Source organism: Gracilinanus agilis, chromosome 2 (genome assembly GCF_016433145.1).
Source record: "Gracilinanus agilis isolate LMUSP501 chromosome 2, AgileGrace, whole genome shotgun sequence".
Classification (NCBI taxonomy): Eukaryota; Metazoa; Chordata; class Mammalia; order Didelphimorphia; family Didelphidae; genus Gracilinanus; species Gracilinanus agilis.
In genome coordinates this window covers 323,187,397-323,331,575 of record NC_058131.1, presented here as the reverse complement: position 1 = coordinate 323,331,575, position 144,179 = coordinate 323,187,397, and the positions used below count along the sequence as shown (strand labels likewise).

Sequence of the window (144,179 nt, the reverse complement as noted above, 5' to 3'; positions counted from 1 at the left end):
ATTGCAGCCAAGTTTTTTTTTTTTTATATTTTTAAACCCTTAACTTCTGTGTATTAGTTCCTTGGTGGAAGAGTGGTAAGGGTGGGCAATGGGGGTCAAGTGACTTGCCCAGGGTCACACAGCTGGGAAGTGTCTGAGGCCGGCTTTGAACCTAGGACCTCCCGTCTCTAGGCCTGGGCAGCCAAGTTTTTACAGATAATCATTATCCAATATTGCTGTTACTATGTACAACGTTCTACTTATTTTGCTCTGCATCAGTTCCCGCAGATCTTTCCAGCTTTTTCTGATATCATCTTCCTTATCATTTCTTATAGCACAATAGTATTCCATTACCACAATTTGTTCAGCCATTTCCAAACTGATGGACATCCTCTCAATTTCCAGTTCTTCGCCACCACAAAATAGCTGCTAGAAATATTTTTTTTACAAGTAGGTCCTTCCCCCCCCTTTTAAAAAATTTCTTTGGGATACAGACCCAGGAGTGGAATTACTGGAGCAAAAGGTATGCACACTTTTATAGCCCTTTGGGTATAGTTCCAAATTGCCCTCCAGAATGGTTGGATCAGTTCACAACTGGTAGGTAGGATTGCTGTCCCCATTTTGCAAATGAGAAAGGGAAGCAGACCATGATTAAGTGTGGCACTACCCTGGCTTAGCTAGTAAATTCCTGAAACTGGATTTGAACTCATAGTCTTCCTTAACTCCAGAGGAGTCCAGGGCTCTAGCCACAGAATGTCAACTAGTCTTTGATTGTATTTTTCTTGTCTCCCTAAATTATAATCCCTAGATTATAAGCTTTTTAAAAGGACAGACAGCCATCTGTTCTTCCCTTATTTCAGTCCTCTCAAATGTTAGATGCCACAGTGAAACTGGGTGGGTTCTCTGATATCCAGTGTTTGTGGAGCCTGGGTCTGGGGAAGCTGTTTTTGAAGGGTTAGACACATTCTGGAGGTAACAGCTGAGGTTGATTGACAGACAGCAGCGCTGTTCACCTTCCAGAGGAGCTGGTACCATTTTGCTAAGAAGGCTGTACAACAGAGATTACATTAAACTCTTTCACGCTTTAGAGAACAAGCCCTATAGGATTTCTGTAAGAACAAAGTACAGAGCTTGGGAGCTCCAAGGCTGTGGTGATGATACTTTGAGCACTTTACAAAGCAGAAAATGAAAACTTGGCTCAAGCAAATCACTATCCTCTTGGGATGTGACCAGAGGCAATGATCCACAATGGCAATTACTTAATGGGATAAGGGAATCCAGTAAAGTAATAATAATAGCTTGCATTTACATAGCTCATTACAGATACAAAGTACTCTCTGATGCATTATCTCATCTAATGTTCACAAAAAGCCCAGCTAAATAGATAAAGTAAGTATTACTGTTTCTCCTTTCTATCACTGGAGAAGGTAAAGGTCTAGGAGTAAAAACAATTTGCCCAGTCACAAAACTAATGAGTGAAAGAACTGTGATTCTAACCTGTTGTCTCAGAGTCTTAAGTCCTGCTTTTTTCCATAGAACTATATACTTCCTCCCATGACATTTTAAACAATTCCAAGCCAAGGTAATCACAATTACTGCCATTAAATGAAACACTGAGAAGTTAAGAGATGCTCAGTCACATAACTAATTTTTCTTTACTTTCACTTTCCTTATGACCTTTGACTACTCATCTCCCCCTTCTAAGCCTCAGTTTCCTTTTCTGTAAAATGAGGGGGTTAGCCTAGATCAGTGGTTCCCAAACTTTTTTGGCCTACCGCCCCCTTTCCAGAAAAAATATTACTTAGTGCCCCCTGGAAATTATGAAACTATTTATTGAACTCAGAATAGAATGTAATACAAAAAAAATGTGGCCATCACTACCTCCCTGGATCGCTGCAGCACCCACCAGGGGGCAGTAGTGCCCACTTTGGGAATCACTGGCCTAGATCTACGATGGCAAATCTATGGCACAAGTGCCAAAAAGGGCATGCAGAGACCTTTCCGTGGTTCAGTTGCCTGCCAGAGTTCATTACTAGAAAGCCAGAGGGACTCAGGGTGAAGTTGTTCTTCTCCATGAGGCTGAGAACATTCCTCATTTCACACACCCCCTCTGTCTAGCAGCCCAATGGGAGTGCTTAATCCCTCCCTGACTGGGGCAAGGTGCTGGGGGATGTGGGGTGGGGACGGTATTCACATGCTGCCTGAGGGTGTGGCACAGATGGCAGCCTGTTGAGGTTGTGGTGATTCCTGTGATGGTGTTGGAGAGGAGCTAGGTTTGAGGGGAGCATAGATCATAGCATGGCTCATAGCTAGAGGGGAGCAGAGCACTTGGGCCACTCTCCTCCCCCTCTCCACATGCATCTTTCATCACCTACCCCTCTGCCCAGCAGCCCAATGGGAGCACTTCTCTCCTCTGTCTGGAGTAAGGTGGGGGAGCAAGGGTTGAGGTGGGGGGTGGGGCTCAGCACTTGGTGCTGGAGTGGGAATGGGCACTCTGCCTCTAAAAGGTTTGGCCTATCACTGGCCTAGATAGTCTCTCAGATCTCTTCTAACATTCTATTATTCTAACTCAGGCAATGACTACCCAGCAATTAGAGAGACTTAAAATGAGGTATTTTATTTCACCAAATCACCCCTCTCTCTCAGGAAACCACATTTAAAGCAAACCCTGATTGTCTAGGAAAGATTCCAGCCCTTGAGGTTAATGCTATAGTTGGAAAAGGAAGGCAAGTCTTCTGTCCTCAGAGTTGGAGGGAGGGGGCACAACAAGTCAGGTTGTATTGTGCTACTCTTCTACAATAATAATTCTGATTGGAAAGACAAGCAGGTATTATTATTAATGTTTATATTAGGAGAACAAATCAAATGAATTAGGTCCACCCCTCTGCCTGCCTTAATAACAATAACAACAAACAGTCTCACAGAATCTTCATTATCTTGATTGAATGATGCAAAGCATCAATCATTATCTGATTGGATCCTTACGGTATTATCCCCATTTTACAAATAAAGATACTGAGGTCAGATGGGGAAGTGACTTTCCCATCACTAGTAAGTGGTAAAGGCAGGACTGCACACTAAGTCTAGTACTCTTGCCACTGGGACAATCTGCTTCACTGAACAGTGGCATCTGGTTTACAGAAATCAGCTTGGCCCATGTTAGAAGCAAGAGCAGTGGTGAAAAGTGAGGTGGGGGAGGAGCCTTTTTTTATAGGACTACTTTTTCTCAAAGCTGGTAGATCCTGGGATGGCAGCTGGTCTGGATGTGGTAGAGGAAAATGCTGATCATTAGATCTTATGAGTGGGACACTGATCTGAAAGTCCTTGGTCAGAGATGTTAGTATCAATATTTATTTGTGGGGTGGAAAGCCCCCCTCCATCCCAGAACTCTATAGATAAGGCATTGTGTTGGTTGGTAAGTTGATGGTATATGTGGGTGGGGGACAGGAACTAGGAAAGGACTCAGCCCTTTTCACTCACTCCAGAAGTCAGAGTCCAAGTTGAAGCTGAGCTCCAAGCCCATGATCCAAGCTGCAATCTCCAGCAAAGCTCCTTCGAAGACTATCTCCAGAAGACACTCTCTTCAGACTATCTTCTCAAAGACCATCTGCCTCAAGTTGAAGGATTTCACGGCTTTTATGGTGGCTCCTTGTCCCTTCCCCTCTTCACAGGGGCCAATCACAGTTTCCAAATTGTCTAGCACTGCCTAGGCGGCAGTGTTTATGGGAAGCAGTTCTCACCTTCTGGAGGGATGAATACCCATCAAAAGAGTTCACAGATTCCTGGCTGATTGAGTTTCTGAGGGTGTAAATGCTGATCATAGGATTCACAAGTTTGGGACTGAGTTAAAAGCAGTGATGGGCAAACTATTCCCCGAGGGCCAGATCCAGGCCAGGTCCAGACCATAGTTTGCCCATCACTGTCTTAAGCAATTCCCTACTCACTATGCTCCCACATACAGATGTAGTGATTAGGGAAATTGCTTAAGGCAGTGATGGGCAAACTATGGTCTGGACCTGGCCTGGATCTGGCCCTCAAGAAATAGTTTGTTCATCACTGGTTAAAAGGGTAGCCCTCTCTCTAAATAAGTGACTTGTGAGTTCTCTAAGTAATAAAGGATTCCCTTTCACAAGTGTAAACTCAGAGAGAAAAAAGAATTCCCTTATACAACCCCCCCTGTGTTTGGGGAGAGTTTCCCCAATGAATCATTTTACATAATCAGAAAATACAATAGTTAGGGTTAAGAGGGAAATGAAAGATAGGAAGAGAGAGCAAACCAATGTTTGCTAGGTGCATTGACAATAAGCCAATTAGGGACAGTCCCCTTTGATATAAAAGTTTACATTCAAAATACTTGTGTTCAACTCCCCACAGTTCAATCAGTTATACTCCAAAGTTCATGCTGGATTTCCTGATGCTGTGGAAGTTTCTTCAGGTATCTTTATGGCGTCTATCTTCAAACAACTGGTTTTCTTAATTCAAAGAATTATCAAAGCTTCTTTTCCTGAAAAATTTTCTCAGACAATTTTAAATTTTGGATTTTATGGCAATTATACACCACCCCCAGAGACCAAGTGCCCCCCCTTACCCCAGACAGGGAAGGGAGGAAGTGCTCCCATTGAGCTGCTGGGTAGAGGTACAGGTGATGTGAAAAAATGTCCTCAGGTGCACGTGGAGAGGGGGGAGGGGAGCAGCTCATCAGAGTCCCTCTGCCTTTCTAGTAATGAACTCTGGCAGGTGATGACACAGGTGCTCACTGGGAATGCTCTCTCTGTGTGCCCTCTTTGGCACACATGCCTCAGGTTCACCACCATGGGTCTAGGAGAACTGATTATTACATTTTTAGTGTGAGCATTTTTATCTCAGAAATTGATAGACATTACCTCAGAAATTGCCATAAATCAGGGCTTAGTTGATTGTTTTGTTGATTGTCTAGACTTAAGAAAGTGATGAAGAAAATGTGAATAATGTAGATTAAACTTTAAAGTGTGTCACTAATATAATGTCTCCTCTCCTGCCCTTTCCCTCTGCAACTTGTTCCTCAGCCAGTTGTTGAATATTTTCTTGACAAATTCCTTCTTGGATCCGAGAGTTAGAAGAGATCTTAGGACCCATAGTTTCATAACTGGAAGGAATTTTATGATATGGAATGTCATTTAGCCCAACCCTCTAGATTTTTAGACATTCCCCTTCCCCCCGGGCTCTTTCTATCCACACTTGTCTTGCTGATTCCCTACCCTCTGTGGTGACTGTGGTCACCTGTTTTGTCTTTAGAGTTGTCAGGAATCTAAAGAGCTCTCAGGATTTTTTGTCCAAGAGGGGAAGATACAAATCTATATTAGGAGTGAATGAGTCAGTAGGAAACCATCTGAAAGAAGGGTAGGGGGAAGGGAAAGTAAGGAACAAAAAAGAGTCAACATATGGGTTTGATAAATGTTTCTACCAAAACTATTTTATGGTTAAGATACAAAACAGTGTACTGTCTATATTCTGGAGTTAGTATATTATCATTAATCTTTCCCTGGGAGCAGGAGACCTCTAAATCATGCTAGAATTCAGTAAGAAGGATGAAGATTAGAGAGTTAGGCATTTGAATCATTTTTTTGGGAGGGATCCCAGTGAGCTCATTTTCAGTCTTCTCAAAACTGAAAAATGTTTAGACCTTTCCCCTCCTCCCAAGCGGAGAGTAGTCTATACCTGATACAAAAGAGCCAGGAGGCCTGATGGATTTTGAGCTAAGGACTTCACACATAGGACCAGAGTAATGACTGGACTTGCCTAAGCTCACATGGAAGGTTAGGGCTCAAACAAAAAGAAGTCACCTTTCTAGAATGCTTTTAGATTTGCAAAGCCCTGTATTAATTGAAATTCTATGAAATTAACAGAGCAAGTATTAGTATTTCAATATTGCAGATGAGAAAATGGAGCCTTAGAGACTCTAAGTGAATTACCCAGGGTCAAGCATCTAGAAAATATTACAGCCAAGATGTAAATCCAGGTCTGACACTTTTTTTTTTTTTAATTTTAAACCCTTAACTTCTGTGTATTGACTTATAGGTGGAAGATTGGTAAGGGTAGGCAATGGGGGTCAAGTGACTTGCCCAGGGTCACACAGCTAGGAAGTATCTGAGGCCGGATTTGAACCTAGGACCTCCTGTCTCTAGGCCTGACTCTCAATTCACTGAGCTACCCAGCTGGCCCCAAGGTCTGACACTCTTTATGTCATGTCATGATGAGTCCTAAGACCAAGTGCCCTAACTTTGCAACTAAACCCAGAACCTGTACTCTTTTGACACCTTACTGCATTCCTGTTCTTCATTTTCAATTGTGTAGTTTTTTTTAAACCCTTACTTTTCTGTCTTAGTAACAGGTCTAAGACAGAAGGCCAAGGGCTAGGCGAATTGGGTTAAGTGACTTGCCCAGGATCACAGCTAGGAAGCAGCTGAGACCGGAATTGAACCTAGGTCCTGCTGACTCCAGGTCTGTCACTCTGTCCATTGTACCACCCAGCTATCCTTCATTTGTATAGATTCTTGCACCATTTTGGATAAAGCAAATTAAAAAATGTATACCTTTTACCTGTAGTTGGAAAGACTTGACATATTAAGTTTTTTTTTTTAATTTGTTTGTTTTTTTTGCAGGCGGGCAGTGTTTGAACAGAATGGATGTATTTAGCCCTGGGAAGACAAGGGTGTTTCGTGATACTATCTTTGGGTATTTTAAAGACTATAATGTGGAAGAGGGATTAAATTTGTGCCCCTTGGCTCCTGAGGGCAGCAAGGGGAACAATGCAGAAAGGGACATTTAAGATTTCTCCAAGAATTATTTGTTAGAAAACCCTGAAGAGGTAGAAGGCTTTTTCAACTTCCTTCACTAAAATTATTCAAATAGAGATGGAATGATCTTTGCCAGATCTGTTGTAGACGGGATTTATATTGAAGGAGGGGTTTGGTCTAGAGGACTTCTGAGGTCCCTTTTAATCTGAAGATTCTGTGAGCATTTATATTCACCGGATCCTAGACCAAGTGATGGAAGGGACCTCAGAAACTATCAAATTCGCGTCACCCATTTTATAGATGAGGACAGTAAGGTCCAGGGAGGTAAGTGTGACCTAACAATGGTCACAAAAGCAGTAGGTATCTGAAGGGAGTAATAAACCCAAGTCATGCTATCCCAGAGCCATTGCCATTTCCAGTATTCCACATTGCTTCTTGAGAACAACTCTGGTCCTCCAAAGTGGGGGTGAAAATGTCAAATTTGGAGACAGAACAATAGAAAGGAAATAGATTAAATCAGTCCACTATATCCTGACACAAATTTAAATACAGCTTTTTTTTTTTTGTAATTTTATGAAAGCACTAGAAGTGGACCTCAACTTTAAGTATTACTAGACATTGCCCTGACTTCTCCTAGACTTTGACAACGTTCAGTAGAGGCAACATGGTATCCTGGGAAGAATGCTAAAGTGGTAATCAGAACCCAGTTCAAGACACAATTCAGGCATGAATGCTTATGTGATTGAGGCTCAGTCTCACTCTTCATTTGTAAAATTATAGGTTTGGAAGAGATGTTCTCTAAAGTGCCGTCCTACTCTAGTATTAAGGTCTATTAGAACTTTAACATTTTCTGTCTTATGAATATAGCTTGAAAAACCCTGGCTAAGAGAATGAGGGAAGTGCCTGTTAATACACAAGCTCCTATTTTGCTAGATAAACACTAACTTTTTGGGAAGCTAAGGGATCCATTTCTGAGCCTGCTGGTAACCACACCTTATTTAGGTGACTCATGTTGAAATCTGGCTGCTTCTTGCCCTCCTGAATTTTAGCAATATTTACCAAATTAAGCTTGGGACAGGACTTCATTTGTGCCCTGAACCACAAGAGCCTGGGGCTTGGGACCTTGGAGAGAAATGTACTCCTATCCCTGGATTCTTAGCATCAGATGAAACACTGTTCCATGTCTATTCATGGGGCACTCTTGGAATGGGCTTGAAAAAGGGTTGTTTGAGAGTGAAAGGAATTTTCCAGGTTGTTTAGAACCCTTAAGGGCTTAGTTGCTCATTGGAATATTAGCGATTTGAACTGTATATACAGAAAAATAACTAAATACTCTTCTGAATCTCCTGGTTACATGGTCAGGATCTGGGGGTACTGATTAACTTATCAGTGAAACATTGGGGAACTTCTAAAAGGGCTACTCATGAAGTACAGATGATAATGGAACTTTTTAGTTTACAGTCAATTTCTGTATGTCCTCACAAAAATCATGAGATAAATAGTACAAAGTCTACTAACTGGCCATAGAACCTAGGTAGATCAATACCTCCTCTTGGTTTCCTCCAGTCAAATGAAAGGGTTGTACTGGATGGTCATTAAGGTATCTTTCAGTTCTAATATTCTGTGTTCTAAAGTCCTTTCATATTCCAACATTCCATGTTCTAATCCCATGTTGGCAAAGACATGGCACACATGCCCCGGCATGCTGGAGAGGACCGCTCCATTTCCCCTCTCCACAGCCCCTGAGGACATTTTTCATATGCCCTGCCCCTCTACCCAGCAGCCCAATGCAAACACTTCCTTCCTACTCTCTCTGGGGTAATGCAGTGGGCTCACAGACAGCTTTGAAGGTGCAGTTTGGGCACACGATCTCTAAAAAGGATCACCAACACTGTTCTGACCTGTTCTGGGGTCCCTTCTAGCTCTAGGTTTATATAACAATAATGAGCATTTTACACTATCCTTTAAAACTTGTTAAAGAATGATATATTTGAATTTTTTAAAAAATAAAATTTGTAAAGGGCTTTACAAATATTATGTCATTTTATCTTCACAACAACTCTAGGAAAAAATGTTTTCATTATTCCCATTTTACAAGATGAAGAAACTAAAGCAGACAGAAGTTAAGTAACTCAAACTACAATCTTACTGACTCCAGGTCTCATGCTCTAACACTACCTAGCTGTCTTTATATACTTGTATATGCTTTATGTACATGTTAATTTTTTTCTATAGGATGAAGTTCCTTGAGGGGAGGCTCTATTTCATTCCTTTTTTTTGTATACACAGTACCTAGCACAATGTTTGGGAAAGAGTAGATGTTTAATATATCCTTGATGATTGATATGTTCTAAGTCTCTATTTCTAGGTCCCATCCAGCTCTAACATCCTGTGATTCTGATGTTCAAAGAGGCAAGAATACTTATCCACCCATTTATTTAATAAGTGGCAGAGGCACAATTTGTGCCTAGGCTATTGTCTAACTTGAAAGCTAGCATGTTCTGGATTGCACTACTGTGCCATTTCCCCATTATGTCTATGGATGGTGAATGTTTGAAGTCTACGTCAGCTGAATGCAAGTGCTGGTGGATCCTACCAATGCAAAATGGCTTTGGGTATGGTTCCTAGTACAAACTAGGTCTCTTGTCTGAGAACTAGCCTAGCTAAGTGTGAAGAGGTTTATCATCAGAAATTTGCCCACTAAGTGATGTTCTTTGGTCATGTTAAGTCAGGTACATTCATGGCACTATTTAGCATGCTGAGCCAACCTAAATCCTTGGAGATGTATTTTTGGAACAAATAGAGATGTACTATTCGCGACTAAATAATAATAGCATAGTTTTCTGTACATTTGAGGCTTACAAAGTGTTTTCCTTACAATGGCCCCTTGAAGGAGGTATTGCAGTAATTGTTATTTCATTTTATAGATGAGGAAACTGAGTCAGGAGTAAAGAAACTGGAATCTAGCCAAACAGCTACTAAATATCAGAGTTGAGATTGGAACCAAAGTCTTGCCTGATTCCTAGTCCAATGTATCTTTTTCTATTCCTTGCTGCCAATGCAAGTAATCTAATATGTCATTTGTGAGCCCCTGAAATTAGCTATTTACCTTGCCACAGTTCATAAGAATTTGAGATGATTCTACACAAATTTCCAGAATCTAAGTGGGGTCAAAATCTCTTAATTCCTGAGTCAATATATATAGGTTCAATTCCCAGTTCTACCACTTCCTTTGAAATCATTAATTCAATTAATCAAGTGTGGGTGAGTGGTATAGAATTCTGGGAAGTTACCAAATTTACCCTGAAGGCTTTATGTAAGGTGGTAGAACCTGGCCTAGCCCCAGGTTTCTGGAGAGTCTTGGCAATGGGAGGAGAGTCTGTGAGGTCTGAGTCATAGTGTGCGGGTGGGTGAGTGTACATGAGCCCAGAACCTTTTCATGGGTGTGGCTCTTGTATTTATCACAATCCTCAAAGATGACTAGATTGGGCTGACAACTCATTAATGTTCATTTAACTGAAATGAGTTAAAAAAAAAAACAACACCTTACCTTTTGCTTTAAAATCAATACTGTGTATCAGTTCTAAGGCAGAAGAGTTAGGCAATGGGATTAAGTGACTTACCCAGGGTCACGCAGCTAGGAAGTGTCTGAGGTCACATTTGATCCCAGGACCTCCAGTCTCTGGGCCTGGTCCTCAATACACTGAACCACCTAGATGCCCTTTGAAATGAATTTTTTTAAACAAACAGATGTGTGATATGTTTAGAGGACACCAATATAAAGGATAACTCACTTCTATAGCCATAGCACTTCAAGTTTCTAATGTACTTCTTCCTCAACAGCCCTGTAAGTTATCCTATGTACATATCCTTGTTCGATAAATGAGGAAACTGAGCTTCAGAAAGGTTAGGTGATTTAGGATCTAGATCTGGGAAGGACCTTTAGGAGCAGCCAGCTCAATTTTTTTATAGATTTTATAGATGAAAAAATAAGGCTTATAAAGATGGAAAAGACCTGCCTAGAGTCACCCATCTAGTAAATATGAGTCAGGACTTAAGTCCAGGTTTTGTGACTCTAAGGCCACGTACTATATTATTAAAATTTTATAGTTTGTCAAGTAATTAGGAATTGAATCCTTAGACTATTTGGATAGTCTTTTAGCTCCAGACCAAGTCTACTTTCTTTGAAACATTCTCTGACCTGTCCAATCCAATTTGATCTCTCTTCTCTAATCTACTGAAGCACTTACTGTCTATATTATTCACTGGGCACTTAGTACCTATATCTTTATTTTTCATTATTTATTTATCTATTTTTATTTTATTTTATTTTTCTTTATTCTTTATTCTATTTTGTATTTATTATTCTTAATTATTTTATTATATTTTATATATTTTATTATAAATATATTTTGTTTTTTATCTTTACTTTTTATTTGCTTATGGGGATATTTATGTGTGTGTACTATGTATATACATAAATACTATAAACATAATATATGGGTATATGTATATGTCTCTATATGGATACATATGTATATATGTTGATATAGATATATTAATAAAGCATGGAGAGTGCCTTCACCAGGAGACCAGCCACTTGGTAAATTATCTGGGCAAGGCAGCCCATGAAATGAAGTCAAATATAAGTCCACCCTCAGTCCTTTATAGCCCTTTACTCATGCAGTGGCATTGGGAGGTGGCAGAAAAAGGGCAGATGGTGCCAAGAATCATACAGTTTTTAGATCATCTACAAACATTAGTAACTTTTGACCTCTAAATGTGAAATCCTTATCCACTGACCAAGTTATATCAATATTGATATTCTTATAATAGAATCAGAAGACATAAGGAAATTGCACCTAAAAAGAAAGGAGACTCACAGGTTCTCCTTAGAAAGGTAGATAGTTTCAAAATGTATCCAAAGGCAAGAAGAAACAGTTTTATGGGACATTTGGCCATCTCACTTTACAATGATGACCGTGTAAAGAACATGGGCAAAAATGCCATTACATAGAGGATAAATAGAAAAATTTGATAAAGTCTTTGATAAGGGCCTCAAAATTAAGTCTACATATACTTTAATAATTGGCAGCTTCATTGAAAAGGTAGACATATGTCCTACTTTTGTGACCCTGGGCAAGTCACTTAACTCGCACTGCCTGGCCTTTACTTCTCTTTGGAAGGTGAGGGTCTTTTAATAAAAAGAAAGAAAAGACAAGATAGAGGATAATGATAAAAAATAGATTGGAAAGCGTATTATAGCACCATGTTGATGAAACTATGGCATGAATGCTTGAGGGGGCTGCTCCCCTCCACCTCTCCACATGTGCCTGTGGACATTTCTCACATGACCCACCCCTCTGCCCAGCAGCCCAATGGGAGCATTTCCTCCCTCCCCTGTCTGAGGTAAGGGGATGGTTCACATGCAGCTTGAGGGTGCAGTTTGGACACTTGGTCTCGAAAAAGTTCGCCATCACTGTTATAGGATCAAAAAAATGAAAGAGGATAGTGGTATATAGGTTACACAGAAGCCTCATACATAAATATCACGAAAATGTTCTTGGAAAAGAGACGAGAAATACTGAACATGGCCAATACAGAGTAACATTACATGACATGAAATTAATTGTATTAATGGTTTAAAAAAATTCATTACTTATATTGGAATAATTTCCAGATCAGTTGTCTGTGTAGATTACTGACTTGTTAGAACAAAGAACGAAAATAATAACCAAATTTTAAGAATAATAATGCGTAGACATGGGGAGCAATTAAAATAACTCAGAACTGACCTGTTTAAAACAAACTCTTGATATTGAATATAGGAAATGAATAAAAGACTTGACATCAATATAAACTATCATCATTACCCATAGAAATTATCTACATCAATCATGAAAAAGTCAGTAGTCACTTCTCAGACAAGAGCAAGAGATAACAGTTAGTGACAGACTTATGTGCTGGTTCCCATAAAATAATAAAGAGACCTAAAGGAAGACCTAAAGAGACACATTATATTATGTAAATCTCCTTTGGGGTACCCTTAGGAAAGACTTAGAAAAAAGTTAAGGAATGAATGGGTCATGATCTGCACCACTGCAAGAAATGGATATATTGAAGAAATATAAGTCTCATTGAAGTATACTTCTAGGAATTGGTTGTAAATTTCTGGAATTGGGTACAGATCCTAAATTCTTTGTATCTCATACTGCACCTAGGATATAGTGAGAGGCATTCTGGTATATTTAAAAGAGCTCTAGCCGAGGGTGCATAAGACTTTACTTTTGGGGCTAGTTCTACAATTCACTTGTTATATGAACCTGAGCAAAGTATTTACCTTTTCTGGACCGCTGTTTTTTCATCTGTAAAATGAGGGGATTTGTCTAGAGTTGAGGTTCTTAACTTGGAGTTAGACCATCAGCAGATTTCTCTTTTTATAATTTTATTTTTAAGCCCTTATTTTCTGTCTTAGAATCATTACTATATATTGGTTCCAAGGCAAAAGAGTGGTAACGGCTTGGCAATGGGGGTTGAGTGACTTACCCAGGGTTACACAGCTAGGAAGGGTCTGAGGCCAAATTTGAACTCAGGACCTCCCATGTCTAGGCCTGGCTCCTAATCCACTGCACCATCTAGTTGCCTTCCATTGATAAATTTCAAAGAGAGTCCATGAAATTGGATGGGGGAAATTATATCTTTATTTCAATAGGAATGGTTTCCCATGTGTTTTATTTTATGCATTTAACAACATTAATCTGTAGAGTAGTCAGTTCACAGGACTGCTAAAGAAGCAGTTAGAAACCCTGTTCTAAATCATTTTTTGTCCCTTCTAGCTCTAATAGTTTTTGATTTTATAACTAGATGATCTCTGTGATCCCTTCTGTTAAACACTCAATCATTGAATTGAATTTGGAAGGGAATGGTTCCCAGAATAGCACGGGATGCATACTCTGTCCCTTTGAATGATGAGAGTATATGAACTGACCGGAAAAATACTAACTCCCTATAACAGCTGGTGCTCACTGGAGCATGGCAGCAATTAGTTAGCCAGAGGAAGTACTAAAGAACTTTTCTGGGTAACAGATGGTTACCCAGGCACAGGACATATAATCATGAAATCTCAAAGGCCATCTAGCTTAACCAGGGGTGTGCTGGAAACAGCTTTAACCAGGGTCATTGCTAAATTTTCAGTGTGCGAATTTACACCTCAGAAATCAGCAAACTCTACAAATCAGCAGTTGATTGAGTTTGTGATGATTGTCTAGACTTAAGGAAGGGATGGAGAAAATTTTAATAATACAGATTAGACTTAAATGTGTGTCATGCATACCTTTTTGTGTGATGGACCATTTGCTAAATATTTAGCAGAATACTACTAAATCTACTCTATCTTTGACCAGAAAACCTCCCTAAAATATCCCCAACAAGTGGTTATCCAGTTTCTTCTTGAAGACCCCTCATAATGGGGAAATTATTGTCATTTTTGTTGTTAATGACAATTAATTAATAATAAAAATAGCATGCATTAAAGATGAATAGTATGTTAAGGTTCTGCAAAGCACTTCTTATATATATCCTTTATTCCTCTTGAAGTGATCCCATTTTTGGTCAGTTGTATTTGTTAGGACATTTCTCTTTATGTGAAAAAATTCTCTGCAGCTTTAGCCTAACACTCCCAGTTCTGTCCTCTGCAACCAGGCAGACTCAGTTCTTCTCCTACATGATAAAACGTCAAATACTTGATGACAATTCTCTCCCAGCTTTTTCTTTTCTAGGCTAAACATCTCTAACATCTTCCAGTCAGTCCTTATATGGTATGGCTTCCAGTAATGATTACCCTGCACATAGTTTATCCTAAAATACAGCTTTGGTACATGAATCCAGTTCAGTATTAATTACCTACTGCATTCCAGACATCATTTTAGATGCTGGGGATATGAAGACAAAATAGTCCTTTCCCTCAATGAAGTTACATTCCACTGGGGGGAAGTAATGTGCATCCTGGTTGGTAAATGCAAAATAAATATGTGGATTCATTTTGAGGAAGGCACTAACACCTGAGGATGGGGGGAATCGATATCATAAAATTGCCAATTTATAACTGGAAAGGACCTTGTTGCACCATTGTTTTTTGACTCTTTGGGACCCCATTTGGGGTTTTCTTGGAAAGGATACTAGAGTATCCTTTTTGCCATTTTCTTCTCCAGCTCATTTTACAGATGAGGAAACTGAGGTAAACAGGGTTTAGTGACTTTCCCAGGATCACACAACTAATAAGTGTCTGAGGCCAGATTTGAACTCAAGAGATCGAATCTTCTTGATTCCAGGCCTGGTGCTCTATCCACTGCGCAAACTAACTGGCTTAGAAAGGACCTTGTGGGACATCTAGTCTAACAGGCCTTTTGTAGGAGGTGACATTTGTGAGTCTTTATGGGAGTCAGGGATACTAAGAGGTGCAAAGATCATTATATATCATTAGACCATTTTGGGGGGATTCCCTTTCTGGCTGAATAAGAGTCTGAAATAGGAGAAGCACATTTGCCATGCTGCTGTTCTATTTGTGTAAATAATCATAGATTACTGGATTTAGAGCCCGAACACTTGGGTTTGTATCTGAAGCCTGTGACTTGAAGCACCTGGTAGTACAATGGTTAGAGTGCTGGGCGTGGAGTCAGAGTGCTGGGCTTGGAGTCAGAAAGACCTAACTTTAAATCTAGCTTCAAACACTTACTAGCTGTGTGACCCTGGACATAAGTCACTTAACTTCTGTTTGCCTCAATTTCCTCAACTGTAGAACTGTAGAATAATAGTACTTCTCTTCCTAATTACACGTAATTACAATTTTCGACATTGGTTTTCTGAAATTATAAGATCCAAATTGTCTCTCTCACTCTCTCCTCCTAGAGATGGTGAGTAGTTTGATCTGGGTTATTCAGGTGTTATCATGTTAGCACTTATCTTGCAGGGTTGTCAGATAATATTTGCCAAAGCATTTAGCGCAGTACCTAGCATATAGAAGGCACTATGTAACAATAATTAACATTTATAAGGCATGTGCCACATACCAGGCCCAGTGCTAAATGCTTTACAATTATTATCTCATTGACCCTACTTACTACCTCTGGGATTCAGGCTCCTTATCCTTAAATAAAGGAGTTAGAGTAGATTAGAGATTCTTAACTTTTTTTTATCTTTTTTCTTTTTTTAATCACAGACTCCTTTGGCAATATGCTGAAACCTATGGACCCCTTCTCAGAATGAGGCTTTTAAATAATTGAAAGAAATGCTAACTTTCAGCTGGAAGTTGGTAAAAATAAAAATAATTTTTTTCCCACCCAGGTTCACAGATATCTATAAATGAACCCTTTGCAGGGGGAGGAGGAGGAGGAGACTTCCATGTGGACCTCAGGTTAAGAATTCTTGGACTACTTGATCTCTTGGTCCCTTTCCTGTTTTCAAACTCTGAGCTATGATAATAATCTATGACAACCTATTGACCAGATCAGTTGTTTCAGGGCACGTATCAAAAAATATACATATTGGAACTCAGAATCTTTGAAAATGAATGGTAAAGTATAATATATAATATTATATTATTATAAATAATACAATATATTATATGGTAATATAATATATAATTATATATTTAATGTGTGTAATTATATATTTAAAACTGTATAACTCAACATTTATTTAATTTTTAGTAGTTCCTCTATCTAATGTCCTTTGCCAGATGCAGTTCAGGTAAAGCAAATATAATTTTTCTTCTCTGGTTCCCCCAGGGTCAGCACAGAGATGAGATGTATAGTGGTGGTTATTCAGTTGTTTCAGTTGTGGCTGACTTTTCATGTCCTCGTTTGGTTCATTCCATTTGTCATTTCCTTCTCCAGTTCATTTTATAGAGGAGGAACTGAGGCAAACAGGGTTGTATGTTAGAGATGTGTGGTAGATACTCATCAGTTAGGATTTTAGAATCATAACATGTTAGGACCAAAAGCGACTTTAAAACATAGCATGTTCGAATGTTAAAACTGGGAGAGACCTTAGGGCACAGAATGTTAGAACTAAAAGGGACTTTAACATAGAATATTATAATATTAGAACTGTAAGACACTCATTAATTAGGATTTTAGAATCATAGTATCTTAGAACTGAAAGAGACTAAAACATAGAATGTTAAAATATTAGAACTGCAAGAGACCTTAGAACTTAGAATGTCAGAAGTAGAAGGGACCTTGGAACATATTAGAGCTGAGAGGGAATTTAGCACTCTTCATTGTAAAGATAAGATTGAAGCTCAGAGGAGGGAAGTGACTTGGTCAAGATCACACATTTGGTTTGTGGTAAAGCTGGGACCCAAGTACCAAATCTCTTGGTTCTTAGTCCATTGTCTTTACCCCTAGACTCTGCTACCTCCCCTCTTCAGTGTTTAGTCATGGTCCTGTGGAAGACAGTTATCGTATTGATAGATATTTATTAGGACACTTTTCCCCTTGTATATACTAGAAATGTTTGTTGAATTAAATTGGAGAGGGATTTTGTTGTTGTATTCCCATACTGTACTGCCTGGTACTTAGACTTTCAGTGTTAATCTCCTGGTTCACATGCCCATCTCCCATCATTCTTCTATTCTGTAGGTTTTTACTCTCCCTAAAAATGGACATTGCACTTGTACACCAACCTTCCTCCAGTCACTGCCGTATGCCCTATTTTAGCATCTTTCTCCAGCCCCTCCTGCCTGAGATGGGCCAGACACAAGCATCTGTTTACTCTTTATTGGCAAAGTCAGTACAATGTAACCCTGGGAAATCATTTTCAAGATAAATCTTAGTTTGTGGAGTGTCCTGTTGCAACATTCAGAATTATAGAACCATAGAATGTTAAACTGAAGGAAATCACAGAGAATACCAAGAGTCAACCCCTGTCATGGTACAGATGTGAAAACCAATGCCCAAGGGGTGAAATGACTTCTTTAAGATTATATATCAAGTCAGTGGCAAAGCATCTACGTAAACACAGATCTGATGTTCCCACTGGCTTTTTCCCCCCTTGTTATTCAGGGAAAAAATGAATCTGGGCATGAAAAATGGGCTTCCTGTTTAAGCTTTTTAAAAAATGCTTCTTCCTGAGGAAAACTTTTTCCTGAAGTGATGACCCATGCTGTTTTATGCTCCTTTGCTGTTTTATGCTCCTTTGCTGTTATAGACTTTTCCATGATCCTCCTGCTGCCCTTCACTCCTGTCCAGCCCTTCCTAATGCCATGGAGTTGTGAGCCTGTCATGTCTATTTAAGACCTCAACTCAGTGGATTATTTATAGAACTGAGTTGATAAACTAATTACTAAGACAGAGAAGAGATATGTCAGTGAACACCAGACTATTTCTCTGTATATGAGTATGGGTGGACTGTGGGCAGGTCCTTTGACAGAAATAAGGAATAGTGTCCATTGGACTATGACGTCCTCCATCAAAGCCACTCCTTCTGGTCACATTACCCCTTTTCTCTGCTTAGAAAGAAATTAAGCAATGGCAGAGGAAGTGGATATTGGGGATCCTGTTGCATGGGTGAGTAATAGGGGAATTTTGCTGGGTGGGGAGGAAAATCTCTATTCTCCCACTTGTGGTCATATAGCTAGCCAGTTCTGGAATTTGGACACAAATCTAGGTCTTCTGAATGTCAGTCCACTATGTCACATGAATGTTTAGCTATTAATGGCTATTTCTAAAAAGAATTTCAAGAACTGGAGTGATGGGAGAGATAATGAAGCATAGTGGGAATAGCCCTGGATTTGGAGTCAGAAGAGAGTCAAATCCTAGCTCATCTACTTATTATTATTATTATTATTATTATTATTATTATTATTATAAAACCCTCACTTTCTGCCTTAGAATCAATAGTAAGTATTGGCTCCAAGGCAGAAGAATAGTAAGTGCTAGGCAACTGGCATTATGATTTCCCCAGGGTCATACAGCGAGTATGGGTCATACCATTTGAACCTAGGATCTCCCATCTTCAGGCCTGGCACTCTATTCCCTGAGCCACCTACTGGCCCCTGAAGAATTCTTAATGTGGGGCCTGTGAACTTGTTTTTGAACATATTTTGATTGGTTTAGCTATTTCAGTCATATCTGATGCTTCATAACCCTCTTTAGGGTTCTCTTGGCAAATATACTACAGTGGTTTGCCATTTCCTTCTCCAACATGTTTTACAGATAAGGAAACTGAGGCAAATAGGGGTAAGCTATTTGCCCAGAGTCATACAGCTAGTATCTGAGGTCAGATTTGAACTCAGGAAGATGAGGCCCTTTGATTTAAGGCTCAGCACTCTATCCACTGCTCCACTTAGCTGCCCCATATTTTGATAGTCCCCTTTGAATATAACCAGTTTCTTTTATAATGCTATACATTTTATTTTATTTTATGGGCAACTAGATCTTACACCTGTGTCATAAAAGTAATTAATTAGTAGAGCTAATTTCAAACTCAGGTTCTCTGACTTCAAAGTCAATATTCTTTCCACAACCCTTGCTTCCACCAGCAATAATCAGGCAATGTGGCACAGTGGGTACAAATGCTTGACTTGAATAAAGGAAGACCAGAGTTTGAGTTCCATCTCTGATGCCCAACTGGCTGTGTGACCAGGGGCAAATCATCTAATATTTTTAAGTTCCATTTGCTCATCTGTAAAATGGATACGATAATACCCATGCTACCAATCTCAACCTTAAAAAGTAAGTTCATGTGAACAACTATGAAAACTTTTGAGCACTTCCTGTACCCGCATGTGTCAATTATGGTGATTAACCCCAACTCAGTTTTCCTGTTTGACTTTGGCTCTTGCTTTCTTCTTTTCTACCACCAGACACTTCCTTTATTTTTATTTTTTTAACCATTGCAATACTTCTTTAAGGCCCACGCCACTCAACTACTGGTATACTGTGTTTCTCTCTAGAGCATCTCGAATGAATGAATGACTTAAGCATTCATTAAGCATCTACTATGTTCAAAGTGCTATGCCAAGTACTGGGGAAACAAACCAGAGAGAATCTTCTCATGAGCTGTCATTCACAACCCAAATGGAAGGTTTCTAGCTGTAAGTCAGAGGGCGAGGTTTCATGGTCCTTAGGCTACGGAAGCAAAGCAGAAGGTAATGCTTCCTCTTTAATGCCATTTCTATTGATCAAACCATATCAGGTTCTAGGATTGAATGACTTGACAGGGCTAAAGATTTTGGTCGCAAGAACTTCCTTTTTTAGCTCTTCAGTACGTATAGCTGTACAGTATTGTGGAATGATCAACTGTAATAGACTTAGCTACTCTCAGAGTTGCAATGATCCAGGACAATTTTTTTTTTAAAAACCTTACCTTCAATGTTAGAATTAATATTATGTATTGGTCACAAGGTAAGGGCTAGGCAATGGGGATTAAGTGACTTGCCCAGGATCACACTGCTAGGAAGTGTCTGAGGTCATATTTGAACCTAGCACCTCCCGTCTCTAGGCCTGGCTCTCAATCCACTGGGCCACCCAGCTGCCCCCAATCCAGGACAGTTCTGAGGGGCTTAGGACAAAGAGTGCTATCCACTTCCAGAGAAAGAACTGCTGGAGTCAGAATGCAGATCAAAGCAGGTGATTTTTTTCATTTTAGTTTATTTGAAGTTTGGGTTTTATATGATTATTCTCTTATAAAAATGATCAATATGGAAATGTATTTTGCATGATAATACATGAGTAACCCAGATCAAATTGCTTGCCAACTCTGGGAGGGGGAGGGAAGGGAGGAAGGGAGACAATTTGAGTCACACAACTTCAGAAAACTTATATGGAAATTTGTTATTACATGTAATATAAAATAAAACATCTTTATGATGATGATGATGATGATGATAATAATAATAATAATAATAATAATAATAATAATAATAATAATAAAAAGATCTGGCTGTAGTATCTGCAGGAGCAGTTGCCAGGTGGCATCTCCACAGTAATTGTCTCCCAGCATGATGACTGCAGCCACTGGGCTGGAAGCATTGCTTTTCCAAAGCTTGGGGGCTCAGGATCCCAGCTGTCTCCATCAGGGTCTGAAGGGAGCCGGTAGTCGAGGTAGTCTGACCTGCCTGAAACAAGCCGCATCCTGTCTCCCTCCCTTTGTAAAAGTGCTCAGACCCAGAACCCCTCATTACATTAGGCCAGTGTTTACAGCTTGTTCCATGTCACATAGATTTGAGATCGTAGTGGTGTTCTGCCTGAGATTATGGGAAATCTGATCTCCAGAAGAACAGTTATGAATTGTGTCATGCCACATATGAGTTGATGCTTGCAGCTTCTTTGCCGAGGCATACAAGACTGCCACACAAGCACAGAATCACAGAATTTCAGAAGAAGCCTCAGTCCACTAAATACATAAAAGGAATCCCTGCACGGGCCCCTCTTTCCCAGTCTGCCACTCTTCCCCCTCCCCTCTGACAAATCCAGGTCCAACTCCAATGGGGTGGGACCTCATCCTTGGGAAAGACTCACTTTCCAGAACCTAATCTAAGCTGCTGAGTTCTTTGTTGTGAGCTTTCTTCCCTCTCCCCCTTCCCCCCATTCCTTTTCAATAGGCTTACCCTAGTTCCTCTTATGACTAAGTTTTCCTGACATTGGAGCAGAGACAGCATTTTTATAACATTCCTTCTGGTTACAAAATATAAATGGAAGTCCCTGATGCTCTAAGGAAATTAATTCACTTATTCATTCAACAAACATTAATATATATCTGTTATGCTGCAGGCATTGTGGGATAGTACTGGGAATACAAAGATAAAAGCCAAACAGCTTGTGGCCCTAAAAAGAACATAGCATTGTATGAGGAAACACAAAAATATAAGCGAAGTAATTTCTGGGCTAAGTGCTCTAGTAATCTGGAGCATCAAAAGGTTTTCTGAAAGAAGGAAGGGATGTTGGGTCAGAAGTCAGAGGATCAGAGGGTCAGGATTCAAATTCTAGAAGGGTTATTTACTCTCTTTGTGACTTTAGGTAAGTTATTTGCCCTTTAAAAGCCTTGGTTCCCTTATCTGTAAAATGAAACCTTACATTAGATGGTCTCTAAGGGACTCTAGGTTTCCATATTCTAAAATTGTTTTAAAATAATTTCCAATTTTTCCATGTTTTATGTTCTAACATTTTGTATCCCAAGATCCTTTTCAGCTCAAACATTCTGTGGTTATATAATTCTATGACCTTTCCTTTAAATACTTAGTCTTTTCCTGTTGAATTCTTCATTCCCCTTCCCCCAGTACATATATATTAGTTATACAGATATGTTCTTACCCTGTGTGTGTATACATGGGAGCGGATGGGTGAGGGCACCAGCCACATCATTTATGAGCAGTCGTTTGACCAGCTTTTCTCTCCCTTTAAAGATGTATGCTTTCCTTTCACTTTGCCTACTCTGCCCTCTTCTGACCATTTTTGGTAAACAGTGGCTGCTCAGAAAGCCTTAAGATGAGAGGAACTTTTGAAGTGGGCAAATTCCTCTTTCTAAAACTAGCTAGGGGGAAAGGTTGGCAGAAAGCTAGCCGTTCAACCAGTTCAGATAATAATTTGGTGGGGGGGGAAGGGTAGGAGTGTGTTTTGTTGGGGTAGGGGGTGGAGAAGCCGAGGTATTATTTTTCTTCCAATGTAACATTAAGGTCAGTATTTTGGTTTGGGAAATGAGCCATGCTTTCCCTTTAAGCCCAAATAGTTCCCTGGCATTGACTCAACTAAAGTTAACGCCCATGCCGGGTCCTGCTTGGAGAGAATCAGAATCTTTCCATGCCACAGGCTGCCTCCAGAGAGCCTGTTTGGAAATGCCTGTGGATGGGCTTGAAGCTAGAAAATTGCCAACTTCTCTTGGTTGCAAGCCCATTCCCTCCCCTTTCCCTTCATCCTTTCTTCTCTCCAGATTGACCCTTTCTTCTCCAGGGCCTGGGTTAGTAAAGGGGAAAAGTAGGCGGGGGAATGGCCAGTCCCTGAGTCCAGGACATAATCGTCCTAGCTCTCAAGCTAGCAAACAGGGCAGAACTAGGGATTACAAAGAGACAGACTTCTGCCCGATAGAGGAAAGGCCCCTCCCAGCATGTTGGTAGACTCTGTGGAAGATTTACAGAACAGGGATTAAAATTGAGGATCTCATAGGATAGGAAGGCACAGATGGGTGGTGATTTGCATCAATGGATGAGTGCTGACATGCTAACATAAATGAGATCAAATATTATTGAAGAATAGAAGTATGAGAAAGTGTTTCCTACCAATTAGCATTACCCAATAAAGTAGTGAGTTTCCCATCCCTGGCAATCTTCCAATAGTAGCTGAATGACCACTTGTTGGATAACATAGAAGGAATTCTTGTTTAAGTAGAGGTTGGACTTGACTTACTCATTTTCAAAAACGTTGTCTCTGCCCGTCCTACCTTCTCCATATAAACTCCCTAAAGATAAGGACCGTCTGTCTCACTTTGGTCTTTGTATATGCCATGCCTAGCCTAATGCTGTAGGAGGTCCTTTTATTTTATTTTTTTTAAGCCTTACCTTCTGTCTTAGTATCAACTCTTAAGACAGAAGAATGGCTAGGACCAGACATTTGAGGTTAAATGACTTGCCCTGGGTCACGCAGCTAGGAAGTATCTGAGGCCAGATTTAAACCCAGGTCTTCCTGACTCCAGGTCTGGTTCTCTATCCTCAGTATTGCCTAGCTGCTGCTGTAGTAGTACTTAATAAATATTGATTGATACATAGATAACCTCCAAGTTCTCTTCCAATTCTGAGATTCTTTGATCTTTGCTTTTAAGATGCAGGAATATGGAAACATGTAGTGGAAGAGAAACTAGAATGAAGGAGGGCACCCAACTTGCTCAGTTCTACAAAAACACTAAACAAGGAGTGTTTCACCCTTGTCTTCATATGCTCAGCCTTGTGCTAAGAGCCTTGGTGGGTTCTTAACAGTTAGGAATAAAAAAGGGTCTGACCAGAGTTATAAGCATTTATTAATAAAATGAGAGATGAGAGAGAGAGGATATATATAAATTTCCCTTAAGGAAAGCTCAACAAATCCTTGATGAATTGAATATCAAGGCATCATACTAGCATCAAAGTAGGAATATATATATTTATATTGTTTAATGGTCATATATATACATATATATGAAACATATAAATGTTTAACGGTCATATATATGTGTACACATATATATGACCGTTAAACATTTATTAAGCATTTACTATGTACCAGGCACTATGCTATCTGCTGGGGATAAAAAAAAAAAGCCCCTGCCCAATACAAAGATCCAGGTCAATTCTGAGGGACTTATGAAAAAGAAAGCTATCTACATTGAGAGAAAGAACAGTGGGCGTAGAAACACAAAAGAAAAACATATGACTTATCACTTGTTTATGAGTATGTGATTTGGGGTTTTGGTTTTAAAAGATTACTCTATTGCAAAAATGAATAATATGGAAATAGGTATCAAGTGCTAACATTTAAACATTTTTTTCCTTTTTTTTTATTTAGAATATTTTTCCATGATTACATGATTCATGATCCTCCCTCCTACTTTTCCCTCCCTCCTCCCATAGCTGACAAGCAATTCCACTGTATCATTGTTCCAAACCTATTTCCATGTTATTAATATTTGTAGTAGAGTGATCATTTAACATCAAAACCATAATCACATCCCTATTGAGCTACATGTGTTTCTGCTCCCACAGTTCTTTCTCTGGATGTGGATAGCATTCTTTCTCCTAAGTTCCTCCAGATTGTCCTGGGTCATTGCATTGCAGCTAGTAGAAAAGTCTGTTACGTTCAATTGTGCCACAGTGTATCAGTCTCTGTGTACAGTGTTCTCCTGGTTCTGCTTCTTTTGCTCTGCATCAATTCCTGGAGGTCTTTCCAGTTCACATGGAATTCCTCCAGTTCATTATTTCTTTCAGCACAATAATATTCCATCACCAGCAGATACCAAGTGATAACATTTGAATAACCAGTGGAATTGCATGTTGACTCTGGGAGTGGGGAGGAAAGAAGGGAGAGAGAGAACATGAATCATGGAAACATATTTAAAAAAATAAAAAAATTTAAAAATATATTAAAAATAAATAGGGAAAAAAGCCCCTGCCCTCAGGAGTTTATTATCTAAAGAGAGAGACAACATGAAACACACACAGTAAACTGTGTACTGGATACATAGGAAATAATTATCAAAGGGAAGATACTGGAATTCAGGGGAGTTGGAAAAGGCTTACTAAAGAAGGTGGGATTTTGACATAACCCTTGTCTTCAAGGAGCAAGTAGTCTAAATTGAGGGACTATGGCTGCAATGGATAGAGTGTGGGTCTAGAGTTAGGGAGATCTGAGTTAAAATCCAATATCAGCCCCTTGCTTGCCAGCTGTGTGACCTTGGACAAGTAATTTCACCTGTTTGCCTCAATTTCCTCTGTAAAATGAAAATAATAACATCTACTTCCCAGGGTTGTTATAAGTCTCAAATGAGATAATGTAAAGCACTTTGCACAGTGTATTGGATATAGTAAGTGCCTATGTTTATGGCCTGTACAGAGATAACAGTCACATACACATAATATTAAGGGCATGACACATGAAGCTCCATTCACAGGAAGAAAGATTTTTCCAAATGGGGTGATCAGGGAGACTTCTGTGAAGGAGAAGGCATTGCACTTCAATGGGTCTTACTTTTGCCACCTTCCACTTGAATTCCACTCTAATCTTGACTCCTCTAATAATTACTTGAACCTGTAATTATTCTTAGAGATAGTCACCCATTGAAATTACTTTCTTAATTTAAGGTCCAGTGCTCCCAGAGCAGTTAATCACTCACCTGGATTTCATAAATAAAGGGCTGTCTTTCAAGGTTTCTACAGAATATTCGATTACCTTCCTGAGAAGGGAATTTAGCCTGAAGCAAACGAAGCTTCTTGACAGCCTAACAAGACTAATACTTCCTATTAAGTAGCATGCCTTGAGGAAATTTCAATGTGATTATGAATAGTTGGACATATTCTCCAGGCCAAATGATAAGAATAGCAACGCACATTTCTGTCCTTTGCCAGCTTTGCAAAGATCTGCCCCAATACTTCATGCTAGGCAGTTAGGTAACATTATTAGCTTTTGTTTCCAGTGCCTATCCACACTGTGTAGAAGCAACTTATTTCTCTCCTCTGGACCTGGAGTTAGATAAGATGATTTCTTTTTTCTTTTCATTTTTCAAAATCCTTACCTTCTGTTTTAACATCACTTTTGAAACAGAAGAATGGCAAAGGTTAGGCAATCAGGGTTAATTGACTTGCCCATGGTCACACGTCTAGGAAGTATCTAAATCTAGATTTGAATCCAAGTCTTCACCACTCCAGGCCTGGTGCTCTATCCGCTGTGTTACCTAGCTGTTTTGATAAGGTCCAGTCTAGTTCACTGTGACCTCACCGATATAGCTGATAAATGTCAAAACTTTTATTTGAATTTAGATCATTGTAGATTTGCAGGCACAAGGGACCTAGGCCAGTCCTGGAAGGAACCTTAGAGCCATTCAAATCAAACTTCTTCATTTTGCAGATGAGGAAATTAAGGTTTAAGTGCAGTTAAGTGACTCATAGTCACACAGTAAACAGCAGAGGTGAAAATCGCACTGAGGTCCTCTTGACTCCCAATGTCATGCCCTGAAGTCCCTGCTCTTCTGACTGACTCCCTGAGTGATTGATCCAGCATGACTTTCATGAAAGCATAGTTAGATAAAGATTTTATTTAGTGTCCAGCTGTGAAGATATTGATGTCATGAAGTCATAGACCTTCAGAGCTGAAAGTGAACTTAATGAGCAAGTAGTCCCACTGCCTAGTTTTATAGATTGAGGAAACTGAGGCCCCAGAGAGGGTTTGTGACTTGCTTTGGGTCAGAGACAGATTTCCTCTTTCCTAGTCCTCAGCCTTCTCTGCAAGATCTCAGAGTCTGCTAAATAGATAGTGATAGCTGAAGTAACTACGTCTGATACTAGTAAAACAGTTGAGTTTTAGGCCCTAGAAGCCTCCTCCTTAATTCAAGAATGTAAGGTGAGGGGGCAGGAAGTCCCAAACACCTGAGTCAGCAGAATAGGACTAGCCAAGTCCTGGAGTTTTCAGGGAAAATCATTAGGAAATACACTGAACCAGGCATATTTTTAAATTATTCTCTGAGGAGACAAATCTGGCTTAGAAAATAGACCTCAGTTTAAAATCTCCACCCTGTCCCCATTTTCAAAATGTGAGGAATTCCGCTCTGGTTTGGGGTGGGGGTGTCCTCTCCCACCTCAATCTGAGCATTCCTGGGTACTGACTCCCACCAACCCCTGCTTTCCTCTTCACCCAGAATGCTAGGACCAGAGCTAAGTAGAACGGTCATCCTGTGTAAGTTTCTCTTAGATGGGCCAACTGAGTCCCCAGGGAGCTTGTGAAATGTGTTTATTGGGAAAGGGAGGGAGATGAGATGGGAGGTTGAGTTACTGGCTGAGCTTGGAGAATGTTTACTGACCATGGTGATCCTAATTAGCTAATGTCAGCCCCCCCCAATGCCCCAGGGTCACTTTGTTCCCAAGTAGGTAGAGGGGAAATAAATAAACAACTGAAAATAAGAAACTCTTGGCTGAACACTTCAGAAAAGGCTTCCTGTTGGGGAAATCCTGGCAAGGGAATGTTGGAAATCATAATACAAATTATAACAGTTCCTGTTTCCATAAAGCTTTATGATTTAACAATAATAACAATCAAAGGCTTTTCTTTCCATAACTCTTTAAGGTTAACAAAATACTTTCTTCAAAATAGCTGAGGAGGAAGCACTGGGATGATTTTTGCCCCCGATTTTATTGAGAAGATGACTGAGGCTGAAAGATTGTAGAATCATAGATTTTATTCATTGATTCAGCAAAGATTTTTTAAGTGTCATCTATATAGGCCAGGCACTGCGTTAGAGGCTGGAGTTAAAAAAGCAGAACCAAGAGAACATTTCGTACAGCAAAAGAGATATTGTTTGAGAATAACTTGTGTGTATTCACCTCCAAAGAACTGAAAAATTGAAAAAAGTAAGAAATGGTTTACGTATATGTATATATTTTTGTCAAATGACACCTTCTTTGACAAACGATGTCAAATGATTGAGAAGAGGCGGGGGTGGGGGGGGGACACCAAATGGGAGTTTTAATGTAGCAAATACATTTAAAGGAAAAAAAAGGTTACAAACATTCAAGTCCTATAAACCCTGTGAGACAGGCACAGTGGGTAATAGCCCTATTTTACAGATGAAGAACAATGAGATTAAATGATCTACCCATGGTCATATAACTAGGAAGTATCAAAGTCAAGATTTGAAGTAAGGTAAATAGTTTATGGTACAGTGGATAGAGAATCAGCCTCAGAGTTAGGAAGACTGACCCATACTTTTTGTGTGAAAGGAGGCATTCAATTGCTTCCCCTCCCAGGGCTCCGGGCAACTTTCTATTCCCAAGAGTTGCAGAGCAGGTACTGATCTGTATTGGTGAGGGGAGTTCCTTATACCAAAGAAATCACAGATCCAGTAGAGAAAAATTCACCATCACTAGGACAGTCAGTACCAAAGCTAATGGCCTAAAGCTAAAATATGGGCTCTCCTTTGCCCTGTCTCTCATTCTCCTGGCAAAGCAGGTCAAAGAGCAGTTCAGTGATGATGAGATCCTCACTAGCCAGGCAAGAGGGGAGGAGTTTAGTAGAGAAAGAGTTTAGTCAGTTCTAAGAATGTGAATAGTGCTTCAGAAATAATCGTTGTATGGGTCTTCCCTCCTGATTTCCCTTGTCTTTCCAACTCTACACTCCAAATCATTTTGACATTTATCTATTTTGCTCCATTTTGAAAGAGGTAGCCCTTCTCCCAAAGTTATATAAACTTACAAAGTTTCTTATAAAATTTTATAAAACTCTATAAACTTACAGAGTTGTGCCCTTGATTCTTCCCATCCTTTCCCTTTCCCCAATTTTCTTTATTAGATTTTTATTTCTATTATTTTTTTGTTCTCATATTACCTGAGTCTATTCCTTTGCCATCCCTTCTTTAAAAAAAAAATTTAAAGGAAGGGAGAAAAAAGACTAGTTTTTGTAAAACCAACCAAAGTTTGGATTCATCAACAAATATTTACTAAGCAGTGTTTGGAGAAGGCAGCATGGAACAACCTAAAGAGCACATGAGTCCAACCTTCTATATATCAGTTTGGAATTATGCAAGAAAAGGGGATAAACTGTGCCCTTTGACCCAGAAAGTGGGTTTGTGTCCCAGGAAGATCAAAGACAGAACAAAGATTTAATATACAATAGAATTTATAGGTACATAAATCTAGAGCTGCGAGAAAAAAATTACATTTAAGAAACATTTATTAGGTACCTACTATGGGACAGATTAGAGGCAGCTAGGTGGCGTAGTGGATAGAAGTGGGTTGGCTTTAGTGTCAGGAAGAAATGAATTCAAATGCAACCTCAGAAACTTACTAGCTGTGTGACCCTGGGCAAGTCACTTAACCTCTGCCTCAATCCACTGGAGAAGGAAATGGTAAACCAGTCCAGTATCTTTGCTAAGAAAACCCCCTGGGCAGCATTGGTATGCTACAGTCTATAGAACCACAAAGAGTAGAACATGACTAAAAGATTCAACAATAACATATACCAAATACTGCACTAGACATTAAATACAAAAACAAACTTGAAAACTTCTTTTAGGGAAAATGGCATGTATTTGGGAATTGAAAGTAATTTCTGATGGGAGGACAAAAGCTGGAATGGGAGTGGGAAATAATGATAATTTTATTGTAGAAGATGTTGTTTGAGCTGAATTTTGAAGAAGGCTAAGAATTCTTTGAGGCTGAGATGTGGAAGAAATGGATTCTAGGCATGGGGGACCATCTTGCAGAGTCAAACCCACCAGTGGAGAACAGCAAGCAGTCCCTTCTGTTTGGAATATTAGGGTGTGTAAAGGAGAGTAATGTGCCATACGCTTGGAAATGTAGGCAAAGCCAGATTATGAAGGACTTTAAAGGGAGTGTGGATTGTATCCTAGAGACAATTGGGAGTCACTGGAGTTTTGAGAGCAGGAGAGTGACTTGCACTTTAGGAATATTGCTTTGACAACCATGAAGAGGATGGATTGGAGGGAAGAAATCCTAAAGGAAGGAAGATTAGGCGGCTATTACTAGACAAGAGATGAAGGACCGAACTAGGATGGTGGCCATATGAGCAAAGAGGAGGGAATGAATGTGAGATGTTGCCAAGGTAGAATTAACAGGAGTTTCAACTGTTTGAATGTCACAGGTGAAGGAAAGGTCAAGCATGATTTTGAGGTTATGAACAGGGATGACTAGAAGAATGGTGGGTCCCTTAATAAAGTGGTGAAGTTAGGAAGAGAGAAGATTTTTTTTTGGAAGGCGGAATAGAGAGACAGTGAATTCTATTTTGGACCTGCTAAGTTTGAGGTGCCCATGGTACATTCATTTAAAAATATCCAATAAGCCGTTGATGTAGAAGTGATTTAGGAATTGTTGATTTAGGAGAGAATGGGCTTGCTAGACAAGTCTCCATGTGAATGGAATTAATAGTTAAACCTATGGTAGTTGATGAGATCTCCAAACTAGACAAAGTTTGGAGATAGAAGAGAAGAGGGACTAGGGCAGAATCTTGAGTGTTGCACACATAGACACTGATAAGAATGATGCTCTATAATGGATTCTGAGGAGATGCCAGGCAGGAAGGAGGAGAATCAAGAGAGAAGTGTAATTAAAAACCCAGGCAGGACCTGTAATTGGAAAATAAAATATCTTTGAATTAGAAAAAAAGAATAAATAAATAAAAATATATTTTGAAAAAATAAATAAGAAATAAATAAAACCCCAGGGAGGAGAGGATATCTGGAGGAAAGGGATGGTCAACAGTGTCAAATGCTGTAGAGAGGTCAAAAAAATAATAAGAACTGAGAAAAAACCATCTGATTCGACAATTAAGAGGTCACTGGAGGGAACAGTTTTAGATGAATGATTGGACTGAAAGCCAGATAGATGGTGTTGAGAAAGAATACGAAGTGAGAAAATAGATCCATAGAATACTTTCTGTATTTGTTTGCCTAAGAAAGGAAATAGATATAGGAAAATAGTCTGAGCAATGATAGGATTTTATGAAATTTTTTTTTTAAGGATGGAGGAGAGGAGCAGCAAGGTGGCATAGCAGAAAGAAAGCCAAATCTAGAGACAGGAGGTCCTGGGTTCAAATTTGACCTCATATGCTTTCTAGCTGTATAACCCTGGGCAAGTCACTTAACCCCAAATGCCTTGCCCTTACTGCTATTCTGCCTTAGAACCAATATTTAGCATTAATTTAAGATGGAAAGTAAGAGTTTAAAAAAAAAAAGAAGAATGGAGGAGAGTTGGGCACATTTATTAGCAGCAAAGAAAGATAAGTAGATAAAGATTAAAAATGAGCATGAGATCCTCCTTTGTTCCCAGAGGTTGGAGACTATAGGTGTGGAATCTTGCCAATATTGTCGAACAGTTATTGCATTGATTGATTTTACAAAACTGACTTTTTTCCTTTTTTAAAATAAGGAATGGCTTTTTGGGGAAGAAATGGGGGAAAGGAAGGAATGGATTCAGAAATGATTGTGATGCATAAAAAAAGATGAATAGAAATAGGATTTTTGAAAGAAAAGAATATTAGAGAAAGAGAAGAGATGTTTGAAGGGACAGGCTCCTGGGTAAGACTCAGTGGGGAGGGGTAGGATCAATGCCACAAACTTAGGGGATGGAGTTTGGAAGAAGAGCTGCATCTTCCTCTGAGACTGGAGCAAAGGAGAGAGAAAAGTATATTTTATCCTAGGGTGAGGAGGAGGAAGGAGGGGAAGAAGGTAATGCCAGAATGACTCAGTTGGTAGAGTTGAGGAGAAGGAATTCAGTATGGATGGTCTCATTGTTTTTTTTTAACTAGAGTATTTGGCAAGGACCTCAACTGAGAGGGAGGGGTAGTGAGTGGTAGGTTAACTTGAGGAAAGAAGAGGTTTGGAATAGATGCTGAGGGAAGTGGGTAATTGAAAGCAGAAACAAAATGGTTGAGGAATGGTGAAAAAAAATTTGGTATAAGAATGTACCACAGATACGACTGTACATCAAGAAAAAAACAAATGTGTGGAGTTCAGAGAAACTTGATAAGATGTGTATAAACTGATACAGAGTGAAAATAAGCAGAACCAGGTAAACAATATGCTGGATTACAGCAATGGGAGTAGAAACACTTGGATCCTGAAAAAGAAGTTGAATTTTGAGTAATGAGAAAATCACTGAAGGTCCTAGAGAACAGAGAATGAAAACTACCTCCCAACTCACTGCAAAGAGGTGGGAGGAGGTGCTATTTGGACAACATAATGTATCTATTGTAAGATATGGTTACTATATAGGAAACCTTTGTGTAAGTATTTTTCTTTTTCAATGTATCTCTCCCCTGGCTGTGTTAAAAATATAAAAGGCATCAGTAAGATATATTTAAGATTTAAAATGCATTTAAAATTAAATTAAATTGAAGTACATTTAAAATAAAATTTGAAAAAAGTTAAATTTTTTAAAAGGCTGGCTTGGGGAGATGGTAGAAATAGCACTGGGATAAGAAATCCAGGGAGACTATTAATAACTGTGCAATAGTGGGTAAGATGCTGAAAGTCTCTAAGTTTCAATTCATTCACCTTTAAAGAGAGGATAACCATAGGAGGTTGTTTGGAGGAGTCATTGAGATAATGTCTGTAAAATGCTATAAATGTCAGTCATCATTTCAGTATTACTAAGTACTTTACATGGGTGCCAAATTCCACTGATAAATAATGTGGGGATATAAAATCATTTCAAATGTAATCCTTGACCTCAAGGAATTTAAAGTCTAGTTTAGAATACAGGACATAGGGAGATATGATGATAGGGAGATTATCATGATACATAGTTTGTACTGACTACTCTTGACTGAGAAGACATGGGTTGGAACCTCTCCTCTGATGATTTCTGATTGTGATTCTGGCCAAGTCACTTCCCTTTCTGGAACATGAGTTTCATCATCTGCAAAACAAGGAAAAGAATACTGGTACCTTGTGCATTAAAACTTAATTAGATTATTGTGAGGGAGGAGTTTTGTAGACCTTAAAGAGCTATTAGAAATATGAACTGTTACCATACTGTTATTAATCTTGGAATGTTAGAGCTGAATAGAACCTCAGAGATCATTTCATCCAACTCTTTCATTTTACAGGAAAGGAAATAGGTCCAGAGCAGAGGGGTGGGAGGACAACGAGGAAAGGAAAATGCCCGAGTGAACTGTAACTTAAGAGGCTTCCTGGGGGTGAGGGTGGGAAAGAGGCATAGAGAGGTCTGGACCTAGTCAGGATACCCAGGTTCCATTCTCAGCTCTACCATTGGCTTTGTTACTGTCATCGTGGACAAAGATGCTATCTATTGGAATTCCAATTTCTACATCTGTTTAAATATATATATATATACACACACATATATGTGTATATATATATATGTGTGTGTGAGTGTATATATATATATATATGTATATACATATATATATATATAATTCTTTTACTGCTTACTTCATAGTTTTCAGAGCCAAAGAGGATCTTAAAGGCCATCTCAAGTGGCAGGGGTTCTTAACCTTTATTGTTAGTCATAGATCCCTTTGTCAACTTGGGTGAAACCAATTAATCTCTACATAAGAGAATAAGAATTTGTTGCTTATATTTATAATCGAAGGAAATACTAAAATTCAATTGGATGTTAGCGAAAATAAAGTTGTATTTTTTCTCATCCAAATCCATAGATCCTCTGAAATCTATAAAGAAAGTCTTTGAGGGTCCCTTGGGGTCCACAGACCCCAGGTTAAGAAACCCCGTTCTAGGGGCAATATAACAGTGCAAAGAGCATTGATTTAGGCAGAACAATTAGGTTCATATCTGTACTCTGTTGCTTACTACCTTTGTGACCTTGGGCAAGCTACCTTTATTTCTCAGTGCCACGTCTCAGTGTCGCTGTAAATTGAGGGTGATGGATTAAATGGCTCTGATTTCAATCAACAAATATTTCCTAAGAATTTACTCCATTCCAAACAATCTGCTATCACAGTCCACTTCTCAATCCTCCTTTCCTCCCTTTTTTATTCTTCAGATGAAGGAAATGAAGTCTAAAGACATGAAATAACTTGTTTGAAGTCAAACAGCTAAATTGTGACAGTAGTAAGTAGTAGCCCTGGTATTGGTACCCTGGCTTTGTGAATGCAAATTACTTAGTCTATATAACTCTTCATGGGGTGTTGGTAGGAGCAGAGGCACATGAGAGCACTTTGTAAATTGTAAAGGGCTACAGATACATATGCACAGGATTATTATTAGAGGTCACTAATGGAAAGGACTTGGTAGTAAAGTTCAGTTTCAAATGACCTATGCAAATCATTTCCTCTAATGAAATGAGCAATAAAACTTGTGCCCAATCTTACAACATTGTGAAGAAAGGAACAAAAACCTTAAAGTGCTATAGAAATGTGAACAATATTACCATTATTACTGATGGCAAAATGGAGAGAATAATCCCTGCCTTATTTCCCTCACTGGGGTCCTATGAGACTACAACATATATAAAGTGCACTGTAACCTAGCAAAAGACAATAAAGACATGGGCTATGTTCCTGCATGAGGTTGAAGGAAATGTGAGATGGCAACATTCAAGTAGAAAGAAATTAAACTTAGAATTAAAGGTTCTAGATTAAAATATGAACTGCCACAGACTAACTGTGGGGCTTGGATAAGTCACTTTCCCTCTTTGAGACTCACTTTCCTTTTGTGTAAAATGAGGAGTTTCAATTAGATGATCACTAAAGTTCCTTTCATGTCTAAACCCCATAGTTCTAAGGATGGTGTGGTGGGCCCTGGTCTCTTTCACTGAAAGACCCTTGGGGTCCCCTTCATGGGTCTGCCTAAACATGTCCTTCCTCCCCTGAAACCTCCCAGTGACTTAGCCCTGAAGTTCTCCCGGGAGCCCCATGCTTCATAAAAGGTCCAGGACTGGGTCAGGGAGGTCAGATTGAGGAGGGCCCTGGGTCCAGAGCCAGGTGGCAGCTGCTTTGGCTCTAGACTCACGTGGGGAGCTTGGGCGGGTCTCCCCTGTGGCTGGGCGGGCCTGGCCACCTTATATACTGGCCGGGCTGCTAGAGGCAGGAGGACGCAGCCAGCCTTCTCCCAGACTCTTTGCCTAACATTTCCTCACTCTTCCCACCGTGCCTGGCCACGGACATGGCCCGGGACTCTCTGATGCTGGCGGCCCTGGGCTGCCTTCTCCTGCGGGCAGGCTGTGGACATGCCGCTGTCACCCCAGGCTCGCTGGTCTCCTTGCTTACAGCCACCGTGGCGCTGTCCGCGGGGGTGAGTGCCTGGCGCCGGCATCCCCCGCTCTTCCCAGTCTGCTAGGGGGATGGATCTTCGCCGTTCGTGGGGGAGGGAGGCAGGGACAGAGGGAGAAGGGGGGAGGCTGGGGCAGTGAGCTTCCTGCCCTAAACAACCCCATTTAACTCTCTATTATAAGTTTTTTCAGATACAACGCTAGGAAAAGGGGCATAATTAAGGTCTATAATGGAAAAACTATTCTGTTGCTTTGTAAGTATGATTTCCGGTCGCGGTTTCAAGCTGGACCCCTCTTTCTCTCCCTTTGGCTGTTATACTGGGATATTTACTAATCGACAGCATCGCCTTTGGAAGTGCTCTTCTGCCTTCTTCAGCATAACCAACTGCTCACCTGCCGAGATCTTTCTTCTTCCTGGGGGCAGAGTAAATGGGTGCATGCGAAAAGTTTTCTCTCCCTCCCGTATCTCCAGCGCTGGGATGGACCCCGCCCCAGCAGACCCACAGATGGATTGATCCTGGGGCTGACCCACCTTTGTCCTCCGAGTTGGCAAACAGGATCAGGCTGTTTGCTGCTGGGGTGTGGGTGGGTCAATCCGGGAGGGGCTGTGTAGGACTTAAAAGTTGGGGATTTGTTCTGGTTGTGTGTGAAGGAGGTGGGGGAGGGGGGCAAGATTGTAGTGGAAGCAGGCTCAGCCTGGGTGGTCTCTCTAAGTTGTTGTTTGTGAGGTGTATGAAAGGCTACGCTTTCAAAATTTGTACTGGCCAATCCAGGATAACTGGTATCTGGAGAAAATGATGGAGAAAATGTAGCTGCTCTGGACATTCGGATTTTAGAGCTGAAAGAGACCTTTAGAACAGAGTCTATTAAAGCCTGGAATGGCCCTTAGAATGTAGAATGTTAGACTGTAGACAGCAGAACCTTAGAATGGAGGTTGTTAAAACATAGAAGGAGAAGGCTGACCTATTTCCAGCCCCTACATTTTACAGTGAAGAGAACAGACGCAGAGATATGAGGTGACTCGTCTAAGTCCCTCAGCTATTTAGTATCAAAGGTGTGTCCAGAACCTCGGTCCAATGCTCCTTAAAATATTACCATGCATTTGAGGCTAGACTTCAGAATGTTTGCTTGTTTTAAAAAAAGCTCCACCAAAAAGGAAGAAGAGAAATTCCATTTGACTCGCCTAAATGGCAGTTGAGAACTAAGAAATGGAGTTGGGCTGTGAAGTATAATTCTAGCCCCTAAATATTTAGGAAATATGAGACCCTAGAGTAAAAGGAAGAGAGATCATGGGTCCCTTAACTGATGGCAATGGGTTTTAAATGCAGCTTAATTCAGTTTTCTGCTTTTGTGCCCCATTGCTGCCTTAAGAGTCCAGAATTCAAGCAAACAGGAGTTGCCTGGTATCAAAAGAGGAGAATGGGAAAGTCAGTGGAGGATCAAGAAGGAAGAAAACTAAAGGAAGGATTCTGAAAGGGGGAATCTGAAAAGGACTTGGAGACAGGGCTCTGGGAGTCCTCCATATTCGGGAGTGGGGGAGAGAATGATGTGAATCAAAAAATTAAAAGTACAAGCTAGTACGCTCTCAGAAATAGAATATTAGAACACAGATCAGAGAATGTAATAGAACTAAAATACCCTCCTCATTTTATGGATGAGGAAACTGAGCCCCAGAAGAGAGGAAGTCACTGGTACAAAACTGATTAGTGGAAGAGCCAGAAATAGAGTCCACCCATCTTGTTTCTCATTACAGTAGAAATGTACTACAGAAATCTCAAATATTTCTAGGATACTGGTTGCAGAATACAAAAGAATAGATATTTCTCTCTGAGTCCTGTTTGAGATTTTAGTTTCTCACTGTGGGAGACCACTCCATCTTCATTTGAAATGGGCTCTGGTCCTGGAATATGAGGATTTTTGCTGAATTTACCCCTTCCTGGTACTTTTTCTTCAGTTCTCTTCATCATTTTTCCCCCAGCCTGTCAGCATGGTGGTGGAACATGCAGAGTTCCTGAAGGCAGGGAAGGAGCCTGGCCTGCAGATTTGGAGGGTGGAACAATTTGACTTGGTACCAGTACCCAAGAACCTGTATGGGGATTTCTTCACTGGTGATGCATATTTAATCCTGAACACTGTCAAACGACGGGATGGAAGCTTGCAGTATGATCTCCACTTCTGGCTGGGTAAGAAGCTAACCTTCCTTGTTTCCCCCCCACCCCACCCTTGAACTAAGCACCTACTCTACAGGGACTAAATGGCCAGAGGTCATCAAGAATATCATAGGGGAGGATTTCAACATAGGCTAGAAGTTTAGATTAAAGACCTCTAAGGTTTTTGCTAACCTTAACATTCTGTATTCTAAATAGTCTAACCTGGGTTAACATTCTTCATTCTAAAGTCCCTTTCAGTTCTGATGTTAAAATATAGCTAATTTAAAAATGATTCTAGGGGAGTGGTAGGGATAGACCTTAGAATAAATCTCCCTCCCAGTGTTTAGTATGATTGCCATCAACAAGAAATCCTGGCACCTTTATCAGAGGCAATGTCTCATTATCATTAATAATTCACAATAGTAATTAGAGTAGTTATCAGTAAAGAGAAGGAAGGACACAGGTGGTGATGAGGCTGAGAACTTGTGGCCTGGGGAACCATCAGGCCATGGGGTGAATTGTCTGACAGTGAAATCAGCACAGGGCTATTTAAAAAGATTGTCCTTTAACAATCACTCGACCAACAAGCATTTATTAAATATAAAACTGATCCATAGACATAATGATTTTGGGTCAGGAGTGTGGGATGCCAGGGAATAGGCAGCTGGCATCCCCTGAACCCAGGTTTATTTTGTTCTTGTCAGAAGAGACCTGTCAGGCCTTAATTAGAAAATTTGGGTTTGAATCGCAGTTTTGATACTTATTACCACTGTGACTACTTTACTCTCTGAACTTGTATTTCCCAATTCTAAAATGAGGCTATTCATCTCTTCTTGCCCATCTTCTGGAGTTATAGTGAGGCTTAATCAGTCAATCAATATGCATTTATTGTTGGGAATATAAATACAAAGAATGATTCAATCTCTACTCACAAGGAGTTACATTCTAATGTGATTCAAATAGAGACTCCAAGGAGGTGATCAAGAAGCAACCTGGTGTAGTAGAGAGCTGATGTTGGAGTTGAGAAGGCTGGGTTGAGTCTTGCCTTTGACACCTTGGGCAATAATTGTAGCTAATATTTACATGTCACTCTTGAAGGTTTACAAAGAGCTTCACAAATATTAACTCATTTTATCCTCATGACAACCCTGGGAAGATTTCATCTTCATTTTACAGATGAGGAAAGTAAGGCAGACAGAGGGTAAATGAGTTGCCTGGGATCACACAGCTTGCAAGAACAGTTCTTCCAGATTCCAGGGCCAGAGCTCTATCTACTGCACCACCTACCTGTTACTCAGTCTCCTTGAAGCTCAGTTTCCTCATCTGTAAAATGAGGGGGTTAGACTGGATGATCTTTTTGGTGCTCTAAATCTAGATCTTTGATAATTTTTTGCATGGCATACAGTTCTCCACAAATGTAGGAGATCATTGACTTCCTACATACTTCAGTTTGTTGTCAAGAGACTGTTTCTGGGATCCCCAGAAGCTTTAATTATGGGATCTTAGTGGGAATAACTGGAAGAGTTTATAATGTTTACTCAGGAGAAACACAGAAGAAATACAACTGCTTGAAGACATGGGCTTATGGGGATATTATTGGGGATGTAGACACTAAACGATAACTCTAGTCCAACTATCAATAATATGGAATTAGGTCTTAATCAATGATACATGTAAAACCCAGTGGAAGGGAGGAGAGGTAAGGGGGTTTGGGGGAGAGGGAAAGAACATGAAACATGTAACTATGGGAAAATATTCAAAATAAAAATTTTAAAAAATAATATTTACTCAGTTCATCCTTCTCCTTTTACAGACCAAGAAATGGGGGCCCAGAGAGGTGGATTGGAATAGATCATAACTAGGATCTTTTTCAGATTTCACATTCTAGGATTCTTTGTTGACCCCTGCAATTCAGAACACCTTCCTTTTCTAATTACATGTATCGATTTGTATTACTTTTCTTTACTCCACATGTATTTGCATATATACTTACTGTCTCCCCTGTTAGAAGTAAATGCCACCTACCTAGAGGTACTTGGGTAGCACAGTGGATAGAGTGCCAAGCCTGAAGTCAGAAGGATCTGGGTTCAAATTTGATCTCAGCCACTTCCTAGCATGTGACCCTGGGCAAATAAGTCTCTTAACCCCAATTATTTAGCCCTCACTGCTCTTCTAGCTTAGAACTGATACTTAGATAATTAGTATAGATTCTAAGACAAAAGATTAGGATTTTTGAAAAATGCCAATTCCTTGAGAATAAGGATTATTTCATTCTTTGTATCTCTCTCCCCAGCACCTAGCACAGTGACTGGTATACGTTAGTCACTTAATCAAAATTTGTTGACTGATGATTGATTCTGGAAGGGGCAGTAATTAACCCAAGATCACAGCTAGTTTTGGCAAAGCTAACAATAATTGTGCTTTCCCCCCTTCCCAGGGAATGAATGTACTCAGGATGAGAGTGGTGCTGCTGCCATCTTCACTGTCCAGATGGATGACTACCTTCATGGAAAAGCAGTTCAGCACCGAGAAGTCCAGGGCTTTGAATCTCAAACGTTCCTCGGTTACTTCAAATCTGGCATAAAGTACAAGGTAAGCATTGTTTGGGATTAGAAACATCTTCTTCCCAACGTCAGAATGACCTGCTGGTAGTTAGCAGGCTTGTTTTCCTTATCAAACAAATGAGGAAGTTAGAAGAGGTGATTTCTCAAGTCCTTTGAAGTTTCAATAGTTCTATTTTGTTTTCCACTCTTGCTCATACATTCTGGGATTTAGAGTATCTCTGGCTCCATCCCCCCACCAGGTATTGTTAGGGATACGAGGAGGTAGAAATGGGCTTTTCCAGGTGATAGACTGTTGTTGGCTGTTTCTGTGGAGGGAGTTGAAGGAAACTTAGCCTCGAACAAACCTGGTCTTGGTGAAAGAGATGGCTGGCTCAGAGCCGGCGAACTGTTAAATGTGAGCAAACCACTTTTAGTGTCTCTGAGGGGAACCTGACCTTGATTCTGATTCATTTACACATTATTTCTCAAGATCTCTCTCACAAAGAGTTACTTGTTACCCAAGAGCCCCTGGAGAACCTCTGATTTTGGATGAATTTTCTCCTTAGCAACAGGCAACTCTGTTGTGTTCTTACTTCTCTTATTTAAAAGAAAGAAAGAAACTCGAACTTGAACTTGACCCAGGTTCTGGGTCTCCCAGGCTCCAGACAGCTCTTTCCTTTGGCTTAGCTCATTCCCAGCTGGGGTTGAATAACCCTCCTAAATGGGGCCAAAGGCTTGGATTTTTCATTATGTGGAGGGGGTGAGGGTGGTGGAGACTGAGGGTGTAGAGGGAGTAGCACTAGCTTAGGAATTAGAGGCCAGGGTTTCCAGCATTTAGATAACTCTGGGTAAATGACTTCACCTCAGTTCAGCATCATCTAACAAATGAGGATGATCATTGTTTCCTTGCCTACCTCAAGAGGAATTTTGTGAGGATAAAATGAGATGATGGATAGGAAAGGCCTTTAAACTTCTAAAGAAACACAAGGGATTATTATGTGGGTGATCACAAAGGACTGGGTGTGTTTTCCCTAGATGCTTCTGGGAGGGGCAGAACATTGGGAAATTGGCTTAAAAGTCTTATTGTATTTTGCAGATAGGAATTTGTAGGTGTGAGATTTGAATGTGGATCTTGGCTCTGCTACTTCCTGGTTATATGATTTTTGTGTAAATCACTTCCCCTCTCTGGGGAATTTCTGAGGCTAGGTTTTTTTGTTGTTGTTGTTTGTTTGTTTGTTTGTTTTGTGCTGGCAAATTCGATAATTTCCTTTAAAAGAGAGAATTCAGATACACATGTGGAGATTTGGCTAGATCCAACCCCAGGGATTAGAAAGAAGCTACAGGTTTTATAATGTTTCAAGAAAGAAGAGAGAGGGTTTCTGGGATTGGGCAACAAGGGAGAGACTTCTGCCCAACAACAAGAGATGTTCTTCAGCAAACTAGGATGTGATAACATGGAATGAGGCCAAATTTGAACCCAGGACCTCCTGGCTCTATGGCTTGGCTCTCTATCTATAGAGCCACCTACTTAGCTGCCTCATAATTACATTTTAATCTGGTTATGGCCATACTATGAACAGCAAGTTCGACATCTCTGATCTAGATAATATTTTCCAATTTCAACATGCTATAAATTTGAAAACCAGTTATATGAAGATAAAGATGGAACTCCATATGAGATCATCTGAGATATATAATATTTATTGATATAAAATAAGATGTTTTATTTATTATAATTTGATTTTATAATATATTATTTATTAGTATTGTTGTTTGGATGTTTTCAGTAGTCTCCAACTCATTGTGTCCCCATTTGGAATTTTCTTGGCAAAGAAAAATCTGGAATGGTTTGCCATTTCCTTCTTTAGCTCATTTTATGGATGAAAAAACTGAGGCAAACAGATTTAAGATGAGTCTTCCTGACTGCAGGCTTGGCACTTTATCTGCTATACCACCTAGCTGCTCTACTTATTAGAATTAATCTAAGATTAATAAATATTTGTTGTCAGATGTTAATGAGTTGAATAAAGTAGGCATATTTAGCCTAAAGAGAAAAGACTTAGAGGAGATATGACAGTGGTCTGTATGGGTCTGACAAGTAGAAAAGGAAGCAGATTTGTTTATCTTGGCTGCAGAAGGCAGAATTCATCTTAATAAACATTTGTTAATGTTTGTTATGCTGTTATTATTGTTTTGTTGGGTTTTTTTCAGTCATGTTCAATTCTTCATGATCTCTTTTTGGGGTTTTCTTGATAAAGATACTGAAGGGGCTTGCCATTTCTTTCTCCAGCTCACTTTACAGATGGGGAAACTGAGGCAAACACAAAATTACTCTTGCCCAGGGTCAAACAGCTAATAAATGTCTGAGGCCAGATTTGAACTTAGGAAGTCTGGTTTCAGGCCTGGCACTCTGTTCTGAGCTCTATTATCCAGCTGCCCCTACTATATGCTAAGCACTGGCCCACTCTTTACAAAGGCAGGCAATTTCCTTTGCAACATACATGTCAGTCAGTTATCAAGTCTCTGCTTAAAGTCTTTAAGTGAAGGAAAATCTCTAGTCTCAAACTACAGTGATAAAACTAGAATCCCAAAGGAAGAATGGAAACTGGAGATAATAGAGGAGAGGACACTGAACCAGAAATCAGGAGCCCTTAGGTAGTCAGGAAAATAGCTAGCTGTGTGATCTTTGGAGGAGTCACTCAGTCTTAGGCCTCAGTGCCTAAATGTGCCAAATGAAGAGATAAATAGCTAACCAAACTACCTGTCAGAATGATAGCTCAAGTGGTGGGAATGCTGGGGTTAAAGTTAGAGGATCTGGGTTTCCAATCCTGGATCTCCTTTTACTCTCTCTGTTACCTTAGACAAGTCATTTAACCTTTATAGACCTTGATTTCTCAAATGCAAAATGAAGGGTTTAGACTAGATGACACCTAAGGTCCCCTCTGGCCCTAAATATAAGAAGTTGGACTAGATTACCTCTACTGGCTTTTCTAGGTCTGTGATCAGAGGAGAGGGCCAGGGAGTGATTGTCCAGGAATGGACCTCAACTTTGATAGATAATAAAGATTTGAAAGGAAATGGTCTGGGTTTTTTTTAGAGTGGTTCTTTTATGAAAAATAATTAAGTTACATATTTAATTAGTGTTTTAGCTACCAAATACTTCACATACATTCTACACAAACTTGTGAGACAGGATAGTGTATTATTATTACCATTTTACAGATGAGAAAACTGAGGCTCAAAGAGGTGGAAATGATTTGCCATAGATAACATAGCTAGTAAGTGGCATAGCTTGGATTTCTAATCTTCTAAGTTCTATACTCTTTCTACTGCATATAGCAGGAACATAGTGGTCCAAAATGGAGCTGTGTTCTGCTATTTGCAAGCCTTCTTAAGTCTCTTAGTTCTCCTGGCAATAATAGGAAAATGCACCAGGCTGGATTCCTTCATAAATTATAGATCCCAAAGGAGCAGAGTATTATGTAAGACTTGATGCAAGACTTGCCTCTCTGAAAGGCTCCACAGAGCTGCAAACAAACAGAAGGGAAGCAATTGTGTCCTGGCCTAGGCTACAGAGAGGGGTAGGGAAAGATGCTGTAAAGCCACTGGAAACAGAACCATAGAAAGCTAGAGTTGCCAAGAAAACCTTTATTGTCTCCCAGTTGCCTATGGAATAACAAAAACTGCTCAGTGAGACCTTTAAGACCCTTCCCAGGCTCACAAACTTGCTCCAACTCACCTTTCCAGTCTAAACTCACCTTGCTCTTCATACATGTTTGCTTCCAGCCAAGCTGGTCTTACTGGCTAGTTCCTAAAATCAACATGTTGTCTCCTGCCTCAATGCACTGGAATAGGAGAAGCTATGCCCGTAATGCATTCCTTTATCACCTCTGTGTTTTGGAATTAATCTCGTCTTTCAAGGCTCAGCTCATTACCTCTCTCATACAGTTTTCCCTAATTCTCTTCCTCCTCCAAATGATCTCTCTCCCCCCACATTTTCAAAGAATAATTTTTCTGGATCTCTCCTTTGTGCCACTCATGACAGTCTTATTTTTTAAAGACCTTTGGCCTTCTGTCTTAGAATCAATATAAAGTATCCATTCCAAGGCAGAAAAGTGGTAAGAGCTTGGCGATTGGGGTTAAGTGCTACGGATTACACAGCTAATGGGTATCTGAGGCTAGATTTGAACCCAGGAATCTCTAGGTGTGGCTCTCCATCCATTGAGTCATCTAGTTGCTCCAACAGTTTACTTTTAAATTAAACTCAGCTAGGGGGCAGCTGGGTAGCTCAGGGGAGTGAGAGTCAGGCCTAGAGACAGGAGGTCCTAGGTTCAAACCCGGCCTCAGCCACTTCCCAGCTGTGTGACCCTGGGCAAGTCACTTGATCCCCATTGCCCACCCTTACCAATCTTCCACCTATGAGACAATACACCGAAGTACAAGGGTTTAAAAAAAAAAAAAAGTAAAAATAAATAAATTAAACTCAGCTGTTCATAGGTTCTATCCCTCTTCAGGGGAATGTGAATTCCTTGAAGCCAGGAATGATTTTTTTCCCCTTCTTTTTCTCTGGCACTTAGCACCATGCCTTACACATAGATCCTTTTAAGTTTAATAACTTCTTGTTCAACAAATGACAATAGAACATAGCTCGTAGACCTGGGAGGGACCTTACAACACAGTATTAGAACTTAGAATGTTCGTAGAAAACCAAACATTAGAGTGAAAAGACATCTTAGTACGCAGAATGTTAGAGTTTAAAAGATCCCAAGAATTTCCCCAATCCAATACCCTCATTTTGCAGAAGAAGAAACTGAAGCCCAGACATCAATCAACAAGCCTTTATTAATCATTTACTATATGCCAGACACTGTGTTTAGGAGTAGGGATAGAAAAGAAAAGCAAAACCAGCATTTTTCCTCAAGGATGATACATTCTAATGGGACATACAATATAAGCGTAATTATACAAGATTCATACAGAGCAGATACCAGGTAACCTTAGAGGGGAAAGGACTAGCAGTTGGCAGGGGTGGGGAGGGCTGTGGGGTGAGCGAGCCTCTAATTGGAAGTGGCTCTTGAGCTGAGTTTTAAAGAAAGCCATGGATTCTCTGAGGTGGAAGTCAGGAGGGACAGCATTCCAGGTATGGGGGACAGTCAGTACACAGCCTGGGAATTAAGAAATGGAGTGGTGTGTGTGAGAAACAGCAAGCACGCCGCTATGGCTGGACCGTAGAGTATGGAGAGGGAGAGAGAATGTGTTAAAATAATAGAAAGGTAGAAAGGAATCAGATAGCAAAGGATGTTTAATGCCAAACAGAAGGGTTTTTATTTGACTTATATTTGATAGTAGAGGTAGTATCATTGGAGTTTATTGAGGAGAGAGGCTGACAGAAATGAACAGTTCTGAAGCCGTGCGTAGTAGGATAGATTGGAATGGGGAAAGATTCAAAGCAGGGAATTCAATTGAAAGATTATTGAAGAGGTTCAGGCAAGATGTTATAAGGGTATGGGCTAGGGTGTAGCTGTATGTGTGGAGATGAGGGGATATATGCAAGAAATGTCATAGAGACAATTGGATAAATAGATCTGGGAATCATTGACAGAGCTGATCTCATTATCAAGTGAGAGAGTACAGAGAAAAGAGAATAGTGGGACCAAGAGAGGCCACTGGGGGCCTTAGATGAATATCTGTAAAGACTGTGAAGGAACAATCAGACAAAAGTGGAGGGAGAACCAAGAGAGAGCAGAGTCTCAAAAACCCAGAGAGTATCTAGGAAAAAAAACCAAAAAAACCAAGAGTCTCAAATGCTAATGAGAGGTTTTTTTTTTTTTTTTTTTTTTTTTAAGGATCAAGATTAGGGGTGAGGAGCCCTTAGTTTTGGCAATTGAAATTATCGGTAACTTTGGAAAAAAGCAGTTTTAATTGAACAATAAAGTTGGATGCTAGATTTCAGAGGATTTAGAATAGTGTGAGGGAAGAGGAGAGCTTTTTAAGGATTGGGAAAACATAGGCATGCTTAGAGGCAGCAATGAAGAAACTATAGATTGGGAGAGACTGAAAATTAGTGGGGTTGATGGTAATCTACTGGGGAAGATCAAGGGTATATGAAGAGGAAATGACTTAACAAACAGAAGAGCCATCTCATTATCACAGAATGAAGGAGGTAGTGGAGAAATATAACATATTAGATGTAAGATGAGGAAGAAAGGGGGGTAAAGCTCATAAGGCAGCTCAGTAGCAGCAAAATCTGGAACCTCTCCAAGAATTCTCTAAAATAAAGAAGAAAAAGGGAACTCATATGAATGTTCTCAATTTATTTTATTTTATCTTTTAAATCATTACCTTCTATCTTAGTATCCATTCTAAGACAGAAGAACGACAAGGGCTAGGCAATCAGGGTTAAGTGACCTTACCCAGGGTCACATAATTAGGAAGTGTCTGAGGCCAGATTTGAACCTGGGTCCTCCTAGCTCCAGACCTGGTGCTCTTTCAACTGTGCTACCTAGCTACTGTCTCTGTTCTCAGTTTTTAAAGTGAAGTATGAGATGGGGTCCTTAGCTGAAAGAATGGGAAAAGGGGATGCTATGGGAGGATTGAGGAGAAAGAAGAAGACTGGGAATCAAGATGAGTAGGGAGATTTCCTTGCAGCAGTTGAGATTAGCTAACAAATTCTCAATGAGCCTTCCTAAGAACGATTTTGTAATTTTCTGCAGTTCTGTTCAGTAGCACTTGAGTAGGAACAAAGGAGGGTGGATAGTGGGAGTAATCTAGGATTTTGATTTGGGCAGGTATGAACAATGATAGAACAAAGGAATGGGATTCAAGGGTAGAAGTTACTGAGTTGTTGAACTAGTTCACTAAGGGAAGAGAAGATTGAGAAAGGGAGAGTTTAGTCAGAAAAGGATTATGACCTAGGATACTACTGAAAGATGGAGGGATTGGAGGTTATGGAGAGAATGATGAGGAGGTTTAGGAGGAATAAAGAAGAAGAGGTGAAAAGATAAAATATACTAGTGTGAAAGAAATTGGGATCTAACCCTCCCCTTCTTTCTCTTCCTCTTAGTAGCTCCCAATTATTTCTCAGATCAGATAGAGACTCCTCTGATGGTACTGAAAGTAGCTTCACCATATAATTCCAGTCTATTCTTCTTGGCTCTTTTTTATATTGCTCTTCTTTACATACGCAGTGTTCTACTTACCTTCTTGTATGTATGACATCCAATATCCTGGCTTTATGTGCTTGCAAAAACTGTCCCTCCTAATTCCTCTCTTCACCTACTTCTTGGAACCTCTTTTACCCTTCAGTTTCAAGTCCCATCTCCTTCAGGAGATTTTTTTCTGATTTCCCCTTTTAGTTGTTCCAGCCACCCTATCATTTTATATTTATTTTGCCTATATCTTGTATTTACTTATCTGTGAAAATGTAGTAACCCTTCAGTAGAATGCAAACTCCTCAAGGACAGTGTTTGTCTTACTTTGTTTTTTGTGTCCCTAGTACTTGGTAGGTACTTAATAAATGTTCATTGATTGGTAGTAAGTTGCAGAGCTCCTATTTCAACCCAGGTTCTCTGACTTCAAATCAAGCAGTGTTTTATCCACCATACTATAAGGATGTATAGCATTTATTCATGGCACTATAAACCACAACAGTCATGGCTTAGTAACAATTTAGATTTATAGAGCATTTTGATTGCAACCCTATGAGGTAGACAATATTAGTATCTCCATTTTATACATGAGAAAACTAAGGCTCAGAATGGTTAAGTGAATGGCCAAAGGTCAAGTGTAGTTAATAGCAGAGCTGGAATCCAAACCCAGGTCATCAGATTCTAAATCTAGTGTCCTTTCTATTATGCCATGTTCCCTCCCTCCCTCCCTTCCTTCCTTCCTTCCTTCCTTCCTTCCTTCCTTTCTTCCTTCCTTCCTTCCTTCCTTCCTTCCTTCCTTCCTTCCTTCCTTTCCCTTCTCCTCCATTTTCCTCACTAAAAAATACGTTTAGGTAGCTAATATTATTATCTCCATTTTATTGATGAGGAAACTGAGTCTCAATGAGGTTAAATGACTTGTCTAAGGCCACATAACTAGTAAGTGTAATAAGGCAGATGGGTTGCATCTTTAAAATTTTGTAATATAAAATTTTGTAATGAGAATTCCTATGAGAAAATTTGGGGATTAAAAAGATAGTGGAGGCCGCAGACCCTTCTGTTCAGTTCTCCTTGGCCTTCTGTACTTTTCCCCCAAGAAGTAATTTTTTTCATGCTTCCCCTCTATCTTATAGAAAGGTGGTGTGGCTTCTGGCTTCAAGCACGTTGTGCCCAATGAGGTTTCTGTGCAGAGACTGTTCAAGGTGAAAGGACGTCGAACAGTCCGGGCCACAGAGGTACCTGTCACATGGGATAGCTTCAACAACGGCGACTGCTTCATCCTTGACTTGGGGAATGTAAGTGTCCTTCTCAGCCCTCACTGCTTCCATCTATCACCCCATTTGTTGCTGAGTCCTTTCCTTAAGACACCTGTATTTCAAGGTACAAGTGCCGTGTGCTCTCAGCTGGCTTTTCCCAAAGGCTTTGTCACTGTAGGGCTTGAGCTTATTGCAGATAAGTAGGACATGACTATGTCCTCACCCACCTATAAAGAGAGCCAGACACATTCACATCAGTATAAGCATTCACATACCTGCAAACAGCCAAGCCTATGTAGACCCTGGTACATGGACATATATACAAGAAAATATGTGCATGCATGGATGTGCTTAGCATCATCATCATCATCATCATCATCATCATCATCATCATCATCACCATTTTGACTGGATGTATGATTTCATTGGCATGAGGAATTCCCAATAAAAAAAATCTCCTCTGCTAATGTATACCAATAGAGAAAACACATGTTTAGACATGCATATATTACATGGGAGTTATATGCTCACATGTCAACCTATGCCTATTATGTATATATGTACATATATACATACATACACACAGATATATAATATACCTCTTATGCCAGCACACAAATATGGACCCAGATGTAGGCATATGTGCTTGTAAATTTTTATCTTTCTTTGTACACAAAAATTCTTAGCATTCATTTTTTAAAATTTTGAGTTCCAAATTCTCTCTTTCTCTCTTTCTCTTCTCTATTTCCCTCCTTGAGAAGGGGAGCAATTTGATATAGATTCTATATGTGCAGTCATGCAAAATATTTCCATATTAACCATGTTGCAAAACAAAACACAGACCGAAAAACCCAAGAATAATAAAGTAAAAAAAGTATGCTTTGATTTGCATTCAGTCTCCATAAGTTCTTCCTCTGGAGGGAATAACATTTTTATCCATATATTCTTCAGAAATGTCTTGGATCATTGTAATCCTGAGAATGGGTGAAGTCATTCACAATTGATCATTGTATAATATTATGATGACTGTGTCCAGTGTTCTCCTGGTTCTGTTCATTTCACTTTGCATCAGTTCATTTAAATCTTCCCAGATTTTTCTGAAAATGTCTTCCTGAAAGTATCTTTGTATAATACAGGTACAATGTATGCCCATTCTTCTTGCACAATACAGGGATGTGCCTCCATATGTGAACACCTGGATCTTCCTGTGTGTTTTCACATGCAACTTGAGTTTTGCTTGTATTTCTTGCTCTTGAGATAGCAGAGAGAAGGTTGGCACAACTAACTTCTCCTGCTCTTGTACCTGAGTTTGCTGATATGACTGTGAAGCTTTATGTTTGGTCTGTGCCTTGCAGGACATCTACCAGTGGTGTGGCAGTAGCAGCAACCGTTTTGAGAGACTCAAGGCCACCCAAGTGTCCAAGGGCATCCGGGACAATGAGCGGAGTGGCCGGGCCAAGGTGCACGTTTTAGAGGAGGGAGCTGAGCCTGAGAAGATGCTCCAGGTGAGCCTCCTAACTTGTTATTGTCATTTGATACATAATGAAATGGGTGTTGTGACAGAGACAGACAGCCAGACAGCCAGAGAGAAAGAGAGCGAGAGAAAGAGAAAGTGTGTGTAGATTGGTTTAATGTTGCCTTTTAGCTTTTGTCCCTGTGGTCACTGTAGAGCAACCATATTTCCCAGGGACTATCTTTTAGACAGTTTGACTTCATCTCAAAGCTGTGTATTTTTTAGGATTACTGACTGTAAATCCACCTGTATTTTGGTACATGATAGGACTATGAGCCTCATATTTTGGTGCACTGCTCTGTGAGGTGTAAAAATAAAATGGGTGAGCACCCAAATAAAGGACAAAGGACTAGAAAATAAAGTTTCAAAATTGTTTCTAGATACTTTTGATAGATATCAAAAGTATCTTCATTGGTAAATGAAGTGAAGCTCAAAGATGAACTTCCCTTCAGGGCCAGGCGCAAGAAACACTAAAGAAACTCTTGTTTATGAAAAATAAACTATTTATTTAAATATATATAAGGGAAAAAGAATTTCTAATTCTAAGGGATTCTAACTCCTCCCAAATAAATTCCCAGGTCCCGCAAGGAACTGCTTCTCCTGTGGTTCATAGGCTACGCTAATCTTCCCTGATCTAACTAACTCAATTTATACTATTATAAATAAACCTAACCACTATAACTCTTAACTTCACCTTTAAGTTACAAAGATAACCAAGACTGGCTGGTTGAGTCTCCACAAGAATCAGGTTAGGATTCTGAGCCTTAATGGTCTCAGAGTCCAAACCAAAGACCAGGTTTTGTTTGGTCTTTTCAGCGTTTAACCAATCTATAATCAGTAACAGATAAATGAATAGTGTTTCCTAAGTTGGAAAAGAAAACACTCCACTCCTTCAAGTCTTTTCACCCAGACAGAGACAGAGAGAGGCAAAGATGTTACCTTCTCTAGCCCTGAGAGAGAAAGAACCTGCATGTGGCTCTGGAGTGCCACACCCAGAGCATGTAACTGTCATAGAAATAATGGTTATAACTGCCACCAGTTTAAATTAACACTCTCTCTCAGCCCTGTTTGAAACTGCAATTCTTCCTCAAGCCAGCTTCTCTACTTCTTATCTTTAAACTAATAAAACAATACTTATTTTCTAATATCATCCTTATAGGGGACATCATTTAGATGCCCTGTCTAGTAGGGTGAGACAAGCTCCCTAAAATGTTTCCTTTCCCAAAGAGACCATACCTTGGGGTTCTGGCTGGTGTTTTAGGGCCTTTTTGCTTCTTCCTTCTCATAATGGAAAGGCCTATATATTAAGAGGACTGTAATACATATATGTGCTTGGCCTTAGTGTCTAATGTCCAAGTGGGAAGAATCTAGAGATGTAGCTATTAGTATTCAGCCTTTGGTCCCCCTCCCACTAGCAAGGGGAAGAACCAACATAACCATGCAGAGAGGAGGCTTTGGGGGAAACCTCACAGGATTTCAGAGTGGGATGGGGCCTTGGAGGATTATCCCAGATAAATGATTCCTCACCTTCCTTTTGAAATCCTCTGGTGATATTGAACTCTCAACTTCCTGAAACAGCCAATCCACTCTCTGATTGTAAGGAACTTTTCCCTGATGTCCCTCTTCCTCTTGGAACCTTGTACTCATCCCTCCTAGTTCTGTTCAACTCAAGCTGTTCCATCTGAGGATCTGAGCCATCCACACCTGGTAACTGGGAGCCTCCCACATTGTTTGCCCATGCCCAAAAGCTTATGTTCCCCTCTATACATCTCTGATAGGTCCTGGGGCCCAAGCCCACTCTTCCTGAAAGCCAAGATGACACCATCGTGGAGGATACAGCCAATCGCAGACTTGCTAAGCTCTACAAGGTAGGCATATGGTGTTGATGAAAAAATCCTGAATTTTGGAGCCAATCATTGGGCTTGAAATTTGGCTGTGTGACCATAGCTTGGTCACTTAATCCTAACTTCATATTCCTCATCTGGGAATTAAATGGGGTTAATACTATGTGCTCTGCCCACAAACTAGGGTTATTGTGAGGGCCAAATGAAGCCATAGATTTAGAAAGTACTTTCCAAGAATTAAAAACTGTGTAAATGTCCTTTTATTTTTATTACAAAGAAATAGTTGGGACAAGGGATCTGGCTATTGTGGACTTAGTATGAAAAGTGGTCCAAGCAGATGTAGCTTGGTGGGATTAGATAGGAGTCAAGGAAGGGTCACTGCTAGTTCAACTCAGCAGTCTTCTCATTCTGGCTCCTAACCAGAATTCTGGCTTCCAAAAGCTTAGCATAGTCTTTGCCAGATGTTCCACTCCAAATGTAGAGCACAGCAATCAGGAACACCCCTGGGCTTAAACAGTACGTTGTAGAGAAATAAACATTAAACTGGAAAAATCAAGGAATACGGAGTCTTGTTAGGGCTTTGGTACTTACTTGATAGGACCTTGGAGAAATGACTTCCACCCTCCCAAATCTCAGTTCCCTCTTCTGTCCAGTTGGGGAGAATAAACAACCCTAACTACCTTTTCTTGTGTGTTATCAGTGGTTCCCAAACTTTTTTGGCCTACCGCCCCTTTCCAGAAAAAATATTACTTAGCCCCCTGGAAATTTTTTTTTTTAATTTTAATAGCAATTAATAGGAAAGATAAATGTACCTGTAGCCATCACCGCCCTCCTGGATTGCTGCAGCACCCACCAGGGGCCATTAGCGCCCACTTTGGGAATCACTGTGTGTTGTGAAGACAAAAGGAGAGAATAATCAAGAAAGTGTCTTTAGAAGTTTTAACCTACTATTGAAACACCCGGAAAACAAATGTTGCTGTCTGAGTACTTTGGTTCCATTTATTTATCTATTTATTTTTAAATCCTTACTTTTTATCTTAATATTGTCAGTCCGATTGACGGGGGTTTGACTGAAATGCTAATACAACAAGAATAGTGTGGTATAATGAAGTGAGGAAAGGCTGGGGTGTTGGGAATTGGAGGGAAGGAGGCAGAAGTGTTATAACACAGATTTATTGGAGGCAAGGAGGGGCAAAGGGGGGTGGTCCCGGTGCCAGTAGAAGTGGCTGTAGAGTCCTGGGGGTGGGGGTGGGAGTAGTGGGGGGAGTGGGGAAGGGGAGTGTTCAATACCAGTAAATATGGCTGCTGAATCTCCACCTGAGTGGAGATGGGTTTAATCTCTTATAGGATTGGAAAAATAGGGGGTGTAGGGATGAGGTAACCTGGATGGCCTCTCTTGGTCAAGTTGGGACCAACCTCATTGGATGGCCCTAAGAGGGCGGGGAGTCTTGGTCTCTGGGTTTGGGGGGGGGGGGCTAGTTCTCAGGAATGGTGTCCAGCCATGCAGGTCAGGTTAAGGAACAGATGGTGTTCTGCCAGGTTTTTCTGGGGCTTTGTTTCTGTTTGGTCTCTCAGTGCTGAGTGTGGAGGGGGGCCTATTTCAGTAGGGATTGGGGGAAGGCGAGGGTTTTGGTCCCATGGTCTATCAAGTACCATTTTTAAGATAGAAGAGCAAGAAGGGCCAGGCAAGTAACTTGCCCAGGGTCATGTCTAAGGCCAGATTTGAACCCAGGTCTTCCCAACTCCAGACCTGGTGTTTTATCCACTGTGGTATCTAGCTGCCCCTATTTTGGTGTCATTTAGAGGCAGCTAGTGCAAGAGAGTGGTAACTTGGAATTTGGCTCCTGGTTCAGAATCTGGCTCTGCAGAGTCTGGGAGTGAGATGGTCACTAAGTGTAAATGTTGACTCTCTACTGTCTCAGGGAGAAAGCCTAGAGCCCCTCTCAAGGGCTGGGCAGGCAGATGGTGACTCTGTTTCGTTCTCTTCCCTAACAGGTTTCCAATGGTGCTGGGACCATGGCTGTGTCTTTGGTGGCTGATGAGAATCCCTTCTCTCAGACAGCTCTGAGCTCCGATGACTGCTTCATCCTGGATCATGGCATCAATGGGAAGATCTATGTCTGGAAAGGTGCCTGAGAAATGAAGGAGGGCAGACCCTGGCTAGGATGGAAGACATTTCAGATCTCACTTGTACTAAGATTCCCAATTCAGTGATTCTAGATAGCTTTAGTCCTGTCTGGAAACTGTTTCTATTGGCTGAAGGAGAAGGCAGAGGAATAGAAGCATGCTTGGAAAACCTTTTCTTATAGCACACATTAGGACTATAAGCCAGTCACTCCAGAGATTCCTGGAGAGGCAGCATAGCACAGTGATAGAATAAAATCCCTGGGTCTTGGGTCAGGGATGTGGAAAGTGATATCCTATTGAGGAAAAGAAGTATTTAGGGAGGTTAATGATGAATAAACTAATGAAGGTAGGGAGTGCCTGATTCCCTGCGATTCTTGTCCCCTTCGGGAGACGTCAGAGCAATCTGGGTCCCAGCTGCTATGTCTGGGTACAAACCCAGATAATGAATATCTTAGGAGGGCTGAGATCTCTTCTCTTGGGGTCTTGAATGGTTGTCAAGAAGATCAAGGGTTCCCTCAGAATTTTAGAACTATGTCTGTGAGCTGAGCCTCCTTACCCTTCCAGTATGGTCAGATAGGAAACTTTCTTCTGAAATCTTCCAGCTTGAAAGGTTTCCTTCACTCCTCCACAGGCAAACGAGCTAACATGGAGGAGAGGAAGGCTGCTCTCAAAAGTGCCTCTGACTTCATCTCCAAGATGAACTATCGCAAAGAGACTCAGGTGAGATGCTGAGGCCTTTGTGACTGGGTGTTTGGGGGAAGCAGTTCAAATACAGGGTGCTCATCCCTTTGTCCCAAGACCTGGACCACTAAGGAACAGCAGAATCTTGGGAAGGGAGCCTACCTAGGGTAGTAGCATTAGAAAGTGGAAAAGGAGGTCAAGGTAACAAAGCAAGTTGCATCTGAGAGGAGGAATCCAGGGAAGTGTAAGGCATGGACTCTGCCCTCAATGAATTGCTACTAGAACAGGGGAAGAAATGCTACTTACTTCTATGATAGTAATGTCAAAGGGAGTCTTTCTTCAAACCCTCTACTCTGATTTGTGATGAGTCTCTTGACATTGAATTAGGCTGGTCCTTGGGTGGCATTATCACTAAGTGGAACCCAATGAGACATCAAAGGAGAACTTTAATTCTGGATGGATGGATATGTATATATATAATACATGTTATATATCACATACCATATTTATATTTATTTATACATTACGTTAGATTATTTCTATATAAGACATTTATTATAAATATATTTATATATTACATTGTATATATACACACACAGAATTAAAGTATTCCTTTTATATAGATTCTACTAGGTGTGTATCTATATATATATTCTACAGATATGAACTCTGTGAGGGTAGACAAGGTGCCTTCTCTAAACTTTGTATCTTCCCCATGGCCTAGCACAGTGCATGGCACACAGTTGACACTTAATACATTTTCTTTGTATTGAATTCAGAATTTTTCTCAGCAAATCTCCTCTAAATCTTTGGAGTTCCCTGTCCAGTCATGGAGTTGGGTTCTAGGATTTCTAGGAACCAAACTGATCAATGATTCAATCAGTTATCATCGAGAATTTATTAGGCACTTCTTATATCCTAGGCACTGTGCTTGTTGCTGGGTCAGAGGGATTACCGAGACAAAAAGAAAATGGTCCCTGCCCTTTATGAGCTTATGTAGGGGAAAATAACACACACATATATAAATACTCTTATATCTGATCCAGGGCATCTTTAGGCTGAATTAATTGATTCTCTTCTGAGAATCTCATTGTTGCTGTTTTTTTTAAACCGTTACTTTCCATCTTAGAATCAATACCATGTATTGGTTCCAAGACAGAAGAGTGGTAAGGGCTAGGCAATGGGGGATTTGAACCCAGCACCTTCCATCTCTAGGCCTGGCTCACAGTCCACTGAGCTACCCAGTTGCCCCTGAGAATCTTGTGCTTATTGATATCTTTTGTTTCTGTATCACTTTCATTTCTAAACATGTCTCCTCCCCACTTCACTCACCTACCAGTAAGCCATCACTTCTAACAAAGGTTGAAAGAAGACTGAAAGGGAAAAAGCAGTTCAGCAAAGCCAATAAACACATAAATTATGCCTCTAGTATATGCATTATTTCATACCCAGAATACCCTACTTCTGCAAAGAGGAATTTATTGATACTCAAATAGTAGTAGTAGACTCTATTCTCCTGGGACCCCAAGAGATCCAGGGAATACAGTGTAAACCCCTTTATCATGCTTTCTTGTGCCTTCTTCCTCCCCAGATCGAAGTCCTCCCAGAAGAAGGTGAGACCCCACTGTTCAAGCAATTTTTCAAGAACTGGAGAGAACGGGATCAGACCCAGGGCCTGGGAGTGGCTTACATTTCCAGTCATATTGCCAATGTTGAGCGGGTCCCCTTCGATGCTGCCGTCCTGCACAACTCTACAGCCATGGCTGCCCAGCATGGCATGGATGATGATGGCACTGGCCAGAAGCAGGTACCCTGTGGATGGAAACATTGGGGTTGGAGGGCAGCGGTGGAGGGAGGGAGCACTTTCAAACAAAATCCTACACTCTTTCCAATGAAACACACCAGACTCCAGACATGTTAGGGAAATAGATCTGAATATATTTTGTTTTATTGTGTTATGTTGTGTTGTGTTACGTGGCACTTTAAAATAATAATAACAAAATAATAGCTCGCATTTTTATGGCATTTTAAAGTTTGTAAAGTGTTTTATAAATATCACGTAAAATGCTTTTATTATTATCATCTCATTTTATCCTCACAATGATCCTATGGGGTAGATGCTATATTATGTTCATTTACTGTTGAGAAAACCGAGGCATACAGAAGATAAGTGCCTTGTCCAGGATGAAATGGGTAGTTTGAATGACTAGACTCAAATTCAGGTCTTCCTGGCTTCAGGTCCAGTGCACGGCCCCCTGTCCCACCTAGCTGACCAATGTACATTTTGGTACACAATAATTTCATGGATGTCTTTGTAACCAAGGTTTAAAAGTATTTTCACATTAGCCCTTAACTCTAATGACTTTAAAGCTAGCAGCGTGCTTTCCTGTGCAATATTTCTCATCTTGTGAATGAGAAAACTGAACCTCAGAAAGGTGTAATGCATTGCCCCAGGTCACACAGCTAAAAAATATCAGAGGCAGGTTTTGATTTTGGGGCTTCTGACTTCCATTATAGTAGTCTTGACATTCTATCCCACTTGACCTTAATGGTAAGAATCTTGAGAGTTTGAGTCAGATTCAATTGCGGCAAGTTTCTAATTGGCTTCATTCCTTCCCCAAGGCAGTTTGTTTTTTTTTAATCATTTATAGTTGGGAAACTTCAGCCGGTCTGGTGTAGGAGGCAAGGTCAAAAGATTTGATTTCTCCTTCCAGCTGGGCCACTAGCTTGCTAGAAAATCTTGGCCAATAGTTAGAATAATAAACATTTCGGTTAAACTCAGTGGACAGCTAGGTGGCACTGTAGATAGAGACTTGGGCTTGGAGTCAGAAAGACCTGAGTTCAATTTTTTATTTTATTTTATTTTTAAATTTAAAAAATATAAATTTTTCCTTGTTTCCATGATTCATTTTCGACCCCTCCCCTCTTCCCTCACCACTCCTGGAGCCGACAAGTACTTCCACTGGGTTATACAAATGTTATAATACCTATTTCCATATTCCATTTTTGCAATAGAGCAATCTTTTAAAACCCAAACCCCAAATCATATGCCCATATAAACAAGTGATAAATCATTTATTTTTTTTCTGAGATTCTATTCCTATAGTTCTTTCTCTTGATGTGGGTCGCATTCTTTTCCTGAGTTCAAATTTGAAACTAGCTGTGTAACCCTGGGCAATTTGCTCAATCCTGCTTGCCTCAGTTTCCTCCTCTGTAAAATGAACTGGAGGGGGAAATGGCAACCCACCCTGGTATTATTGCCAAGAAAACCCTAAATGGAGTCACAAAGAGTCAGACATGAATGAAACGACTGAATAACAACAGTAACAATGTTGGATTCAACAGTTTTCAAACTCTTCTACCTGTGCTCTCTCATCTGATCCTCACAACAGCCGTATGAAGTTAATATCCCTTTTCATGTTTTGATGGGAAAACTGAGACTCAAGAGGGGGAGATAACTTGCTCAAGGCTATACAGTGTTAAGGAGCAGTCAGGATTCTAGCTCGGGTCTTTTCACCCCGAATCCAGTGCTCTTTACGCTGCACCACACTGTAGCAAAGAATTTCCCCTTCTCTGGGACTCAGTTTCATCATCTGTAAAGTGAATGGGCTGGGTTAGATATTCTCTAAGGTTGCTTTTACAACTGAGGAATCTGTCCCTGTGTGACCACCAGAGGGTGCTGCAGAACAGCAGTCAGATTTAGAAGACTTTGTGGCACTCCTTTTGGAGCAACTGTGGGTGTCAGTGACACAGAACATCTTCTAGTATATTAATTTGGGTGTCAGAGGTGATTATCCAGAATTCTACCAGTCCAGCCCCTTGCCTTTGAGCAAACACTGTACTTAGGGCAGCTCAAGTGGAAGAAGATGTTGTAAATGGCTCTTCAGAGAATAACAGGCAAGTTTGGTGGTATCAAACTCAAACAGAAATGGGGCTACTAATCCATACATAAGGATCCCTGCAGGCCACATATTGATTTCTAAAATGTAGTATTACCTGTGTTTTATTGTTTCATTGTTTTTCAGTTGTGTCTGACTCTTAATGATCCCATTTGGGGTTTTCTTGGCCAAGATATCTGAGTGGTTTCCCCTGTTCTTCTCCAGCTCATTTTACAGAGAAGGAAACTGAGGCAAATAGGGTTAAGTGATTTGGCCAGGGTCAAAGAGCTAGTAAGTGTCTGAGACTGGATTTGAACTCATGAAGAGGAGTCTTCCTGACTCCAGATCTGGCATAATCTCTAAATAAAAACTTATTGATTTCTTGGAGGAAATATCCACACTGAAAAGTTGAGGAAACTAAAGCTCTAAAAAAGAGCTATGCTCAGTATAAGGCCAATACACTAGAATGCTGTGTTGGAGTCTGTACTTGAATTCAGATCTTCTATGTTAAATCAGGCACTCTCTCTTTCCACTGTTACCAGAAGTACTCAACTATATTCTTCCGTCCAACCCATCTTCCAGGCTGCCTACATTGTGCATGTCTCTGATTGTCTCATTGCCTTGGCAGATCTGGAGGATTGAAGGTGCTGACAAAGTTCCAGTGAACCCCTCTACTTATGGCCAGTTCTATGGCGGTGACTGCTACATCATTCTGTACAACTATCAGCATACTGGCCGACAGGGACAAATCATCTATTACTGGTAAGCATCCTGGTGTGAGGAGATGGGATGGGACAACTATCATTTGGGGGGGGGAGGACTCTCAGCTGGTCAATCAACACTACTGATGGACCCAAGAGGCATTGTGATGTGATGGAAAGGGCATCTGGCTGACCCTGAGAGGGAACAAGTCTGGGTTTGGTCCCCCCTCTGCCCTAGGCTTTGGCAGATTCCTCCCTGACTCTGGGCTCTGGTTTTTCAATCTGAAATGAGAGGGGTGGGATTAGAGGCTTCCTTCCAGATTTAGGTCATGGTGGTCCGTGATGACTGGACCTCATTATTGTCCTTGCATTTGAGGCTTCTTGTCGCAGCAGAGCCTGGTGGTCCCAGTGCTATGTATTTACTCAGAATGCTGGTTGGGAATTTCATTGTTGTTCAGTTGTTTTCATTTCAATTGTGTTTGACTCTTCCTGATTGCAATTGGGATTTTCTTGGCGAGAATACCAGAGTGGTTTGCCATTTCCTTCTCTAGCTCATCAGTGAAGCAAATAGGGTTAAGTGACTTGGCCAGAGTCACTCAGCTATAGTAAGTATCTGGGGCCAGATTTGAACTCAGCAAGATGAGTCTTCCTGCATTCAGGGCTGGCATTCTATCTACTGTACCACCTAGCTGCCCTGTGGTTGGGGATACAAAGTTAAAAAAAAATTATACTATTCCTTGTAGTCTACTGGGACAACATAATAATAATAGCATCTATCTGGTACTTTAAGATTTGAAAGTGCTTTACACATATCTTATTCTCATAACTCTGGAAGGTAGATGCTATTCTTTTTTTTTTTAATAACCTTTATCTTCTGACTTGGAATCAATACTAAGGCAGAAAAGCAGTAAGGACCAGGCAATGGGGGTTAAGTGACTTGCCCAGGGTCACACAGCTAGGAAATGACCGAGGTCAGATTTGAATCTAGGACCTCCTGTCTTTAGGCCTGACTCTCAGTCCACTGAACCATGCAGCTGTCCCCTATTCTTTCTTTCTTTTTTTTTTTTTAAATAACCTTCATCTTCCAACTTGGAATCAATACTGTGTATTGGTTCTAAGGCAGAAGAGCAGTAAGGTCTCGGCAATGGGGGTTAAGTGACTTGCCCAGGGTCACATAGCTAGGAAAAGTCTGAGGCCAGATTTGAACCTAAGACCTCTCATCTCCAGGCCTGACTCTATCCACTGAGCAACCTAACTGCCCCTCAAGGCTGGATTTAAATTCAGGGATTTTTTTACTTCAAGACTGGCATACTATTCACTATGCCACCTAGGTATTCTAAGCCAAAATATTATGGTTCTGTGCTCTTTGAACTTTTAGGTCTTGATGCTTAGAAGCTGAATGAGACAATACAAACTAGTCTGTTCTTTGTGCAAAGATTTTCTATAGTGTCTGCTCATTCCAAACCAGTGCTAGAAAGTGAAGACTAAGAAGGCTCCTAGATTTAGATTTGGAAGGAATTGTCCACTGAGTCTGACGGTCTCATTTTATAGATAAGGAAACTGAAGCTCAGAGCTATTAAACGACTTGCCCATGGTCATATAGTAAGTATCTGAAGCTGGATTCTAATCCAGGTCTTCTTGTGCCTGAGTTTAAGACTTTCTCCACTATATCATCTGGCCCTTTAGAAGTCCTTCTATATCTTTTTCCCTTTCTCTTTTTGGTCACCTGGATTCAGGCTAGTATCCTCTGTGAAAATGTGAGTTTTAGAAGGATTTGCATGTGGAGGCTCTAAGAGTTCTATATCAGTCAAAAGCCCTGGTTCCTAATAGCCCTTTTTGTGGTGGCAAAGAATTGGAAATTGAGGGGATGTCCATAAATTGGGGAATGGCTGAACAAACTGTGGTATCCGATGGTGATGGAATACTATTGTGCTGAAAGGAATGATGAGCTGGAGGAATTCAGAAAGAGCTGGAAAGACCTCCAGGAACTGATGCAGAGTGAAAGGAGCAGAACCAGGAGAATATTGTACACAGTAATAGCAATATTGTGGGATGATCAACTGTGATACTCTCAGCAATACAATGATCCAAGACAATTCTAAGGGACTTATGACAAAGAATGCTATCCACCTCCAGAGAAAGAACTATTGGAATCAGTATAGATCAAAGATCAAAGCAGACCTTTTCACTTTAGTTTACTTGAATCTTTATTTGGGGTTTTGGTTTTCATATGAGTATTCTCTTACGACAATGAACAATATGGAATATGTTTTTGTGATAATACATGTATATAACTCAAAAGGAAAAAAAAAAGAGAAGCCTTGGTTCCAGTCCAATTCATCCCTTAACCCACTATGTGATGTTGGGGTGAGATAGTTCCCTTCTTAGAGTCTCAATTTCCTCCCTCATCTTTATCTTTTTTATTTTTTTAACTATTACCTTCTGTCTTAGAATCAATACTGTGCATTAGTTCTAAGGCAGAAGTGGTAAGAACTAGGCATTGGGGGTTAAGTGACTTGCCCAAGGTCACACAGCTAGGAAGTGTCTGAGGCCAGATTTGAACCTAGGACCTCCCATCTCTGGACCTGGTCCTCAATCCACTGAGCCACCCAACTGTCCCCTCCTTCCTCCTCTTTAAAGTGGGAAATACATGCCTGATATGAAGAGACCATGGTCAGATGAGGAGAAATAATGAATATGGCAAAGCTCTGCAAGACACAGTAAAAATGAAAAGTGGCAATGATTCTAGCATCTCACATATATACTGTTCCTTCCTCATGGCAAGCCTGAGAGGTAGAGAGTTTAAGAATTATGATTCCCATTTTACAGGAGAAAAGTAAGGCCAAGTGAGCTGAAGGGATTTGTCTTGAGGCCACACGAGCGGTTTCCTGACTGCAAGGCCAGTGTTCTTTCTAGTATATGGCTGCCTCTGTAACGAGAACGCTAATGCTGATAATCATCAATTCTGCTTTTAGGCAGGGAGCTACTTCAAGCCAGGAGGAGCAAGCCACCGCCGCTATCCTCACAGTACAGCTGGATGAGGAACTGGGTGGTACCCCAGTGCAGGTAACGTATCTCCCCCCGACCCCACGTGAACACTCTCAGTGAGTAGCCTTTCACACCCAAATCTTGGTCATTTGCCTCCAGAGCTAGATCCTCCCGTATACCAGCCAAAAGAGAACGGATTCCCTATACCAGTGATGGGCAAACTTTTCAAAGAGGGGGCCAAAGGAAAGGAAAAAAACTTTAGGCGGGCCAATATAATTTATTAAAAAGTAACAATGATACATTTTACAAAATTCTTGTATTTTTTGTGATACTAAGCCCTATTCATGACTGAAAGATTATGAAGGAGAAGGGCTGCATCTGGCCCACAGGCCGTAGTTTGCCCATCACTGCCCTATTCAGTGGTGGAGAGGTCCGTTGGAGGTGCTTGTTCCATGCTGGTCAAGCTGGAGGGGATACAAGGATTGCCCTGAGAGTTTTTGCAGCTATGGTGTAGGCTCTGTCCCTTCTCCGGAAATCCCAGGACATCTTCAGAGCCTTTGAAAGGGACGGGGGAAGCTAGGAGTGGGGGGTGGCGTAGGGAGGGGGAATCCCCATAGCCCAGTGCCTCCCTCGAAGGAGCCACGCCCGAGCCTTTCATAAGCATCTTTAAGTAGTTGCTCATCTGCCTTGGGTCTATGACCATGATACAGAACCATACACGAATGCTATTTTTACTTGACATACACATACATTTAAGCATGTATACAATGACACACACACCTACTCACGTCATAGGTGTGCTTATATCCATTCTTGTGCTTTTGCCTGTGCATGTGTATGTAACTATATGGCAACCCTCCTTACCCTGTATAAATATGCACACTTTATTCTGTGACAAGCAAAGGATGAAATGACCGAGGAAACAAAGGTTCGATCTTCAATAAAAGGAAACAGTGCCCCATCGGGGAATCTGATTTCTAGTTGGATGAAAGATGAGGGACTTTCCAAGCTGAGAGGGTCGAGAGTGAACAGGGGCGATTCCATGAATGCAGGCAGTGACTCCTCCTCCCCAAGTATCTGTAGCCGATCAAAGGAACACGGAAGCCACAACTGGCTGACCAGTAACGGGACCAGTTTCCAGAGAAGACGTGTGGCTTGCTTGAGATGGACAATTATGAGAAAAATCCTTACATCAGACGTAGGATCTAACCAAAATTGACCACTTGCTGTCCTAATCCTCCCAATTTCTTACAATACATAGAGGGAGGGGTGTGTGTTCCAGTATGTGTAAGGAGTGAGTAAGCACCACAGCATGCACACGTATGTATGCACACAATCACCGTAGCCTGGCTCCTTTGTTAGGGGTCACTACCCGGGAGGTGTAGGTGGTCCGGTTTCCCAGCCACGCAGGGCTGAGTTCATTGCATTCTGGTTTTCTTTCAGTTCTGATGATTAAATAAAGTTTTCTCCCAGGACAGAATTTGGACCAGGTCTACAATTGGATAGAAAGGGAAACTAAGTGAGCTCCAGCACTGAGTTACAACATGGGTTCATTCAGTTCCCAAAATTAGCGATTTGCTGTCCTAATCCTCCCAATTTCTTACAATACATACCTATACATATAGGGAGGGGTGTGTGTTCTAGTATGTGTAAGGAGTGTGTAAGCACCACAACATGCACACACATGTACACAAACAACAACATGCATACACACGTCATTTTTGTACCCAGATTTCTAGCAATACTATACTTGTAGAGTCCATAAGCATACATGTGCATGCTTATGAACATAGGAGCACATGTGTGTTGTATGCTGGTTTTAGCACTATCCTTGTCTCAGAACTCATGCTATGTGTATGTGGACATGCACACTCCCCACATGCCTCTTGACTTTCCTCGAGTGTGGTGGGGGAAGAGTCTAGGGGATCGTGTAGAGGAAGAATAGGCTGATGCCCACCCTGACCCCAGACTTCTCTTCTGACACTCTGTTTTCACTGACTCTCTAGAGCCGAGTGGTGCAGGGCAAGGAGCCTGCCCACCTGATGAGCCTGTTTGGCGGCAAGCCCATGATCATCTACAAAGGCGGCACGTCCAGAGAGGGCGGGCAGACGGCCCCTGCCAGCACCCGCCTCTTCCAGGTCCGCTCCAGCAGCTCCGGAGCCACCAGGGCCGTGGAGGTAACTCACAGCTGCCCTTCCCCACAGAGGGGTGCAAAGGGGCGCGGAGGATCCCACGGGGAGGAGTGGAGCCAGTGGCCCTGACCGCCAGCCTGTGCCACAGTACCGCGAGCGGCCGGGCCAGACTCTGCCGGCACGGCAGGAGTGGAAAGTGGAGCGGGAGGGAGGGAGGGAGAGAGGACGGACCCTCCGAGCCCTTCCTTTGCTGTCGGCAGGAGGAACCCTGCCGGGAGAGCCAGACAACCACAAGGGTGGAGGATAGAGTAGAAAAGACGAGGGATTGCGAGTGTAGAGACCCGGACTCCCGTGAGACCCTAGCCGTGGGACCTCACACAAGGCACTCCTTAGCCGGGCCTCGGGCTCCCCATCTGCACCCGAGGAACTCAGGAGGGGTTTTAATCTGGTTGTTAGAATGATTTCCTTTTTGGGGGGGTGTCCCCCACTCTTCCCCCCAGGTGAACCCGACTGCAAGTGAGCTGAACTCCAATGATGCCTTTGTCCTGAAAACTCCTACATCTACCTATCTGTGGGTGGGTGAAGGAGCCAGTGACTCCGAGAAGTCTGGGGCCCAGGAACTGCTGAAAGTGCTGGGTGCTCGGCCCGTGCAAGTGGCAGAGGGAAAAGAACCAGGTAAGGACTGTGAGAGATGGGCCTGGCATGGATGTAGGGTTGGGGCGTCCTGAGCGAGCGTCTGGTGGGTGATTCCTTCTTGCCTTGGATGACCTGCCCTGTTTGGGCCCAGTACAGACCTAGTCCTGGGGGAGAGGACAAGCTTGGGTGCCGGGATGCCAGTGGCATCAGCCGTGTCTTTACAATTTACGGACTCACCCTTATTCTGACTTGGGGAGGGAAGACCCTCTAGAGGGGAGGGAGGACCCTCTAGAGGCCATTCCATTCTGCCTCATCTCCAAGATAAATTGTTCTCCCTCTCCACCTTGGTGAGTGACTCCAATGGGCTCAGCCGTGCTCTGGGTGCCTCGAGGACTCTTGGAAGGGATGACATGAGTCGCTGCTTGTTGGGAAGCAGACTTAGCATGGTGCCTGGCACATAGGAGGACGTTAGTATGACTGTTCATGTGAAACAGCAGGTGCAGTGTGGTATAATAGGATCGCAAGAGACCTGGATTCAAATCCTGGCTCTGATCTTTACTAGGTGCCAGATTATAGGCAAATGACCGTTTCTCAGAGTTTCAAGATCCTTTATCTTTATTTTATTTATTAAAATTTTTATCTTTAAAATAGGAATAATGCTTGTACCTGAATTTGAGAAGGTTGTGGTGAGAAAAGTGTTTTGAATGACTAGTCACTAAGGAAATATGAATCTTTAAGTACCATAATGGCATAGTTGTTCCAGATATAGGGAGATGGGAGGGAGATCAACTGCAGTGATCAGGGAAGGTCTCTTGGAGGAGATGAGACTCAAGGTGGGCCTTGAAGCCTGGAAAAAAATTTTGATTTGATGACAGGGCATCCCAGAAAAGTCCTTAGTGGAAGGATTGTCATGTGCAAAGGGGTCAATGATAGAAGGCCTTCCTTTTTAAAAAATCCTTACCTTTTGTTTTAGAATCAATACTAAGTATCAGTTCCAAGGCAAAAGAATGGTAAGGGCTAGGCAGTTGAGGTTAAATGACTTGTCCAGAGTCACACAGCTAGGAAGTGTCTTGAGTCCAAATTTGAACCCAGGACCTCCCATTTCTAAAACTGGCTCGATATCTGCTGAGCCATCTAGCTGCCCCAAGCCCTCTCTTTTTATTTTATTTTATTTTTTGTATGACTTCTTTTTTATTTGGATTTTTAATTATAATAACAAATTTCCACATAAATTTTCCAAAGTTATATGATCCATATTGTCTCCTTCTCTTCTTCCCTCCCCCTTCCCAAAGCTAACAAGTAATTCATTTCCATATTATCCATTTTTGTAAGTGAATAATCTTATAAAACCAAAACCCCAGAACATATACTCAAATAAACAAATGAAAAAAATATGTTTTCATCTGCATTCCTACTCCAACAGATTTTTCCTCTGGAGATGGATAGCATTCTTTGTCTTAAGTCCCTCAGAATTGTCCTGAATCATTGTATTGCTGTTAGAAGCAAAGTTTATCACATTTGATCATTCCACAATATTGCAGTTACTATGTATAATGATCTCCTGGTTCTGCTTATTTCATTCTGCATCAGTCCACATAGGTCTTTCCAGCTCTTTCTGAAATCATCCTGTTCATCATTCCTTACAGCACAATAGTGTTCCATCATCATCATATACCTCAATTTGTTCAGTCATTTCTCAGTTGAGGGACATTCCTTTAGTTTACAATTCTTACAATTACCACAAAAAGTGACTAAATATTTTTGTTTATACAGGTCCTTTCCCATAAGTCTTCCCTTTTTAAAAAAGTTTTTTCTTTTTTCAAATAACAAGCACTTATTTCACCCTCCCAATCCCAAGTGCCACCCCCCACAATGAAAAAAAATTAAAGGAAAAAAAACAACTCTTTTAACAAATAAACAAATCCCCACATGGGCCCTGTTCAAATGTATGTATGTCATCTTGCCCCTTGAGTCCAGCCATCACTGGTCTGTCAGGAGGTGGGTAACATTTTCAGCATCAGTCCGCTGGAATTGTAAGTTCTTAATTCTTCCAAAGAAGATGTTCTTTACAGTGTTTTTATTGAAGAAATTCTCCTGATTCTGCTCATTTCAAACAAGTCTTCCCAAGTTTGTTTAAAACTATTCCTTCTGTCATTTCCTATGACACATTAACATTCCATTATATTCCTATACCCAGGAATGTGTAGATAAATGGTTAACAATAGGCTCTCTGAAAAAAAAAAGACCCACAAAATATTTTTTTTAACCCTTATCTTCTGCTTAGTGTCAGTTCTAAGACAGAATAGCAGCAAGGGCTAGGCAATTGGAATTAAGCATCTTGCTCAGGATCACAGAGTTAAAGAGGTGTCTGAGGCCAGATTTGAACCCAGGTTCTCCTGACTCCAGGCCTGGCTCTTTATCCACTATGTTATTTAACTTTACCTCACACTTGAAAATTTAATCTGAATCATTAACATTTTTATCCTAAATCTAGGTAGTCAACAAAAGAAATCAATTAAGCTCTGATTTGTAGCACTTGAAGATTTCTAAATGTTCTCACATTAGAAATTTAGTAATTTGGTCTTTCCATGAGTTGGAACCAGCCACAAGCTGATTCCAACACACTACTGCCTACATCATAATCTATTCAATCATCCCCCAATTGCTGGGTAACCCCTTAGTTCCAATTCCTTTGTTACCACAAAAGGAGTTGCTATAAATATTTTTGTGTATATGGATTTTTTTTTCTGATCTCTTTGGAATATAGGCCTAGTAGAAGTATGGTTGAATCATAAGGTATTTACCATTTAATAACTTCTAGGGGCAGAGTTAAAAGCCATTTCTTGGTCTAGATGTAAAAGACAAGAATGAATGAGGCCATGTTTGAGGGAAGAGGAAGGACTAGGGAAGAGCTGGTTTGGCCAATGGAGTGAAGATTCTTCCCTCAAAACTAATGAGACCCAAGACTGGTAAAATACACTGAGGGAGCCAAGAAGACATTGGTCTATTTGTCCCTCACAGATAGCTTCTGGGAAGCCCTGGGTGGGAAGACTATATACCGCACATCACCCCGGCTGAAGGACAAGAAGATGGATGCTCATCCACCTCGCCTCTTTGCCTGCTCCAACAAGATTGGCCGCTTTACGGTGAGTCCAAGATGAGATAGCAAGCCATGTGCCTCACTGTGCTTTCCCCTCTTGGAAAAAAGACCAAGGGCATGGGACCAGTTTGGACCATAGATTTAAGAAGTTAATTTGATTGAATTTATACAAATGCTGTTTTCCCTTGAGTAGGTAGAGGGTAAAATGGTCCCCCTTGCATTTTCATCATCTGAGACAGATTCATGGATCAAAACCACATTCTATCCTTTCTTCTTAGTTGTGTCATTCTTGAGAAAGCCATTCTGTGTATACAATAGGAGCAAAATACTTATTTTGGTTGAATTGAGTATAAAATCTTTGTTGTATCCAACTCTCTGTGACTCCATTTTGGGTTTTCTTGGCAAAGATACTGAACTGGTTTGCCATTTCCTTCTCTGGCTCATTTTACAGATAAAGAAACTAAGGCAAATAGGGTTAAGTGACTTATCTAGGGTCACATACCTAGTAAATGTCTGAAGCAAGATTTGAATTCATGAAGGGGAATCTTCCTGATTCCAAGTCCAGTGCTCTATCCATTGTGCTACCTAGCCGCCCTGTAAAATCATTACCATAGTCTGATTCTTGTTGGTCAGATAAAGGCTCATTATAGACTTCTAGGGATAAGAGATCAAAAGCCCTGGGGAGACAGGGAGCAACCTGGTGACAAGAGGGACTGTCTTCTGAATTGTCACTAAAATGCAACAGATATGCCTCTGTATAATGGATAGAGATCTGGCCTCAGAGTCAAGAGGAACTGGGTTCAAGTCTTGCCTTTGACATTAGTCAAAACCTCTTAATGCCCTGGGGAAATCTCTAAGGCTGTAAGATATAGGAGAGGTCCTAATGTGCATTGGGTGGTAGAAGGTGTTTCTTCCATTAGAAGTTCCAGTGAAATTATAGACCCATATCAAAAACAAATAAACCCAAACCACATTTATGTTGTATTGATTCTCAATTGTGTAAGGAGATTGGGGACTTTTCCTATTTGCTAAGATAACTGGCTTTATGAAGATATCTGGCACCATCCACATTGACTTTGGCTTCTCTCCCAGCATTATGTGGCACTCATTTTTTTTTTAAAACCCTTACTGAAAGAATCACTGTGTATTGGTTATAAGGCAGAAGAACAATAAGGGCTAGGCAATGGGGGTTAAAGTGACTTGCCCAGGGCCACACAGCTATGAAGTGTCTGAGGTCAAATTTGAACCCAGGACCTCCTGTCTCTGGACCTGGTTCTCAATTCACTGTGTCACCTAAGTAGCCTGGTGTCCTAGGGCTTGATCTGAGTTCAAATCCCATTTCAAACTCTTCCTTAGTTATCTAATCCTAAACAAGTCACTTAATGTCTTTTAATCTCAATTTCCTAATCTGTAAAATGGGGATAATCCTACCACTGGTCTCTATGGTTTGTTGTGAAGATAAGATGAAACAACATATGTAAAATGTTTTAGAAACCTTAAAATGCTCTCTAAGTGTTGGCTATTATTAGTATTAAGGGATAATCCTGAAGGAATTGATGCCATTCAAAAAAATGGAAATACAAGATTTCATTGCTGTTCTTGGCAATATGTTCCAGCATTATGTATCCAGCTGGGAAGGCCTTTTTTTTTTTTTTTTTTTTTTTTTTTTTTTTTTTTTTTTTTTGCAGTTTGAGGCCTTTATATCTTTCTCTAAGTGGAGAGGGTGACCTGCTTCCACTATGCCACCATGGGAAAGGCCACACAAAGCAAATTCCTGAATTCACTTCTTATCTCTACTTGACTTGAGGACTCAAAGGTTTAGGGAGGAGAAAAAGGGAAATGGGACATCCTGATCAGACTGGACTCAGCTGAGAGCCCCCAACCAAAACCAATTTAGCAAAGGAAGGCATGTGGGCCAGCTTCTATGGTATTGTGGGAAAATCAATGCACTAGGAGTGAGAAATTCTTGGGTTGTATGGTGGCTCCACCACTTTACCAGCAGTATGATGATCTTTGAATCATTTAATATCACTGAATCTTAGCTTCCTCATTTAAAAGTGGAGAGTTTTGTCCCTGTAGTACTTAGAGTATATTGGTATCTTTAGAGGATTCAGGTTGGTTAGAGCCTGGGGAAAGGAAGGGCTTTCTTGCTTCCTTTCTTTTCTTTTGTTAATCCTTCCTGCTTCTTTCCAGATTGAAGAAGTTCCTGGGGAATTTATGCAAGAAGATCTGGCTACCGATGATGTCATGCTCTTGGACACCTGGGACCAGGTCTGAAAGATGGAGGGGAGGAGGAGGGAGGGAGGGAAGGTTAGCTAGCTTAGCTACCTGGGCCCCATCCTTCCCAAAGGAATGGTGCCTCTGCTGTGCATAATTGCCCAGGAGAAGCTAGAACAAATCAGGCATACTTTTTTTTCCCCCAAGGTTAGTTTAAGGGCTTGGTGAGACTTTACTTTCCTTTGCCAGACCTCCAGTGAGCCCCTTACTTTGTGTCTTAGGGACAAACATATATTGTCACTCTGGGGTCTTCTGGAGATGGGGTTGTATGGGGAGGACCTGAAGGCTTAAAAGTTTTTCTAGCTACAAAAGAATTATAAGTCCTATGTAAGTTTTTGCACCCTGGGACAACATCCAGACCACCCTGGCCTAGTGGCAGCTCCACATGCTGCATTCTCACCTTCCTTTTTGTAGCAGAGCCTTCAGCTGTTTCTCCCACAGACTATACAGCCTAAAGGACCACATTTGAAATAGTAACCTAGAGCCATCTGTGCTTCCAGGATTGATGACTCAGTCAAGACCCAAGTACAAAGAAAAAGGCATTTTTATTTTTAAATCCTTATATTCTGTCTTAGGATCAATACAAATATTAGTTCCAAGGCAGAAGAGCAGTAAAGGCTAGGTAAGGGAGGGTTAAATGACTTGCCCAAGGTCACACAGCTAGGAAGTGTCTAAGGTCAGATTTAAGTTCAGGACCTCCTATCTCCAGACCTGGCTCTCTATATACTGAGCAGCCTCCCTGCCACAAGAAAATGACATTTTTCAAGGATAGTGTCTACCCTCCCTTATCAACTCTAATCTAAGTGACTGATCTTCCCTTTACATAACCAATCCTCCTTTGTGTTGAATACACAGGTATATGTCTGGGTTGGAAAGGACTCTCTAGAAGAGGAAAAAACAGAAGCTTTGACATCCGGTAACTTGTATTTCTGTCTATTTTGATGTGATTCAGCAGCAAGTGAGATGGGAATCAGGTTGGGGTGGAGAAAGTGTGAGATTGGTTCCCCTGGATGAATAAGGGTTCTTTTCTGGGACTAAAAGTTTCTTTATAGGTAGACATTATGTTTTATACCCTCCTATAACATCATTATCTTCTACCTAAAACTTTCAGAAAAGAAAGTTGTGAGAAAGGCACCAGACTTAGGGAGAAGGAGGTTCTAGTCCTGGCTACCGTCTTCCAACAGTCTCTTGCCCATTTATCAACTGGGGAATGGCTTGATTTTTTTATACAATTGATTTAGCTCCTTGTATATTTGAATAATTAGACCTCTGTCAGAGTTTTTTGTTATAAAGATTTTTTTTTCTAGTTTGTTGTTTCCCTTCTGATTTTGGTTGCATTGTTTCTGTTTGTACAAAAACTTTTTAATTTAATATAATCAAAATTATTTATTTTACATTTTGTAATTTTTTCTAACTCTTGCTTGGTTTTAAAATCATTCCTTTCCCAGAGATCTGACAAGTATACTATTCTGTGTTCATTTAATTTACTGACCCTGAACAGGCCCCTGTAGGCTTTCATTCCCTCTGTGGGAGGAAGAGGATATTCTAATACCAGACTGTCTCTGAAGTCCCCTTTCAGCTTAAACAGTCTATGTTCTCTTCTAATATTCTAAATTTTATGCTCTGGCATAGCTCACTAACACAATAAATGTACAATGTTTTGTCAACCTCAAGGCAACATTTCTGTTTGTCAGCTTTTATTACTGTTGGATTCTAAGAGCCCTTGCAGCTGCAGGGTTTTATGTTCTAATGTATCTTCCAATCTAAACATCTTTTTATCCCGTCAAAGATGCAAAGATGTGTAATAGCAGAGTATCCAAGTTGGAAGGGACCTCGGGGATCATCTGGTCTGTCATGTCTAAACATGAAACTCCTCTACAATATCTCTGACAAGGGCTCATACCTTCCTCTTTGGTAGGAAGACCCCCCACTGTCTCCCATGTGAAAATGATAACAGCCGAGGAACGATTTTGGTAACAAGTGATTTATCGGCTGTGGAGTTGGAAAGCAATGGTCAATGGACTCCCCTATTAGTTTAGAGATGCCAAATGTAGAATAAAGCAAATTCTTGTACCTGAAAAATAATCAAATATGTCCAAAAGTTCAATTCGTTATAACAAAAAGTATCCAGCAGAATACAACTCAGGAATACAAAATTAGGTAATCTAATTTCTAATTGGAAGTAAGTTTAGGCACTTTCCAAGTTGGGAGGAGGAAGGATCTGACCTCAGTCCAGGTGACAGGGGAACAAATATGTTTCAGGGTCCCCTATTCACAAAATGAAAATGGGCTGATTAATTATATCTACCTGTATATATGAAACAATAATGATTTATGTAATCTAATTTCCCATGGTGAATGACAAAAAAACAACAAAATGGAGGAAAACAGAGTACACGTGGCAGCCCAATATGGAGTCTGTGTCCACAAGATGGAATCTGATTGGCCCTTTAAATTCTCACACTAAACTAATTGCATTTTATGCACAGTCTTTATTTTGTCTTAACATTCCTCAGCCTGCCTACTTTTGGACATCTGTAGCTGATTAGGAAGATTTTCCCTAAGGAAAAATATTTAATTAATTAAAAATCATTAAGGAAAATTAAAAATTAATAATCCTTAAGCAGGTGGAGGCTTCCTCCTTGCACTACTCAATGCTTCTAGTTCTGCCCTTGAAGGCCAAGCAGAATGAGTCTTCCTTTCACAGGACAGCCCTTCAGAGTCGTGAACCTAGTTATCATTCCCCCTCTGCCTCCTGCTTCTACAGAGTAACATGTCCAGTTCCTTCAAATGAATTTTATATGGCTTGGTCCCCAGTCCTGTCATACCTCATTAGGGAGGTACTCTAATTTTTTAATGCTTTTTCTTAAAACATAGCATCCAGAACAAAATCTTGTACTCTAAAACATGTTATAATGAGGATAGCTAACAGGGAGGACTATTATATCCTAAGTTTTGGACCCTATACCTTTATGAGTGCATTCTAATCTAGTATTTGCCCATTTGGCTGCCATATTCACTCATGCACAGCCCTCTGGGATATTTCCCTAGAGCTCTCCCTCCAGGTAGACCTTGATATACCCTTAGCTACTTCTTAGGCCTAACCATTTCCTTAGTTCAGAATCTATTTAACTAGGATTGTCATCTCACTCATATCTTTCCATCTTGTCAGAAGTCTTTGTCCAATGCTTTGATCAAATCTAGTTACACAGTGCCTGTGGCATTTTTCTGATCTCCAAGTCTAGTAACCCTTCCAAAAAGGAAAATTTGGTCTGCCATGATTTCTTCTTTTTTTAAACACTTACTTTCCATCTTAGAATCAATACTGTGTATCGGTTCCAAGGCAGAAGATCATTAAGGGCTAGACAATGAGAGTTAAGTGACTTGCCCAGGGTCACACAGCTAGGAATTATCTGAGGCTAGACTTGAACTCAAGACCTCCCATCTCTAAGCCTGACTCTCTGTTGCCTGAGCCACCTAGCTGCCCTCAAGAAAGTGATCTGTAGAAGATATCCAAATACTTGAAATCTCCCACTACTACTATCATGTCATTGTATGAGAACACAGAATCATAGATGTAGAGCTAAAAGGCACCTTAGAAGTCATCTAGTCCACCTCCCCTCAGTTTTTATAGATGAGAAAACTGAGGCCCATAGAGTTTGAATGATTTGCTCAAATCACATAAGTTAGGATTTGAACCCATGTCTTCTGGTCAGCTCCCTTCCCACTATACCAAACTACCATACAGCATGAGCTGTTTTTCTGTCTCATTATCTTCCTAATATATCTCCTCCTTCTGGCTTGATGGTCTGTAGTATAGTCTCATAATATAATACTGAACTATATACTTGTGAGATTAATCAGAAGTAAGTAGTGGACATCAGATTTTCAAATAAAAGACTGGATGATTTCTCAAATACCAAGCTTTATGTCCTACAGTGCTGCTCACTGACCTTTTTAGATTTATGGGAAGATGGAATAGTAAAGAGAGAATGAATGGATGGAACTCTGTTTTGATTTTTGCTAATGGTTGGGGTAGAAGTGACTGGTGAACTAACTAGCCCATGAGCAATTGAACACACGCCATGAGTCATCATTTGCCAGCTTCTGCTCTAAAAGGTCATCAACAAATGAGGATGAAGATACTAATATCATCTGGATTTTTGTTTCTCTCTGTGTGTGTCTTTCTGCAGCTAAACGGTATATTGATACAGATCCTGCAAATCGGCGTGGAACACCCATCACGATGGTGAGGCAAGGTTCAGAGCCACCTTCATTCATGGGCTGGTTCCTTGGCTGGGACAACAGCTACTGGGATGTGGACCCATTGGACAGGGCCATGGCTGAGCTGGATGTCTGAGAAGCACAAGCCTGATCTTTTCTGGTGCCTTTGATGGCTGCTTGTCCAGTCTTCCAAGAGACTGGCTCATGGCAGTTTCTTCCTCTTTTTGTGTGTGTATTTTTTTTTTTTACAGTAGCCTAATAGTTGTGCAATAATTGAACATACCCTAATCTCTGTGCTCTGGAGATTTCACATAATAAAGCTTACATGGGACATGTAACAACCTAAATGTTTCTTTAAATATGAGTGAATAAGTACTTACTCTGTCTTTTGTGTAATGGTTTGAATGGGCAAACCTAGGTCAGTGGTTTTCTTAAAACTACTGACCATTGACTTAGAAGGTACCTTAAAAATAGAATGTTAATCAATCAATCAGTAGTCATTTATTAAGGATTTAATATGTGCCAGGCATTGTGCTAAGGACTGGGAATACAAATAAAAGGAAAAAGAAGACAATCCCTGCTTCAAAGAGTTTCCATTTCAATGGGGAGTAGAGGGAGGCAAACTGGGCAGGGAGATGGGAAGGGTCAATGAGGAGGCAAAGTTGAGAATTAGTCCAAGAAGTGATGGACCGAACTGGGCATGGAGTGATCATGACTTCTTCCAAGGAAAGTTCCAGGAATAAGCTCCCCCAAATTGAAGGAGGAGATTGTAGAGATGGAGGTGACCATCAATATGATATGGCCTCTGGGGAAGAGGTCAGTAAGTGATCTGGAGAGTCATGGGCTGAGCAGAGTTTGGAGAAGCACTGGAGACACAAATAGAAAAATCAAAATACTCTCTGTATCCTATATTCTACTTGCAGTTTAGAAACATAGACTATTGGAGTTGAAAAGAACCTTATAGATAATCTGATCTAGTTCAATCATTTTCTAGAGAAGGACCTGAAAGCCCATATTTAGGAAAATGGGTGAATCATGTCCACTAAACTTCAATTGTCTAATGCAAATGATTTCACTATTTTAAAAATGATTTTCATCTGTAATTTTTCTGATTAGTATGATTCATATTAGAAAGTCACACTTAAAATAAAAATGATACTTCCCTACCCACAGTTGGTCACCTCATCTCCCTTTTGAAACTACAGAATTTTGAACTCTTCTTTTCCTCATCAGTGGTTCAGGAGATCCTTGAAGATCTTGTTCATCCTTTCCTGACCTTATTTTCTAGGGGCAAGTCCTAATTTTAAATGGAGTTTTTCTTTCTAACTCCTGCTGCTGAATTTTATTAGAAATATGTAGAAATGCTGATAATTTATGTGGGTTTATCTTGTACCCTACAACTTTGCTAAAGTTGTTAATTATTTCCACTAGCCTTTTAGTTGATTTTCTAGGATTCTTTAAGAAGACCATCATATCATTTACAAAGAGTGATAGTTTAGTTTCCTTGTTGCCTATTTTTAATCCTTTCAATTTCTTTTTCTTCTCTAATTGCTATCGCTAGCATTTCTAGTACAATATTAAATAATAGAGTTGATAATGGGCATCCTTGCTTTACTCCTGTTCTTACTGGGAAGGCTTCTGACTTGTTCCCATTGCAGATGATACTTGCTGATGGTTTTAAATATATACTGTTTATTATTTTGAAGAATGGCCTTTCTATTCCTATCAATCATTAGAATTACTAACTCTGTGGTAGCAATGAAGAAACCCAAATTCCACTGACCCATTGACTAAAATAAAGGACCACATGAAAATAAAATGTACCTTGTCATGTTGGATTAATGTAGGATTCTTTTTTAAAAGAAATAAAGGTGAGATTAATCACTTTTAAAATTTAGGAACTCAAAATGCAAAACCATCAAATCTCTCAAATGCACTCGAATTCAACATTATTGTCAGTGAAGGGAGTGGGAAAGGAGAAAGAAGAAAGTTGGAGAAAAGAAAAGACTGGGTGGGAATTAAGGAATTGGGATAGAAGAGAGAAAGGAAAAAAAAACAAAGTAGAATCACAGAGAGGTAATGGATTATTCATTTCTGAGACACACAACAATGGTAGAGCAGAATTTAAATCCAGAATATCTGGTTCCAAATCCAGCACGCTTTCCAATTAGTTCAATTGTATGTGAATAGGAATTCCTTTTACTTTCATAAGTGGTGGGCTAGCTTCTGAAGGCTTTCAGAGATGGACAACTCTTGCCCCAAGCTATTTTCTAATTTTGAGATTCTATGAAATACAGAATATTCTTCCTCATCATTCACTTCCTTAGAATCATAGTTTTAGAGCTGGAAGGAAGTTTAGACTATCTAGTCTAATCCCTTCATTTTACAAGTGAGGAACCTGAAGACCAGAGAAGGGGGCGTGATTTGCCTAAAGTCACAGCATGTGGCACAGCTGAGATGTCCTTCTGAGGTCCTTGCTCCAAGTCCAGTACTCTATTCATTGCATTACACTCTCTTGAATTCATCTCCCAGTAACAAAGACATTCACCTGCTTGCATCAGAACTCTCTAGGGATTTGAGAAGTTGAGTGATTAATGAATGTGGCCACTGTCCCAGATATTTTCAGAAAACCCTACAGCAGGTTAAAATACCCACTTCCTTCCTCCTCTAATTCTCCACCTCTGCTCATGGCACATTCACCTGTTCATACTGAAGAGGGAACCTCAGTGGGGCTCCGTTTCAGAGGAGTTGCCCTGTGAGAGGAGACAGAATTAAGCAACCAGGTTTTCTATCACTCTGGATGTTTTCCGGTGGTTCAACAGGAGGGGGAAACGTGATGGAAACTTCAGCATTTGTTTGATTTACTAAGATGACACATTATTTAGGAGAGTTACAGCTTCATTCACTGGTGCTTTAGTGAGAGGCTTTGACATGATGCTGGCTGGAATGGGCTTGGGGGCTAAAAGGAGATAAATGCCCCTTCTTAGACAGCAAGCTTTTTGTGGATTCAATCGTTTTAAAGTTGAAAGGGACCTCAAGAGGGAAGCAAGCAGAACCTATCTGAATGAGGATTAAGCCATCACTCTTGGACTGGGAATTAGATTTGGGTTCAAGTACTGGTTCTGATACCAGCTATGAAACTGTGGGCAAGTCATTTGATTTTCCTAAGCCTCAGCTTCTTTATCTTTAAAATGGGAATAATACTTGTGCTACCTCCTTATCTGCCTGCCTTTATGAAGAAAATACATTGTAAGTCTTATAGATTTAGAAATGTATGACCTATTATTAAATAGGATGTAATGATAATAATAATAATAATGTGCTAGATACCGTGCTAAGTACTGTGTGAATATTGCTACCTTTGATCTTCACAACAAATCTGGGAAATAAATGTTGCTGTTCAGGGGTTGGAAACTATTGAGTTCAATGTTGTTGTTCAGGGTCCAAACATGTCCAGCTTTCTGGGACCCAATTTAGGGTTTTCTTGGCAAAGATACTAGAGCGGTTTGCCATTTTCTTCTCCAGCTCATTAAAAAAAACCAAAACAACCCTTACCATCTCTTTTAGAGTCAATACTAAGTATTGGTTCCAAGGTGGAAAAGCACTAAGAGGTAGGCAATGGGGGTTAAATGACTTGCCCAGGGTCACACAGCTAGGAAGTGTGAGACCAGAAACTGAACCCAGGGCCTCCTGTCTCTGAACTTGACTCAATTCACTGAACCACCTAGCTGTCCCCTTGCAGCTCATTTTTACAGATGAGGAAACCGGGGCAAACAGGGGTAAGTGACTTGCCCAGGGCCACAGAGGTAATAAGTGCCTGAGGTCTTACTTGAATACAGGACCTCCTTTCTTTAAGCCTGGCTCTCTATCCACTGACCAATAGCTATCTCCTCTGTTTAGCTTTTAAAGTCCCTCATAATCTGGCTACATCCTACATTTCTAGTCTTTATACACTCTATGCCTCTACGTTTGCTTTATATCTAAGTGAAACTGGTCTTTCTCTCTCTCTTTTTTTTAAATAAGGCACTTATACTGTGGCTATTTTCACTGGCTGTCCCTCATGCCTGAAATTCTCTACCTCATCTCAACCTTCTGACTTTCTCCGGCTTCCTTCAAATTCCAGCTATCACCCCACCTTTTATAAGAATCCTTTCCCAGTGATCCTTCAATGCCAGTGCCTTCCCTCTGAGATTATGCCCAATTTATCCTTTTCATAGCTTCATTGTACCTATTTATGTGCCATCTCTCCCATTAGACTGTGACCTCCTTAAGAGCCAAGGCTGGTTTTGCCTTTCTTTGTATTTCCAAAGCTTAGCAGAGTGCCTGGTACATAGCTGGTACTTAATAAATGCCTGCTGGCTTTACAAAAGGGTGACACTAGTCCATCGACTTGACCAATAGTTCATTAGAAGCCCTCCAGTTTGCACCATTCCCATCTTTCCCTACTGCCAATTCAACAGGTGGGAGGGGAAGCCTGGGGGGGGGGGTTGCTGTACAATTCTTCCATTATTAGTGATTAGGAAAGACAAATACTAACAGTTAATTTACTGTTTAAACCATTCATTAACAGGAGAGAGCTAGATGATTCTGCTCTACTTCCCAGCATTGCACATCTTCATAGTAGACTCTGGAAACAAGATCTCAGTTCAAAGGAGTGACTAACAATAGGAAGTTTAGGCCAAGGCAGGAAAGAATATTGACAGGGCAGGCCAATGGGGAGGATGTTATCAGCACAGGGGCCTTCCAAGAGGATAACGGGTCCTGCTAAATGAGCTACAGCATAGGGTTCTCAGCTTCTAGTAGGAAGGAAAAGAGAGGGAGAACAGGGCAGGTTTGGACTCTCTTGGGAGCAGCTAAGCTCTCCTTTATTGAGGGACAAACTTCTTCCCTTTCTTTCCACAAGGGTGCTTCTTTCAGTTCAGGGCCTGAAACTTATTTCTCCTCTTTAACCTTCATACAAATAAGAACTAACATTTTATTTAGCATTTTAAAATTTGCAAAGTGCTTTACAATATTTTATGCCCACTGCAACTCTGGGAAGTAGCTATTATTATCTCTATTATATAGAGGAGGAAACTGAGGCAAACAGAAGTTGTATGACTTAGGCAGGGTTACACAGCTAGTGTCTGAGGGCAGATCTGAATGAGGACTTGAAGCTCAGTGTCCTATCCACCACCTTGCTCCTTAATCCTAATATCCATCCTAAGGTTCCTTCAGACTCTAAATTCTTTGTTCCAATATTTTATATTCACAGATCTGCTCTAGTTCAGACATTCTCTGAACAGGGAGAATGTAATGTGGAAGTATCCTAGATGGATATCAGATGTTACAATCCACCTAGGAACTCCTCTGGGCCAATTAAGCACCAAACTCTTTCTTATGAAAAGTTTATTTTAACAACAGGAATAAAGGTAACTGGATAGGTATGACCCTAACTCTCTTCACAATACCGCCACCCAACTTCTATGTTCTCTGCTTAAGGGAAGCCTTCTGTTTCTTCTCTGGGCCCTACCTAATCCTCCCTATGCTATCTAAAACCCTTTCCCAAGCTATCTGACTTAACCTAAACTTCCCACCAATAATTAATAAGAAAGAAAAGGGAAAAAACCCCTGGGTTTTGGCTGCTGTACTATGTAACCAAAGTTATAGATGGAAAGCTTTGGATTACCTTAATCAATAAGAATTCTGGTAGCTGGACCACTGGCAGATGAAAATTGGACTCAGTGAAACTGGTTTTCTCCAAGTAAATCCTCTACCTGGATGCCAAAAGATTCTCCATGAAATCCTGACCTTCCAGGGAGAATCCCTTAGAGAAAAACCCTCCTTCAGCTTGAAATTGTAGGCAGAGAGACAAAACCCATTCCCAGGTCAGACAAAATCCAAGAAGGAAGTGAAATTCAGTTATTTTCAGTTGTAGACTCACAATTCCCTTCTTACTCACAATCCTTTCCAGGGTGTATTTCAAAATTCCCTTCTTTCAACTAACCCTAGAAAAAGACTATCCCTAACTTATTCCTACAAGAACATGAATGAAGGCAGAGACTAACAAGTTATATTTAGGGGACCATGAAGAGACTGACCAATCAAAAAGAATTTATTATATACCTACAGTGCATTACTTATTAAAGCACTAAGCGTTGTGCAAAGTTCTAGGCACATAAATGGAAGAGAGTGGCATTTCCTTGGTCTCTTGGAATATATTTTTCAGCCATATTTCCCTTTCCCACAATTTATCTATGGTCTTCTCATCATATAGTAATACCAAGATGATAGAGGACCTTGAATCTATATCCTGAGGGTTAACTGAAGGAGTTGGGCATGTGTAGTCTACAGAACAGAAGACTTAGGGGAGATGTAATTTCTGTACAACTACTTGAAGGACTAACATGGAGGGATTAGATTTGTTTCATCTGGCCTCACAGGACAGAACCAGAAACAATGGAAGTTACAAAGGGGGCAGCCTTAGCTTGAGTTGGGGAAAACTCCCTAACAATGAAACCTTTGCCAGCGTGGACTGGATGGCCTGGAGACGTGGTGGATGGCCTCTTCTTAGAGGTCTATAAGGCAAGGTTGGACAACCATTGTTTGGATTCTGTTCATTTACAGGTTGAATTAGATGGCCACTGAGGTCTCCCCCAACTCTCAGATTTGGGGATTTAAAAAAATTCTTCAAATAGAATCAATTTAACATCCTCTGTCTTGTTTGATAATTTTATTAAATGAGTTACATTTGGGCTACACATTTGTTTTCCTGTTGCTTATGTGACTAGTCCATCTCCTTTTTCCATCATTCAAGTCATTAAGACTCTTCTTTACATCATGGAGTAATGTGCTTATACCCACCATGTTTGTTTCCAATTCCTTTCATGCCATTTGCAAATTTGAGTCTTCTGAGACTGTTTCATGATTTATAGCCATAATATTTAACATTTACATATTGCCAGGCACTGAGCCAAGTGCTTTAGTTATTAACCCATTTGATACAACAACCCTGGAAGGTAGGTGCTATTATGATCCTCATTTTATTTAATTAATTTATAAAACCCTTCTTTATTAGATTCAGTACTGTGTATTGGTTCTAAGGTAGAAGAGCAGTAAGGGCTAGGCAATGGGAGTTAAGTGACTTGCCCAGGACCTGCACAGCTGGGAAGTGTTACAGGCCATATTTGAACCCAGGACCTCCCATCTCTAGGCCTGACACTCAATCCACTGAGCCACCCAGCTGCTCCCTATCCCCATTTCACTAAAGTAACTCATCCAGGGTCACACTGCTAGTGTCTGAAGCTGTATTTAAACTCAGGTCTTCCTGATGCTTGGCCTGGCCCTTTACCCACTATGCCACTTTACTGCCTCTAAACACCACCACTTGGATGTTCTTCTTCTCACTAAAGCTATTGGCTTCTGTGCTGAAGTTAAGCTTGTGAGTCAATTCCATCAGTAGCTCTGCCTTGGATGGATGATGCAAGATAGCGAGCTAGGCCCGGACTGATCCAATGTGGGACGAAACACAGGGCTTTCAATGGTCCCGAGTATTGCCCTCCGTAGGTGACCTATTGGAACGAATATCTGGAGACTAAAAACTGGTTCAGCCTTAACTACACTCATTTAAAGGGATGGAGATCTTTAAAAGCATCCAACTAAAAGGATTTCAAAGGGCTTGGAGAGCAGTGGTTCCCAGGTAAAATGACACCTTATCAAGGAGAGTCAAGGTGTGTAGTTAGAAATGGAATCAGTTTAATCTCGTCCTTTGGCATTGTAGAGATCTGTCTTCAAAGGGCTTCTCTCTTTCCCAATGGTAACTCATACCACTCTCCTTTTTTAAGGTTTGTCTGATTGGCTAGAAAGCAAATGTCTGTCTCTCTGGGGCCTTAGTTTCTGGCTGGTAGGGGAAAACTTGGGGTCCAAGTTCTCAGCTGGTAGAGATGTGGTTTCCTTGGCCAGCAGACCAAAGTGAAGGATAAGTCTTTATAGAAAAGGGTAATAGCAGAATAAAAACCGTAAACCTGAGGACAGCAGGCTTTGGCCTCTGGGTCAAACCCAACTACTTGGGGAGTTAAAAACGGTTTTTGCATTTTTAAGTATAATTAATTATAAAATGTTAACCATACTCATCTCATAAATTGGTTTGCATTTAAAAATATAAAAATCATTTTTAGCTCATGGGCTATTATGGCCCAGAACCAAATCTGTAAATTGCTCCAAAGTAAGAAAAATAATAGTTATGAACTTTGTGTCTATGGCCCAGAGACCCATAAAGGAAATTTTAAAGAAGTTTTAACTGGAACAAGAGATAATGGCAAACCAGCTGAAGGAATGAATGATTATGCTTAAGCTTGACAACTGGAACCACAGAGGGTTCTGTGTGAAGATACCTCCAGTCTAGGATGTTTCTAGGTCAGTTCTGAGTCTCAGAGGAAGTGTGAAAGACTACTGCCTCTTCTATCAGGGGGAAGAATATTGGGCACTACTTCATATAGATGGGAAAAAAAGAGAGAGGAACCAGCAAACAAATACAAATGAAGTGGAATCCAAAGATTGCTGATACTTATTTTTATTTCTAGTTTCTGGGAGCCTAGTTCCTGGGTCCTCTTCTTGGGTCCAGGAGCAATGAGATGGCAAGTTAGGAAAGCAGGTTATATTGGGTAGCATCCTGGTATATAGATGAAAGAATTCTAAGTAACTAATAGTTTAGTTTTTTGTGGGGACTAAGGTAGAAAAGTAAAGTCTGCCTTAGCCAAAAGGAGCTATAAAGGTTTTCAAATTTCCTACTGTAAGTAACCTCTTTTGGACTTAGTTTCCTCATCTATAAAATTAAAAGATTGGATGAGATGATCTCAAAGGTCCCTTCCAGCCCTGATGGTCTCTGCTCTGAGGACTTTGTCCCTTCCATATGTAATAGTCTCTGAGCTGCTAGGGATGAGCCAGATGAGATGAAATCAAGTTTTGGATCTTAGAATTCATAAACATTCAGAGAAAAATGAAATACCCAGGATTTTGGGGTGGTGTGTGCTCCTTTCCCTGAAGATTGGACCTCCCTGTGTCTCTTATATGGGAAGTACTGGGATGATTCATGGGCCCAATCCTGCTGACTGCCATGGGAGCTTTGACCTTCTCCATTTTCAAACTGGGCCATTTTCTCCAATTTAGGCATCCTTTTCCATCCTACCAGCCAGCTTTGAAGGGCTCACCTTATTAAGGCCAGACACACACTGAATTGTCTTAGTGCAATGCAAGCTCATGAAATACATAAACCTCAATCTCCAAGGTACCAGGGAATGCAGAGTATATGTTCATCATGGATGCTTATGGACAAAAAGACAACAAGAGCAGGAAGAGAGGCACACAATAATTTATTAAGGCTCCCTTGGGAGAATCCTCAGTCTTCAGCCTCCAGTCCAATCCCTAATAAGCTATTCCACCCAAAGCTATTGTTCTATGATACCTCTAACAAAGATAAGGGAAGGCAGCTTGGGATCTAGACTTAAGGCAACCTGGGAAAACGGTAAACTCCACAAGTGGGAAACAGAGAATCAGCAGTCAATATGGTTTCCTTGAGGAAAGTAAGGGGGGGGGGGTGAGGGATGGGGTAAGGAAAGTTGTCTTAGAATTGAATGACAGAAGCAATTAAAAAACCCTTTAAATTAAAAAAATATATCTATAAACTTTGTGTTTTAGATTAACAAAACCCACAAAGAAAATGAAAAAAAAATCTTTAGCTGAAAGAGAAAAAAAAATGATGGCAAATGAGCTGGGGGAATAAATGACTATGTCTAACCTTGAGAACTAGAGCAGCAGAAGGCTTTGCTTAAGAAGAAGCCTCCACCCTAGGACATTTCCAGGTCAGTCCTAAGCCTCAGAGGAAGTGTGAAGCAGAGAGACCACTGCCTATTCCATCAGTGAGAAGAATACTAGATAGAATTAATTTTCTCAATGTAAAATGCATTATGGTGGGGAAAAGTGAGAAGCCAACAAACAGTTGAAATGGAATTAAAAATTTCAGATGCATATTTTCAACTTCTAATTTTTAGGAGTTATCCCCTGGACCCTCTTCCTTTAGTCCTTAAATCTGAAAGAGGAGGCAATGAACATTTAGACAGGGTGCTCCCACCCACAGAACCCTCAGTATATTCTTGTAATAGGTAAGGGATATTACTCTCTAAGTATTCACAAACTAAGGACACTTCACAGTGGCATATGTATCTATTAACATGAATCATGATGTGTATTAAAGTACATTGTAACTTTTTTTTTTTAAAGACAACCACATTAAGTTCTGGAGGTACAGAAAGAGATCTACAAAAGTTGGCTTATAGAAAGACTCATTTAAAAATCGGAAAATACAAAACTATTTTAAACTTGATGCTTGAAGAAGACAAGTCTGAGATAATAAAGCACTTCTGGGAAGGGTTTTCAGCTCCTTTGTAAGTAGGCCAACACATTGCTCATTCACTAAAGATGCTCAGATCAATTTTTAAAAACAAACTTTTCTTTTTGCGAAGGACAGAAATGATGGTAAATCCATAAAAGGTCTTAAGAGGTTTGGAAAGGTTAGCTCAGTCTTTGTGAATGGCAAAAAAGGGGGCTCTGACGATATCTCCGTGGCTGACGATAGCGTCTGCAGCCATGGCAACGAGAGGCTGGTGACTTCTTTTAGGGCAGCGGAACATCACCATCTCTAGTATCGAGGGCAGGGGCTCAAAATCTAGTCTCTCCCCATAAGGCAGAGGTAAGAGATCTCTTTGAACTGAGTTTGAGTTCAGAAGGGCTGGGAACCAGATCATTGAAAAATCATCCTTTGAATAGAGATCCCCGAAGGTAACAAGTGTAGGGTTGGGACTAGAGCCTTCTTTCATTGGAGGCAGCAACTGCCATAGAGCAGGAGAAGCTTCTCTCCTTTTCTAAGTCTCTGCTTCTTCATGTGTAAAGTGAAGGGCTTGTACTAGATGGCAGACTTGGAACTAGGAGGCATCTTAAAGATCATTTGGTCCAGCATCCTCATTTTCTGATTGCTAAAGGTCCCTTCCAGCGCTACCACTCCATGTTCTAATACTCTGTGTCTTCATTATGGGGCGATAGCCCATTCTAGACTGAACATTCTATTAATGTCGAGGGGGGCACCTAGAAAATCAGTACTGGCTTTTCCCTGGGCTGCTGAGATGAGCAATGGACTGACTCAACCAAAGGAGGTATTTAAGCTACAATAGGATTATCAAAAAGCACGCAAAGTTTAAAATAGCATAAATCAATCAGCTGTCTGGTCTCTTTCCAAAGTCACAAAAGTGAATGATTCATTGGCTCATTCACTAGATCTAAGCACATCACACTCGGCATGTCAAGACAGGAAGGGGAAGAAAGGGAAAGATGGAAGGGGTGAAAGCTCCCTCACCCCACTCACTCTCTGTAGGTTAAAGGCTAGATTTGTTCCCCAGCTCTGCTTTACTTCTGGACAGCTCAGCTCTGCCTAGTCCTAGCGCTTTGCCGTCATGATGCCCTGAAGCATGTCGATGGGCAGTGGAAAGACAATGGTTGAGTTTTTCTCTGCAGCAATGGTTGTCAGAGTCTGCAGGTAGCGGAGCTGGAGAGCAGCAGGGGACTCAGTGATGACCATGGATGCTTCTTTTAGGGCCCGAGAAGCATTCATCTCTCCTTCTGCAGCAATGACCTGGGGCACAAGAAAAGCAGTGGTTACTTAGGAACAGGAATGAATCATCTAATCAGATCTTCCTTATCTGAGCAGTGACTCCATGCTCTTCCTGTTCTCATTGTACTTGTATCTGTTTACTGTCACACTGTAGGATCATAAGTCTGGATCTGCAGGGAACTTTTAGAATTGTGGATAGAGCACCAAGATTCAAATATGGATTACATATACTGCCTAGCTGTGGGACCCTGGGCAAGTCACTTAACCCTGATTGTTTGGCTCTTGCTACTCTTCTGTCTTAGAATTGATACTAAGATAGAAGGTAAGGTTTTAAAAAAAATCAACAGGTCCATCTTTCTCATTTCACTGAAGGGGAAACTGGGGCCTCAGCAAGAAAGGTAGCATGATTTACACAAGGTCACACAATTAATAAATAGCAGGACCATGATTTGAATCCATGTTCTCTGACTACTACATCACAGATAACTCTCATTTCTCTATCACTACGATAAAAAATAAAAAAAAATATGTATAACCCAGTGAAATTGCTTGTCAACTCTGGAAGCGGAAAGGAAAGAGGGGAGGGAGACAATGAGAATCATGTAACCATGGGGGGGAAAATCTATATCACTACAATTTGCCAAGTACATAATTCACAACCACTTTATGAAGCTAAGTAAAGTACAAATATTATTCACCCCATTTTCCAGATGAGAAGCCTAAAATTCAAAGGGATGAAATGACTAATGATAGTTAGCAACAGGGAGGGCTGATATTTAAACTCAGGCGTCCCTCCTCCAAGGCTAAAGCTCTTTCAATTAAACCACCTCTCTCTGGAGAAGTTCAGGGATTTATTTTCTGATCTATCAGAATCTTAAAGCTAAAAAGTCTTACACAGACACTACCTACCCAGCAAAAATTTACTATATCATTAGGAGTAGAGAGTGGGAAATCCATACATGCTAAAGCTTTATTGAATAGAATCGCTATTAATAGGTCACTATTAAAACTTCAGGATTTTTAAAGTACCTTATTTCATGGGATAATGTTTGATTAAATCCAATTCAATCTAGATGTTAACATCTGGGACAGGCAGGTCTTCTTGATATCTATTGTAAGATATGAACCTTGGCCAAAGGAGTGGGAACCATAAAGAAGCAGGGGCTCTTTTACCTGGAGAAAATGGCACAGTGGAGAAGAGCTGGCCTTAGAGTCAGGAGAACCTTGTTCAAGTCTGACTCTACCACATACTGGCTGTTTAATCCTGGGCAAGTCTTAGCCTCTCAGTGTGTCCCAGGCAACTCTCTACCACTGTAAGGTGCAGAGCAGATGCCAATCACTGGGGGAATCTTCTACTGATGAAAGCACTGTATGAAAAAATAGGTGGCTCAGTAGATGGAAAGCCAGGCCTAAGAAAGGGAGATCCTGAAGTCAAATCTGGCTTCAGATATTTCCTAGCTATGTGACCCTGAGCAAGTTACTTAATCCTCTTTGCTGAGTCTTTACCACTCTTCTGACTTGGAAACAATATGACATATTGACTCTAAGTCAGAAGGTAAAGGTTTAAATAAATACAATAAACATTTATTAAGCAATTACTAAGTGAAAGGCATCATGCTAGGAGTTAGAGGGTACAAAGACAAAAATGAAATAGCCCTGGCTACTTTAGATTTTGATTTGTATGTTATGGGGTATGAGGGAGAAATTTAAGAGGTAACTTGAGGAAGGAGAGAACACTACAGCCAGATTAGGGGAAAGGAAAGAGAAGCAGGAGATATGGGGATTAGGTAAAGGATTCAGGGAAAAAGTGGCTTATGGGGAGAGCCTTGAAAGATAAGCATGCTGAATTGGGGTGGGGTGAGGTACTCCCCTCTCTATTATATCTTCCATTCAATCTGTGATTTTCCTTAAGTACAGGTTAAATCATATCACTGTCCTTATTCAATAAACTTCAGTGGTTCTCTATTAGTATAGCCTCTAAATTTTTAAAGGAGAAATTAAATGAACTTCAAGAGGAAACAGAGAGCAAAACTATACTAGTGGGGGACCTCAACTTCTCTCTTTAAGATCTAGATAAATCAAACCAAAAACAAACAAGAAGTAAAGGAAGTAAATGAAATCTTTTACTAATAGATCTCGAGAGAATTGAATGGCAATAGAAAGGAATAGATCTTCTTTTCATCAGTACATGGCTCCTACACAAAAACTGACCATGTATATTAGGGCATAAAACTTCACAACCAAATGCAGAAAAGCAGAAATAATAAATGCATCCTTTTCAGACCATAACACAATAAAAATTATAATCAACAAAGCCCTATGGAAAGATAAGTCAAAAATTAATTGGAGGCTAAATAATCTTATGCTAAAAAGGGGGGTTCAAAGAACAAAGAAATAATAATTTTATTAATGAGAATGACAATGAGGAGACAACATGTCAAAATTTATGGGAAAGCAGTACTTAGGGAAAATTTTATATTTCTAAATGCTTACATCAATAAAATAGAGAAAATGTGGATCAATGAGTTGGGCATGCAACTAAAAAAACTAGAAAAAGAACAAATTAAAAATCCTCATTTAAAGACTGAATTGAAATAAAATTGAAAGAGAATCATTTAACTAATATATGACTAGGAGTTGGTTTTATGAAAAAAACAAATAAAATACTGTTGATTAATTTGATTAAAAAAAAAAAAAAGAACCTAGAAACTAGCCCACTCCTATCTTGCAGTTTTCTTAATACCATAGTTTTTGATTCAGTGACACTGGCCTCCTGGCTTGTTTCATGAATAAGACTCCATCTTTCAGCTCCAGGCATTTTCTCTGGTTATTCCCCATGCCTGGAACACTCTCTCCTCTGCTCCAAGTATTGACTTTAGTGGCTTCCTTTAAGTCTCAACTAAAATCTCACTTTATACTAAAAATGTTCCCTGAATCCTTTAAATTCTAGTGCCTTCTCTCTGATAATTATTTCCTTTTTATACTGAATATAGCTTGTATATATTTGTTTACATGTTGTTAATCCTATTAGATTGTAAGCTCCTTGAGGATAGAGTGTCTTTTGCCCCTTTTTGTACCCCCACCCCCAGCAATTAGCACGATGCACATGCTTCATAAATGTTGACTAATGTAAGGAACTTATGTAAAGAAAAGACATGATTCCAGTCTTTAAATCCCAGGAGAGCCTCCCATCATGGGCTAGAGGGATTAGATTGCCTCAGAGGATAGAACCAATGCTAAGAATTTTAATTCAGGGAGGCAGATTTGGGCTTAAAATAAGGAAGAGCTTTGGTAACAATTAGAGACTGCTGGAAGAGGCTGCTTTAGTGTGACAGTGAGGTGGGATGCCTTCAGTGGAGATTAGAGGTGATTCTGGTTCAGGCAGATGCCTTGTCAGGGTGGTTATAGAAGGTGTAGACTAGCTGTCCCCCTGAGGTTTCACATACCTTCAAGAGTCTGATTTTTAAACCTTTTGGAAGGGACATTCCCATGGATGGGAAAGTTTTGGCTGTTACTTTCCCCTATCTTGAATAATCTTCATTAATGTATTGTATCTCTCTAAGCCTCAAGTTTTTCCATCTACCAAATAAAAGGCTTGAACTAGACAATCTCTAAGGTCCTTTCAAACTATAAGTTCCACGAAAACTAAACTTATGAACATCAGGCAACAACTGGTTAGGTAATGCTTGGCAGTATTCACAACTAAGAATCCTTCATTGTTTTTACAAACACTATATATTCTGAGTCTCAATGTCACAGGAAAAGAAAAAGAAATGAAATTAAAAGGGAGGGAACACTATATATTCTGAGTCTCAATGTCACAGGAAAAGAAAAAGAAATGAAATTAAAAGGGAGGGTTAAAAAGGAACAGGATATAGTTTGAGAAAAATCACTGTAATCTGATTTCCCAAATCAGCAAATGAACAAATAACTGCCCTCTCAAGAGGACTAGGCTGGTGGTCTGTGCTGTCTCTGATGCCCAACCAGGGTGTGTGCTTGGCTTAACAAGGACCAAGCCCTGAGGGAGAAACACTGTTCACTGTTAAGTCAGATACATTGCTTGGATCTGAAGTCAGGAGATCAGCTCAGCCATTTAGAGGCCAGCTGGTTCTGAGCAAGTCCCTTTCTTTTTCTCAACTTAGGCTTTAAGTTAACATCTGTTAATTAGGGAAAATAATACTTGAACTTTGAAACACACCAGATTATTGGGAGAAAGTGCTAAAGAAACAGCATTAGCTGTTAGTATAAAAATAAATGTTTGTTACTTTTTTTTTAAACCCTTACTTTCTGTCTTATAACTCCTGTAAGACAGAAGGGCAATGGCTAGGTGAACGAGGTTAAGTGACTTGCCAAGGTCACACAGTTAAGGACAGATTTGAACCCTGGTCCTCCCATCTCCAGGCCTGGCTCTTATCCACCATGCCACCTGGTTGCCCCTGCTTTGTTACTCTTTAAGGACAGCAGGTTATATCCATCTTTAATAACAGGGGTAGAGTCTAAAAACTTCATTCTCTCCCCAGGGCTCTGTTTTCTCATCTATAAAGTGGGAACACTAGTTCTTGCTACTTTTCTAGCACAGCTCTTATAAGACGAGCCCTTCGAACCTTAAAGAGCTACAGGAACACAAGTTAATACAAGTTTTGATTTCTGTATCTCTAACACGGGAATCATAATCTCTGTAGGATCTTCACCACGAGGTTATGAGGAAAGCACTTTGTTTATAAGACTTAAGATGTTATAGAAATGGGAGCAAGAATTATATTACAGATATAGGTTATATTATATGAGTTATATTGTAGAAAGGGCAATGTGGATTTTATTCGGCAAAAAAGCTACGACTAATGAGGAAGGCCAAGGCACCACAGAGATGGAGAAGAGAGACAACTCTCCGGAGAGCATGTGGTAGAAGGGGAGAACTGTGCCGGGGCAAAGCACAGCCTCAGGCTCAGAGTCAGGTTTGCGGGTTACCTTGGCTCGGGCCTCCCGGGAAGCCTCGGCCTCTGCAGCCATCGCTCTCTGCAGCTGCACGGGCAACTTCACGTCCTTGATCTCCACGCGTTCCACCTTTATCCCCCAGTCGTCAGTAGCATCATCCAGAGTGGCCTGTGGGGAACGAGAGGGAGGAAGGAGCATCTGCCCAAAGTCCCAGCATCCTAAGTGAGCGGTGGGGACCTTGTAGCCCCTGGGACAGGAAGGATGCGGGGAGGGGCTGCGGTTTTCTGTCTGTTAGCTGTAGGCAGAGAACAATGGGGGGCCAAGGACCCAAGAGCCAGGAGAGACCTGGGTTCTAAGCCCGTCTGCGGCATTAACTACTGTTTTAACCCAATGGGAGTCATTTTCCCTCCGTGGACCTGAGGTTCCTCAGTTGTAAAATGGAAGGCAATATAGCATAGCCATCCAAGTGCTGGCGTGGCTCCGGGGCAGCAAGGGGGCCCAGTGAATGCTCGGCCTGAGGATGCCCCTAGCTGTTCGGCCCAGCCACGTCACTTAACTCCCAGTGCCTAGCCCTCACCACCCTGCTGCCTTGGGACCGATACTTAGTATGGATTCTCAGACAGAAGGTAAGGGGTTAAAAAAAAAAAAAGAAAATGCATGGAGTTAGGAGATGGAGAACAATGTTGAGAAGACTAGCACAGATGGTGTGGTGGGATCACAGCGTGTGAAGTAGGGAGTGATGTATACAAAGACTGGAAAGGGAGGAAGGGGCCACATGGGGAAGAGCTTTAAAAGCCAAACAGGAGCTTCTGTGGGATCCTGGAGGTAACAGGAAGCCCCGTGGCAGGTGGGGACAGGAACATGATGTAACGAAGTCAGAGATATGCTATAGGAAAACCACTTTGTGAGGGTGAGAAATCTGGAGGAAAGCAATCAGTATTTTTGACGGACTGACCCCCTTTGAGAAGGATTTATTGGGACACTATAGACAAGAAGGTGAGGATGGGCTGCAATCAGACATAGTGCCTGGGACACTTTGTTGTTATTTGGTTGTGTCCAATTCTTTGTGATCCCATTTGGGGTTTTCTTGTCAAGCTATTGAAGTCATTTGCCATTTCCTTCTCGGGTTCATCTTCCAGATGAGGAAACTGAAGCAAAGAGGGTGAAGTGACTTGTCCCGGGTCACAGAACTAGGAAGTGTCTGAGGCCAGATTTGTACTCAGGAAAATGAATCTTCCTGACTTGAAGCCCAGAGTGATTGAGGGAAAACTCACCCTGAAAAGACCACAGATCCAAAGTCCTGATGCTATACAAAAAAGGGCAACAGACTCAAGGTCTGCTACTCAAGTACCAGCCAAGCTCATTTCTCAAAAGCTCATCACTAGAGACAAGTTAGCTACAAGTGGGAAATTCTTTTGGTTGTAAATATGCACTGGTAGTTCAAGGCCTAAATCACAGAATCAAAGAGTAGGAGGTAGAAGATGTTTCACAATCCAGTCCTTTGCTTTAAAAGATAGGGAAACAGAGACCCTGGGAGGTATACTAATTTCTGGAGATTACAGAGGGGATCGGTAGAACCAATAGCTAGGAATTAACCCCAGTCTTCTGACTACAAATCCAGTGCTCCTTCTATTATCATCATGTGGCTTCTCTAGGACTCAGTTTCCTTATCTATTAATTCTGGGAGTTAGACTATGTAATACCTAAAGGTTCTTCTGGCTTTAAATTCTAGGAGCTAATAAAAATGTAATTAGTGTAAGATACACACTGTCTCTAGCCCTTCTTCCAGTTTGGCAGCTATATGGAAGAACATTTTTTGGAAGAGACTTTGGGACTTTCCAATCCTCTCTACTCCATTCTCCTACCCCTACCCCTACTACCACCACCCACCCACCACCAACACCCACCACCCACCACCACCTCTCCAAAGTCTGTTTTGATTCCCAGCTCTGGGAAAGTGACAGATCAGATCCTAATTACTGATTAGATCATAAAGGGGTGGCTATTGTACTGACCTGCATGTTATGGGCAATCTCCTCCCGGTCAGAGAGGATCTGAGAGAGATTTTTGGTGCCCAGGACATTCCTTAGGGTGGTCTGTGCCAGGAGGCGGGTGGCTGAGTCAGCATTGGTGATGTTGGCCACTGCCAGGGTGGCATTCTGGACACGGTAATAGACCACTCCATCCACACTGACAGTCACAGAGTCCTTGGTGAGAATCTAAAGGAAGAAAAAAAAGAACTTCACGTTCATTAACCTAATAGACAAAATCTCAAGTATATGCTGCAGGAAATGATAACCGATAACTTTTTTAAAAACCAAAAAATAATTTTTCAATATTATCCCATTATTCCTAAGCTTAGGCATGACCTCTTCCATGAATTCTTTATTGATCTCTAAGCACAGTGCCTGGCACATAATAAGCACTATATAAATGTTAGTTAGAATTATTATTCTCTCCCAGACAGAAATCAGTCAACTAGCATTCATTACTGGGTGAAGATACAGCCTCCTACATGTCAGGCTCTGTGCTATTTGCTAGTCACCAAAAAAAGGGGCAAAAAACAGTATCTGTTCTCAAGTGGCTTCCAGGCAAATGGGAAGAGATGACTATATACAAACAAGATCTACATGGGGCACACTGGTGATAATTCCTCACCTGTGCAGCAGAGGGAAGGCACTAAGATGAGGAGGACTGACTGGGACAGTCTTCCTGAAGGTGAGACTTTAGCTGAGACTTCCAGAAAGCCAGGAGATAGAGAAGGGAGGGTAATCTGGGCATGGGGATCAATTAGTAAAAAAGTTTAGAGTCTTATGCAAAGAAAAGCAAGCAGGCCAGATGAAAGCCAAACAGACGTTTTATATTTGACCCTGGAGGTAACAGGGAGCAAATAGTTTCTAGAACAGGGAGATTGAGAAAAATGGTCAGCCTTGTGTTTCAGAAAAATAGTATGGTAACCAAGTGAAAGATGGATTGGAGTGGGGAAGAGAGCTGGGACAAAGAGATCAACCAGAAGGCTCCTGCAGTAGTCCAGTGTGAAATGATGAGGGACTGCCAGTTCCAGAGGACAGAAGGGGACATCATCTTTAGCCAAGGAGAATTTTGTTATCTCTTCCTTCTCCAAAATTTCCTGGAGCATTCTGGAACTCTCCTTTACCCCTAGCACTCTCATTGGATTACATCTAGGTCCATCTCATATCTCCTTTCTGCTCTGCCTCCCCCATCTCCCCAAGTAGTGTATAAGCTCCCTGAAGGCAGGCACTGGATTTTTCATCTTTGGTTCCTCAGTGTCAAAAGAAAGGCCTGGCACCCAGCAAGAGTTGGTAAATAATGTTGCCTGAAATACTAAAGGTATTAGAAATTGCTCTGTCCTTTATTTTTTTTCAAGGTCTAATTAGCAGGAAGATAGTCAGTCTAGGATTCAGAGGATGTGAGTTCAAATGCCAGCTCTGACACATATTAGCCTCTGATATAGTAGAAAAGGCAAGGCAAGGGGGCAATTGGGTGGCTCAGTAGACTGAGAGGCAGGCCTACAGACAGGAAGTCCTAGGTTCAAATCTGGCCTCAGACACTTCCTGGCTGGGTGACCCTGGGCAAGTCACTTAACTCCCACTGTCTAGCCCTTACCACCCTTCTGCCTTAGAACCAGTACACAGTATTGGTTCTCAGGCAGAAGGTAAGGGTTTAACTAACTTAAAAAAAAAAAAAAAAAAAAAAAAAAGGGAAGGCAAATGCCTTGCTGAGTGTTTCACTTTTCTTGTATGTAAAACATAAGATTTCCCTTGCTGGGCTGTTGTAAGAAAAGGTTTTGTAAAGCTTAAAATGTTACAGAATTTGAGTTCCATTAAGATGAAAGAGAATTTCATTTTTTGTATTTGTATCCCAAGACCTAGTACAGTGCCTGGCATATAAATGCTTATTAATTGACTAACAGGTAGAAATATGAGCTATGATTATCATATTAATCAATAAAGAACACCTACATTTTAATAGGGGACAAAATTACAGAATCTCAGAATTGGCAGTGAACTTCAGGGATTATTCAGTCCAGCCCATACCTAAACAGGAATTCCTCCTCTGTGATATAACTCAGCTGAGGATTTGTCCAGCTCTAGCCTTAAGAACTCAAGGGAGGGGAAATCTATCTCTGGAGGCTGTTTAGCCATCCCTCTGTTGGGGAAGCTCTAATTGCCAGCACATTTTCTCTTGCATTATACACCTGAACTGACTTCTTTTGTCATGTTCCCACACAGCTTCTAGTTCTGCCATCAGGGGCCAACCCTTGACATCCTTGATGTCAATCATCACGCTCTGTCCACGATCCTTTCCCAGACATCTCCAGGCTAAAGGTCTCCAAGTGCTTCACCTAATCTTTCAGGTCTGGAAGGCACTGAATATTTCTCTCATAGCAGAATTTCAGAAATATCTCGAAGTGGGCGGGCTATAGCTGGGGGATCCTGGAAGATAGGCTGGTTCTGGTCAAAACTAAGAAGTTGGGAAACACACACAAGCAGATTCATACCTTTTTAACAAAACAAACAAACAAACAAATAAAAGTAGAAGACTTGCAGCCTGTAAAAAACTCTTGTGGGAGTTACCTAATCTTTTCTGAAGAAAGAAATTTCCTGCTTTCAAGGGGAAGAGAATTCTCTCTTCCAGGACAAGGAGGACTCAATCACTGTATTTGATAACCTGCCCCACCTCATCCTGTATGACTATTTTCTGTAAGGATCCCATTTAACAAAAGGAAGGAAGACAATGAAACACCCAAATTACTCTAACAGGAAATATTATTTAGGGTTGTTGCTTCAGAGCAGAAGAGCCTTCCACCCAACTAGAAAAAGGAGACTTGACTTTATCTACAAAATGGAAAAAAATGAGAATTAAGTTCAACAAATAAAGGCCCCTGACAAAGAAATATGGACTAGTTGACGTTGGACAAATCGTTTATCTTCTTGAAGTCTCAGTGTCCCCATCTACAAATGAATGGGAGGGATAAGATGACTTCTAAGGTCTCTGGTGACATCTTTATAGTGCTGCTTCTAGCATTCGACTTTCTTTGGATAGGTCAAGGCACTTTTTGTCTCAGGACTTTTCTTATCTAAAAAGGTTACTACTGCCACCTACCCCAGTTTCATTTCATGGAGAGAACTGAAGCTCACAGTTTACACAGCAGTTCACATTCTATAAAGCTTTAAAGTTTATGATAGCTTTTGCTCCCAACATTCTTGGGTGGGAAGTAAGCATTTCATATTGTATAGAAGATTCTCCTTTCTAAATTCCCTTCCAGATAGAATATTCTACCTTTGATGATCTCACATTTTATGCTTTATGGTCCTTTTCAGACCTTCTGACTTGCAAATTCTGCTACTCTTCTAAAACATTCTATAAATCCAAGTAAACATTATTAATAGTAATGTTAGTCAAATAGACTTTACAACATACAATCAATTTAATGATGATAAAATAATCACAGCAAGTCAAGAGGCATCAAAGCCATGAATGATCTAAATAATAATTCATAATGATGACTTTGTGAATATATATTTAGTGGTTCCTTGAAATAAAATACAGGAAGCAAGACTGGGGCAATGGAAAGGTATTACTAGTTCTAGAGTCAGAAGATCTGTATTCTATCTCTGCTACTTACTATTGCACTTACTGTGATCTTGGGGTAAGTCACTTAAACCTCTCTAGGCCTTAGTTTCTCCATCTACAAAATGGGCTAAATAACCAAGGTTTCTTTTTAGTTTTAAATCTGTGATCATAGAACTTAAAAATCATTGCCAATGTGACTTTTATCCATGCTAACATTCTTTTTGCCCACATTGCCTCAACCCACTGTTTATCTCAGGCAGAATGTTTACCTTAATTCACTGTAAATTCACAAGGGATAAGAAAATAGAAGTCTTTGCCAAGTGCACTGATCAGTCTCCTGAGAATAGGAAATGCAAGCAGCTTAGAGTAACCCAGTTCAAGGGCTTCAGCGTATGCATGAAACAAGGTTAGCCTCTCAAAAAGGGGCTCCATTGGGAACAATGCCTTCCCTCACAGTGGTAGGGAGATATGAGCTCTGGATCTAGCCTAACCGTTTCACCGTTGGGCAAGAGGATTTTTTTCCACCTATGGCTTGGGGAATAAGGCCAAACACCAGTGGAGACATGCCCCAGTAGGCAAAGGAACAAGTTTTCGTCACTAAAGCCCAAAACTACTGCCCCAGAGGGATCTTCCCTTCCTTCCCTCCCATGGTTCTTATTCTCTTTATTGTCATAAGTTTGCCATAGCATGGCACAAAGAGAAGTAAAGGAGACCCAGTCCAGCCAATGATTCACTGCCATCTTTGGGATAAACTCTTGGGTCAGTCCTTAACTATAAAATAAAGGGATTGGACCAGATGGTTCAACCAACTCTAACATAATATAATATCACTTTAACCCTGATTGCCTAGCCCTTGCCACTTTTCTAACTTAGAAATGATACTAAGACAATAGGTATGCATTTAAAAATAAATCAAAGGATTGGACCAGATGACCCCTAGGGTTTCTTACAACTCCAGACCCCAAGATTCTACATTATAAGATGCTTTCTGGCTCCACATTCTAAGATAATCTATAACTCACTGTATGCTCTTAGGTAAACAAACTTCCTTTCTGGGACTACTGCTGTTGTAATAACAACAGTAAGTCTTTTGACTCATGTGGAAACTTTAACCATGACATAAAAGAAAACTTTCTAATAGTCAGAGCTACCCAAAATGGACAAGAATGAGCTGTCTTAGGAGATAAGTGTTCCCTCCTTTAGAGGTCTTTAAGTGGAGATTATATATCAGCTGTTCTGTAGAGAAAATTTGCTTTCAGCTCTGGGTTAGACAAGTAGCCACTGAGGTTCATAAGCTGAAACTCTGATCTTGTGACAATAATACCAATTCTGTCTATAGGGAGGGTTTCTGTGAACATCAACTTTGACATAATGTAATTCATCCTAAACAAGCAGCCCAAAATAAAAAAAAAGTTAAGACTGGAAGGACAAAAGGGTACAGTAGAGCAAATCATATTTTCCACTGGCAGCCCACAGAAGAGTAATGTGAAGGATGAAGAGAAACATCACCTCTTGAGGAGGAATATCGAATGAAATAGTCCTCATGTCCACTTTGATAAAGCTGTCAGTACAGGGCAGGATGAAGAAGAGCCCTACGCAGGGAAAAATCCAGATGAGTAATGAGATACAATGACATTTAATTACTTTATTTTGCCATCAAATCAGAGGAGAATCAAATCTAACCAATTTTATGTCTAGACTGACATGCAAAGGTTGTAGTCTGGACAAAGTCATTCTTCATCAACAGTTGCATTTTTATCTTCCAAGGCTCTGTGCAAGTCTCAGTGTCTTTCTGATTGCCTTCAATAGAATGTCATATTCCATTTTTCTTTTAAAATTAAGTTTTGCTGATGCCCTTTGTTTGTACATGATAGTCTTTTCCAGATATTAGAGTCCCATTTTCCTTCCAAAAGAAGTCTTACCATGCAACAAAGGAAACCAGTTAAAAGAATGACCTCATCGGATACCATGTGCACTATTTTCCACTTTTTCCAATTATTATATTATTATTTCATTTGATCCTCACAACCACCTTAGGAAGTAGATACTATTATTATCCCATTTTACAGATAAGGAAACAAAGACAGACAAAAGGTAAGTGACTTCCCCAAGGTTACACCGCTAGTGTCCAAAGCCACATTTGAACTAAAATCTTCCTGATCCATCCATGACCTCCATGCATGACCAGTTGCTGAGATAAAATAGTTGTAGAGGGACCATCTGGACGTGCTTTTCCAAAAGATTTGTTGTACTTTGTTCTAAAGAGAAGCAACCATCTCAGTAGAAAGAATTCTAGACTTGGAAAAGTCCTGCTTCTAGAGCCTGGCTCTAATACTTTCTGGACGCATGACCTGGGCAAATCATTTTATATCTCTGAGCCCAGGCCACAATATCTGCATCAGCTACCCTGCAGAGCTTTAGCAAAAGCCAAAGTGCTTATAACATCCATTTCAGGCTGCTTTACTTCCATCACTTGGCCCCATTGGTCTAGCTATAATTCAGACACTCAACACCTTAGCTAGACTGGACTCCAGATCTTGTCCCGCTCTCTCCTGCCTTTCTGGTGGCTGCCTCCTTACAAACTTCCTCCACATCTCCATCGACAGGCCTAGTTCAGGGGCCACCTCTGAGCACCTTTCTTCCTAAATTCTCATCCCCACCACTTTCCATTCAGAAATGATCCCTCTTTCCCTCCCTCTGATCTCTTTGGTACATTTATCACATTCTAATTTACAGCGATTAGCTGTGAGAATCTCTTCCATTATTCCATTAAGCACTTCAAGGACAGAGTCTATGCAGATTTTCATCCTTGTACTGAACTCCAAGTCCTAAATAAACATGCTGAGCCCATCTTGGGTGCCTAGATGACACAATGGATAGACTCATCTTCCTGAGTTCAAATATGATTTCAGATACTTATTAACTGTGTGACCCCAGGCAAGTCACTTAAACTTATTTGCCTCAGTTTCCTCATCTGTAAAATGAGCTGGAGAAGGAAATGGCAAATTACTCCGGTATCTTTGCCAAGAAAACCCCACAAATGGAATAATGAAATGACTAAATAATAACAAGGAGCCCATCTTACACAGGGTAGGTACTAAATGCATGATATAATGCCAGGGTGGCACTAGTAGATATTTAGTGAATCAAATCTAATTTAGAGCTCTTGACAGAATATGGAAGTGGAAAGAGTTGTCAGATCCTGCTGTTAAGGGGAATGGATGAAAAATGAAGCCAAATGTCCTCCTCTGTTAAAGACCATTCATGTGCTGGCACTCACCTGGTCCTTTGGCTCCTCCCTGTAAAATTCGGCCCAGTCTGAAGATGATGGCTCTCTCATACTCCTTGATGATCTAGCAAAGGAAAGAGAAAATGGAGTTCTTAATAGACCATAAGCTCCTTGATGCAGGATCAGTGACTTTTCTCTGTGGCACTCCTTGTGTCAAGTGCTGGGTTCAATGTGCGGCAGGAACTTACTACATGTGTGAAGAGGAAAGATCACTTAAATCTTATATGATTTAACTTCCTGAGCACAACCCTACTATACGTGAGTTAGAGTCATCACATACTGCTTTTTTATGCAGATGAAATGTGGGAGTACCATGTCTGTCTAACTGAAGGACCTGGGATGTAACCCAGAGAAAACGAGGGGGAAAGGTGAGGAGGGGGTAAGTGGCTCATCGTCTTCAGATATCTGAAGAGCTGCTAAGGGGAAGAGAGAAATAGAAAACCTTACTTTGCCCCAGTGGGACAAAAGCAAAGCCCTATTAGAAAGTAACCCATCCCTAGAAGTCCCAAGGAGGGTAGGAGATCCTTTGTTGAAGATGCTGTAAGGGGTGTTTCAGTTCCCACATGACTTGAAGTAGATGGCCCTGGAGATCCCTGCTCATCAGGAGATCTAGGTGGTGCTGTTGAAAGGATGAATGGGAGTGGGGAAAAGAAGGCTGAAAAGGGATAGGTTTGACCTTGAGAGAGTGAAGAACTACCACTGTAGGGTATCTTGGTCCTGCCTCCAGGTTGGGATATCACGTGAGAAGTTTGTGCTTCTGGAGGAATTTAGAGTGCCTGGTTGGAATATCTAGCATCAAAGGTTCTGCCCAACTCAAAATTTAATGATACTGTGCTCAATTACTTTTACAAAGTCAGTAGAGGAAAAAAAATTAAAGGCCTCGTAGAGTCTTCTGTTTCTTCCCATCAGTGAATGAGAAAATGTTCTCCTTAAAGCTCTCAGTTGGAGAACTGGTACAGCATAGTAAATAGATCTCTTCCTCACAGAGAAGACATGAGTTCAAGGATATTCTGACACCCAGGACTATATGATCCTAAGCAAATAATTTTACATCTTGTTTTCCTAGGTTTAAGATTCCTAAGTTGGAGAGCAGTTGCCAGAGCAGGAGCCAAGCTTAGAAAAGGGAAGTCCTACGTTCAAATCTGGCCTCAGACACTCCCTAGCTGGGTGATCCTGGGCAAGTCACTTAATTATGATTGCCTAGCCCTTACTGCTCTTCTCTTTTAGTAAGACAGAAGCTAAGGATTAAAAAAAAAAAAAAGCATTGAATTGGGAACCATAAGATCTGTATTTTACTCTTGGCTCTACCACTTACCACCTCTGTTATACTGGCCAAAGTAACTCGCCCTCTCTGGGTCTCAGCTGACTCATTTGTTAAGTGAGAAGGTTGAACTAAAGATGGTGTCTAAAGCCATTTCCAGTTCTAAATTCTGTGATTCCCACAGGGGAGGCTCAATCCTGGCTGCAAATGTACCCACAAATTAAAACAATCTCTCCCATTCTAAAATAACAAGGAATCACTTAATCTCCCTTTTTCAAAGTTCACTAAAATAAATATTCCATTACCTTTATGCACATCCAGACTGAGATGGGGAAGGTAATAACTGTGAAGATGAAGGATGCAATCACAAGAATCCAGCCACAAATGCCAAGGCCCTTATCGGGGACATCTGCAGGAAAGAAGATAGTTAAAGTTGTCAAGACCAAACAGAGTCTTGGGGATCATTCTTAAAAAAAAAATTAATTATTTAAAAAAATTGTTCCCATGGTTACATGATTCATGTTCTCTTCCACCCCTCTTCCCCCCTCCCTCCTAGAGCTGACAAGCAATTCCACTGGGTTTTACATGTATTATTGCTCAAAATCTATTTCTATAGTATTCATATTTGTAATAGTGATCTTTTAAAACCAAACCCTCCCAATCATATCCCCATAGAACCACGTGATAAATCATATGTTTTTCTTCTGCGTTTCTACTCCCACAGTTCTCTCTGGATGCGGATAGCGTTCTTTCTCCTAAGTCCTTGGGGATCAGTCTTGTAGCATGAAGACACCGTTTGGAACCAGAGGGCTTGTGGAGCCTGGCCTGATATATCAGAGAGAACTGAATGAGTCACCAAGAGACTTAGATGCCTCTAATTCCTTATTTCTCTGGGCTCCTATATATTTCTTTGTAAAATGGGGTGGTGGACCAGATTTATTATAGGTTTTATTTTTGTTTCAAAACCCTTAACATCAGTCTTGATTTCAATTCTAAGGCAGAATGACAAAAGCTAAGCAATTGGGATTAAATGATGTGCCCAGGACCACACAGCTAGTATATAAGGGTCTGATTTGAACCCAGGGCCTCCTAACTCCAGGCCTAGAGCTCCACCCACTGCCCTACCTAGCTGCCCTTCAACAACAGGTTCTTAACTTTTGGGTTATTGACTTCCTTGGCAATCTAGTGAAACCTATGGATCCCTTCTCAGAATAATGCTTTTAAACACATAAAATAAAATATACGAGATTATAAAGAAAGTCAATTTACATTGAAATAGTTTTCAAAAAGTGATAAAAAGAAGCCTTTGAATGAATAATCTCCAAGGTCTCTTTCAGTTCTAACACCTAATGTTCTAGAAGTCTCCTTCCAATGTACGTGATACCATTAAGCAAAACAGATCATTTCTCTATGTCTTGGTTTTCTCATCTATAAAAAAGGTAGTAATGATATTTTACCACTTTCTTCAGTGGGTTTTGAGGCAAGTGCACTGCAAATAATAGAACACCATGTAAGTGATGGGCTTAGTGGCTCAATGGAAAGAGAACCAGGCATGGAGATGGGTTCAAATCTCCCTTCACTTACTAATTGTGTGACCCAGTGCAAGTCACTTAGCCCCCCACTGCCTAGCCCTTACCATTCTTCTGCCTTGGAATTGATATTTGTATTCTTTCTAAGACAAAAGGTAAGGGTTAAAAAAAAAAAAACAAAATACCACCATGTAAATAAATAAGAATTATTTGAGTAATAAGGTCTTTTCTTGATCTAACATTTTGTAAGTATAAATGAAACTCATTCAAATATTCATTCATTAAACATGTCTGCCACTCATTTTCATTGTGTGACCTTAGGTAAATTACCTTCTCAGTTTCAGTATCTGAAAAGTGAGATTATTCAAATGATCTAAAGTCAATCCTTCCAGCTCCATGACCTTATTACATTCAATAGTTGTTTTTAAGTTCATGTTTTCATTTAATACTTTCAAGCTGGATTTAATTAATTTTTAAATTTTATTATTTTTAAATTAAAAAGAAAGAAAAATTACATTTTTGTAATGAATATGCAGTCACAAAAAAATGCCCACATTGGCTATTTCCAAGAAGTATATTAAGATATAAAAAAAGATGAAACATACAAATAATTATAATACAAATTAGAACATTAAATATATAAGAATGGTTCAGAGTGCTAAGAAACCACAATGGGGAAAAAGAGATCTGTGTGGGTCAGGGAAGGCTTGATGGAATCAATACTATACTCACAAGCCAAGAGTCCTAACTGAGTAGCCAACCAATGGGCAACACATCAGAAAAGCTTTGGGGATGAAATATCCCACAGCAGTATCTCTGGTCCAGCAAGAAAATTCATGTGGGGAGGGGGAGCAGATTGTCCTTTTTTGTACTGTTTGTTTTTATGATGCAACTGAGCTAGTAGTTGTGAAATCTCCCAAGCTGGAAGTTACTGAGAAAGGCGCCACTCAGCTATGTTACTTGGGAAAGGCCCAAATCTTATATTTCGGAATGGTCACATGTTCAAAATTCCATCTTTCATCATATGATTTAGAATGGAAAGGCTATTACAGTACAGGATTTTAGGGCTGGAAGGGCACTGAAAGCAGAGAAGACTTGAGCCAGGAGGGACCTTAGTGATCACATAATCTAGTCACTTCATTTTAAAGATGAAAAAGTTCAGGCCAAAAGCAGGGAAGTGATCTGACCAAAGTAAAAAAAAAAAATGACACAACCAAGATTTGAATCCATGCCTTCCTGATTCCACTTCCAGAATCATCCAGAATCAAGGCTAGCATCCTTGCAGACAGACTGTTGGGCTGGAGGTGAAAGAAAATGTTAGAGAAGAGTAGTGGGGAAGAGCCAGATGAATATTACCAAAGTATTACTAGATTATAAACTTGCTAAGGATAGGGATGGGATGCCGTGATGGGGAAATAAATATATTTAAATCACAACTAAAACCTAACACAGAAAATTGCAAATTATTTAAGTGTCACAAAGGACTTTGAATTTCAGGTTCTTCATTAGTAACAGGCTTTTATTCAAATTCAATTGAAGTGATATGTATTAAATGCCAACTATTTAGCTTATGGTCACTTAGGGTAATGGGAGGGACTGACAGACATCCATTCCATGGAAGCAGCGTGGGGTGGGGGTTGTGGGGGTGGGGGTGGTGTCAATGGTTATTGCCTATCCATAAAGCAGCCTGTTCAGTGAATACTAGATCCAGAGCAATGGGGGTCCAACACGGGATCGGTCTGTGTGGATCTTGGGCAAATTGCTTCCCTTTTGTGGGCTTCCATTTCCTCACCTGGATTTTAACTTTATTCTACGATCTTTGGTCCCTAACTATTTACAAGGTGCATGACACAGGATGGGCCTTTGTTTCCCTAAGCTTGATTTTGGTAGTATATTCCTTGCCCTCTCTACTTCCCGGGGTGACTATGAAGATCAAGTGAGATAATGCCAGTTAAGCCCTTTGGAACTGGAGCAGCTCCATCTCTCTCGATCTGCCATTCTATATTTGGGCCATACCCATGTTCATTGCTAAAGGTACATCTGTACCTTCTCTACACTTTACTCTCCTGGAGGAAGAGATATCAAGCAACTTGCCTGGGTAAGGCGTATCAGAGGGAGAACTTAATCCTGGGTCTTCCCAACTCTGAGATCAGCTCCTTATCTTGAGGCTAGATTGCTACTAAAGTCCTATATAAATATTCTTTTTTATCATAAAAGTCTCATTAAATCTGTGATACTGTGAGACTGTACAAAGGCTCAACAGAAGATTCTTAGGATTATGGTTCTGGAGCTGAGAGTGACCTGAGAAGTCATGTAGACCAACCCTCTCATTTTACAGCTGAGGAAACTGAGGTTTGTTAAGGGCTGTTTGGATGTCTGTAACAGAAATGGCTGTTGGCCTCCAACTGCCAAACCAGCATCAACAAGACAGAGCCTATGGAAGCTGATAAGTAAAGGCAAGAGTTTAATAATACATTTTAATCAGGGACAAACTAAGGTAAAGGATGGGAATAGGGTTTTTCTACACTAACAGACTAAGGGCAAACCACAGGGTCAAGGGAAAGGGACTTAACTACACTCTTCTAAGATCTAAGCAAGACAGGTCCCAAAGAAAGCAGTACTGGAGTCACAAGGGGAAAGTTCCTCCCAACCTGGTTCCAGCCAGGTTTGGTCAGCTTAGCTAAGGACCTGAGGGTGGCTTTACTTGGGATCTCACGGCTAATCCAGGGATGGTTTCAGGATGCCAGGAGTCAATTCTACCAGAACAGATGATCTCAGGTATCCAGGTAGGGAGAGAAAGTTTGCAATGCTGTCCACCAGATCACAAACCACTCCCTACTTGGTGCTGCTCTGCAGGTCTGATGTCCTCTGCTGTAAGCCTTCACCACTCTCCAGGATCCCAGGGAATCTGGATACAACTCCCCTAGATCTGAGATCTCCCAGGGTCAGCCACAGTTTTTGTCCCAACCCCCATGGAGTCTCTCTCAGGCACAAGCCACTTCCTCCTTCCCCTGCATTCTATTCAGAATGTCCATGATCTCCAGCTAAGGCTTTTCCTAGCCTTGCTTACACACCTACTTTTAAACTTATGCCTATTACAGTTTCAGGGAGGCTTAGTGACCCTAACCCTAATCCAGTCACAAAGACAGAAAGTGCTGGAAGTTAGGATCATTTCATCATCATCAATCATACCCATTGTTGTTTTAGTATTAATTATTAATAACATAATTATACAATGTATTTAAATGTAATATATACAATAACTATAATTATTATTAACTGTTCCCATATCTATAATATTTTAAAGTTTGTGAAGTGGTATGTAAATAGTATTCTCATTTAAAGATATAGAAGTTCAAGACCCAGAGAAGTAAAGTGTTTGTCCAGGGTCACAGCTTCAGAAGTGGTACTCAAACCCAAGTCTTTTGACTCCAAGTACCAGAGTTTTTGATAGTAAGTTGATCTTGGAGAGCTCTACATAATCCTTTTCCAACAAGAAATCAATTCACTGAGAGATTATAAGAAAAGTCTCAAATGTGGTGTTTTGGGAGAAGGCTAATATCAAGTCTTTTTGCAATCATAAACCAGAAACCAAAAGCCCTAATTACTGATGGTCTGGTGTCAGTGGCAACTTCCCAAGACAGCTGTATCCAAATTGGGAATGTACTGGAGAAGCTCTGATAATGAAATCTGAGATTCCCACAGAGTAAGTCCTCTTATTTCCAAACAACATTCTTTATGGCAAGAGACAGCATGAGGCTCCCTGCCAGGCCCAAGTCTGGCCTCCTGAGGCTCTCCAACAAAGAACAGATGTACACCAGCTAGTTAACTCTTTTTACTGTTAAAGAAAATTTGCAATGCACTAAATTCTGAAAGATGCAAAGAGAAGGAGAAAGGGAGAGGGGGAGAAGAGGAGAGAGAGAGACAGAGACAGAGACAGAGACAGAGACAGAGACAGAGAGCGAGCACCTTTCTAAACAATGTCAGGTTTGTTTTTTTAAAACCCTGTGAAATTATAGTCTTCTTTTAAAATCCAAGTTTGTTCAGATATGAAAAGCAAATAAATGAAGTTAAATAGCTCTCTGAGGATGGTTTTATGAAATGGAATTGGGCATGGAATTAGCACTGGAAGGAACCTTAAAGGTCCAGTCCCCCCTCATTTTATAGATGAGGAATCAGCAAGATGAAATGGGCTCATGGTGATATAAATAAGCAACAGTTAACCTTGAATGGGAAATTACGCCTTCTAACTCCTATCATTTTACAGATAATGACTAAGTTTAAACCTAGGTCTTCTGACTTCAAATCCAATGTCGTTTTGACTATGATATGTTGCTCCTCTAATTTCATGACATTAAATGTCTGGTAAAGTTAACAAAGATTTTTGCGGGGGTTTCACCTCTAGGTTTTCCCTCTTCTGTGAAGTACAACCATTCTGCTATTACTGCTACTTCTTTTCTCATTTGAAATTTCTCAGTAGCAGCCCACTGAGATGACACATCCAGACAAATTCCAGGAAGAGGTGAAGTTCTACCCTCCCAGGGCTTCAGGATTACCTTAAGTCCAGATTCATCTCATCCGTGACTTTAAGGCCTTGACAGGTAGAAAAGGAAATTCTCATTTTCTTCCAGATCCAGTACCACAATAAAAACCATTCCCTAAACTGATAAGCAAATTATATTGATTCTTGAGAAGTCTTGAAGGGCAAAGAGTATGGATTGGAGAGAGAACACTTCGTTTGGAATCCTGACTCTGATTAGTAGTAGGAACTAGATAGGACATAATCTCTGGGATTTGTTTCCTTTTCTGTAAAATAAAGGTATTAGACTAGACCAGAGGTTCTTAGTCTAGGGTCTGTGGATTTAAAAAGAACAATTTTGATAACGATTTCAATAATATTCAATATATCTGATATGAAATAGTTTTAACATCATAGTTAATATTTTTATAATTTTATTTCAATAAGTAATTTTCTCTCCCATTAGACTGAATTTCCTTAGAACAGGTATTGTATTTTTTTTTCATCACCAGTACCTGGCACATAGTAGCCACCTCAATAAATGTTTGTTTTGTTTTTTCCATTTCAATTTTACTTTATTTTCAGATCCAAATTCTATCAGCACCTCCTCTTGACATTCCCTCTCTCTGCCACTGAGAAAAAAAAAAGAAGTAAAACAACTGTCGATATTACACCAAGCAAAACAGGTTCCACATTGGCAGTGCCCAAAAGAAAAAAAAAGGCTTAATCTGCTCTGTATCAACTGTCTATGTAGAAATGAGTAGTATGCATCACCATGGGTCCTCTGGAATTACAGTTGATCATTGTGTTGATTAGAATTCCTAAGTCTTCAGAGATGTCTTTACCTTCAGCCTTAGAATCAATACTGGTTCTAAGGCAGAAGAGCAGAAAGGGTTAGGCAATGGGGTTAAGTGACTTGCTCAGGATCACACATCTAGGAAATGTCTGAAGCCAAATTTGAACCCAGAACCCTCCCATCTGAGCCTGGCTCTCTATCCACTGAACCACCTAGGTCCCCAACATTGTTGTTTTCAATAACTTTGTTAACTTGACTTGATTTCCTTATAATCCTACATATTGTATTTTATGCATTTTAAAGGCATTATTCTGAGAAAGGGTCCCCAGGCTTCCCCAGATATCCAGCTTCATGGTGATAGAAACTATTAACATCTTAGAAAAGCTTGCCAAGGAAGAGATAATGCAATGGTGTCTCCAAGAAACCACTCTTTGGTGTTTGGTATTCAGTATCCAGCAACACTCTAGGGTACAAAGGTTTGTCAATTATCTCATATTACGGCTATAAATTCCAAGAGAGTAAATAAGTAGCTAAGGAAATGAAGCATTGAAAAGACAATGTCTACCCTCCAGTGCCATTTTAAACCATTCATTCAATCTAGCTAAATGTGAATAGGACGGCTATTTCCTGGAAACCAAGTTTGCTTAAAAAAAAAAAAAAGCCCGAAGCTCACCCATATAAAAGTGCTATATGAAAATGTTACAAAGTGCTATATGAAAATTTTTTAGTAGTACCTCCCCGTGCAGTTATTATTAATCCCATTACACAGATGAGGAAACTGAGGCATAGAGATGTTCAGCACCTTGTCCAAAGTGCTAATAATGAGAAAAGCTGAAACTAACTCATACCTAAGGAGAAAAAGCACCATAATAATAATAAAATGAATTAATAGCTTTGGAGACAGTTGTTTTGCATTTAAGTATTGTCTCTAGTATTTGGCCCAGCAATTCAACTTTTCTAGGTCACTGTTTTTACAGTAAAATGGAGAAATATCAAGCAAGGCTATTGTTGGGAAGAAATCATAAGGTGCTATGGAAATGGGGGCTATGATCCTCTCTCCAGTCAAATTCTGTTTGGCAATGTAAGTATTAACATTCATTTAGGGCTGCTAAATGGCACCTAGCTGTATGACCCTGGGCAAGTCACTTAATCCCCATTGTCTAGCTCTTCTGGCTTAAGAGTTGAGACTAGTACAGAAAGTTAATATCTTTTAAAAATTCATTTATTTAACAGACAAGGAAATTGTGGCAAGGAGAGAGAAAGAGCAAGTAATACATTCAAAGTCATACAACAATGAGAAAGAGAATAAATATTTCTGTAAAGCTTACTATGTGCCAAGCACTGTGTTAAGCACTTTATAAATATTTTTCACAATCCTCACAGCTACCCTGCGAGGTAGGTGCTCTAATTATTCCCATTTTAGAGTCAAGGAAATTTTGGCAAAGCGAGGTTAAGCGACTTGTCCAGATTCAGAATTTGAACTCATTCCAACAGTATCCACTATACCACCAGCTGCCTGCAAGAAATTAGAGGTAAAGGTACAAATAGAACTTTAGGAGTGGGGTAGTATCTCAGAATAAGGAATTTTCTGCTAGTATAAACTACTAATTCAATAAGCATTTATTAAGCACCTGTTGTGTGCAAAGAATTGTAGTAGGAACTTAGGAATATAAAGGGGGAAAACCTGTTTATGAAAGAGCTTACACTGGAAAGGAGGGAGAAGGTAGAGGGAAATAAGGAAGAGAAGAGAGTACAACATGCAAATAAAGAAATATATAATTTCAGGGGGAGAGGGCATTAAATAACTAGCAGGAAAACCAGCAAGTCTCCTCTAGGAGATGGCATATAAAACTGCTCTTTCTTTGAAGGACACTAGGGATTCTAAGAAGCTGAAAGAGGCAGGAGGACATGGTAGAAGTGAGAAACAGCTTATATAAAATTGTAAGAACTGTAGAACTAGAATGCTGAGAAAGTAAGTTTGGGAAATAGTAATGAGGCTGGTTGGTTTGAAACAGAGGGAGCATGAAAGAAAGTAGGGTGTAGTAAAGCCTGGAAAGGTTAGGTCCTAGAAAAGCCATCTGCACCGAGAAGGGCTTGAAATGGCAAGCTGAGGAGTTTTTATTTTATTCTGGAGAGAAACGGGAGCCACTGAAGGTTTTTGTGCAGGAGCATCACAGGGTGAGAGAACTTTAAAACTATTTTGACAGTTTTGGGAAGGACAGCCTGGTGAGGGATTAGAAGAGTTTGGGAGCCCAATTAAGAGACTGCAGATGGATGGGAAATATTCTGTGAACAAAGAATCTCCAAGGCTTGGAGTCTGACTGGACAAAGCTGGCGAAGGAGCAGAAAGGGTGAGCCATCAAGCAATGAGGGGTGGTGAAAAATGAATACTGTGGAGAAGCAAATTAAGATCTAGAGACCCTGGTAAGCCTAGTAAGATCAGGCTGGGGGCAATACTTCCTCCCTGTCATTGGCGTTTATTTATCCTTCACCAAATGTCCTTCACACACACAAAGTTACCCAATACCTGACTCACACCCAGAGAAGGGCTAACTTACCTAATCGAGAACTGTGTGGATCTCTGTGGCAACACCCCTCAAAGATAAACTCTGCTTTCAAAGAGACAAAATGACCCAGATGTCACAATATCAACAGCAAAATAATCAGAATGAGGAAATCGAAGGAGAGTAGAAAATAGGATCATGGAATCAGACTCAGATCCGGAAGGGTCCTTACAGTTCACCTGCAGGGGTAGTTACAAGAGAACCTTTTCCTCCTCTCTATAATCCACTAGTCACCCTCATGTCAAATGGCACACAATGGACCAGTAAGAACAGATCTGGGGAACCTGCCTGACTCCACCAGACCCCTGCCCCTCCACTGTCCAGTTCCCACCAAGTACTGGATGCCTGCTCTCCTCTATTCCTACCTGTGCCTGAGGGAACCTAGAACCTCTAATGACTCCCCTTTGAAGCACTACCCCCTTCCCAACAGTCACTGGCTGGAACTAAGTGCTGTGTCACTGTGCTAGACCGTAAAGCACTGCCTGACCCCTCTCTCCATCTGCCATGAAGCCGAATTCTCATTTATACAGTCTCCTCAAATGAGAATGTGACCTCCCTGAAAACAGGGACCATCTAGCTTTTCTATTGTACTTCCAGTACAAATTCTAGGTCTTTGATGTGCTGATATATTCTTCTAGTATACCATATGGCTTTGAACAATGGAAACTCCAAAGAATGAAAAGTTGTCTGCCATGGAACCAACTCGGTGTCAATTCTAAGAAAACCCTTATCTTCTGTCTTAGCATCAATTCTACAAGTGGGAAGGGCTAGGCAACTGGGCTTAAGTGACTTGCCCAGAGCCACCTAGCTAGGAAGTGTCTGAAGCCAGATTTGAACCCAGTCCTGTCTCCAGGCTTGGTGCTCCATCTACAGTACCACGGTAATACCTAGATGCCCCCTGGAGTAAGAATTTTAATCCCAGTCTGCTGATTCCAAGGTTGGTACCTTTTATATTACCCCACACAGTCTGACTAGAAGACATCCTGTCTATGGGCAGTAGATCAAAAATCATTCAAAAAACCCTTTAGTGTAAGTACCTAACAAGTGTGCTGGGTATCTTAGGGAAAGACAAAGATACTTCCCACCTTCCTTGACACCAAAGCCTGTGTTTATAGAACTCCTTCCACTACATGGGGAAGCAGAGAGGCATAGGGTATAGAATGCTGTATCTGGAATTGGGAATTACTGGGTTCAAATCCAGTTTCTGATGCCTACCGGCCGTGACCATCTTTGAACTTCAGCAGTTACTAAGATAATTCAGTAAAATGAGTTGTCTTTGGGTGTTCTCACAATGAAGAAATCCTAGAATCCTGATGTACTGATATATTCTTCTAGGGATGCCATTTGGCATTGCAGGTCACCCAAAAGGCAATGGAGAAAAATGCTTTTTCTCTGTTAATTATTTCCTATTTATCTTGTATATAGTTTACTTTGTCTATATTAGTTTGTACTTTATCTCTCCTTCCTGTTAGATTGCAAGCTCCTTGAAGGCAAGGATTGCCTTTTGCCTGAATCTCCATTTTCTGAATCCCCAGAACTTAGCACGGTGCCTGACACAAAGTAGGAATTCACTCAGTTAGTGATGAATATGATAGTAGATGTGTATTGGCTATATAGCCTGTTACTAATGAAGAACTGTACATCAAAGAACAGTAGAAAGGACCACTGAGGAAATGTACAGCTAGCCGAGGAAGGCTGTGACCCTCTCTGAGCTCATGTGTGTTATTAGAAATTTTGGGGTCTCTGAATTAATTTTCCCATAAACCCACTGGTTTCCTGTGGACATTTTGGGGTCCTTGAACTACATTTCCCATGAGCCCACTGGCTTCCTGTCTTACATAATGGCATAGACAAGAGAATAAAAATAAGGGGCTGGAGTTGCACTTGCTTTTGCCTGGCTTGGTGCTGATCCAGAATGGGGAGAGGAGGCAAGGTGCATGAATTTTAAACTGACTCTTAACATGGCACATGACTTTATTTTTCTAAAGGCTACCAATAAATTTATAAAAACCATAATATTTTAAAAACTATTATTTTCTGTTCATTTTATTTCTTACACATGGAACACCAGGGGAGAGATGAAGTTGCCCAGAAAGTTGGTGGGATTTCCTGTGGAGGATTCATGGGAAGAATGGATAAGAGTCACACCAAACGAGAAGGTGTGAATGGGCTGTGGTCTGCACTACTGGAAGGTGAGATCACATTTCTACTGAAGTACAGATAGGTTTCTATTAGCTCAAAATAAATACCTAGAAGTGGTCACATTATTTGAATTTACACTATATATAGCCACTAGAATAGAACAAATTATCATCTCACATAATTATAATTTCAAATAGTGTGAATTGGAATACTCATGTCTACTTCAGGATAATTCATTATTTAGATTATCCCAGCTTCCTGGAAGTTAACAATTGAATAGGGGGACCAGGAATGACATTTTCATTGGAGTAGCCCAAAAAGAACACTAGATTTAGGAGCTGGAGGACTTGGAATTTTTTTAACCCTTACCTTTTGTCTTAGAACCAATGGTTCTAAGGCAGAAGAGTGGTAAGGGCTAGGCAATGGGGGTTACGTGACTTGCCCAGGGTCACACAGCTAGGAAGTGTCTGAGGGCAGATAAGCCTCAGTTTCCTCATCTTTAAAAAGATGATAATCCTGGCACTATCTCCTTCACAAAATTGTTGTAAGGAAAAATTCATTTGTAAACATTTAAGTGATCATTGTAAGAGTACAAACTAAATATAAAAGTAAGGTTTTCTGTTCTCTGGAGTGATGAGAGAATTCAGGAAGGAGACAGAAAGGGGAAGAGAGATGATAAAGAGGGGGAGGGAGGAAAGGAGAGGATGAGCTGAGGATACCATCACAAACTGTGGATGTAGCAGCAATGTTATGGATAAAATGAAGAAGGGCTAGTAACACAATGTATCAATTAAAACTTAGAATAAAATGGTACCATAGTATAAAATGTTGGTGTAAGAAAGAATGTAAGAATACAGAATGTTGGAATATATAGAATAAAAAGCAAAAGAATCTTCCATTTTTAACCAATAAAGCAAGAGGAGCTCACAGAGAAGTTATGACAGCAGCTGATGCTCATAGCTCTATAAGCTTTAGAAAGCAATTTTCATACATTATCTCAATTCATTTTCATAACAGCCTTGGGAAATAGTAGAAAAAAGCAGTGGACTAGGAGTCAATATTTAATTTCGCCTCAGACACTTCCTCACTGTGTGACCTGAGTACATCACTGTTTCCTTCATCAGTAAAATGGAGATAATAAAAGCCCCTAAAGACAGGACTATTATGGGGACCGAATGAAATAAGGAATATAAATGCTTATATAAATGTGCATGCTTCCATTTAAGAAGACCAGAAGTGAAGTGATTTGCCTCTGATTATAGGGCTAGTAAAGGGCAGCTAGATGGTGGAGTAGATAGAGCAGTGGGCTTAGTCAAGAAGACTCATTTTCCTGAGTTCAAATTTGCCCTCAGATATTTCCTAGCTGTGTGACCATAGGCAAGTCATTTAACTCTGTTTGCCTCAGTTTCTTCATCTATAAAATGAGCTGGAGAAGGAAATGGCAAACCATGCCAGTATTTCTGCCAAGAAAACTCCACACAGAGTCGGGCAGGACTGAACAACAACACAGGCCTAAAAAGAGGCAGAAGTGGAACCTGTAATATCCAGCATTTTGCATTATACCATACTCTGCCACAGGCTTTCATGGCTAAAATAAGTTTGTCTTGACTTTTTTTAACTGGAAGTATTAAAGACAAAAAGCCAAATCAGAATAGCTTATTCAGAAAACACTTCTATGGAAAACTTTGATCTCTGTTGACAAGAGAGAAACTGAGACACAAGGCAAATAATGTAACTCGGGCTGCCTGAATCCAGTTTATCTTAACTCAGAATCACACAAAAATCACTCACTGTCAAAGTTGGAAGAGCTCTCTCAGAAGCCATCTTGGCCAATTCATATCCAATTAAGAATCTCCTCTCAGATGCCTGAGAGGTTTAGTTTGAAGACCTTTAGGAGACAGAGAACCCATTGCCTAGAAAGGTAGACCAGTCCCATTTCCAGATATTTCTAATTATGTGGAAATTGTTCCTTAAATACTCAGCTGAAATTTTCCTCCTCTGCCCATTGCTCCTAGTTCTCCTTCCTAGAGCCAAACAGAAGAAAGGTAATAAAGCTACCATCTTCTACACAAGAGACTTTTAGGTACCAGAAGCCAGTTTTCCCCTCTGACTTCTGTGGGCCCAGCATCTTAGCAAGGGCTCTGATTCTCCCTTCTCCAGTAGGATAAGCAGCACAGTTCAAAGTCATGAGTTGACTCTGGTTTCTTAGCCAAACCAGCTACTATTAAGTGAAATGCCACCTGAGGCTAGTGTACCTGAGAGAAAACATCGACTAACAATGTGCTTGGGGACTCAGTCTCCCCTCTGAGGGAAGAGAAAAACACACTTTTGGATACAATTCACAAGAGTCCCCAACGTCAATACTTATTGTCCTTTAATGGAATTACTGAAATTCTTCCAGGGTCCAAGCTTATCAATATGGCACTCTCTCTCCCAAGGCAGACCTGACAATCATCATCATCATTAGTATTTATATAATTCTTTAAGGTTCGCAAAATGTTTCACAAATATTATTATAAGACACTATATAACCTACATCATGCTATTTACCCCTAGAAAGGGGGGAGGGAGAAAAGGAGGGAATCTGAATCATAAGATGTCAGAAATAATTGTCAAAAATTGTTTCATGTGTAATTATGAAAAAGAAAATTTAATATATAATATATATTTTATACCTATATAACATATAATATAATGAAATTTAATATAAAAGAATATTTCATAGAATCCTCAAAATAACACTGGGAGGGGGCAGCTAGGTAGCACAGTGGGTAGAGTGTCAAGCCTGAAGTTGGGAGGACCTGGGTTCAAATGTAGCCTTGGATACCACTTAACTGTGTGACTCTGTTAAAGTAATTTAATCCAATTATCTAGCATTTGCCATTCTCTTTTGTCTTAGAATTAATACTAGGATAGAAAGTAAGGGTTTAAAAAAACAAAAACAAAAAACCCAAAACAATAACTCTGGGAGGGAGGTGCAATTGTTGCCTTCCATTTTAGAGTAGAGGGAAACTGAAGCAAGTTGAGGTTAGGTGACTTGCCCAGGGTCACACAGTTCCTATGTCTGAGGCTAGATTAGCGTTCCAGTTTTCTTGACCCTAGGTTCAGCCCTTTATCTAGTGCATCTTAACAGAACAATGTGCTTCCAGAATCATAGTTAGTTGGAACAACTTCTGAGTATTATTTCCTTCTTTATATAATGGGGACCACAGAAACTGAACTTTCTCACAGTCCTTGGCACACAGCTAGCACATAATAGGGAGCCAAATAGTAGAAGTATTACTATCTCCATTTTTCCAAATTAAACAAAGAAAGATGGTTTGTCCAAAGTCAGGCAGTTAGTAAAGTTGGGGAGCAAATGTTCAGTTTTTCTAATCCCCAAGCCAGGGTTCTAATTACTCCACCCTGCTCTGTTAAGAATGATAACTCCCATTTTGATAATATTTTACAGCTTGCAGTATTCCTAAAATGGCTTTATAAGGTTGTTAGTGCAATAATTATTATCCTAATTTTATAGAGGAGAAAACTGAGGTTCGGATAAAGTTAGCCTAGTATTTCTATGCTGTCCAACTGATTCCCACAGTTGCATGATCCCATTTCAGTTAAAATGGGGGTGAGAGGAAGAATAAATTTTAGGAACTTGCATGTTGATTCCTTCCTCCAGATGATTTATCCCTCTTTCCCAGCCCTTAATAAACATAAAAAGTCCTTTTTATTATGAATGCTATGCCCCCTTGATAAACTGGAATAAATCAACTGGGAACATATGCCCTGGCACAATACAAGAAACTGTCAGGCATCTTGATCACTATGGAAAGTCCATTTTAAATCAGAAACAGTTCTATAATAAGATAAACTTCTAGACATAGAACTTAAAAATACAAATTCAATAAATTATACATACACCGATGTAGAGAGAACAGACAGAAATGTTACCAACAACCAGCTAGGCATTCCAGAAACAAACATTCTTAGTACCTCGACCTACACTTCCCTTCAGAGCCAGACCACTGGTGTTGCTTCCAAGCCTGGACCACAAAGCTTGGATAGCAAAGGCTTGTTTTGTGGAAGGGCAACCTGGCCAATAACTCCCTCTGGAGTTCCTCAGAAGCCTCAGTTACTGAAGACCTAGAGAACAAAGCTCTAATTACCAACGTTCAGGGCATTGTAGAATAGTTCAACCTCAGAAAAAAGAAGTTTTACCAAAGGAAATGAGATGTATTTCCACAAGCTTTTTTGCTCCTAAACGCCAGGAACCACTGGGTCCTTTCCATCTAAGTTGCTGCTGAAACTTCCTATATATGGAGCAGTCTCTCTCTCTCTCTCTCCCTCTCTCTCTCTCTCTCAGAATCTGAGCTCCTTGAGAGCAGGGATGGTCCTTTTGCTATAGAGTCCCCAGTGCTTTCCAGAGAATAAGTACTTAGTAAATGCCTCTTCACTAACTCATTCATTTGATACTACTTGTCCTCCTTAGGAGGATTTAAGAGTTAATGAAATTCTATTCTCCTTGCAGTGATAGTGGAAAGAAAAATGGGTTTAAAATTGGAAGATCTGAAATGGATTTCATATTCTAATATTGACTACTTGGGTGGCTTGGGGAAAAACATTTCACTTCTCTAAGTCTCAGCTTTCTTATCAGTAAAATGGGGACAATAGTTATACACAGTGAGGAAATTGCTTTGTAAACCTCAACACCTAAGTTATTTAATAAATAATGTGTAAATTATATATTTACATATGCTTCTAGCCAGGGTCTTGCACGTGGGAAATGTTTCTTCAAAAGAATAGAGTGATCCCATACTATGGACCTTCACTGATTCCACAATCACCCACGAAAAGCTTCTTCCAAATATTTGTAGCACTTTTTATGTCACTCTAACAATACACTTGGGTTCTATTTGGTACTTTCCTTAAGTCTTGATCGTATAGTTTTCTCAATGCCTAGGACAATGTTTTGCACTAAAGACTTTTGAGACACGTGTGTGTGTGTGTGTGTGTGTGTGTGTGTGTGTGTCTATACATACACATATGCACAGAATACTCATATCAATAATAAAATTTGCTCAAAAATATTATCAAATTTTATTATTAACAAAATACCTGAATGATATCCACCATATATGAACACATATATAACATTTATATATCAAATCATAACTAACATTTTGCTCATTTCAATAGCTGTTTTTAAGTTTGCTACCTCTGCCAAAGAGTAGCTAGATGACCTGGGCTTTGTCATTCTTCTTAGGTTTTCTCATCTGAAAAATGAGGTCAGACTAGATAACTAGATAAATTTCCTTCCAAATGTAAAATACTGATTTGATAAAATGCAAAATAAAAAGGTATTAGCTTCTTGTAACAACACTGAATAGCTGTATATGTAACCATTTCACATCCTGACAACCATCTATTTAAAAATTGCATTTTAAAATGTTAATTTGCTCTTCTTTTTCTTCTCTAATTGCTACAGCTAGCATTTCCAGTACAGTATTAAATAATAATGATGATAATGGGCATCCTTGCTTTACTCCTGATCTTATTGGGAAGGCTTCTAATATATTCCCATCATAGGTGATACTTGCTGATGGTTTTAAATAAATACTGCTTATTATTTTGATGAAAGGCCCTTTTATTCGTATGCTTTCTAGTATTTTCAATAGGAATGGGTATTGAAACAATTGTTAATTTGTCCTTCAAAATACTTATACTAATATGTCTCCAGTAAGACTAGAACTAAATGAGAAATAGGATGTATAGCATCCTCCTAAAGCTAGAGAAAATGGAGTAATGGGCAAACTATCTTTATATATTTACTCTTCATCCTAATTAGTCTATAAATATCCATCTTCAGTTTTTTTCTTTATAAAGTACAAGTTACATAAAAGGGTAAGATCAGTGGAATTCCTTGTTATAATGTATTTTTCCCACTCCACATCCATATTATTCTTAATTTCTCCTCCATCTCCTTTGCCTTTCAAACTTTTATCTTGGAAAAATCACTCTCTAACTTTCCATTTTCCCATCTGTAAAATAAGAGTTGAATTCTATAAGCCCTTTTTATATCCAACATTCTTATGTTCCATGTTCTAATATTCTACATTCTATAAGGTCTAATAATCCATGTTCTAAGGCCCCTTCCAGCTCTGACATTTTGTGGTAAGATCTAGTTCTAAGTATTTTTTAAATGTTAAATACTATGTGAATACATACTGCTGCTATTAGTATGTTTTAATGTACCTCTTGGACTCAGCAGTGAGAAAATTCTATGATTCTAAGGTTCCAAGTAGTTCCCTGAACATGATTACTCATAAAGCAAGAAGAGTTGTTTTTTTTTTTTAATACAAGCTACAATTTATGACCTGCTGATTATTTATTTACTTGGACTAATTCATGAAGAAGTTACAAAGTCCTTCACAATTTTATCTGCTCTAACAACAATGCTACAAACAAATCAGTCCCATGATCCTACTTATTCTCCTGTCAGAATTCTCCCAAGGGGGGATTTGTTGAGATTCTTAAAATACTACCTATCACCAAGTTTCTTTGCAATGAGTCTACATTATTTCATTACAAAGTATTGCTGCTCTGGTGTCTATGGAAAATCTATGGAAAGTCTATGGAAAGGAGCCTGGGAGGAGGTCACAAAACTAAAAACCTCAGGATGTTAGAGCAGGGAAGGATGGCAGAAATCATCTGTTCCAGTCATTTCACAGATAAGGAAAGAAATGATCAGAGAAGGGAAATGACTTGTCTAGAGTCACAAAGAGTGTGAAAAAGCCAGGATTAGAACTTGAGTCGCAGGGCTGCTAGGTTAGGGTCCCTTTCCAGGAGACCATTGAATAAGTGGATTGAGAAATTGAGGCTGCTTTATAATCTGGGAGATACAAAAACTTCCTGGAAAGCTCTAGCCACGTTTCTCTTCCTGGTTGCTTATTGTTGAGTCTTTTCAATTGTGTCTAACTCTTGATGATCACATTTTGCACTTTTCTTTGCAAGGAAATGGGAGTGGTTTACCATTTCCTCCTCCAGCTCATTCTACTGATGAGGAAACTCAGGCAAACAGGGTCCTAGCGAGAAATTCTTAACAAAGGTGGGCTTGGGCTAGCTGTCTCATTCCTTTTTCTCATAACCAAAGATGTTACCTTCCAGTATTTCTTAGTCTCTGAGGTGCTGGGTTAAGCATTTTCAGATTCTAACCCCCGCTTTATTTACCCCAGAAATGCTGATGCAAAGAGAACGCTGCTTTAGTCTTATGATTTAGGTTACATTTTAAGAATTGCCATACTAGGTCAGATCCCTGGGCTACTCTGGTCTAATGTTTGGTCTACAAGAATTTAAACTGACAAAGTGCAAAGTAAACTTTGCATGGTGCCAAGTGCAGACATATTCTGCTTTACATAGTGCTGTTGGGAATTACAGACTGTATCCTCGAGAATCTTAAAGTTGGAAGAGACATGGAACTTCAGCTAAATCTTGGAATATAGAGCCCCTACTTTCCTCTCCTATTAAATGGGAATCATACTTTTACTGATAAAGTCTCCAGGAAAGAAAAATCCTTTCCACACTATAGTAACGCATTAGAAGACATGTATGTCCAGGGGCAGCTGGGTAGCTCAGTGGAGTGAGAGTCAGGCCTAGAGACGGGAGGTCCTGGGTTCAAACCCAGCCTCAGCCACTTCCCAGCTGTGTTACCCTGGGCAAGTCACTTGACCCCCATTGCCCACCCTTACCACTCTTCCACCTATGAGACAATACACCGAAGTACAAGGGTTTAAAAAAAAAAAAAAAAAAAAAAAAGAAGACATGTATGTCCTAGAGAGCTCATATAACTGTTGTAGGGAAAGAAACACAGTGTGGATTACAACTCTACAGAAATGGGACTTTTTTTTTATTAGACATTTATTAATATTCATTTTTAATCTGTTTACATACTTTATGCCCCTACTTTCCCCTTCACCCCCCCCCCCCATGGCCAACGCACATTTCCACTGGTTGTAACAAGTGTCCTTGTTCAGGGTCTATTTCCCATTCATGTCCGCCTCACCCCATGCATTCAAGCAATTGTTTATCTTATATGTTTCCTCTCCTGCAGTCCTTCCTCTGAATGTGGGTAGCATCTTTACCATAAATCCCTCAGAGCTGTCCTGTGTCATTGCATTGCTGCTGGTACAGGAGCCCATTACATTTGATTTTACCACAGTGTATCAGTCTCTGTGTACAATGTTCTTCTGGCTCTGCTCCTTTCGCTCTGCATCACTTCCTGGAGGTCTCTCCAATTTGCATGGAACTCCTCCAGTTTATTATTCCTTTTAGCACAATAGTATTCCATCACCCGCATATACCACAATTTGTTCAGCCATTCCCCAATTGAAGGGCATCCCCTCATTTTCCAGTTTTTTGCCACTACAAAAAGTGCAGCTATAAATATTTTCATACAAGTCTGTTTATCTATGATCTCTTTGGGGTACAAACCCAGCAATGGTATGGCTGGATCAAAGGGCAGGCAGTCTTTTATAGCCCTTTGGGCATAGTTCCAAATTGCCAGCCAGAATGGCTGGATCAAGAAATGGGACTTTTTAAAGTGATTCTTCCTTGTTATTTCTGAGGTAGCTTGCCATGTAACCTGCCACTACGTGACTTCTTTGCAGAGCCCAGAGCCATCACAAAGATCTCTTCTTAAACAAAAAATTACTCTTATTTGTTAGATCTATGGATAAGGGGGAATTGATGACAAAAAAACATGACATTAAGGAAAGCAAAGTGGATAATTCTGATTAAAATTTTTGCACAAATCCAATGCAGTTGAGATTAGAAGGAAAGCAGAAAACTGAGGAAAATTTTTTGTATCAAGTTTCTCTGAGAAAGGCCTTATTTTTCAAATATAGGGGGAAATGAGTCATATCCGTTAAAAATTAAGAATCATTCTCCAGTTGATAAATGGTCAAAGTATATGAACAGGCAGTTTTCAGATGAAGTAATCAAAACTACCTATACTCATAAGAAAAAATGCTCTAAATCACTGCTTAGAGAAATCATATTAAAATATCGGAGATACCATTTCACACCTATCAGATTGGCTAATATGTGTAAAGGAAAATGACAAATATTGAGGGAAATGTGGAAAAATTGGGACACTAATTGCAACATGGAAAATGGCAGGGTGGAATTCCTGTAAGATACAAGGTCAAGCCTCACCCAGAGTTCTCTGGGGGGGGTCCCCTGGAATTCTGGGTGAGGCTTGAACCTGTATCTTGCAGGAATTCTCAAGCCTCACCCAGAGTTCTCTGGGGGCGATCCCCTGGAATTTTGGGTGAGGCTTGACCCTGTATCTTGCAGGAATTCCACCCTGCCATTTTCCATGTTGCACTAATGCATTGTTGGTGCTGTTGTAGACTGATCCAACCATTCTGGAGAACAATTTGGAGCTATGACCAAAGGGCTAAAAAATTGTGCATATACCCTTTGACCCCACAAAGCACTACTATGTCTGTATCCCAAAGAGATCAAAGAAAAGGGAAAAGGACTATATGTACAAAAATATTAATAGCAGCTCTTTTTGTGGTAGCAAAGAACTGGAAATTGGGGAATAGCTGAACAAATAATGGCATATGATTATGAGGGAATACTATTGAGCTAAAGAAATGATGAGCAGGATGCTTTCAGAAAAACTTGGAAAGGACAATTCTGAGGGACTTGGGACAAAGAATGCTATCCACCCATCTTCAGAGAAAGAACTGTTGGCGTCAGAATGCAGATGAAAGCATATGATTTTTCAATTGTTTATGTTTTGGGGGTTTGGTTTTATAAGATTACTCACTTACAAAAATGAATAAAAAATAAATTAAGTTAAAAAAAACTTGGAAAGACATATGAACTGATACAAAGTAAAGTGAACAGAACCAGAAAAACATTGTATACAGCAACAACTTTGAATGACAGTTATACTTAGCAATATAGTGATCTAAGACAATTCTAGAAGACTTGGGATTAAAAATTGCTATTCTCCAGAGAAAGAACTGATGGAGTCTGAATGCAGATCGAAGGATACATTTTAAAAGTATTATTTTTATTGGTTTATTTTTCAGGAGTGGGAGGTGGGGAGGAGTCTGGCAAATAGGGAAAAACATTTTGCGTGACTGCACATGTATAATATATATCAAATTGCTTGCCTTCTCAATGAGGGAGGAGGGCAAGGAAGGAAGAGAATTTGGAACTTAAAATTTTTAAAAACTAATGTCAAATCTTGTTTTTATACAATTGGAAAAATATGAAAAATAAAAATACATTTCAAAATTCTAAATATTTACTTACAACAAGGACAAAAATGATGCCTACATTAATGGATGAAAAATATGACCACCAAAGGACCTACAAAACAAAGATACCTATGGCCTGCAATATATTACCTTAATTTCTTGCCCAAGAGGGATATTAGAAGAGACATTTTTGATAAGCATCAGCTTCAAAGGGATGAGTGGGCCACTGCTCCCCCAAGCTTTTAAGGGCTACACTTCTTATAGGGACAGGGCAGGCTCTGGGTGCAACTAAGGCAAATGATTAAGAGATAATTGTATGTCTGGTGAGGCCAGGACAGGATACCAATCTGTCCTTAAATTTCTGCAGCCAAGGGAGAAACACAAACTGGATGTTTTCCAATCTCATCAAATTCAATATGGGCTCTGATTCCATCGACCAGACTAGTAAATGAAGAAATCACACATATTTCCTCCTTATCTCCCAGTGTAACAGAGAGGCAGTTTGGGTGTTAAAGACTCCTCAAAGACTAGCGATGATCACAGCATCTTGGGGACAGCCTGAGTAGTAATTCCATCTACTGTATGATGAAGGAGTGGTCGTCCAGTCTCTGCTCATGCCTTCTTAGTTCCACGTCCTCTACCCTCTCACCCAAACACCTCAACCTCAGTTGAGGACAAGAATCTCTCGAATCTCCCAGAAACCAGCTGTCTCCCTATCATAGGCTCCTCTTTAAGGCCCAAGTAGGCTAGCCTAGCCTTCTCTGGGACTTCACACCTTGTCTTTCCTAAACAGAGGTCCTCTTTCTATTTGCTTTTCCTTTCTCAGGCCCCTTCCATCCTGCCTCCACTGTTTGTTTTTCCCTCTAGTTCCCTGCCCTCTCCTTTGGGACCAGAAGCCTGGGATTGTTTTCCCTCAGGTCTCACATTTTCCAAATCAATTCTTCTCCCTCTGAGCGCCCCCAAAATTAACGTAAACCTACCCAGATGAAGGAATTTCCCAATTCTCCAAAACCTGTTCTCTTTATATTTGGGCTTGGATCTTGGTCTAGTCCCTTCTCAGATTCTCGGATAGTCCTACCTCACATTTGTGTAGAAACTAATTCTCTCTTGTTTCTTTTTCCTTCTGTGATCCTGGCCTTTTTTCTGTTCAGTGTCCATGATTGTAAAGATCCTAAGATGATAGCTTTAGTGCTAAAAGATGACTGGCTACAGTCAGTTAAACATGTACTCTTCTCTCCCTCTTCATTTTATAGAAGAGAAATGGAGGTCCTGAATGGTTAAATAATTTGTTCAAGGTCACAAAGGTATAAGTAGCAGGGCCAGGGTTCAAACCTAGTTCCTGTGACTCTAAATTCCAATGCTTGCTTTCTTGGTTCTCCAGATCTCAAACTTCTCTATTCAGTTCTTTTTCCCTTCTGGGTCCCAGACATGTCAATCCCATAGAAAAACATTCTCCCTGTCTTCCTTTGATTCCTAGGAAACCTAATCTTTGGATTTTTAATCCTCTCTCAAACTTCGGATATCTTGTCCAGATCTCTACTTCTTTCTCCTCAAATCTCTGATCTCTCCCTCTCTCTTCCACTTCCCCTTCCTCTAAAACAGTAGTTCTCGAACTTTTTGGTCCTAGGACCCCTTTACATTCTTAAAAAAAATGATTTTTTTTTTAACACTTATCATCTGTATTGATTCTAAGGCAGAAGGGCAGTAAGGGCCTGGCAATGGAAGTTAAGTGACTTGCCCAGGGTCACACAGCTAAGACGTGACTGACAGGCCAGATTTCAACCTAGGACATCTCATCTCTAGGCCTGGCTCTCAATCCACTAAAGCAACTTAGCTGCACCCCTTTTACATTCTTAATTACTGAGGAGCCATCAAAAGCTTTTATGTGGTTTATACCTATTGATATTTACCATATTAGAAATTAAAAATCTTTGTATCCTATTTGACTTCATAGACCTCATGAAAGAGCCTTGGTGATACCCAAAGGTCTCCAGACCACATTATGAGAACTGCAGCTCTAGAACAAGGATTATGATAACCTAGGCCCCTTTTGGTTATTAGTTCCTTCACTGCCCAGATACTGGTTCTTTCTTTCCTCTGGGTTACAGACTGTGACTTAATAATATCAACAACCATTTATGCAGTATTTTATAGTTTTATACTTCACAACTCCCTAAAATAGTTAAAGACTGCATTATCATTTCTATTTTACATGAGAGGAAAACGAAGGACTCGGAGGTCAGTCCCCACATGCCACCACATGTGTGGTGAACATATCACTTTATCTCTTTACTGAGGTGAGGCAGTTAGGTGGCACAGTGTAAAAGCTGGGATCTCAGACACTTAAAAGGTGTGCGACAATGAGTAAGTCATTTAACCTCAATCTGCCTCAGTTTCCTCAACTGTACAACCATGCAATAAAAACATCTATGGCCTCTAAGGTTGTTGTGAGGATCAAATGAGATAAAATTTGTAAAGCACTTAGTTAATTAACACTGTGCCTGGAACTTAGTAGGAGCTTAATAAATATTTCTTTCTTTCCTCCCTTCTAAGGTTCCTTCTGGCTCTTACTCTATGATCTTATGATTCACCTTTCTGGCCTCTCATATTATTCTTCTCCAGGCAGTCTATTTTATTTTTTTTTAAACCCTCACCTTCTGTCTTGGAGTCAATACTGTGTATTGGCTCCAAAGCAGAAGAGTGGCAAGGGCTAAGCAATGTTAAGTGACTTGCCCAGGGTCACACAGCTAGGAAGTATGTGAAGCCAGATTTGAACCTAGGACCTCCCATCTCTAGGCCTGGCTCTCAATCCACTGAGCCTCCCACCTGCCCCCCATGGCAGTCTATTTTAGCCAAATTAGATTCCCCTACTTTGCCTTCTAAACATCTCTTCCACTTCTAAAACAATGATGATGATCTTCTACCCTTCCTTCTGCTCTTCTACTTCCATGTCCTTGCTTGTATTTCCCTCTAAACCCAAAATACTCTTTTGCCCACTTTACCTTTGAATTCCTACCCATGCTTCAAAGGCCAACCTCAAATGCCACCTCCTCTAGGAAGCCTTTCTCTGGCAGTTAAGGACTTTTCTTAATGGACTTCATTTAATGCTCTGTTTGCCCCCTTCTGAAGTACAAATTGCCAAAAATAAATAATATGGCCATTTCCTGGCCCATTCAGCTCTGGAACATACATTTTCTACACTGATCATCACTTCCACCTTTTTCCCATGGGTAGGTAACCTGGAATCTGCCCCAAGGTCTCTCAGCAGAGAGGTGAACTTTAACACCTCAAACCTGGGTCCAGGCCTCTGTGCCACTTACTGAAACCAACACATAACTTTTTATCCTCTCCTTCCCAGATCCTTATTTTTCCCCATTTCCCCAAAGCTCTTTAAGAGCATGTATTTGTATCTCTAGCACTTAATACTGTGTCTGGCATATGTAAGTCCTTAATAAGAACCCCAACACTTAAGCTGTCCATCATCCCTTACTCTTACAGGACTAGTTCAATTTACTTTTCAATCATATATTTTCCCTCATTACATCTTCTAATCAAGTTCTTCTTTGGTTTTTTAAATTTGAAATATAGTGTAGATAATTCATATTTTCTAACTCTCAATTTCACATCTGAGAAATGACTATTCTTTGAAACACTACAGGGGGCAGCTGGGTGGCTCAGTGGCTTGAAAGTCAGACCTAGAGACAGGAGGCCCTAGGTTCAAATCTGGCCTCAGACACTTCCCAGTTGTGTGACCCTGGGCAAGTCACTGGACCCCCATTGCCTACCCTTACCATTCCTTCTGCCTTGGAGTCAATATTGACTTCAAGATGGAAGGTAAGGGTTTAAAGAAAAAAAAAAAGAAAAAGAAACACTGCAGTGTCTCATTTCTCAAGTCAATCAACAGAAAGGGTAGAATATTGGTGGAAAATGTCATTTCCACCTTGGCTACTCTTCTCAGCACTGAGCATACAGATTAATAAATGTTTTTTGAATGAATAAGACTCACAGAAGGGTTAGAGATAGAAAAAGTTAACAGAAATTAAACTCAATTTTATGCCAATGATCTGTTTTCCCCCAGATAACCCTAACACCTCTATTTTAACAGATATCTTCTTAGTACGGACTCAGAAATAAGATAAGACCAACTAGTCAAGTTAGTCAGTAGATATTAAGGAACTACTACATGACAGAAAATTTTTGTGCTAAAGGATAGGATATGAAAAAAAGAGCATCCCCCCCCAAAAGCCCTGCCCCCAAGAAACTCTTGATCTAATGATAGAAGTTATGGCGACAATGCTGAAAATGATAGATAAGGACATAGAAAAATTGGTCCTATTAGTGAGGTATGGACCTGAAAAGCCATCTAGTGCAATATCTGTCACTTTACAAATGAGGAAACTGAAATTCAGAGAGAGAGAGGATGATTTGCCCAAAGTCAACAGTTTATAAATGGAAGAACCAAGATTTGAATCTCTGCCTCTTGAGTCAACAGATTTGGACCCAAGAGACCTAGGTTCAAATTTCTAGTTCTTCACATATTAAGATGTCACCTCCAGCAAGACAATTCATCCATTTGAGCCCCAGTTTCCTCAACTATAAAATAGGAATAACAATACTAGTATTACCTGCTTTTCAGGGTTTATTGTGAAGGAAAGTATACCTTAAGGCACTATCAACTCCTCCTCATCACTCTCAGGCCCTAGACAGGGAGGAAGCCAACTGTCCTTCTTGGGGAAGCCCACAAGTCAGGTAAGGAATGAGGATCTCTGGAGAAACCAGATAAGTCTTGTGGTGGGGCAAGGGTGGGTGTGGAAGAGAGAAATGAACTATGCTTAGAGAAGAAAAGAACCTTGTCATTAGTTTCAGAGACACAAGACCTAGATCCAATTCCCAGCTCTGAAATTTAATTCTTGAGTCCAATTTTATTTTTTATAATGAGGAATTAATAGTCTCACAGTGTTATAGTAAGCATCAAATGAGATTTTGTACATACAGCCCTTTATAAGGAAAAAAATGCACAAAAGTTATTATTCTAAGCAAGTAGAGCAGGTAGCCACATAAGTGGTATTTTTTGAGAAATGCTGGAAATCCCTCACTCACTAACCAAATATCTCCATCCCTACATATTATTCTGCCAGAAATTTCCCATAAGAGATGGCTTCTTTGATTTTTGAGTTGGAAAGGACCTTGCAGAATGAAGCTATTTTACAGCTGAAAAAACGGAATCCCAAAGACATCAAATAACTTGCCTATGTTAATGGATAGCAGAGCTTGTATTCAAATCCAGATCTTCTGATTCTAAATCTAGCACTCCTTCTGACATGGGCATTGCACCCCCAAAACCATAGAAATGTTTCAGGCAAATTATAAGCAGGGAAATCCCTTTGCTCCCTTCTATCCTTGTGACTCCTAACCCAAAACATCTGACAACTCCTATAAGACCTTGAGAGAATTTGAGATGGATAGAGATACACTTTTAGGCTATGCCTTGATCCCATCGGGTTGTATCTAAGACATCTACCTGTCATGTCCCCTAAACTATGAGGGTCGCCCCCTATGTCTTCAGGCAGACCCTGGTCAGATGACAAACCTCCGCCCTACCCATGCCTCAGTGCACACCACTCTAGAGTCATGTCTTCACTGTCATAAAGAGTGTAAAGACCCCAGAAATCATGTCATCTAGGAGAAAAGCTTTCCTATCCATGTTGTTCCCCCTAAGAGGCAGTCTTCCTGGCCAGATTTAACATTGTCTTGTAAACTGATAAATTTCTCTTTATTTTTAAGCTAAGTTTCCAAGTATTCCATCCTTGCAAAAGGTACCCTTCCCAAACCCTGGGAGTTCACCTCAAGCCCCCTACAACATTTCTACTAATATCATGCCAGCCTAGTGTAAGAAAAAAAAATAGCCTGGAATTCAAAGTCTAGCTTTAGTATTTATTAGCCTTGTGATCTCAAACTTGGATTTTTTCAGGCATAAGGCTCATATTCAAATGGACCTGTGAAATAACTGGTTTGGACGTTCCTTTCAATGATGCAGACTAACTCCTCCATGTTTGCTCATTGTGTGTGTTATCCCTGTTCAAGTCGTCCCTCATTTAGCCACAGGAGATTCACTCAACCTGTTGGAAGCCTCTGTCCGTTTCTCATCTCCTGGATTAGATGGAGCACCTGGGCTGTCCACCTGCCACATTTCACTCTTGTCTTCAGACCAACCCAATTCCCTTTTTTGATTATAAATTTCTCTGATGATCCTTTACTCCAGTTCTGCTTTAAAGTTCCTCATTTATGGTAAATTACGACCTGCCCACACATCCATTATAAATCTTTATACTTCCTCAGGATGATAACTCATTTATCATGTGAATCCATTTCTCACAGCCATATAACATATTATGTATACTATTGGCTAATTAAAGAGACTGCTTTCCTTCCTGGCAGGTTTATGATATGGTTATATAATAATATTTATCTTACTTATCTCATAGGATTACATGAAAGAAACATTTCCATTGTGCAATATAAACACTACCATTATTGCCCTTACAGTTTCTTGATCTTAAAAGTGATCTCCCTGGCTTCCTTTAAATCCCAACTAAAATCCCATCTTCTACAGAAAGCCTTCTTAAACTCCATTGCTTTCTCTCTTTTAATTATTTCCTATTTATCCAGTATATAGCTTGCAATATATAGCTTTTCTCTCTCATTAGATTGTAAGTTCTGTAAGTTAAGTTTTGCAAGGATTTGCAAGAAGCCATGTCTTTGGGCAGGGTTTCTAGTTGGACACTTGGAATCTTGTGCAAAACTTAACTTACAGTTCCTTGAAGGTAGGGACTATATATCTTTTGCTTCTTTTTATATTGCTAGATTTTAGCAAAGTGTCTGGCACACAGTAAGCACTTAATAAATGTTTACTGAATTGATCTGAATTAAAGTGTCCTATGAAAATGCAGTTTTTGGGAGAAAGAGATGTTAATCTTAGGTCATTATTAGCTCACATTCTTAAGCAGTTCACTTGAAGGCTAGCTGAAGTATGAAAGAGTTTAAGACTGCATGATCTGAGTTAGGAACTAGATACTGGAATAGGCTAAGGGAAAGAGGGAAGGTGAAAGTGAGGTGATATAATGTCAAAGACAACAGACTCCTCCTAGACATTTTGAGAGCCAAATTTAAGGCTAAATTTCACAGGTATGTTATTGGGCACGACAGGCATAAGTCTTATGTTTACAAAGGGAGAAAGAACTTGAGCTTATTTTATTTGTAAAGACAAAGGACCCTGGAGGGAAGAGAGATTCCTTTCTCAGCCCCAGAAGAGGGTTGAGGCATTGTTTTCCCTCCAGGGAATAATACAGATTACCTAGGGAGACTCAGGGTGGAAAGAATCATATAATCATGGAATGATAGCCCTTTAAGAGTCTTTAGAACATGGAATGTTAGTAGATCTAGTACCTACCCATCAGAACTTGGGTCTACTCACTCAGTACATTTTTCAGAGAATGTATATCTCTGGAGATTGAGAGATGGAAGAAAGAAGAGGCAAGGGGGTCGGTCATCTTTATACTGGAAGAGGAAATGGACTTGAGAAATCTTAAAACCTTGGATTAAGTCCTGGATGAAGCACTAATCTGTTCTGTGTCTCAGAGTCTCCAGGATACTCATTTTACTTTCCCTGGGCCTTTTGGACTAGATAACCTCTCTCCCTTCGACGGCGAAATGCCAAGATTTTAAGGTAGTCAACAAGACAAAGGGAGTGCGAAACAGGATTTGGCAAAATGAGAGAAAGTGGAAATCCGGAAGAGTACCAGGGGTTGGGGACCAAGGGCTAATTGAGGATGACCGTTGTGAATATTTCCTAAAGGAAAATAAAGGGGAGGAGGTATACATTGAGGAGGCTGTCAAAAACGAGGTTGGGAGGTTGTCTTCTAAATAAAGATATCGGCAGAGTGGAGTTAAACTAGCCCGGGTCGGACACTGGGGGACCTCGGGCCATTCATTTACCCACTCTGGTCCTCAGTTTCCTCATTAGTAAAACAAAAGGTTTGGGCTATTTATCCTCAAAGGTCCTTTCCAGTTCTAACTTTTAACGTACGTGGGTCTCTTCTAGCCCTGACACTTTACGAGCACGGGTCTCTCTCCTCTCTAACAACCTCAGTAAGTACGAATCTCTCCCCCGCCCCCAAAGATAGGTAACGAGAGGGGTTGGGCTGGTGTCTGGGGTAGTAAATGCAAAGGGGAGAGAGGCGGGCTTCGAGTAAAAAGACCCCGCAGCCCCGAACTCACCATTAAAGGAGTCCGGGAGCCGTCGGGCTTTTGGGTCGGTGGCTACGGGGCGCTTGTCAGACATGGTCCCGCTGGGTGGTGACTAGTTCCCGCCGCTACAGAAGCAAATAATCAGCAAAGTGGAGTCTACGCAGTCTAGCGTCAGCTACCCCTTCCTCGGCCCTGCCCCACCTCCGCCGCGCCCCGCCACGCCCCACCCCTTCACAGCGCACGACCAACCAGGGCCCAGGGATTCTCGGAGGCCACGCCCCCAGCTGGCTTCCCTAGTAGATTGTCCTAGCTTTTTCTCCCTTCTCCTGGTGGACCCTGTAAGCGCTGAAGCAGTCGGAGGGGAGGGGCTGAGGGGTCACCTAGAAAAAGAGCTGCAGGCTTCCGGAAGGAGAAGGGGAAAAGAAAAGGGAAGCGAGAAAGGGAAAGAAAAAGGGATTGAGAAGAATCGCTGAAGCAAAGTCTGAATCTCTGTAGTCTTATGAATTAGAGGGGACCTCAAGGCTAATCTGGTCCAACCAGGACCTTACAGCCCATCCCCTCCCACAGCGTCCCCAACAAGTGGCTAATAGACATCGAGGAGGAGCTGTTTTCTTCGCTTAGATGATGGGAGTTTTGTGGGGCGGTTACAGCTCTATCTAAGAATTGTGATAAAGGAAGCCTGGCACGCAGCCTACGCTAGGGGAGAGCAGTTGTTTGATTGTGTTGTTTTTTTAATTAAACAAAAATTGGGGGGCGGGAGGGGGCTATAGCTAGTACAGTGAATCGAATGCCAGACCTGGAGTCAGGAGGTCCTGGGTACAAATATGACCTCGGACACTTTTCTAGCTGTGTGGCTCTGGGCATGTCACTTAAACCCAATTGCCTAGCCCTTACTGCTCTTCTATCCATTCTAAGACAGACGGTAAGGGCTAAAAAATTTAGATTTTGTTGATGTCTTTCCTTTTTACATTTCCCAATATATTCCATCCTCCTCCAAGGAAGCCATTCTTATGAAAATTTAAAAAAGGGGGGCAACCATTTCAGCAAAACTAACCAGATGGGCAGCTGGGTAGCTCAGTGGAGTGAGAGTCAGGCCTAGAGACAGGAGGTCCTAGGTTCAAACCCGGCCTCAGCCACTTCCCAGCTGTGTGACCCTGGGCAAGTCACTTGACCCCCATTGCCCACCCTTACCACTCTTCCACCTATAAGTCAAGGGTTTAAAAAAAAAAAACAACTAACCAGATAAGACAGACATCACCAGTGTGCCATACTCATAGTCCCCCATCTCTGCAAGAGAAGAAGGGAGAAGGGCGCCCTCTCATATTTCATCTTTCAGGCCAACCCTAGGTCATTATAACTTTACAGATTTCAATTTCAGTTGTCTTGTTCTTTTCATTTACATGTTGATAGTCAATATGTATGGTTTTCCTGGTTCTGTTCATTTTGCTTTGTACCAGTTCACATCAGCTTTCCCATACTTCTCTGTATTTACCTATTTGTCATTTCTTTCAGCACAGCTGTTTATCCATATTCCAGTTGACAGGTTATCTGCTTTGTTGTCAGTTCTTTGCTATTTCAAAAAGTGCTATAAATAGTTTTGTGTGCATGGAACCTTCTTATTACTGGCCTCCTTAGTAAAATATCAAAAGACATAGATATTTTAAGTCTCATTGTTTAATTCAAATTGCTTTACAGAATGTTTGACTCAAGTCAAATTGTCAAGTTAAGAAACATTAAAAGTACTAAGCAACTTTTTAATTGCTGGAGATACAAAGAAAAGCAAATGACAGTCCCCTCCTCTCACAGAGCTCACAACTGGCTCATCTTTTCTCCAACCTAGACTAGTCCCATCTTTTGTCATCTCTTAGCCAATTTGCTAGGAGGTGTGAGGTGAAAACTCAAATTGCTTTGATTTGTATTTCTTTTTATTATTATAATTATTTTTTAGAAAAATTTTCGATGGTTACATGATTCATGTTCTTTCTCTCCCCTCCACACTCCTCCCCCCACTCGTAGCCCACCTGAAATTCCATTGGGTTTTACATGTGCCATTGATCAAGACCTATTTCCATATTATTGATACTTGCACTGGGGTAGTCCTTTAGAGTTTATATCCCATGATTTGTATTTTTTATAAGTGATCTCAATTCTTTTATATGATTGCTAATAGTTTACAATTCTTTTGACAATTACTCATTCTTTTGGACCAATTCCCACAGAATAGTCTTGTGCTATTTATATTTCCTTTCCTTTATATTTGAAGGTCTTTCTTCTGATCTCCAATAGAATTTGTTGTCATTGGAATGGTTAATTTTAACTACTATGCATCTTGAAGTTGGAAATTCAAGATTTATTAATCTTTTGATGGAAGCTTTGTTTTCTGTGTTCAGAAATTCTGAGCAATTTCGTGTATAATTTCCCATTATGGTATTCAGATGGTTTGACTTGTTCATGTTCTTATGGTAGGCCACTGATCCTTAAGTTGTTTCTACACATCTTGTCTTTAAGATCTTTATGTTTTATTTGTGTAGCAAACATATCTCCTTTTAATATTACTGAGTTGTTTTTTGTTTTGTTTTGTTTTGCTTCTCAGCTTTCAGACTGTCCTTCACTTCAGTACAAGGATATTCTTAAACTATTGTTCCCTTTTCATTTCTTTAGAGAGACTTAACTCTAGGGATTTACATTTTTTCATTCTAATTATTTTTTTCTGCATGCCATAAATTCTCGCATTTGTTCCCATCTAAATGCTTCTCTCAAGTTACTGATTTCTCTTTTAAGCCATTCTAGAAGATTCAGCTTTGGTTCCTTTGTTTTATGATATTTATTTAAAGATACTTGCAATCTTTTTTTTCTTTCCTTTTTTTTTAAAAACCCGTACTTTCCGTCTTGGAGTCAATACTGTGTATTGGCTCCAAGGCAGAAGAGTGGCAAGGGCTAGGCAATGGGGGGTGGTCAAGTGACTTGCCCAGGGTCACACAGCTGGGGAGTGTCTGAGGTCAGATTTGAATCTAGAACCTCTCATCTCTAGGCTGGCTCTCAATCCATTGAACTACCCAGCTGCCCCCACTTGCAATCTTTTAAGTATCTTTATGGTCACTTTCCCTTCTAATTTAAGTATTTCCCTTTATGATGTAAAGAGGTCAATATGATTGCCCATGGAACTTATCAGTCAATTTATATTTTTAAAAAATGTTTTTTAATTTATTTTAATGTTTTCCATAGTTATATGATTCTTATTTTCTTCTTCCCCTCTTTCTTCCCCACTCTTAGAGTTTACAAGCAGCAATTTATATTTTTAAAGGACCTATGCAGATGAAATCAAAGACTGGCAACAAAGGGTGAACATGAAAGATAGTCATTTAAATGTATTACCCCATATCTCAATTACTTCCCCCAACTCTCAATTATAATTGTAATCACTAGGTGTTTCATGTATGGTTGCTATTTGCCTTGGTCCAATGGCAAAAGGCCTATCATCCTGTTCACTTGATTAAGGAACTTCATACTTGACTGTTGGATTGTAGATAACTCAACAGATTGAAAACCAAGAAGGGAAAATTGGGGAATGGCTAAACAAATTATTGTATATGAATGTAATTGAATACTCTTGGGCCCTAAGAAATGATAGAAAGTGTGGTTTCAATGAAATTTGGGAAGATTTGCCAAAGTGAAGGAAAATAAAGTGAGTAGAGCACTGAAAACAATTTATGCAATAACAGCATTATGAAACCAAACCAAACCAAACCAAACCTCTGAAAGCCTTAAGAACTCTGATCAATGCAATAACTAGCCATAATTAGAGAGAATAGATGAAGAAGCATGTTACTCATGTAGAACCCAGAAAGAGTCAGAATTAAAAATCCAGACTCTTGTATTACATTATAGTGAAACAGGCTTGTATGTAGGAATTCCTAATTTACAGTCCTTTGGCTTCCAGACCTCCCCAACTAACCTGAAGGAATTCCTTCCAGACCTTCCCCCTTACCTAAAGGAATTCCTCCCAGACATTTCCCCCTTATCTGAAGGGACCACTCACCTTCCAGACCTCTCCCCTGCTGGACCACCTACCTTGGAGACATTCCCCCTATCCCGCCCCCAGCTGCCTACCACCCTAAATAACCAGCTCAGGCACAGCTCATGATCACACATTTAGATGTGAGACCCTTGGTTTAAACTAAGACAATAAAGTCCCTTTGCAGCTTGCATTGGTGGTTCAGACTCAATTACTGGGTAATTCTAGGGGCACATCATTCATCTCCTGACAGAAAGGTGATAGAATGAGGATGCAGAATAAAGCACATATATTTTTGAATATGGCTAATGGGGGAAGTTTTGTTTGATTGCATATTTGTTACATGGATATTTTTTTCCTTTTTCCATTGTAGGTTGGTGGGAGAGGAAGTTTTTTTCTTAATTGAAAAAATTTAATTAAAAAAAGGAAAACTCCTTAATATCTCCATTTCACACACATATTTCAATTCAACAGCATTGACAAAATTACCACATTTTTTTTGTTAAATGAAAGAGCACTTCCTCTTAAGAAATACTTTCTATTCAATAAAACTAGGAAAAGGGATGGTAAGGATTACAAAACTGGTGAGAGGGAGAGCAAGGAGGGGCTGTTAAAGTCATTTTGGAGAAAACAGGATAAGTTAAAGAATTGTAAAATATTTTTTAAACCTCCTTTTTGGTAAAACTGAAAATATTAATTAGTAATAATTTTTTTTTCTACCCTGAGTCCCTTTACAAATGACAGTGTTCCCTTTTCTGAAGAAATTAGCAGTCAACACTTTGTCCATCTCTGGCAACTGGAGATAGCAACCCATCCCTAATGACTGAGAGGAAAAGAATCTCTTATTTATTTTAAGGGGTGTGGTCCAGGAAAGAATGGGCTGTGAATTTGTTGCATAAAAGTTTTAGAATTTTAACCCTAAATTGTGTATAAATGTTATCTCAGATAATCTGGTGTTAGAAGGTGCAAGGAAGAACTATTTTACTTCCTGAAAAAATTACATCCCTTCCTCTCTCCTGACCCTCCCCACAATGACTTTTGTTTTACATTAATGTTAAATTAAATAAAATTGTTTCTAGATGATTCATGCCTAAAACAGTACCGTATTGATATTTTCTAGTCTTCAATAAGAATTGGATTTCTGATCAGCCTAAATGGAAAGGTTATTTGACTAAAAGATTAAAGTAAAGCTGTAAAAGCAGCTTCGCCTAATTTGTACAAAGCTTTTGTCAAAGTCGTTTATGCTATTTTTGTAGAAAAAGATAGAGAAGTGTAAAATAGAGAATAGCATAGTTAGGTAGATTCATCACTGCTTAAATGACTAGACTCAAAGAGTAGTAGACACATTAATGACTGAAGTTTTATATTTAACAAGTAAATATTGGGTGAAGGGCAGATAAAAGGCCATTCGACAAAATATTTGCGAATTTTAGTGGCCTCCAAGTTCAATATGAGTCAATAGAGGTAGCCAAAAATGCCAATGGTGAGAGGTTGGGATGATGGACAAGAGAAATGATAGTCCCATTGTATTCCAAAATGCTGTGGCACCAGGAATAGAGTGCTGGGATTGGAGTCAAGAAAATCTGAGAAAATCCAACCTCAGTTACTTTCTATTTGTGTGACCCTGGGCAAATCACTCAATTGCTGGGTATTTCCTAAATTGTAAAGTGGAGATCATAACAGCACCTAACTTATGGGACTGTTGTGATGCTTAAATAAGATAATATTTGAGTGGAATGACCACTGACTCAAATAAATCTTCCAATGCTTGCAGTATGGTAGAAGCTGTTTTAGGAATCAGCTCATTCTCAAGAATGGGCACTCATAATTCACTCAGTATGTTGCAAGTGTTACAATGAGTGAGTGGAAAGAATTTCTGCTCAGCCCTTTTTTATTCTGGTCCCTGATACAGGGTTGCCCCCAACTTTTGTTTGCCATTGGCTGGTTACTTGAGAGTCACAATTTTATTACAAAAGCTAGCTAACGTGTAATTTATACACCCAATTATCATAATTATTCAAGCAGTATTAACCAATCAGAACAAGAACTTCTTCAATCCTATCTATCTGCATATCCTGTAGTCCTTTTAAATAATCAGAGCAAGGATTGTTTCAGTCTTAGTTTGGTCTTTAATGAACCAGATATAAAAGGTAAAATTATGGTTGGACTAAATGATTTAAGAGTAAGGTCACCAGGAATTAATTCCAAATGCTTTTTTAGCAATTTTTTTATAAAATAGAGGGAAAGAGTGAAAGTAGAGAAATGAGAAGAGGGCAGAGTAAGAGATCTAGCTTAATGAGCTAGACTATATACTCAAGCCCTGGGTTACTCTGGCAGGGCTCCAGTAGCCCCAGCTAGAGGGCCTACAGCGCTGGTTAACAAAGGTTTTAAGCCAAGAGGCCTCCTCCAGACAAAGGGCCCCTCCAGAGGCTAGTACCTTCAGGAAAAAGCCAAGGAAGAGAATCAGCCTTTTTCACTTATCTATGTGGAGAAATAAAAAGCAGTTCAAGGTCCTCAGCCAGAGTTCTTCCAGGGTCCAATTCAAGGAAAAAGATCCTTTTCATAGAAAGTTTATGTAATTTATAAATACCATTCCTTTCATCACTTCTTGTGCCTTCCTCCCATTTTATGTGTATTAATTACAGCTAAAGCTTTGCTTAGGACTGCCCAGGGGCAGTCAGTTGATTTTGATTGACTATTGCACTATTGCACACATGGGTCACAGACCTCCCCCACTTGAGGATAAGTGGGATGCGTACACTTTTGGTGATTAAGTCTAAAAAATGGGCAGGGTAGAGTTAATCTCATCTTGACAGTTCCCCCCCCCCCGTGATCATTTGGGAGACTCACCTCCCCAATTGATCATTTGGCATAATCATCTTGTACCCCTAAAAATCTTACAAGTATATACAATATTGCATCATCTAAAAGGAAATTACAATAGTTAGAGATAAGAGGGAAATAGGAGAGAGATGTAATGCAAAATCAATGTTGTTTGGGGATAACTCCCAAATTCCATATCATCCCCAGAGCTCAGGCCAATTTGAAAGAATGAACAGAGAACGTAAAACTATGACTGGAAAAGTATGCACTGAAATATTTAAAATGGCCTGAAATTCTCCCTCTGGCCCTATTTTATCTTAGAAGCAGGCCCAGGGGAGATCTACACATCTCACTATATGAGATACTTTTTGGACATCCCCCTATACAGGCTAAGCCTTTTTCTCCTGTATATACATCACTATTAGGGGGAGATACTTCTATTGCTACCTATATACAGGAATTGCAGCACAAACTGTGTGAACTCCATGAATCTGGAGCTGCAATACAAGCAGGACCAATAGACTTTTCACTTCATGGTCTGAACCTAGGAGATAAGGTGTACATAAAGAACTTCCAGTGTACTGGAGCAACTCAGCCTTCCTGGAAAGGACCATTCTAAATATTGTTAACAACTCCAACAGCTATAAAAATTGGAGAAAAGGACTCTAGATTCATAGCTCACATGTAAAAAGAGCACCTTCTATTGAAATTGATTGTATCCTGTCACATGCATTGCAGATAATAGTCCATAGACAAGTGGACACCATTTTTGGGGAACACATTGAATTCCTAAATTTTTATTATTGCTTTTCTTTTTATTTTAAAAGAATATTTTATTTTTTTCCCTTTTCTCATTTCTTATACTTAAAGTACATACAATCAATATGAATTTTTTATTTTGTAGTAATATCAATTAAAATATATATATTTGTTCTAATAGTAATGCATACCCAAAAGCTTTAATCTATGGAAACCTGTCATTTTTATTGATAAATGTTATGCGACTATGATTAATGATTGTGTCTGATTCCAGAAGAAGGGAACAAAACAACTATTATGCAGTGCCAAGAAGCACAAGGTCAAGGAGACCAACAAATCCTGATGAGATTGAAGACAATCTACATAGTGCCTATGAGCACAAACCAATCCCAATGGGACTGATGAACTTCTACTCCAATATGAAAGGACTTGAACCTAATGTGAGACTCGAGGTAGTGATGCTTGACATATGTTAAGATGCAGGACTCTTTGTACCATACTCCTTGTAAATTACTTTCTATCAAGTACCTAATAATTGGCTGTTCTGGCTCCCCTATCCCTAAGAGTGAAGGTAAAATCAGGCAAGGGAATGACACTTCCCTTTTACACAAAAAAATCTAGTCCTTTTTCCTCTCTCATAGTGTGGCAAACTTTCTGTAGTCCTGGCTACTGATTGGGTAAGTGCATAATTACATAAATCACTTTAATTGGGCCCTGATTCAAAGACCTGTCATAGGTTTGTTTTTCCTTTACTTAGATTTTTTAAGACATAAGACTTTGATATTTTATATTTCATCCACAAAGTATTTTTTCTTTTATTTGGATTTTTTGATATTTTTTATTTCTTTTGCTAATTGATTCATGTACCTCATAACTCAGCCATTCATCCCTGAGTGATCCCTGTGTTTGTCACCATCTTCCTCAGGGGAGAATGTATAATTATCCTATAATGCAAAGTTTAAGTTCTTGTGAGAGTAATTTTAGGATAAGAAAGTAGCTACCTCCCCAAATCCAGAAAGTGAACTGTTTGGAGAAGGTTCCATGAATATGCCTGCAGAGACCACATGCTGCATGGGATGTGGTGATTTGAACTGTGGGGAGTTGAATGCAGTTATTTTGAATGTACACTCTTATGCCAAAGGGGACTGCCCCCTAATAGTCTTTGTCAATGAGCCTACCAATCATTGGTTTTGCTCTCTTTTCCTTTTATCCCTAAATTGTTGTAATTTAAAAGTTGGGTATGTTTACAAGACCCATTGGAGAGACTAGCCTTCCAAGGGATCTTAGGGGGAAATATGTATGGAAATCTTGTACCTTTGAATTACATTACCCAGGAGCCCACTGACTTCCTGTTGTTACGTGCTGATGTAGACAGGAGATAAATTGGGGGGTCCTGAGGGGTTCTAGGCCTCTTTCCTTCCTATGAGGGCAGCTGTGGGCACAGGACTTTTGAACAGGTAGATGAACTTGAGCGTGTGGTGGTTTTTTATTTTTATTTTTTATATAATTACCTTTCTATTCCTTTATTTCTAGTGATTATAAATACATTTTATAAAATATAATATTTGAAGTTAAATTATAAATTCATTTTAATTTTTATACAGAGGAGGAAAGGTTATATATTGTCCTTTGGGGGAGAACAAAGCCTGATTTGTTATATTTTCCTGAGAAGAGTCCATTTTGTCTCTATTCCACATATATTCATATAGAATTTAGCACAGTTTCTGGCAGATAGTAGGTACAGAATAAATGTTTGTTTTTTTCCTTCTCCCTTCCCCTTCCTTGCTCTGACCAATTCTGGAATATTTTGTTCAATGCTGGGAGGCCAGGTTTTTTCTTTCTTAGTTACCTTTCGGTGATTCTCTTGATTCTGTTTTGGACATCAAATTTTCTGTTTAAGTCAGGTCTTTTCTTTATGAATGCTTGGAAGTCTTTTATTTTATTAAATGACCATACTTTCCCCTGCAAGAATATAGTCAATTTTGCTAGGTAGTTGATTCTTGGTTGTAGATGCAGTTCCCTTGCTTTCCAGAATATCACATTCCATGCCTTCTTGTCCCTTCAGTGTGGATGCAACTAGGTCCTGTGTTATTCTAACTATGGCCCCATGATATCTGAATGGTTTCTTTTTAGTAGCTTGTAGTATCCTTTCCTTGAGCTGGTAGTTCTCAAACTTGGCTATAACATTCCTTGGCATTGTCAATTGGGGATTAAATGCAGGAGGTGATCTGTGGATTCTTTCAATTTCTACTTTACCCTCTTGTTCAAGAATGTCAGGGCAGTTTTCTTGGATAATTTCCTATAGAATGATGTCCAGGCTTTTTCTTTTGTCATGATTTTTCAGTAGTCCAATAATTCTTAAATTGTCTCTTCTGGACCTATTCTTCAGGTCTATTGTTTTATCAATGAGGTGTTTCATATTTTCCTCAATTTTTTTCATTATTTTTATTTTGTTTTATGGACTCTTACTGCCTTGTGAAGTCATTGTTGGATTCTAATTTTTAAAGACTGAATTTCATCCCTGGCTTTTTGGTTATCCTTTTCCTTTTGATCTGTTTTTCTTTGTGGGCCATCTTTCACTTTCTTTGCCTCATTTTCAAGCTTGTCAATTCTGACTTTCAAGACACTATTTTCTTGTTTTAGCTCATGTGCCTCTGTTTCCAGATGATGTATTTTGCTTTTTATGTTCTTTTCCCAATTGTCATCATCCTCTCTTAATTGTTTTTTTTAAATTATATTTTGAGTTCTTCCAAAGCCTATGTCCAATTTGCTGGAGTTCCTGAGTTTTTGTTTGGTGTTCTTTGGTCCTCCTCCTCTGTCCCATTTGTGCTTTGTTCATTACCTGGATAGAAGCCATCAATTGAAATTTCTTTTTTCTTTTTCTGTTTTCTCATATTTTTTCCTTCTTTCCCCTGTCATTGGCTGTAATCTTGCTCCTCTGTTTATTTTTCTGGATCTGTGGGTTTGGGCTAGTCTGTCCTGAAGGTGCCTGATTCTCTGCTTTGCTGATTAATTAGATTAGGCTAATGGAGTATTAATGAGCCCTGAGGCTAGATCTTCTCCAATTGCCATAAGAAACTGAAGGTGAAGGTGTAGGTGTGGAGGCTGAAGGTAGTTACACTTGTAGTCCTCTCTACTTCTCTCTGTCAGCTGCCTCCCTGCCAGCTGAGGGGTCAGAGACCTGAGCTCCCCCTGATAGTATCAAGGTACTCTGTTGTGGTTGCCACCTTCACCCTGGGATCCCACTCAGCCAGATTCTTACCATGAGTCTCCGTGCAGTATATGGGGGAGGGGTGTTGGAGATTGAGCTTCCCTGCCCTCTGAAGGCTTCTTATCTGTACTATTGATAGATAGGATTAAGCCAGGATGAGCTGATCAGCAGAGCTGGATGTGCCCTAAGGCCAAACCCTCCAGAGGCAAAGGCCCAAAATGGAGAGTGGTGGCTGAAGTCTGTGACCAGGCTGTCATCTTCTTTGCCCCTCTCCTCCAGCTGCCTCCTTGCCAGCTGTGGTCAGAGCCTTGAGCCTCGTGTAGCTGTGTCAGTAAGGCACTCCCTCTGGCCTGGAGCCCTCATCTCAAGATCCCAGGTACCACCCAAATCTCAGCACAGTAGGTGGGGGAGGGGCCCTGGACCTTCCTTCTTTTTTTCCTTAAACCTGAGAATACAGTCTCTTCTGTGTACCTTTTAAGTTGAATTAAACAGGAGGGTTCTCCCCCACCCACTCTGGCCTGTTGTATTTGATATTGTGTCCCCCTTGAAGTGCTTGGTTTTTGATTGGTGTGGAAGGGTTTTCATAGAGGACTTGGACTTTTGATACTTCTAAGCAGCCATCTTAACTCCACCCCCCACCCCACCAGGTTTTCTGAAAGTCATTGAAAAGTCAAAGGGTATCAATAGGAAGATTATCAGATTGGTGAAGGGTCTTAGACCATTCTATGTAAGGACAAATACATTGAAAATGTTTACTTTAGAGATGAGAAGACTTGAAGGGTATCATGATAGTTTTCATATATTCTTAAAGATTTGCCATGTTTAAGAATTAAATTTCATCTGCTTGATCACGGTAGAAAGAACTAGTTGCAATTGATAGACATTGCAAAGAGGTAGATTTCAACTTTATATAAGGAAAAAATTACATCCTAACAATTAGAGCTTTCAAAAAGTGAAATGGGTTTGGGGGCCAAAAGATGGGAGGTCCTGGGTTCAAATATGACCTTGGATACTTCCTAGCTGTGTGACCCTTAGCAAGTCATTTAACTCCCATTATCTAGCAATTACTACTCTTCTGCCTTGGAACCAATACATAGTACTGACTCTAAGACAAATGGTATAGGTTTAAAAAAAAAGGTAGAATGGATTGTCCTCAGAGGGTTCCCTCTCAGGATTTTTTTAAGCGAAGTCTAGATGACCACATGTCATGTGTGTGTTGTAGAGCAAGGGGTCTGAACCTTCCACCCCTACTTTGGAAGACCATTAATCAATTTTAGAGAAGTTTCTGAACTTGAGTGGAGAAAAATTACATCTTCTTTTCAATATAATTAATTTTCTTTGTACCCTTATAGATCTCATTTTATGTATTTAAAAACATTTTGAACTAGGGGACATAGGCTTCACCAGCCTGAAAGGGGTCCTTGACCCACAAAAGGTTAAGATCCCCTATTGAAAAGTGATTATTGTTCATATTCCTTTCAACTATAAGGTGCTGTAATCTTAAAAAGATGTAAAGCAATGGTGGAGGCGGGGAGGAAGATAGCTGAAAAAAATTGTGGCTAGGTAGCTAAGGAATTTGAGGGGAAAAGGCTGAGAGGTTAAAGGATTTAGTAGTCTGTGTATTTTAGGACAAAGGGATGAAGGGTTTAAAGGGTCTAGGGATACAGTCAGAACAAGGAGGGACTAGTATTAAAGGGGGTGAGGAGACTGAGCTAAGGGAATATAGCTTGCTAGAATGATGTTGGCAAAGTTTCAATGAGAGGAGGTTAAGATCTTAGCGCACAGAATTAGAGATAAAAGGGACATTTCATGAGTTTTGGTTCAACTTCCTCATGTTATATTTGAAGAAACTGAGACTCAGAGAGATAAAGGGATTTCCTTGTGTTTATATAGGGAATAGGCAAGAGAGCTAGGGTTCAAACCTCTGACTTCAGATCCTGAGCACTACTTCACCTTTGAAACGAAGAAACCCTTAGAGAACCTCTCCAAGCTGAGGGAGTGGAGGAAGCAGTACAGCCCAGCTCCCCAACACATCTCTTCCTGAAAGACCTAGGAAAAACCAAAAAATGAGCCCTAATCAGGAAATCCTAGAGAAAATCACTGATTCATTTTTATAGCCCAAATTGGCATAGGGTAAAAAAAATGTCTGCAGACATAGAACAGAATGTATCCAAGAAGGAGCTAGATGGAGCCTTGTCACCCA

At 40.2% G+C, this 144,179-nt stretch overlaps 2 protein-coding genes across 3 annotated transcripts; one reads left to right on the top strand and one right to left on the bottom strand.

The window, feature by feature from the left end:
- The first annotated feature begins 35,012 nt into the window (after window positions 1-35,012).
- GSN (gelsolin) lies at window positions 35,013-74,738 on the top strand. 2 transcript variants are annotated; one of them, XM_044664263.1, is made up of 18 exons: window positions 35,200-35,219; window positions 35,380-35,450; window positions 37,175-37,379; window positions 39,784-39,938; window positions 48,168-48,329; window positions 49,646-49,795; window positions 51,582-51,671; window positions 53,643-53,775; window positions 54,406-54,494; window positions 56,047-56,262; window positions 58,962-59,095; window positions 62,010-62,100; window positions 64,029-64,199; window positions 64,655-64,829; window positions 67,812-67,936; window positions 70,084-70,161; window positions 71,023-71,083; window positions 74,361-74,738. In XM_044664263.1, the coding sequence occupies exons 2-18, from the start codon at window positions 35,427-35,429 to the stop codon at window positions 74,525-74,527; spliced, it is 2,226 nt and encodes a 741-aa protein (XP_044520198.1). In that variant the 5' UTR covers window positions 35,200-35,219; window positions 35,380-35,426; the 3' UTR covers window positions 74,528-74,738. The 2 variants fall into 2 exon arrangements, with proteins under 2 accessions (XP_044520197.1, XP_044520198.1); XM_044664262.1 differs by lacking the exon at window positions 35,380-35,450 and having other exon boundaries at window positions 35,013-35,219.
- A 9,285-nt stretch (window positions 74,739-84,023) lies between these two features.
- On the bottom strand, window positions 84,024-131,285 carry STOM (stomatin). Its single transcript, XM_044664260.1, has 7 exons — window positions 131,199-131,285; window positions 101,421-101,524; window positions 99,846-99,918; window positions 98,075-98,157; window positions 92,983-93,186; window positions 91,001-91,135; window positions 84,024-86,053 (listed from the first exon to the last, which is right to left on the bottom strand). The coding sequence occupies exons 1-7, from the start codon at window positions 131,260-131,262 to the stop codon at window positions 85,859-85,861; spliced, it is 858 nt and encodes a 285-aa protein (XP_044520195.1). The 5' UTR covers window positions 131,263-131,285; the 3' UTR covers window positions 84,024-85,858.
- Window positions 131,286-144,179: the final 12,894 nt, after the last annotated feature.

Excerpts from the sequence above, each read along its gene's own strand:
- GSN (XM_044664262.1), top strand. The coding sequence starts at position 35,091 with ATGGCCCGGGACTCTCTGATGCTGGCGGCCCTGGGCTGCCTTCTCCTG. Across the intron at positions 51,672-53,642 it reads GACTTGCTAAGCTCTACAAG|GTTTCCAATGGTGCTGGGAC; the intron begins GTAGGCATATGG and ends CTTCCCTAACAG. Across the intron at positions 59,096-62,009 it reads GGACAAATCATCTATTACTG|GCAGGGAGCTACTTCAAGCC; the intron begins GTAAGCATCCTG and ends TTCTGCTTTTAG.
- STOM (XM_044664260.1), bottom strand. The coding sequence starts at position 131,262 with ATGTCTGACAAGCGCCCCGTAGCCACCGACCCAAAAGCCCGACGGCTC. Across the intron at positions 101,525-131,198 it reads GCTCCCGGACTCCTTTAATG|ATGTCCCCGATAAGGGCCTT; the intron begins GTGAGTTCGGGG and ends TCTTTCCTGCAG. Across the intron at positions 91,136-92,982 it reads AGATTGCCCATAACATGCAG|GCCACTCTGGATGATGCTAC; the intron begins GTCAGTACAATA and ends CGTTCCCCACAG.